The sequence below is a fragment of the Papilio xuthus genome, unplaced genomic scaffold, assembly GCF_000836235.2.
Source record: "Papilio xuthus unplaced genomic scaffold, Pxut_1.1 DF827680.1, whole genome shotgun sequence".
Taxonomy (NCBI): Eukaryota; Metazoa; Arthropoda; class Insecta; order Lepidoptera; family Papilionidae; genus Papilio; species Papilio xuthus.
Genome location: NW_013530969.1, coordinates 4,606,534 through 4,714,429, shown reverse-complemented (window position 1 = coordinate 4,714,429; position 107,896 = coordinate 4,606,534). Strand labels below are relative to the sequence as shown.

At 34.7% G+C, this 107,896-nt stretch overlaps 7 protein-coding genes across 11 annotated transcripts; 3 read left to right on the top strand and 4 right to left on the bottom strand.

Moving 5' to 3' along the window:
* The first annotated feature begins 10,971 nt into the window (after positions 1 to 10,971).
* Positions 10,972 to 12,591, top strand: LOC106117501 (uncharacterized). The gene is made up of 4 exons (XM_013311849.1): positions 10,972 to 11,060; positions 11,166 to 11,241; positions 11,515 to 11,633; positions 12,401 to 12,591. Exons 1-4 carry the CDS (start codon positions 11,027 to 11,029, stop codon positions 12,541 to 12,543), a joined length of 372 nt encoding a protein of 123 aa, XP_013167303.1. The 5' UTR covers positions 10,972 to 11,026; the 3' UTR covers positions 12,544 to 12,591.
* A 55-nt stretch (positions 12,592 to 12,646) lies between these two features.
* Positions 12,647 to 14,390, bottom strand: MED18 (mediator complex subunit 18). The gene is made up of 5 exons (XM_013311112.1): positions 14,119 to 14,390; positions 13,911 to 14,042; positions 13,627 to 13,831; positions 13,414 to 13,526; positions 12,647 to 12,993 (listed from the first exon to the last, which is right to left on the bottom strand). The coding sequence occupies exons 1-5, from the start codon at positions 14,212 to 14,214 to the stop codon at positions 12,874 to 12,876; spliced, it is 666 nt and encodes a 221-aa protein (XP_013166566.1). The 5' UTR covers positions 14,215 to 14,390; the 3' UTR covers positions 12,647 to 12,873.
* Positions 14,391 to 14,545: 155 nt separating this feature from the next.
* On the top strand, positions 14,546 to 16,422 carry Rrp4 (exosome complex component Rrp4). Its single transcript, XM_013311102.1, has 5 exons — positions 14,546 to 14,788; positions 14,878 to 15,115; positions 15,245 to 15,379; positions 15,564 to 15,746; positions 16,190 to 16,422. Exons 1-5 carry the CDS (start codon positions 14,664 to 14,666, stop codon positions 16,403 to 16,405), a joined length of 897 nt encoding a protein of 298 aa, XP_013166556.1. The 5' UTR covers positions 14,546 to 14,663; the 3' UTR covers positions 16,406 to 16,422.
* A 272-nt stretch (positions 16,423 to 16,694) lies between these two features.
* Ctl2 (Choline transporter-like 2) lies at positions 16,695 to 34,782 on the bottom strand. Of its 4 annotated transcripts, none has more exons than XM_013311613.1 (13): positions 34,510 to 34,782; positions 23,818 to 23,940; positions 23,377 to 23,540; positions 23,106 to 23,298; positions 22,594 to 22,814; positions 20,638 to 20,803; positions 20,231 to 20,456; positions 19,809 to 19,989; positions 19,306 to 19,447; positions 19,045 to 19,198; positions 18,372 to 18,663; positions 17,657 to 17,882; positions 16,695 to 17,278 (listed from the first exon to the last, which is right to left on the bottom strand). In XM_013311613.1, exons 1-13 carry the CDS (start codon positions 34,568 to 34,570, stop codon positions 17,181 to 17,183), a joined length of 2,247 nt encoding a protein of 748 aa, XP_013167067.1. In that variant the 5' UTR covers positions 34,571 to 34,782; the 3' UTR covers positions 16,695 to 17,180. The 4 variants fall into 4 exon arrangements, with proteins under 4 accessions (XP_013167067.1, XP_013167070.1, XP_013167069.1 ...); XM_013311616.1 differs by lacking the exon at positions 22,594 to 22,814 and adding an exon at positions 22,094 to 22,221; XM_013311615.1 differs by lacking the exon at positions 34,510 to 34,782 and adding an exon at positions 31,004 to 31,332.
* A 1,485-nt stretch (positions 34,783 to 36,267) lies between these two features.
* nocte (no circadian temperature entrainment) lies at positions 36,268 to 46,742 on the bottom strand. Of its 2 annotated transcripts, none has more exons than XM_013311344.1 (14): positions 46,562 to 46,742; positions 45,927 to 46,088; positions 45,310 to 45,455; positions 44,995 to 45,055; positions 44,744 to 44,918; positions 43,439 to 43,569; positions 43,102 to 43,364; positions 42,003 to 43,019; positions 38,647 to 41,917; positions 38,426 to 38,567; positions 38,007 to 38,299; positions 37,536 to 37,922; positions 37,145 to 37,346; positions 36,268 to 36,987 (listed from the first exon to the last, which is right to left on the bottom strand). In XM_013311344.1, exons 2-14 carry the CDS (start codon positions 46,038 to 46,040, stop codon positions 36,848 to 36,850), a joined length of 6,342 nt encoding a protein of 2,113 aa, XP_013166798.1. In that variant the 5' UTR covers positions 46,041 to 46,088; positions 46,562 to 46,742; the 3' UTR covers positions 36,268 to 36,847. The 2 variants fall into 2 exon arrangements, with proteins under 2 accessions (XP_013166798.1, XP_013166799.1); XM_013311345.1 differs by lacking the exon at positions 46,562 to 46,742 and adding an exon at positions 46,269 to 46,384.
* Positions 46,743 to 48,223: 1,481 nt separating this feature from the next.
* shi (dynamin-1 shibire) lies at positions 48,224 to 68,751 on the top strand. The gene is made up of 18 exons (XM_013311430.1): positions 48,224 to 48,495; positions 50,347 to 50,420; positions 50,969 to 51,118; positions 55,704 to 55,907; positions 56,252 to 56,444; positions 56,758 to 56,967; positions 58,108 to 58,315; positions 58,467 to 58,604; positions 58,905 to 59,062; positions 59,331 to 59,437; positions 59,848 to 60,035; positions 60,268 to 60,387; positions 60,993 to 61,028; positions 62,081 to 62,290; positions 62,478 to 62,712; positions 62,978 to 63,131; positions 64,873 to 65,019; positions 68,287 to 68,751. The coding sequence occupies exons 1-18, from the start codon at positions 48,332 to 48,334 to the stop codon at positions 68,348 to 68,350; spliced, it is 2,760 nt and encodes a 919-aa protein (XP_013166884.1). The 5' UTR covers positions 48,224 to 48,331; the 3' UTR covers positions 68,351 to 68,751.
* Positions 68,752 to 74,821: 6,070 nt separating this feature from the next.
* LOC106117065 (uncharacterized) lies at positions 74,822 to 77,692 on the bottom strand. Its single transcript, XM_013311138.1, has 4 exons — positions 77,618 to 77,692; positions 77,279 to 77,469; positions 76,979 to 77,159; positions 74,822 to 75,055 (listed from the first exon to the last, which is right to left on the bottom strand). The coding sequence occupies exons 1-4, from the start codon at positions 77,646 to 77,648 to the stop codon at positions 74,871 to 74,873; spliced, it is 588 nt and encodes a 195-aa protein (XP_013166592.1). The 5' UTR covers positions 77,649 to 77,692; the 3' UTR covers positions 74,822 to 74,870.
* Positions 77,693 to 107,896: the final 30,204 nt, after the last annotated feature.

Here is a 107,896-nt window from a genome sequence, read left to right as displayed (position 1 = left end):
ATATATATATATATATATATATATATATATATTGAGCGCAATGTAACGTACTAACGTTAGATTTCGCTAACAGAAGGTAAAAATCTGTATCCATATATAATACAAAGTCGTCGTCAACAGAGAAGGCTCAGAGCCTATCTAATTTAGCTGAGCTTATTAGGCCATAGTCGAGATATAAAGAAAGAAAAGATGAACAAAGAATATACGAAAACAAACTGATCAACTCTTTATAACGTTGCTTAATAAAACATGATATATTTAAAAGGATACATTCGATTACCGACAAGATCTTGATACGACCAAAAGTGTTTTAAAAATGCAACTTGTAACATTTTGATATTTCTTTTAAAAAGGCAATCAACATCAGCTATTCTTAAAGATTATAGACATGAAGAATCGTTTAGTAAGTATAGTACTTATAACTTTTAGAAAGAGACTTCAAAAGAAGAAAATATGACTGGAACAGGGTCGAAGATATTATCTGTTATTGAATATTACATAGTCAAACTCATATTGGCGCGGCAAAGTTTAAAAATTGTTACATAAACTTTTTCGTTTAGCTAAAGGATGTTGGCACGACTGGTGTGACACAGTCAATAAATTTAAATGTTACTGGAATAACTGCAATGGGTAGCGCGCAACTTTATGTGTGGTTTGGGGCGTCGAGCAGTCTGGAAAGCAAAGTAATAGCCAACGACTGTGTATACACTACAGAGACACGTGTTGACTTATGTATTTTTTTATAGCAATCACCATCATGTTAATGTCGAATTCAATTTCAGTTATCTTTTGGGTTGATATTGTTTTTGTTTTATTCGTGAAGGTAATTCAGGTCACCTTTTGAGCATTTTTCGGTGTTTATCGACTCTTTTGATAAATAAATAATTCAGAAACCTCAGAAAATGACTATTATTTAACTCCAAATTTATGTGATCTCGAAAACTATTCTTTTCTTGTTGTCAGCATCTTCAAAAATACATGTTTGGTCAATACCTAAACATCAAACTTTTGTGGCTTTTGTCAAATTTATTTTAAGGTCAGACTTCTAAAAATCACAATAGAAAAGCGGTATTTTGTCTGAAAATAATAATATTGCAGCCCTGCGAGTGTTGCAATGCATGTGCCATGTGCAGTGCGTTTGTGGCTCTCTTTACGACGCTATACCGGACGACGCGATGCTCCATAAAGCAGAAGATGTTGCACCAGCCATGATGTCACGGACGTTTTTGGCACAAAAGGCATGGCAACTTTCGCCGCGGCCCATTAAATCTCTAGGTATCGTTCTATTTTTACTTTAACAGCGCGGGCAGTCTCTCTTATGTAGTGCATAAACATTATTCACAGATACTGTCAAGATGCCTCGATTGAAATTAAATGTTTTGTAAGCAAAAACAAAACACGCTATCGATTTTGGTTGACCCTTAACTACTATTCTACTGTTTCGATTCATATCAATCTTATAACCCGGACTAAAATCAATAATATTTCTTTTCTCTTTTTTTATTTACATAAAAGTAAATTGATAAAGATTTACATAGTTATATGTATATGTATACTGAACATATTTACAGAAACTATATTAGGTATCAGCACTTTTTCAAAATGCTTTGATCATCGTGAGATCATTAGAGTGAAACCGGGCGCGCTGATGATCATGATCTATTCTTTCTGCCTCGCCAACACCTTGTGACTCAAAGGCGTCAACACCTCACGTGCCTCGGCGACCGCTATTTTAGTAAAGTGACTCCAAGTGTTTAATATATCCTGTTTGTGAGTCGAAATACACTTATCTTAAAACCTATGCAACACAATTGGCAGGTCGACAATTTTCAAAGGCATAGAATCATCGTAGATGACATTCTTGACAGATCAAAGGAAATGTATCTGCATCTTTTTAGCAGAATCTAAAATAGCTCGACCCAAGACGATAATAAAATTTGCAATGACATACTCCTAATTCATATATCCATAGCAAACTACTCACTTCCAATGTGTTCACTCGATCAAAGACTATTGGAGTATCTTTTTATGCTTGATCCATTCATTCGCGCAGTGACCGCTTACGTTTTGCCAGACCGTATTGTTTGCACTATTGCTAAAGTAATGAATGGAACAAATACTTAAGTAAAATGCGTAAGCTATTGAACAAAAACCTCCACCAGGTTACTGCTTACTATAATTTTGGAACAGGTATGGTTTAAAATGAATGCATTATAAGTTTTGTTTGCAAGAAATTAAACCTCATTTTGATTTGCTTTTTAACACAATGATTATTTGTGAAACTAAATCGGAGATTTCACGCTTCAAATTAGTAGATATAACTGTGAGAACAAAAGGGTATTAAGTTAGATGGGCCCCTTCAAACAAGCGTGTTTTCTCAGCGCAAACAGATAATAATTAACCGCGGTGTCTTTGTTTGCCTCTTCCAGAAATTCTTTAAAGCAATTTTTGTATACACAACGGCCGGAAAGGACAGTCTTTTGATGTAGCTTATGGATAAACGTTGACATACCTTGTATAATCGTACATAAAAGAAACGTTCATGGCTTTATTTACTTAATAAAAACTCGGAATCAAGTGAACGAAACTGAAATTATTGTATTTTTGTTAAAATTTGAACTCTTCAATGCATTTCGATTTGACCGAATATTATTAAGATTTTATAGTTTTTTTTAAGCATTTAAGGTAGAAGAAATTGCGTGTTAATTTGTCTTTGCCTTAGCTTCAAAAGGGATACATCCAGAAGCCGTACATGTGTCTTAGTGAGCAACTAGCACATTTACAATGCAAAGTATAGCTAATGCGCAGTGAAACAATTGTGCATAGGGTTTCAACTGTTAGGTTGCTGTCTGATACCCGATATCTTAACATTCACCAATTTGATTTTGGACTTTTAGCGGTGTTACAATGTTAAGATATTTCACTTTAGGTGTGTGTTCTAAAATTAGTTCTTATTGTGTTCACTGCCTCTTTATTTCCTGTTTCTATAATAAGTTTCTAAAAATGTAAAACTACATTTAAAAGTATTCGGTCAAACAATCTTTAGAGCTGTTGCAGTAGGTATTGTATTTTTAATACGGCAGGTCGGTGTCATTTCAAAGGACATAAATAGCCAGATAGCCACACATGCTCAAAAGTCATAAGACAGACGCAGTGGCGCGGACGCGGCGTGCGGCGGGCGCGGCCGGGGCAAGGTGCGGGCGCGGGCGCAGCGGGAGTGCGCGCGCGATGCCGCAATGGCCGCTCCGCTTGGCGCCAACGCCGTCCGCATGTTATTTCCGACGCCATTACTCACGCTGGCTTCGACTAATTATAATATGCTGGGAGCTGCGGGCTAACATCGCTCACGTCACTGACCGCTTGCAGACCTAAATATGCTTTTATAAGCAAAATATTGGTCAATAACACTTAAAATATCTGTTTCTGACTCATTTTATATTGAGTGGTATATGCAGCGCATTAAACCAACGTAAGTACGTTAATGTATTGGCGCGTCTTTGGATACGTGTGCTCTTTTGGATATGGATATTATGTTATTTAAAATTCTGTCTTTAATGAATAAACCATTGCGATCATTAACGGTTCGCATGAAAACGGCATGGTAGAAAATTCCGATTAACATAAATATACGATAGTCGATTTCTCTTAATTGATACCGTTTGTCGTTCGGCAAGATCAGAGAGGCGTCGGCGCCGTTAAAACAGCTCTCTCTGTAAACACCGCGGGGTAACATAATCAGTTGCCCTCTGACATCGACCTCAATACTGATAGAAGACTGCTTTTTGCTGTACAATTATTTACTTGCCAATCTATAGGACTCAACAGATTCGTAAGAAATAAGATCTCGAAACAACATAACAACTTCACAAAGAAGATCCTACTACCAAATAATATATTAATCTATCAATTACGTCTCGTTTAACACCTTTTGATGACATTAAAACTAACAACTGAAGATGAGATCAAATATATTTACGACTCAAGGCATTTGTTACAACGAATAAAAATGGCCTCACTGCTAAAATAACTAAATTCGTAGATAAAAGATGTCATACCACTTTTTTAAATTAAGAATTAAATTTACATTTTAATGTAAATTGGTGACTCAGAACTGCGCGTGGGCATAATCTTTTCTAGTCGTTGAATATCTTATGTGTAAAATACTTAAATTCGCCGTCACGATAAGCAAGTATTTTTGTGGTTATATACGTTATTTTGTATTTTTTTAAACTGATGAGCAGACATGTCATGACGCAATCTATAATTATTAACGTGGCAGATGTCATTCCAACAAAAAGTCAAAATCTAATTTGTTTACAGTCGCTTGGTGGTGTGTGTACACCTACTGTTTCATCTGCTGTTGCCAAGACAATTATACAAGTACTGATGTAATAAGTGTAAAGGTTAAATTATTGTTGTTTTAAATAAATTTGTGTTTAATATATGAATATTTATTAATTAAAATAAAAAAAATCGAGTATCTGGCTCAAGGCTGACTTCGACTTCAATCTACAGGTCTTGCGTTCGATTCCCAATCTGTAAAGTGTTTTTCAATTTACGTATAGGTACATTTACGGCTTAGGAAAACGTCATGACGTTGCATCATGATGCAACCTGCAAGTGTAATGAAATTTAAAGATATGGGTAAGTCAATCAAGCAACTAGTCTATCGCGGTTGGCTATGGCCTAGTCGTCCCTAACTGGGATGATGACGAATATAAAAATAAAAAATTCCATACATTATGGAGAAATTCAAGTATCCATATTTTTTCTTTTGACAAAAAGGAATTCAATTCTATTATATTTAACATTTACTTACTTACTTTTTGACTATTATACACTTAATAATATTTGTACAAATAACATACTTATAAAGTTATTTATATGTAGAGTGGATTATCACACATCAAATTACATTTGCATTGTGCAATGCTGAGTTCTTAATAATTTGGTTTATTGATAATTCGACGACTGGCCACCCCAGAATCAGACCACCCGAGAGTCGAGAGCACCGAATGTCGTAAATAATGACGGCGTAACACAGATCATCCTCAGCGCTTCACTAAGCCATGATAAGCCCCAAATACCTTTATTATCTGATAGCTTTGAACAATGACAATATGCTGCAACTCACAAAGTACCTCTAATCCTTCTTTTAAGGTATGCGTTTAGAAATTCAAACAATTTAAAAGAGGTCGTATTAAGCAATAAAAAAATAATGAAAGAAATCATATTTAGTTGATAAACTACAACATTTTCCGCATCAATATGCTTTATCAATAGTTGCAACGTCAAGTAGATGACCCACTTTTGAACAAAGAGTGAGTCAAGATACATAGTCATATTGGAAATATGCAGGATTTATCCAATAATGGAATTATTGCTCATTATTGTATCATATAGATTCTTATATGTATATTATATATCAGTAAAAGTAGAATGACTAGACGCATTTGACATTGATACCGTAAAGAATTTAAAATGGTGAAATACTGAGAAAAAACACTATTATTGACTTGCTAGTTAACGCACTATTAGCGAGGTAGCAAACCTTTATGTATCGACGTAACAATTTTCTTAATGTTTAATGAGCTCATAGACGTGCTATCAAAATATTTTCGTTTTGTGATTATTGTAAACATTTCGTAGAATAGGAATCACTCGTGTATGCTCCTTATTTATACCTACTTCACATTTTTCTAATGGCATAATGCATTTTGTGCTAAACGACTTGCCCAAAACATTGTATCGCGTGCCATTGGTTCACCATCCCTGCTTTATAAGTAGTAGTTATAATGTACCTACGTATTAATTTAATATCGACGTAAAAACTTCCTCGATATTCGTGATTGATTGAGCTGATATTAATAGGAAAAAATGTTATAATATTGCTTGTTGGATATTCCTTGGGTATTGGTACATAAATATTCGTTTGTAAAATTACGCTTATTGTGAATTTGAACGTCAGTTTCTAATAGCGAGAGACCCGTAAAAAACCTATTTTCAGCTTACTAGCTAAAAACAAGGAAATCAGCTTTAAGTAGTGACGAAGAGCTTTTGTTTTTCGCATAATATTGTTAAGTGTAACTTGTGTAATAACGAAAAGGAAAAATATTAAAATATATAACAAGACGTTTTCTTGACTTATATAGGTATTTAGTTTGCTATATTGATGTTATTAGAAGTTTAATATAAAACAACGATGTAGCTAATGCAGCGACAAAATGTCTGGTCTGGCAAAGCCGGCGCCCGGGCCTCCCTGCCCGCCGCGCCCCGCCTCTTCCACCCGCCAGATTATATTACGGGCTTGACGCCGAGCCGCGCCCCTGCGCCCGCGCACCGATGCGTCCGCGCCGTTTCTCAGAAAATGAAACCACTGATATAGAGACGCACACATGAACATTTTGTGAGCATCGAGAGTAGATGCGCCGACCGCCGACAAAGTATCACTATTTCAAGAGTTTCATTATGTTCCCTTTGTTGAAAAAATATTTCATTGTACTTATTATGTAAAATATTTTCATAGCCTATTCTTTGCACCCAAGTTATTGTATAACATGGAGTTTATTAATTATATTAATTCTTTATAATCTAAGCGCCGTATATGTCTCAATTTGGCCGCAAAACAGAACATTTATCTGTTACAATTCTATTGTAATAGATAAATAAATATCTTTAGTAAATATGGAAGGAACCCACACTATAAATCTTTGGGGAAAAAAATTATGAATAGAATATCTAACCCAATCATGTGGTTTATGATTAATCAATGGAAACAAAGGAAATAAACAGTATTATCGTAGACTACATATGCGATGTACTTTATTACTTACCTACTCTGTATTTGTACTGCATTAGATCTGTTGAATGCATGTGTGTGTAGATAGATAGTTTATCGGTGAACGCGTTTTACGCCGTGGTGTGCAATGGCTAGCGAGGTAGGTCTTATTTATACGGACACGCGTTTAATTCACTGAATAAATTACCAACGAGCCTAGGTTTCTCCTGAATAACTAATAGATATTTAAAGAATCAACGCGCCAGCAACGACGCGCTTTCGAACGTCGACACAATTAGTTTTGCCATTTAGTAAATTACTTACGATATTATAGGTACCTACCGACAAAGTTTATAAATTGCCAGAGGTCACCTCTAAACATGATCATAACCACAAAAGGATATTGATATTCTGCCGCAACGTATTATTAATGAACAAATTCATACATTATATTTCAATAAATTAAAATATAATTATACCTTTTCCGCTACGTATAAAAAGCAATGAAAATATATAAATAGATGAAACAAAAAGGTCATAGTCATTTAGTATGTTGATGGTTAAATGCTACATTTTGACTTAGTGCTACAATATAAAGGTGATTTGTCATATTGTGCATTTGATTAACAAATCCTTGAACCTAATTTGCTTATTTTGCATAATCCGAAGTCACGATCAGAACAAATTACAATTTGAGTGACATTCACATGTTACCAACATATATATTATTTAATTTTCATAAAAATACAAAATAAGGTGTACATATTATGACGTATATTTTTTTTTTTATAACAGAAGGAGGCAAACGAGCAGCGGGAACACCGAGGTGTTCAACGACGCCCATGGACATCAGCAATACCAGAGTAACCGCAGATGCGTTGCCGGCCTTTGCGGTGGTGATAAGCTCGTTTCTTGAAGGACCCTAAGTCGTAGCGGATTGGAAATACCGCTGAGGCCAGACCACTCCACAACGCTGCTGTGCGAGGCAGGAAGTTTCGCGCAAACATTTCTTTGAGATATTCATTATTCTATTATATTTATGTAACTGTCTCTAGTACAAAGGAGTCGAAAAGTGTTATTAATGGAGCTTTTTTCAAGTCGTATTATAAATTGTAAATCTCAATTTCTATTTATTTATTTATTTATTTACATGGTAGACTTACAGTTAGAAAGTGACAATAATAGACACAAGATAATTAACATATAGTTATTTACAAGTGTACACTTATAGCAAATTTCTATTATATATTAACGATACTATAACTAAATCTACTTGAACTATAATGGACGATTGGTTACAAATGTCTATTGGATCTTATAGAAAAGAAGAATATGAAAGAGATGAGTTTTACAGAGAATAATGTAGAAAAGATGACTCTTGTGTCACTTTTTCTATACTACTATTATAAAGAGGAATAATTTGATAGTTCGTTTGCATTAAACAGGCTCCGAAATTACTGAACCGATTTGAAAACTTTTACTGTTAAGGAAACTACACTAAACCCGAGTGTTATAGTTTTTTTGATTGTATATGATATTTTAATACGGCGCGGACGAAGTCGTTGGCACGTGCTAGTGTCTAATAAAGTTAAGAAAAATAACTATTACCTTTTACACGTTACATGTAAAACTATTTAGTGATAACAACATACTTGCACCGATGTTTATTCATTCGAATGACAGTAGCTGGTCGTTTGACTGCGTTGCGGTGTGGCGGCCGAAGGGGCGACGTAATTTGAGCCACATAGCCTTCGACTCACTCGTTAATAATCTTTTTGTACACTGACAGACATTACATACATTATCTTAATCGCAAATATAAATCATAATCTTACCTCATACATAAGTGCAAACAACGGTTGAGAATATAGATTACTGACGAAAATAGTAATGGTGACACTATGACCGAGTAAGCATAGGTACCCTATTTTTTATTGATCAAACAGTCTTGAGATGTGAATAACTTGCTATGTTTTTGTTGGACGCCGAAGTGCATTGTTTAAGTTTCTTAGAAATACGAGGACATTTTTTATTCTAATGAAAGAATAATTAACAAAATCAGTTCAGTGTAATTTAATGGATAAATAAAACATTCAAGGAATGAATTCTTCGTAACTATATTATGTGGTTACATTTCAAACGGATTTTAAACAGAATTAGAGCGGATATCAGTTTAATCTCATTTACTTAGTTGTATCGAACTATGCGCGAACGAGTATTAAAATAAGTAAACGGATTGAGTTAGAAATAAGTCGGATAGTTAAAGGAAAAAAATGTTATAGATTGGGGAAAAAGAAATACTTTATTATAGGTATTCTGTATAATATAGTGATCGACATCTCGAATAGTAATGTTTATACAGTTTTACATGTATATACTCGTTATAAAGGTGACAGTTCACACTAAAAATACTCTTGTTGTTCTTTATTTGGTCCATTATGTTGTGTTACAGGGTTTGCGAAATGGTCTACATTGAAAAAATTTCGCTTAATTTTACGGTATTTTTTGGAAAGTCAATGCATTTATGGTTCCGATAATACTAATTCTGCAACTGCTGATGACTAGAAATCCTGTTTTTTTCTATTCTGTTCCGCCTATGAATCGACAGCACGGGAAAACATTTTAACATTTTTATCATTTTATTAACAAAATTATTGAAGTCCCTAAGAAATAGCCTAATACCAATCTGTACAGGTAGGAGGGGTTAAGATAGTTCATTAGGTATGATTTGAGGGTTTTGTTAGCTATGTGAGCGTCAAGGTGAGCGGGCGCGGCCACGCAGCGCCGCCGAGTCTGCCGCCGCCGGCCCGCCCCGCGCCCCGCACTCCGTACCATCACGGTCTTAAGTCAAATCCAGATGGGCGATACTTTAACCACATGGAAAGTTTTTATTATTGTGTGCGATATGACAAGAAAAGATTAAATTAAAATAGATAAAATATAAAGAATGCCGTTATAATTAGTTAGAGACCGATTGTTGTAAAGGTTGTTTTGAAATAAAGAAATTACTTTTACACTGGCGATAAACATTAATTAGCATTTTTAAATCATGTATTAATATAAAATGTGATTTCTTCTTATATATTGCGCAGATAATATAATTTATTAAAAGATACGCTCGTGTGGTAGAGGCTTTATTCAGCTATCGCAGCGCCGAGCCGACCCACGCCACTAGCGGCCTACGCGCCGCGGCCGCGCTCCATGTGTACGCACAGTGAATCATGATGCCTTACCACAATAAACAATGATATATTGCGCCCAATGCCTACGTTTACACTTAGCCGTAAGCCCCTAAGTATGTGTTAATTTATTATATTTGTCTCTTACTGAATGCTCGTGACGAACAGATTATTAGTAAATTAGATTTATCTACAATACCAAAACGAAAGGAGATTGCATTTTAATTTTAATTATGTTCGATCATTGTAAATTACTTTTATAGGTTTAAATGTGTCTATTTTCTTTTAGATTATAAGTTATAATATAATATAACTGCACTGAGCTCTTTATTTATAATAACGTACGTAACTAAATTCACGATAAAAGGACTTCGTATATAAGGTTATCAAGAGAGGGTCGCGGTTGCGGATTGTGTACTCATTAAAATAATTATCGCAAGTTATATATTACAAAACGAAAACAGAAGGAACTACGATGAGTCATCGCGATGCCTGATGCCTGTCACGTCGCCATTCTTTTCCTAAGCTGTCGCTTTTCCTTACGCATTACCGGAATTTTAGATTTCTTTGTTACTTCATTCGAAATTTATAACCAGGAACTGTTGTTAGATGTGCAATGTGTTTGATTTCTCCGTACTCTAGGTAAATCTTAGCGGACAATTTTAGTCGTAATCATTGCTTAGAAGCTGAGAAAATGTCGCTTTACTATGTTACTTTTAATATTTAGCTAAAAGTTTTAATTTTTGACTCGACCAACCAAAACAAAATTCCTGGTACAGAATTGTTCTTATTCCCTTGGCTCCATCGATCATCGCTTTTTGCGATCATTCTCCTGTTCTGTGCCACTTGTACAACGTTTAACGTTTTGAGGATATTGTCTGTTATTTAAAATTTTACACTTTTATAAAAGTTATAACCAATACGTCTTTAACATAAATTGTTTGAGTATTTTCATTTTCTATTAAATTTGAAATTATTATTATGCTGTAAATCAATTCAATTAAATGATAAGGAAAGTTATTAAAAATTATTATCGGATTATGCCTCAGCATATGACAAGCCTCGTGAAATGAAGGAGTCTATACTTATTTTAGTGAGTCTAGGTATGTAAATAAAACTATTCAAAGTTTACTTTCAGAAGAGAACTACTGATTATTTAGCCAAATAAAAACATGCCATATGTCACAAGAAGCATATTTTCTTTGCAGCGACCTGCGCCTTATGCAATTACGAATACGACAGGCCCCTCGTGTATAAGAAAAATCCCGCTCCCGATGGTCATAGGTAAACTTATAAATATTTGTATGTTGTGCTTAAAAATATATTTTCCCGACTAATAGGTGGGTCATACATAATCATATTACATTGAAATCCGAACTACAGTTTCGAACGTAAATTATCTTACTCTTATTAAAGTTAGATGTTTGTTAGCATTTTTCTCCAGAAAATTTCAACGGATCGTATCGTTCGACGGATGTAGCAAGAACAATAGGCTGCGCTGCGCTGACGGAGCTGCGGGCGACAGCTTGTATATACATATTATTTTGGTATTTTCAGATGCGGATTGTGCCCTACATATTACCAGAAGACTTGCGGATTTAATATGCAAGATAACTCTACATACATCTTCGACAACCACTGCATAATGGATCTCTATAATTGTTTCGAGGGCACAGGTTAATTATATACATTTGAACATAAAATAGATAAGTATACTAGCTCGTATGCGGACTTACATATATTATATTATAATTAACTAATTAAGTGATTGATTAAAGATGGAATGGCATTGTGTTATTAAAAATCCTCTTTTACGCGTTCGAAAGTCAACGGAAAATGTTGCATAAACAAAAATCATAGTAGTATTAGAAATGCGCATGTATAGATGAATGGATGCATGTATGTTTGAAGGTATCTCCAGACTGGTTGAATAGATCTTGCTGAAATTCCTCATAAATATAGAACACAGTCTGAAAGAGCACGTCGGCTACTGAATAGGTTTTTTTTTTAATTCTAGTCCTTTTTTAATAAATAAATAAAGATGACTTACCACCTCAATGTCTCGTTCACCACTTGTGGCACAGATTCCTGATCACACACAAGTTAAGGTCAATATGTGAACTAAGCCTTTTACCGTGCTAACCTTTACCTTTCTTACAACAAAACCGTAACATGAATAAATGAAAGGTACCTAGCGACCGCGACCGACTGCCCTTACCGTACAAATGCGTCGAACAAGCGAGGATTTTTAAACTACCCACTTGTACACCAAAATATTTTTGTACCCACCGTCACCGCGAATTATAAAACATATGTAATAGTATTATATATAATTAGGTTTGATTTGGAATGGTTGTGCGGGTTGAAGTAAAAATTAAACTTACCTAAACCAAAAGTTAATTTGGGGATATTAAAGTTTTAATCAAAATTAATTTATTGACAGAATTTATAACAATGAACTACAACAAATGCCTGTACTTTGGGAACTTCGCATACGTTCACGGTTTCAAGAACGAAGACAAGGATTATGGAGAGGATCACTTTATCATAAAAGGTTCAAAGAAGAATCCAGACTTTGTTGACTAATTTGACAGTTTTAGGTTAAGACAATGTCTCAAATTTATTTTCACTCATATAGTAATACATATCTATGCCTTTGCCAAATAATATAATAAAAATTGTATAAAAATGTTTGCTTTATTACATATAATATACAGGTTTTTCGAAGTGAAAGCTTTAATTAATTTAGAGTCAGTTTTTGAACACTATACTGCACTTTACTACACTTTAATTGCTGTAATGTTTGAAAAAAGGTTGTTATATTGAGTTTTTACTGTTATACATCACATAAGCATCACATTTGAAATTCACAGTTAATGTTTTAAGGTTATTAACAGCTTAAAGCAGGTACATCTGCTAGGACATATGGCCGAGACGTTTGTAGTCTATCTTGTCAAGTTGCACAAGTGGCCTTAACTGATCTGCGAACGCTCGCATATCCTCACCAATAGCATCTTGACCTTGTGGAGCCAATACCTGAAATACATTACAATTATCTTAGTAATATTATAAATGCGACAGTTTAGCGGATGGATTGATGTTTGTTTGAATGTATCTCCAGAGCGACTACTACTACTATCAATATAACAGTCTACAAGAAAGATTTTTTTATACACAGCTAATCTTTAATATTTTGAATAAACTTTATAAGGTTTGTTTCAGAATAAATTAACTTCTTGTCTGCACTAAGATTTTTTTACAGTTCTAATTTTATTTTGACTTTATTTATTTATTTATTAAGACAGGCCAACAGCATACTTATAAAATAGCAGAAAAACAAAAATCACACAAACATTTTACATATGTATGCCAATAACAAGCATGCACAAACTTCGTTAGACGCGCTTTGACCTTAAAACATACTAATTTAAATTAAAGTACATAAATTATACTTACTGATAATTCAACTAAGTAACTTTGTGAGATTGGCTCCGGAGACATTGAGCTTTGTGATATTTTGAACACCTTTGACACTGTAATCTTCATGCGACCTTTTCTAAACATATAACCTGAAATTTTTTAATATCACAATTTAATATTCCATCTGAGAAATTCATTATATTCTAGTCTTATTTTACATAATCAGAAAAGTTTTAATAAGGATCTTACCTTTAACACTATATTCAAATTCAATCCTACATCCAAGTTCATTGAGAAACTCAATTAGCATACCACTACAGGCAATGTCAAGACTTGAGCGGACAACAGTTGGTCTGCTCTTATCTCCTAGGTCTGGTTGACCAATGTACCTTAGTTGAAAAGGCATGTCTCGTGCATCAAGAGCTTTTCTTACGCGTAACATAAGGGGTGCCGCCTAAAAATAATGTTTCAAACATTACAAAAACAAGGGAAATTAAGTTTATATTTATATTGACATGTAAACCCTTTTTTACCTGTTGGTTTGGATCTCGTAAACTAAAGCAAACTTCCTGATCATCAAAAGTTTCAGTTCCAGCATCTACGTTGTCACAGAGCCCGCGAAGACGATGTAGCAGAACTTCTACTGCAGAATCTAATACAGAACCCTGTTGGATATACCATTTTTTAAATTTATGTAAAAGAAACTATCTAATCGCAATCTCATTAAAATTATACAATTACCTGTAACAGGTATTCCTGATTAGGTATAATATTAGCTTTAAGGGCCTGTGAAAGGCTGTCGGTTGCAGTTATGGGCGCTAAATTTGCAGCAGACATGTTTATTTAATTCCTTAAGCAATTGACATTTAAAAGAATCGGTTTGAATGTACTTCCATTCCACAGAAATAACGGTAAGATTTACATTAGTTTAAATTATTCTATTTATAACAAAAGTAGCAAAATGCAAAATCGCAACTCCGAAAATCCGTTTTATATTTGTCAACATTTGCCAAATTGACATTTGAGTTTTGACAACACAGAGTATGTGTCATTTTTCGTAGATAAAAAATCTCCTCAACGCACAGAGTATATTAAAACTGTACGTCAATTTTTTTTCTGACTGTTTTTCTCTGCTTGAAGCAAGACAGATGTCAAAAGCAAATGTCAATGTGTCAATGCTTTATTATTTAGTTTCAAAATAGTGCTTTTGTTACTTGCGAATAGAATATTTAATCCACAAAGATAGCAAAAGAGCGGTTGTAATTCCGATTATATTAAAAAACAATATGACTGGCCACGTTTCTATAAGATTAGCATCAGAACGAGTAAACCATAGCGTTGCTACTAGTAATGAATTGCCTCGCTTTTATACGCCGGGGGAAGTTATATCCGGTATGCAGGACTTTATGCGGTAAGAATCATTAACATTATAAAACTTCAAAATAAAAGGTTATAACTACTATATTGCATTATTGATGCAACTTATAATTCATTTTACAGGGGCCATGGGACTTATACAGAAGATGACAACCTAAAGTCGTCAGTGGCTGGTGTTATGCAAAAAGTTAACAAATTGATATGCATTAGGCCACTAAAAAGTCGATACGTGGGGGAAATTGGAGATGTTGTTGTTGGTCGTGTCTTGGAAGTGCAGCAGCGACGCTGGAAAGTGGATACTAATTCACGTTTAGACTCGATACTTCAGTTATCTTCGGTCAATCTTCCTGGAGGCGAATTGGTATGTTTCAATGTTTCATGTAATATATGTATTGCATTTACGATTGAAGTGTTCATAAGATCTTGGTAAGCTTATATGAATGGTTATTTAATGATTATTCTTATTCTATTTTATTTCTATTTTATATAGCGTCGCAGGTCTGTTGAAGATGAACAGTCCATGAGGAAGGTATTACAAGAAGGTGACCTGATTAGTGCTGAAGTACAGAGTGTGTTTTCCGATGGCTCACTCTCTCTGCATACAAGAAGTCTGAAGTATGGCAAGGTAAATAGGTAAATCATTACCAGCAAGTTAAATGAAATAAAACTTATAGAAATAAAACAATAAACATATGTTCTACATTAATACACGCATACTAACATGTGGTTGTTAAACTGTTCAATATGTTGAGTTAACTAAATCTCAATTTGTACACACTGTATCATACAAAGCATGATTTTCCTTCCAGCTAGTCCAAGGCACACTAGTGAAAGTATTTCCATCTTTGATTAAACGGAGGAAAAATCACTTTCACAATATTCTCGGAATTTCAATAATTATTGGTAATAACGGCTACATATGGATATCTCCACGTGAGAAAGAGTCTACAGAAAATGATGATCTTGAAAATATTGAGAAAGCTAAATTAGAGGTAACACTTTCCGAAATCTTTCAATAATGTTAAAAAAATGACAGATTTTATACAAATCATGAAGTTTATATAGAAACGGCTAAACAGTCACATATATTCTGTCGCGGCATCACCCCCGCGTTCGCGAAATAATCGAAACTAGTTGGTGCCGCCACCGGACATATATATAAGTGTTTAGCCGTTTTTATATCAGTTTATTAAAATGTCTTATGAAAGTTTAAATGATTTAAGTTATGAAGTATTTTGCATAAAAACTATATTACTATTATTAAATTCATAAACAATGCAGACAACATTTTTCGTTTAAATTTCGTATAATTTCATTTGGTTATGATTTCGTTTAATTTGAACAAATTACTTATTACAACTTCAATTGTCAACAAAATCAATCTTTCTGCTCTTACCAGAGAGAATATTTTCATAGTCTTTGTTTATTGTTTTAGCCTGTTAGCATCTCTATCAGAGAGATTATGGCAAGAGTGAAGAACTGTATTGCCGCTTTGGTTGCATCCAAGATGATGTTGGATGACACAAGTATACTGATGGCATATGAAGAGAGTCTCAAGTACGAGACTGCAAAGGAAATGTTAGATCCAGAGGCAATGCTGGATATCGCATTTTTAACACAGCACAGATTAAATTATGTAACGACTGAATAAACAAATTAACAAGGTTATTTCTTTTTTTTTCGGAATTTAATTTTTTTTTAAGGAAATTGCGCGATCAGAAAAAAGTAAATTTGTCGAAGTAAATGTATAAACCTAAAACAATTTTACTCATAAATAAAAACGACTATTAAGCGACCTCTAGTTTTGATAATACGAGAATACGCAATGTGACTCGTTGATAGTTTAAAAATCAAAGCATACCAAAAGAAGTGGTATGTTGAGTTGTTGCATATATAATTAAACAAATGTTTATTTTCATAAATGTCTTTATAAATGTAATAAATTGTAATTGTAGAATTTAAAAAGTAAAAATACAATAATTCAAAAATTTCAATCGAAAATTGCGAACATCACATTCATAATGTGTTATATAAAATATGAACAACTTATATTAATGATTCCATACAAAATAACTTATTTTAAACAGTGGAGAATTATCTGCCGTCTAGCGTTGCTATAGTTCTATAGATTATAAACATTCATTCATATGCTGTGATTCAAAAATTACATAGATTTATAACAAATTAAAATGCATCAAGGAACGGACAGAACTTATGTAACCATTTTAAAATTAACATAAAATAAAATATTACAATAGGAGTTTTAACTAGACTTAATAATACGAAGAATAGTAATACTTTAAATTTTACAATGAACACAGAGTATACCAAAAATTAAACAGGTTAAAAAGATAGCCAGCATGACAAGATCACAAGAAAGTCACAACACTTTTTTTTATATTTGGCACTTACTAGTATCTAAACTACTACTCAATCTTATTTCTCTTTCCAAGTATTTTCATAAGGTTTTTAGACATAGCGTAAGGTTTCTCAGCTGAGCCATCGTTTCTTTCGCAATCTTCCACTGAAAAAAAAAAAATTAAGAGCTTTGCAATTTGACAGTATGTGAAGGTAAGTATCCTCTTGTGTGTGAAGCGTCCCAAATTGGGACACCCTTCACATACACAGGAGGATTTTCTTGTCTGTGGGGCATCCTGTTTCGGGACGATGACACACTGTGTTGATAGTGTTTAGTTTTGCGCGTATTTTGCGGGGCATATAGTGTTTACTCTTTTGCACTTAGGAAAATCGGAACCGTAAGTAATATTTAATCGTCCTATTCTAGGACTCTCCACAGACAGGGAGACTCCTGTCTGTGAGAGCGTCCTGTATTTTGGGACTCACAGATGGGCTGATTTTGACATTTTGACAGTTAACATACGAAAGGGTATGGAGTACTTACAAAAGCAAAGGAACAATGTGTCCACAGCCATAGAGTAAACATTAAAGAATATGGTGCAGATGAGGTATGTGGCAACACTGAGTATGACAGCTGGGATGTAGTTGTGGTGCAGCCGCTCGCCGCGCGTCACCTCGTACAGGTAGTTCACCTGCAGCAAGTAGTACACCGCGAAACCCACGCCGATCGATATCAGTAGCTTTGATAGGAAGAATATAAAATCTGTCACCTGGAATACAAACATTTTTATACTATAATACAAAATCTTACTAATATTATAAATGCGAATGTATTGATGGATGGATGGATGTTTGTTTTAACGTATCTCCAGAACGACTACATGGATCTTGCTAAAATTTGGTATAGATGTAGAACTTAGTTTGGCAGAAGATATAGGCGACTAATTAAGATTTTTATTAATTACGCGCGGATGGAGTCGTGGGCGACAGTTAATTAACTATAAGACAACAATTCATATTTTTTTTATTTAAAAACACATATAAGCGTATACTTTAGAATTATATAAAAAGAATTGGTTGTACAATAATTTGCGTAATTGCTGTTAAAAATGTAGCATTCAATCTAATTCAAATGCTATCGTATAGTACCGAATTAAGAAAGACAAGGACAGACTATCGAATCTGCCATTCGACTTTAATTATTGACTAATATTTTGTTAAAGAATGAAATTAAAATGCTTATTGCTTGTTATATTTACCTTATCAAGTACGACAACTCTGACGATGTTCCTCATGAGCAAAGAGAAGGCATCTCTAGCGCTAGAGCAGAAGTTCTTGCCGTGCACCGCGCACATTATGTACGCGTTCTTGTTAATGAACTTGAGGAAGTTCTCCAAGCACCAGAAGAAACATTTACAGAAACACAAAATGCAGCGAGTGAACGCGTTGTCGAACTTTTTTATTTTATGATCTATGTACTCCAGAATAACTCGTATTACTCTGACTATAGCTATGATGAGTGAACCAAGAGCTACAGTGCCCAGGTGATATCTGGAAATAAAAGAAGAATATTATATACTTCTTATTAAATCTTACTAATATTATAAATGCGAATGTTTAGATGGATGGATGTTTGAAGGTATCTCCAGAATGGCTGAACGGATCTCAACGAAACTTGGCATACATATAGAACATAGCCTGGAACAACACATAGGCTACTTGTTTTTGTTTAATTCCGCGCGGACGAAGTCGCAGGAGACAGCTAGTAATATTATAAAGGCGAATGGATGTTTGTTAGAAGTTATTAAGTTTTAGAAGCCAGGTTATCAAATTGAGGTACATATAAGGTCCGAACTTTATTCAGACGCTTCAAAAGAAATGGTAAAAGATGTGAATATAATTTTAGACAGTATGGTTTAAGCATAAATGTACCGCAACGTCCGATACACGCCAGCAGTGAGCGTGAAGAAGGGCAGATTCTTCTTATGCATGGTCCAGTACCAGGTGGAGAAGGTGCTCGCAAGCATCATATCCGCTACGCCGCTGATGAAGAACATCGTCCAGAAGAAACCCAGCAGATTCACCACTAAAGAAAGCAATAAAAATAATTTAAGTCTTAATTTGTCCAAAATATTTGGCAAAATAGATTTTTTAAGTTTTATTATTGTTTTCATTGGTATTGGAATAACTTACAATGTAAATATAGGATGCTATGTGGACTATCCAGGCCGGTGAAGTGACAGGAGGCGAGGCGGCAGGTGGCCAGCACGCCCGCGCTGGCGCTGGTGTCGCGGCACTTAGATGTAAACGTTATTGGATCGCAACTTACGTAATCCTGGAAAAAATTAAAAAAAAACATAATTTTTCGTAACTAACTCAAAAGTACAGTCAGGTGCATGTGTACAAGTATTTACAGTATGTGTACATTTATAAACCTTTAGTAACTTGTTGCCTTCGGTGTCAAAAATACGTATATACGTATTCGTCATCAGTATGGATGCATCATCGAAAGCATACGGATGAATAAAAGCATACAAATTCCAAAAAAATAAGACTTATATAAGTTTTTGAGGTAGGTAAATTGAAATGAAGTTCCTAAATGTATGCATATTATGCAGCTGACTGTACTGAAACTATTAAATATTTTTTTCAACATGTAAATATCAGTTTTATTTATTTTACTAGGAATTACATACCTCAGTGTAGGCGCCGCTGCAGTCACAATTTGTGTCATTCTTCAAATTGACGACGCGGAATGCTGGGTCACCAATGGACAATAGATACATGAGGACGAGCACGCCGTACGCGATCGCCGCGCACTGAACTAACCACGGAAATATAGGGAACAACACCGTCGACTTTATAGCTGTCACTGCCCTGGAAACAAACGGAGACTTTGTTCTATACACTGATGACAAATCCTAAATAATAAAATTGGAATGTCTGTATGTAATAAAAAAACACATCGTGTATTTGCGTAGCTCATAACGAATAATCAATTTTTTAAGCGTTTGCCTGTCTGTATGTGTGTGCGCAAAATTGTGTGTTACTTTATTTTTTTAATCCGCGCTGACAAAGTCGTGGGTGATAACTAGTTTCAAAAAAGAGTTAAACTCACTTGCTCCCTTCTCTTATTAGTGCAATGGCGATAACAATTCGACTTCTCAGGAATATGATAATAAATAGCAGTATAGTTAGCACGATGGCCAGCACCACAAGGAGCGTCATCCAAGTCTCTTGCTTCGTGAAGATACTCTGCGCGTATCCCTTCAGGTTAGTCGTTTGAATAAGACTGACTGGATTGTCGCGGTAGTATACATAATTTTTGTAGCACAGGTATATTGCTGGAAATAATACAAAGAATTCTAAAGATCTAAATTCATACGACATTTTTATATTCTATCCAAAACTCTTTCTATTGGAAATAAGGCTCAATTCCTTCACATTTAGGACTGTTACTACTATACTTTTAAACAGTTTACTGCAATATTTATATTATAAATTACATTATATTTATTAACATACAGAAGCCGAAAAGTACGTGTAGGCCGGCAATGGAGAGCCATACAACAGGAGCGACCAGCCAGCGCAGCAGCAAGATGTAGACAAAGCAGAGCACCACCACGCCCAGCATCGCGCCCGCCATATACCACCGTGACTGCACCAGGTCTTGAACTATTTGTGATGATAGCTAGTCATAGACACAAAATAAGGTATAGTTATTATCTCTGTTTACATGCACTGGGCCAGCGTAGTTTACTAAATCCTAGTCCCCCTTGATGTAGGGTAGACTGTGTTTTTTGTACATACTTGTATAATGGTCAAAGACTACTGTACCGATTTCTATAGATTCACCATTAGAATATCGCATTATCTCTAAGTAACATAGTATATATTTTATATTATTATTAAATGTTTAAAAATACATTTTATGCGAAACCGGAACTGACTATTTGCCTAATTTACGAAGCCGTATAAATTCCGGCTGTTTTGAAAACTGAAAACTCCTCAAAGATTACTTAATATTAATATAGATGTATTCGAAATAATATCAAATTATTATAATTATTTTGTCTACTTATATTTAGTTAATTAGAGAAACTGTATTACGATTGAAATGACTCATTACAAAATTAATCATGCTTGGGGTTATTAAGGTAACCTTATTTACTCTATATAATTAATACAACATGCAAATATGTAAATACGTTACTTAATAACATTTTTATTACATCTCTATAGGCTATTCAGGAGGGACTACGTTAATTTGCTAATAGATTACGTCACTTGCACAAACATGATGATTGCATGCTAAAAAAAGTTCTACGTAGTTAATTCATAATGAATGAATCTATTTGAATGCTTTCTTACTAATTAATTGAAAATAACTCTGTTAAAAATATTTACCCAAATATAGAACGACAAGTGTTAAGAAAATCCAACACTGTGCCGGTTCGGCGCAACACTAGCATTATTAAAATATCAACGTTTATGTCCCCTCACTAATCAATCTGACACTTGGTAACAAAAACGCGCCATTTGCTACCAAATGATTCTAATAATGTCTAAAACAAGAAAGAACTTATACATGTCAGTGAGGAATGATTTATCTTCAAGTAACTACGTATTTCTTTTGTTATTAATAGTTTGAATAAAAAGGAAGCAATTAATCTGAATGTTCCGCTTAAGTAAATGCTTTAATCGGAATTGGTACATCAATAATTATACGTATACTAAACATAACCTTGAAACAGACAATTGCATTGAGAATATGAAATCTTAAAATAATAATATAATTATTGTTTTCTAAGTTTTAGTAATTTTATGCGTATTTGCTTGCGATATTATTCTTATTGTTTTAGATACAAGCGTTATTAGGATAGAAATGATGAAATTACGAAGACAGATTATATTTATGATTTGTTTTCGTTAAAACCAAAAACAATAAGATAGATATACATACAAACATCATATACTCTACCTGATCGAATTGTATCAATTTGCTGAGTTGTTCGAGCACCTGATTCTCGTCCAGATTCACCAAGTTATCGTTGATCTCATGGATAACGGACATCGCCTCAGAGATGAAAGGGAAGCACCGCCCCACCACTGCACCAGCACCGACCAAACCCCGTGTTAATATTAAATGTTATGTCTACTTTTATAATAAATAATCCATAGGTTTATTCCATACCTCTAGATACTATTTTTCGTAAAAATTCGTCGTTCAAATATCAACAATTTTTAAACTATAAAAATTTTCAAGGCGCGCATTATCAAAGGATTATGTAGGATTTAAGCGACTACTTTTTTGTGCTTCATGATTTAGGTATCTGGAGATATGTAATAGCTTTAGAATATTCTATTTTACTATCTAGAAGTGCCATACATTTAAAATATTAAAAGCGATGCTCATGCTGAACGGTTATTCGAGTTAGTCTAATCGTGCGGTATGCGGTATACGGCCACATGTCTACATACGACGTGTGTCTCTCGCTCGTTGTTGGTGAAGTAGGTGACCCAACTAGCAGCGATCCAGCCCACATAGGAGTCTAGTGCTGTTGCACTATTCAGTAGCGACCTCTGCGCTGCCTGCGGGTCACGCACGCAAGTCTCTCCCCCGCTGACCTCTGTCCACTTGGACCCCGGCTTGGTGTCCCTGCATTGGATCGTCGAGAGGTCGCCGATGCAGCGGAACAACACTAAAGCGTATATTTTATGTCTAATCGGACTCGGTTAGCGTTACCATTTAAATCATGCCACACACTCAATAGGCACACAATGTTACAATTCAATTATCAAATTCCATTTTTTTTCAACGTAATACGCAAACTTAATGGTAACTCGGTAAAAAAGAAACACGGGGTCAAATCATTTTGAAGATAATTGAAATATGGTTACTGCCCGTAGGACTGTTTGAATTTTTAGCATTGAGCAAACATTAAGTTTGAATCGTATAATACCACCAATACAGTACATTGACTAATAATTACCTGGTTGACTTCTCAGTACAAAGGTAGCGCATTTGCCGGCTCTGATGTTTTCAAGCGCCTGAGTATACGTCAATGTGGGCACACTGACGTCATCGGTGCACACCATCTTGTTACGTACTTGCTCGAAAGACGCCGCGTTTGTGATTCTGGTTGGAAACACTATCGTTTCATCTGGACACTTGTTCACGCATATCTGTAATTTATGAATAAAAAATGCTAGTATCTTACAACTATGCTATTTGTCATTTGTGCAATTTCTTTTGTGGCTTACTTGCTGTGTGGGGCAGCCGGTGATCGGCGTCCCCGGCGACAAACAACGCGTGAGGTCGAAAAACATGAGGTACTTTTTATCCTCAAGACCGGAGTCCATACCGCACCGGTGACCACGGGAGTCTATGGGCGCCAATAGTTTCTCCACATTCCCGTGCGTCATACCTGGACACATACACAAGTTTTAAATTTCAAATTGCACTTTTAGTGAAACTCAATTACGTCATGTTTTATTTATTTTCATTGACCATGTTTCCGAGTTATGAATTTACAGTTTAATTGGACTAGTCTTATTGTGGACTGTTGCAAAATAATAAGTGTTTTTTCATTAAATTCACATTACATTTATGATTATTATTATTGATGCCGTTTCACAGCACAGCCTTATGCGATCTTGCATTTTAATGCTAATAGATGGCGATAGTGTGTTGATTTTGCTTACCATAATATCCGACGTATCCCCAGGCGCAGAGGAACAGGATGAATAGAATTAGCCACAAGACGTCAGTGCACGATCGGTTGTGGATGGGCCCCTTAAAATCCGGCTCATACCGTATGGGTTCTCCTGCAACAAAATATATTTTAAATTTCTATAATTGTTAGCTTCTTTTGTTTACTGCTACAATGGCTAAGAGTTTGATTAACATCAAAATTTCTGGATTTTTTAAAAACGTAAAAAAATGTGGATGTAAGGTAAGGAGATCTCGTATCTATGCAAACTAATGCAGAAATTATCCTACGTACTTGACTCCTTTGGTGAGACACAGCAATCCCCACAACATCCCATTGCTGCACTTTTATATTCACATTCAAATAAATATTTACAACACGGTCATTGTACAAAATTTGCTTTAAATTACTGGTTTAATCGTCTATAACCAAAACTAAAGTGTTTTGACGTAACCTAGTTCTTATCAAACTGATTATTGAAAGTAGATAACGTTTGGCATCAGAATTTATATTTTTTTATACTTTGTGTCAATTTTGCCTATTATAGCCAACGAGATATAAAATTATGTATATGATTTTTTTTTCCTACAGAATACACAACTCGATCAATTTCAAATAAAAAGTTTTGCCGGTTCCAGCGTTATTTAAATTGTTACTTTTTTGTTTAATATTTAATTTCCTTTCTTAATATATTGAAACTTATATTAGACATCGTACGCTATCTGGAAATACTCTGACATTTTATAGAAATAATAATAAAAAGTTCAAGTTCATAGAACAAATAAAATTAAATTTCCAAATTGAAACGATGATCGAATCGACAATTTCGGACTTTTTATATTTTTATACGATACTTGTAACTAACATGTGAAATAGCACCATTTGTACACAGTTACACTATATTTGTTAAATAATGTATTCACAGATTACACTCGTTGTGGGTAAATTTGTTTTTGCATTATATTTAAGCACTTTCAAACGTTGCTTGTGTAAAAATGTTGGAACGACCTCGTTTGTATGTGAATACGATAACGTCAGATACAATACTGACTTTACATTGCGCTTACGACGATTTACTAAAGCCACAAACACACGACACACCACGACAAAAATATATTTTTTCTTTTTTTTTTCTTTTCACATTCGTAATTACCTATGGTGATTATTGGTGATTAGTGATGAGGTAATTACGTATTGGTGATACCCGTAATTATGTCATATATAGAAAAAGTAATTCAATGCTTAGAGTTTTCGTTTTGTCTTTTATATCGTCTTTTTTCCTTAACCAATAATCTGCATAGTTCTATTTTATTTTATGCTTTTTTGTATCAAAATTAATCATTATCGTACACTATATGAGTTAATGCAATCATCATTCAAAAACTCTTCATAAACTAATTATAATTAAAAACATTTAAACCAAGTATTTGCTGAACATAACCGTAGTTAGCTAATGTGTTCTAGGCCTTATAATATATGTGTGAATGGGCTGACAGTGGAAGCGGCCGCGGTGACGGTGACTACAGACTACGGGCTATATTTATGTCGGTGTGCATTGCGAGATGCTAGTGATGTCCGCGAACATTACTTGTAAACAAAATGAAACAATGAAAAATTACTTCTTATAAGACGATGTATACATTTTTATCTCTTTGTTGCGCCATGCTGGAGCATTAGTCATGCGCAAATTGTGCGTAAATGTTGGAACAATGATATACCAGAAGCTTAGTTGCAGTTTGTTTTAATTTTAAAACAATGAAGTGATGTGCCGTTCGTAATAATATTTAAATGTGTGTGTAAGATTTATCTTAACAAGTTTATTTTCCTTCCGAAACCAGTCTCTATTGCGTTTTTGACATAATATATAGTTATAAATGTTACATCACTAACAGGCCAGTGGCAGTAAATACGTACTGCCTACGTTACAAAGATCGTACACATAAAGATCTACGTATTTAGGACAAGTTTCTTAAATTAAATTTGAGTTTTTATTGACTCAAGAAGTTTGAATATTTGTTTATTCTAATAATTCATAGATATTCAATTTATCGTTTGAGATGCTTTGTTGAATTAGGTATGTACAATATAATATGTTCTTTATTTCGTTGAAATAAAGATTATTTTGTTTTATACACTTTTCTATGAATCAACGTGAGTGGAAGTGGTGAGAGCATTATTATTGGTATCTGAAGTATGAAGAGAAAGATATTTTTATTCTATGATATTTTAGTAAAAAGGTTTTAATATCTATAAATAAGTAAAAAGGTTCACTACCATCTAGTTTTAATAAAAAAAATATAGGTCCTAAATAATTGATTCCTTCAATATTTAAACAGCAGAAAAATTGCAAAAAAATCCTATATGTTATAGGGTGTTCAATGTAAATATCTCTCAACATTTTCTATCATACTATCGTAAAGCAAAACGATAGAACGCCGCTGTGGTCGTGTAAAAATAAGTCAGATATTTTTATCTACAAAAAAGTTGACAATCTGAAAAAATTAAAAACAAATATCTCTTCGCTGTTTATCAAGGATAGATCACACAAGTTCACTAACCAAGTTCCTTTCAAGCAATTTTTTTTAACAAAGTTTCAACTTTAGGTATAGACCACTTTGATATTTCTGTATTTAGTAACTTTGGCAATGAACACTAAACAAAAACGATACGGATATATTAAATAATTCATCTTGTTGCCGTTTAAATTGCTAAACCAATTGGTATAGTGGTATGAAGACCGTCACATAAAGAAACCTTGAAACAAATATAAATTTAGATATTATCCATGATGGCATTATATGTAATAATCTCTTTGCTTTTTAAATCTGCATCTTAGTAATTCTTATATTATCAAAACTAAACAAATTAGACGTCATCTGTAATTTTTTCTGTGGTTATTTCGGAAAACATAATTAAAATGTTTTATATAACAACCTCGTTAAGAAAGACAATGGACACTAGATGTGGTCCGCTTTGGAAAGTTTGGCGCACTTCCAGCAGATGTTCACAGAAGGTCGCAATAGAATCAGTTCGGCCCAGTAACTCAGTTATGTTTTCCTCGTATGTAGAAATGCATTTAAAACGCCTACTCTATTTATTGTTAGGTTAAGAAATGAATCATATAATATACAATTTTACTAGCTGTCGGCGGCGAATCCGTCCGCATGGAACTAAAAAAAACATTAGGAGTATTTGTGTTTTTCCACACTATGTTCTACATCTATGCCAAATTTTATCGAGATCCGTTGAGCCTTTCTGGAGATACCTTCCAACAAACATCCTTATATCCATCTAAACATTCGCATTTATAATATTAGTAATATAATTCGATGGAATATTCTTTTCGAGTGATGCATATATTACTGTAAAGCTGTAAAACTGTAAAGTACAGCAAGTTTCTTGCAGCAGATGTTAATGTCAAAGTTAAGATTATATTATGACTAACAACACTATTTCACTAATTATGTTCAACATTATATATTAATATGGATAGATTGTGTGAAAGAGTATATGCGTAAGAAGGGGGTGTATTCAGATATGACGGCTGATAGAGATGTATGGAGTAGTACATCTAATGCCGACCCTCCGTATGGATGTTCATCATGTAATAATTTTTTAACATAATTTAAAAATTGTTAATTCTGATATTGACAGAAATGCTAACTAATCACGTTGCATATGAACTAATTTGATTTGTACTGAGATAATAGCCAGCTTATCGTTGTGTACGGACTATATCATGAAGGTTCTGATTATTTTCTACGTACTACAGATAATAGGAACTCATTTGTGCAAATGCAATCGTACGCGTAGATAAAGTTCACTTGAATGTCATCCTGTTAACCACCTCCCGACAAATGTAGTAATAACGAATAATGAAGTTGTTTTTTTTTGTGTTGATAAGATTATTATTATTCCATTTTAACAGTAGGTTTGAGTGTTGGATTTTTTGTGTACACTTTATTGTTCCAAGATATCTTTTAAAAAAATTAGTCATAACAAAGTGTAACAGGAAAATACCATTTCTTTTTCCAGAGAGGAATGCTTTATGCATACTCCGCGCCCCGGGGGGGAGGACGCGGTAGTTATGTGGGATTCTCCTCCATAGCGGAGGCATACCCACTAAACCCCTCTGTTCCTCCAACGCATCGGGACGGGGCCACGGGCACGCTTTCGCTCTCGTCCGCGACCCCGTAACAGGAAAATACCATGACTAATAAAACAATTATACGATTTTTACCAAAAATCAAATGATTGCAAAATTAAACAGTCAAAGATATAGTAGAATTGTTGTGGATATTGTTGCTTTCTCAAAGTTTAACTTGTCTGGTAATGATTTTGGTATTTAGGTTAAATATAACCGACACATGAGGTTTCCTTGTTATTGCTAACAATTGCAATGAATCTGGGAATCCAACGCCATTGCTTGTTTGATGAGCTGTTATTCATAACAGTGTGATAAGATTAAAACAAAAATATTTAAAAATTTTAAACATTTGTTTCAAAATTTTACAGTAATTTGAAACTGTGTATTAAAATAGTGTATTACATTGAATTTATTTTACTTCTTACTAATACTATAAATGCGAAAGTTTATATGGATGGATGGATGTTTGAAAGTATATCTGAAACGGCTACGAAACGGATCTTGATGATATTTAGCACAGATATAGAACATCAGCTGGATTAAATAAGTAGCCTGTGTGGAATTGTTCACTTAGCAGTCTATGACACAAAACTCAGATAATTTGCTCATATTTGAGGCCATTTCCCAGAGAAGAATGAATAGTATAATGTGTCCGTGGCCTTACAACAAATTTTGTAACTTCTTACATTATCACTTTAAAAACAAATAATTAGTTCAAAAATTTATTATGTTATATGTACATTTTTCTACTCAGAATATTACTGTATATATTGCGTGCTTAATTACATATACATATTTCATAATACGTACATGTAATTTGCAATATAATTCTGCGTTCAACAGATCGTATTTCTAAATATAATAAATTTCTAAATTAGTAGGCCGTTATCAAGTGTAATGTAACTCCGTGTAAGCCTGGCGTAGGCTAAATTAAGCGTACAAAAATAAAGTTGACGATGTCTTTATAAACAGACGGTTTAAATTGTTGTGTAGTAAAAACAATATTTAAAAAAAAAATTACACGAACCTCGTGCATTAGTGGCCAGAACTATCCCGTCTGTTTCAAAGTTCATTCACCCTAATCAACTCGATAGAAAGACATGCACATATATTATACATATTCCCTTTTCCTATATATGCATGAAAATGGGCAATGAACTTATGAATACTATTTTTAATTTATTTTAACAAAAAAAACTCTTCCTTTATTAAATATTTAATAACGTTTCTGCCACAACGTTTAATAAATGACAAGTTTATTGAAACGTAAAAGTGATTTAAATATATTTTAATTTCTATTTATAAAGGGACGAGACGGACAGGACATTAACCTGTCTGCTTACCTACAGCAAGGTAGGTCAAACGGGTTTATTTATAAGTACAAAAATTAGTACAAACCAGGATTTTTTTTTAAATATTCCACAAGATAACAGCGCTGGGGACAATAATAGGTGTAATGTCCCAATAATTAACCGCTTCATTTATTCATGTAGTTATTTTAATCACGAACTGAACGCAATGCAGGTTTTTCCGCTCTCATGGTTGAGTCATTTAAACCTTCAGTGGTACTCTCTAATAGGTAGGTTAACTGATGATAAATTTTCTCCTTGAAAAGTTACATTACCAAGTCGAAAAATTATTCTGGCACAGCGCACTCAAGGTTCCTCGGCCCTTAGTCCCTTCATAACATTCTGTTCTTTGTTTGCGTAAAACAGTACCGAGTAAGGACCATAAGAATGGGACTTAGCCTATTTTGTTTTAAGTGTAAATCCGTTGAAGTAATAACATAAGTAAATTAATTCAACCTTTGCCAGTCGTCTCGTTATTACAAAATTACGTAAACTAAGATCGCGGCTCGGTGAAGGTCATTTTCGTTTAACGCAAGTAAAGCAAAACATTAGCTTTATCGCTTAGGCATAGAACTCGCAATGCATTTGTTATACAATTGTACACTGCGTCCATTGATGCATAATCAATATGCGATACTTTGTCACGTTCAATTAATTTGTGAATAAAAATTATTTCTTTCTAATATGTTTATCTTAAACATTAGAAGAGCTTCTTAAAAGCGTTGGAAATGTTTATAACTTTTCTTTTGGACAAGGCTTTTATGAAGTCGGTTTCATTAATTTATTTTTTAACTCTTGAGAGTTCATGCGCTTATTTACTAGGAAGTTAGTGAACTCTGTCTACCCCTCTGGTTTATGAGCGTGAGTAATAACGATTTTTTATTCTTGTGTATCTTATCAAATTATAACTTCCTGTACGTATCCTTGCTTATTTAAATGTACCTACATTAAAAAATAAAAACTGACCACTAACAAGATAACAACAAGGTCACGGCCAAATTGAAGCTATAATTATTTCACAAAAATCCAAATACGGCACCACTGGTTACATATTAATACATTTATTTATATTACCACAATTCGTTAGTCAGTACATATATAATTACTTATTACGTTTACGCAAATAGTTCAGCATTGTAAATTATATTAGGCAAAATGGTCGAATACAAATCGAATCCAGAACTAGCGTCCGATCATTTAAATTAGTTCGACATTTTAATAAACTACACATCGCAAATATGAAAATAAAATTTGACGTTTCATAATATAAAATAATTATCAATATAATCATACTATCATTTTTGATATCTTTAAAGGTACAAAAAATCTCGATGAGGGCAAATTTCAGAGCGAAATTAAAGACAAAAAATAAAGTGTATATTTTCGAAACGAGCTAGTTACGTAGGTATAACATGGAGCTTCTGTTATTAATGCCACTTAAACCAATTGACCAATTAATCCTCTTCGCCTTAACAATCCCGGAAACGAAAGGAAATACCTACATTTTGTGATGCCCACATTATTTGCGTCAGTAATAATTAATTGATTCTTGTAGAAAAAATAATATTTTGTTACACTTTTTTGTTTACTAGCATTTAATGTGTGTATGCGAAAGCCTCATGCATTATAAACACAATATACATGGCTAATTTTAATCTATTTTTTTTCATGTGTAAACTCACCATAATCTTTACCCATGATGTTGATTTATGAGCATTTAAAATAAAAGATGCCGGGGTCGATCCTTTGTTGTCAAAACAGATAAATCACCGCTAAATATTTTTGTACTACTATCACTTTCACGACAACACACAGTTGTTGTTTAACTTAAACAATCGAAAGTATTATTTAAGTGATAAAGGCGAAACGTATCCATATTTTAGATTCACTAAAACTTTGAAAGTGCCTTTTATTTACAAACACACTCGTAAGCGAAAGTTTTGTAGATACGCTAGCAATGAATTTAACGATACGTCCGTACAACGGAGCGTCGGAACAGCGACTGCTGAATGCTGATTGGTTGGATTGGATGACTACAACACGACTGAATCACTTCACTCTCACAATAGTGCAAGAGGAGCGTAGCTGAATGTTGTCGTCGCAACTCGTTCTGTTGTTCTCCACAGGACAACACGATAAGTGCAAGGAAAAAGGAAATGAGACTATGCATAAAGGAAATAAAGTTAATAATTTGTTTAAAAATATGAAAAAAACTAATTTTTCATTGTAATTATAACTTGGTCTACTACCAAGACTATTCTTAACATTAGTTAGCATTAATTAAACTTATCCTGCTAACAAGGCAGATGATGCACACAGGGGGATAAAACAATGCAACAAAACCGTTATTTTTATCTTTTTTTTCATACGCTACATCATAATCATGACGTTCACGTGTCGTCAGCTAGCAATGTAAACAGTGCCAGTTCGTCATACGTACAGCGGCTGCACCTTATTTAGAGCAACAATAAGTTCAATTAAGTTTGTTACTCTAGTGCGGTTAGCAGCTACCAGCTAAAACTGTGAATTATTGTTACTCATATTTGTATTTGCTCTCTTACAAGTATCATCAATATCATTAAAGATTACATTATTTATTAAGAAAATTGTCACGGCAATCGAAACCCATTGTTAGATTTTTTTAACTATCACCACGCTGGGACTGTAACAAGAATTTTTGCTAAAGTAAGTAATAGTAGAATCTCACAGTCGAATTTTAAAAGATGCTGTTAACAAAAAAATTTTGCGTTCTCTTGAAAATTTAATTCGATAGCATTTCTTTTTAATCGCAATGACTGTTGAAAAGAATTCAAATGATATTTTCGTCATTACTCTGTATTTTTAATGTTCTTTCTTATCTTTTTAATATCTATAATATAATAATATTCATAAACAATCTTAGATAACCGCTAGAATTCAAGAATAATTATTGTTTTCTTTGTGATTACACGCTATCAATAATTATGACTACATTTATTTGCCTGCTTATTTCACGAGAAATGATTACGGGCTTTCCCTATTATTTATTGCTCAACATTATAAACATAATTGTATGAAATGTCACCATAAACCTTATCAGTAAAGAATAACTCACTTGTTTATTAAAATAAAGTTCGTCAAATATAAAATGCGTTAATTTCTATTAATAATAATAAATTAATTAGAGTCGAACCGGGTTTTTGGGACTTACGCATAGCATAATGGAGATATTCCATTTTAAGCAGAAATTTCCATAACAGAAAAACATTAAAAAATAAAAGGATGCGAGCCATCACAATTCGATGATTATGTATGAGGAAAAAAATAATTGGATTTGTTCAACTGATTATGTAATCTTATCAATTAATATGCTTTTTATAAAATCATATGAGATTTTATCAATGTTTACTATAAGACTTAGTTATTTGATCTTCCACCGCGATGTATTTCCTAACGTGCCTAATATTCCTTTATTAAAATCAAGTACCAAAATATACGTTTTCATAGGATACGATTTCAATCAATAAATTGTAAAGAGCAAAGATTTTTGCCAGTATTGTAATTGCTTGATTACACGGAGTTACCAATACCTAACATATTTAATCTTTTATGATATCGCGTGTCTTCTATCTTGAGTATTATAATTAAAGTGCACTTAACTTAAATCGTTTATTTTGCCACCCCTTTATCACGGATGTAGAATGCAATTAGTGTACAGAACGTAAAGGCGACGCAACAAAAACATGCAAGCAAGTTAGAACTAATTACTTTCAAAGAGCCACTCTATTCTGCAAAATATTTTTCTGGTTATGTACCTACCGTGGGTTTCTGATACCACAATCTCTGTTTAAAACATATCGTCATTCCTGTCGCTATCTTTGACAAAACAGAGATAGCAATATATTTTCAACGGGAATTTTGGTCTGATGAATCCACGGTAAATCATTGTTTCATAAGTAAGTATTCCATAAATCTGTATTCATGGCATTTATTATATTCGTAGTAGACTTATCGGAAAAATTAAGATTGGAAAACAAAAAAACATTATTTTGTTTAAATTATACACGTACACCATTATACCACAAATAATCGATTGCCAGCGTGCACAGTTTTAATTTAACCATGATTAAAAACAGTTATCGAATGTACATACTACTCGAGATATTATCACGAGTTTTCTATATACAGATAGATAGGCAAGCATTGATTACGGATCGATGGCGCTAATTAGTTTCACAATGGATTTAGTACTTCTTGGAACACACAAGTATTTGCTTTGGCATAATTACTTAGAACGCGTAGTAAATGATGACTTATAACTCGTAAGAATCCGTACTAAGTTCTGCTAAAGCGTAGAAACGCGGTACGTTGTCTTGCTAACCTTATTTGCATTAAATCTATGTGGTAACTAAAGCAAGACTTTCTCCAGAACATTTTAGATATCAGAGTTGGCAGCATTAGTTTGTCTCATAGAATATTCTCAGACAATTAGTAAGCACTGAATTGTCTTTTGTAACCTGCTTATTGGGTATTTGTGCAATGAGAATAATTTAAAGTAATTAGATTGACATTTTCTTGTCTTTACCTAAATTCCAAAAGATCAAATAATACCTTAAAACATATTAGATACAGGTAGTGTATAAAGTATAAGTACCAGCGACCAATGAGCGAGGTCACTCGCAATATGATCAGGTATGCAACTGCGCTAGGATTTTCGGCTTTGGAAATCTATATTGCGTCAAGGACAAGTCTCACGGTTTTTAATTATGTATATCTAATTTTCATTAAAGAAAAAAGTTTTTATTAATAAAAAGGTCGTTAATTTATTATACAAAATACTATAAAATATACTCAAGTTTAAGATTTTATGTCAATACATAAAATATGTAAGTAGTTAGTACGATCACGTTTGGTTCTAAGTTAGAAGATTAGGAAATATTCTGAAGAAGTCCATTAAGCGTTAGATTAGTATTTCTTAACTTATTGTAAGCAGATTGTCTGCCGTCTGATCTGAGCTCTTAGTACGTAAGTATGCGCTATGAATGCAGCTGTCTAAGTGAACAACGGTCAAAGACCTCTCTCAAGTTTCATTAATGCGCTCTATATAATCAAATCAACGTTGTTTTTATTTTACGAGCTGATTATATTTACGTATTCCTTTATTGACAAGTGTTAATATAGAAGTCATTTATTTCTTCGAATAGCTTACCTTTAGTTTTAACGGGTAAAGGATATAATGCCTGCAACGTCTTCAAGAATTCATTATCCATTTCGTAGTAACGATCAAGTCTTCGAGACCACACGGGTGCTTCTTAAAATGTTTAACATTTGAATATCTCAATAACTTATACAAATCCGGTGACGGTTAAGAGGAGTTTTACGTTGTTTAAAGCGGGGTAAACGTCCCAAAAGGAGCAGGATGCGAACAAAGGAACCGCCACCGTCTGGTTGTTGACCCACGACTAGCTCCCAACTACAGTTTCACGTTGCAAATATATTTTAATCTACCCTCCAGTAAATACGATTCAGACAACTTTATGTAACGTCTTTGTCCTATCGTCTGCTTATAAGACGTTGAATTGTTAAAAATCCTATTTTTGCAAATATTGCCCATGTACATATTTGTTTTTTACAAAAAAAAATTGTAAACAATTTTGATAACTACGACAGCGGCGCCATGGTTTACTTGGTCGAAACGCTTGTCTGGTAAACAGGAGATCGTGAGTTCGAATCTTGGTGAGGGTTTGATAAAAGTAATTAATCATAGGTCATTATCTTACATAAAACAGAGATAACTTTTAAACGCAATTTTGGTCTCAGAAACCCATTGTAAATAACTAATTTTTGACAGAATGTAAGTTACTATGGTTTTCCACTGAAGTGACACTTATGCTGGCATCAAATTTCGTCGTCACTGTTTGAACAAAGAGAATGTGAAGATGGACAATATGTCAATACAAGAGTCGCTGCTGTAGAAGCCCACAGTATTAGTAAGTCACTGTTCTACTGGTCTAAAAGTTGTTTTGTTTCCGAGTCGCACTTTATGCCTGTAGGCAAATTCATAATATCTACCCCAAAGGTATTACATATATATACTATGTGTTATTGTGACATTTTATGTTATTGGCGCCGGCTAGTCGTCCCTACTTGGCTGCTAGCCAACAGGGATGCTTTAGTTAACATTCTACAAATTTCTTCCTTGAACACTTATTTTTCTCAACTGTTTAGTTTTATGGTGCTCAAATATGACTTTCGATATAAAGATTGTTTATTATACGCATAGCTATAATTTAAACTTGTTTATTAGTAATATTTACGGCTAAACCTGAGACAAATTGCTCTAATCTAGATATGATGTATCTTCTACTCGTTGATACTATTTACAATTAGAGATTATGTTAACACAGATGTTCATCATCGAAAATAGTGATGTTGCCTTCATCATTAGGAGTAATTGCTACCCAGTGTATAGCCAATATATGGATTGCTTTCGCAAACATGAGTACTATAGACTGCAAGTTCCACCAAGAGTTGGTTTTGTTGTGTAGTGATTGATGCTAAGTATAATTTGACCCTGGAGTACACCTCCATGAGAGGTATCTCCGCAAATAGATTATTCCCTCAGGTCCGCTCTCTCTATGCTACTAATTTAGATTTTTTAGCAGGCAGGTATTAAGAAAAATAAAACCATACCACAATAATACCGTGTTTTAATACAATAATCACTCATGCTATATACTTTCGACCGCTACTCAATTCATAGAAGATTCAACTGGTCAACACAATAACATTTAAACAGATTATTCACCTATATCTTTACATAAAAATCAGTTAATATATCGACTTACAAACTTTGTTCACAAAAATTTCACTAAGTTCCGAAGAACCAAACTGCGCAATAGTTACAGTTATTACACTACAGATTTACATGTATGAACACTCAAAGGTTAACAAATAAAAAACTTAATGGGTCATTATAATTTTATTCGCATATAATAATTGATTATGATACATGGAGCGCAAGCGCGCACCGGTCAGGGGACGCCGCAAGGCGCCGCGCGGCCATCTCGCTCCAACTTGCATTTATTATTTATTCGTATTGCATCGACGAGTCGTTATGCAAACCGCGGCTACATATTCACTAATGAGAGGTCTCGAGGCAGCATCGGTCAGTACGCCGGTCGGAGGCAGAGTCCTCGCGATACCGGCCCACCGCGACGCGGTCGACCGTTCGCGTTTATACATACATATCCTTAAATTATAACAGTCAATTAGACAGCCGGATGTCCGTCCGATCTATATATTTACATACAAACAAACGGAGCATCTCTCGCACGGCGCGGGGGCGATGCCGAGAGGCCGAGTCGCCGGGCCGCCGCCGCCGTCGCCGCTCGGAGTCGACGTCGCGGATGTGAAACGAGTGCTTCGATCCGCACGATTCTTAAATATTATTAAAATCACTTCATAATTTACGACTTAATTAAATATAGCGAGAAAGTAAATTGTGAGAGGTGGCAGTAGATGTGCAGGTGCAGGGCCGCGGCGTATCAGTCAGCCTTGATATCCGCGGCGGGCGGGCACTCGGGCGGGCCCGCTTCCGCCTGCTCGTCTGCGCCCGGCGTCACCTCGCCGGCCTCAGGCGCGCGTTCGGCGCCGCCGCCAGCCCCGCCACCGCCTCCAGCGCCGTCTGTGCATACATCATACATATTACAGCATAAAATCTATAAAAATAAGGGTGTAATATTTTTCTCATTTGTAAGGAGTATTATATTTTCTAGCAAGCTTTCGGTCACGTACTGTCTATTGACAGCCGGGAGAGAGGAGGGTGGAAGGTGTATACTGACTGCGCTGCTGATGCTGGTAGTAGAGGTTGTTGCGCTGCGGTGCATGATGCTGTCGCCCGGGCGAGGGCGCGGGCGGCGCGCGGTACTGTGGCGGCACGGGCGCATGTGGCCGCTGTATGGGCGCAGGGTAGCGCGGCGCTGCGGGCCCACCGCGCGACATTGGCCCTCCGCTCACTCGACCGTTGTTGCCGCCAACCATTTGCTATATACGAAAAAAAAAACATGCATACAGATCAATTTTTTAATAAATATCAAAATAAAGGTTTCATTATTTGTTATATTATTATTATTTGTCTATAAATGACAGGTATTTTTTTAAATGTTATTAATTTGAGATACATATTAAAAAAATACTGTTAGATTTGTAACATAGATGTGATTCATAGCTTACAGAGTAGCACACCTGCTGATGCTGATGTTGTTGGTGCTGGTGCTGCTGGTGCTGTTGGTGCTGCTGATGCTGCTGGTGTTGTTGGTGTTGTTGGTGTTGTTGGTGCTGTTGGTGTTGTTGGTGTTGTTGATGTTGTTGGTGCTGCTGATGCTGCTGATGGTGCTGGTGCGGCGTGTGCGAGGGTGGCGGCGCGTGGTACTTGTGTTGGGGCGGCGAGTGCGGCGGCTTCTGAGGCTTCGCCGCGCCCTTGGGCGTGGGGGAGGCCGACTCGCATAGCGGCGCGAAGCCGTTGGCGTGCTCGTGCAGCGGGCTCTTAAGCTGCGGCTGGGGCGGGGGGCGCGGTTGCGGCGGCGCATACTGCTGCTGCAACGGTGCCCTGTACTGTTGCTAAAATAATACCATGCCACATGTAACTTTGTTGTTTATAAATTGTTTTATACAATACAATGTAAAATAAACAAGGAATAATACCTGCATTTGCTGCACGGCAGCTGCTACTTGTAGCTGCGAAGTGAGGAACTGGGATCCAAACGCGTTGCCAGACTGCGCAGGCTGCGTGAATTGCAGGGGGTAGGTGGGTGCGGGCGCGGCCGGCGGCTGGTAGGGCGAATAGTAGGAGCTGGCGGGTGGTGCGGGGCGCGGCAGCAGGCCCGGCAGCGAGTACGGCGCCTCGCCCACCGGCCCCGAGTAACCGAGGAACTGCTGCTGGTAAGTGTTTACGCCTCCCACGCCTCCTACGCCGCCGACGCCGCCGCCTTTGCTGCCTATACATGACAAAACACGAAGTTAAACATGTAGTTTATCACGGGTATGGATTTAATGATATTTATTTTTATATTTAATTTAGTTTTTAGTTACGACAAAATTATTTGGTTAGATTATATCTATACCTATAGCTCCTATTTGTTGTGAAGAAGGTTTAACAGTGGCAGACATCAAAGAATTTGATGTGCTTGAAATGAGGACAGTGTTAGGGCTATTGCCCAACTGCCCTGATTGTCCAAACGCGGCTCCACCACCGGCAGCAGCCGCCTGTCGTCATAGAAATAAAAACATTAAAATGAAAAGTATGACATAAAAAATAAGATTAAGTGACTGAAAAGTTTCTTACCATGCGATATTGACTTGGAAGACTTTGGAACATGTCTGGAGGAGGCTGGTAATTGTAGGGAGCGGCTGAACCTGCACCATACGGTGTCCCCGGGAATCCTCCGAACTGACCACGACTTTGATCCAAAAATGCTCCATATAGCCCTCCCTGTTGTGGCAACTGTTGTGACGAGCCTAACAGTTGTTGCGATGAATTAAAAAGAACTGCAGGAGGTGAAGATACTGACAAACCACCATATCCACCTTGGTATCCCATGTGATTGTAATGCTGAGGAGGTGGAGATTGCAGTTGCTGGGTTGGCTTTACTTTGCATACGTTAGGAGGAGCACCAGTGTCGGTGTTGTTTTCTTCAAATCCGGCAAACTGCAATTCCTCGCTACCTTCCGCCACAGCAGGCATCTCCCAAACTTTTTTAACACTAGCGATTTTTAAATTGAGATCAGCTGCCAGAGGAGAAATAGTATTGGAAGAGCTCATGTGCGTACTTCGAGGCAGTCCAAGTGACTTAGCAGCTTTATCTTCAGTTAGTTGACCTAAATCTGAGTCAAAGGCAAAATCAAGCTTCATGTCAGAAGAGTCTTCAGTCTTTTGTGATGTGTCAAAAGACATTGGAAGACTTAAAGATCCTTCAGGATCCGGTACCGGCCTACTGTTCTCTGCCATTATTTCCTGAATAGACCTTGGCCGTGGTCTTACATCACCATTAAAAGTAATGGTCCGTGCGTCAATTTCCGTGGGAACATCTTCATTTTGCGTTTTCACGTTAGGTGCACTCGGTTGGTATTTTTGTTTTAAAGCTTCAGCTGGAGGAACTGTCTTATAATTTGTGTTTTCAAAGATAATGGTCTCCACAGGAGGAGTGGTACCATCTAAGACACCAGTTTTTTCGGCTATGATTGTGCATGGGCTTGAAGCTGTCTTTGTCTCAGCGGGTGCATCACCTGGTGTACTCCGTTGGCTAGATTGACTCGATTTGTTGTCAATTACCTCCAACGGCTCGTCAATATTACCGCGCAGCGTTTGTGAAATCGGTTTGTCCCAGGCATTGACCGATGGCGGCGGTGGCGCAGCTCCAGTATCTGGACTGAAGCTGGACATCATACCCATTTGTTGTTTTTGCCTCTGTTTCACAAAACGGGGTGCTAAATTGGCTTGTCGCGGTCTTTCGTATTGCGCATTGGGTTTACCAGAAACTGGTGTTGGTCCCCGAGCATTTCCCTTGTCGTTAGAGTTTCTTGACGATGAACCATTTCTACCTCCTCCATGATTGGAATGAGATCTAGGTTGTTTAGAAAGTTGCTGGTTATCGTCTTTTGCTATTGGTCCTCTGGCATCTTTAGAGTTTTTCTTATTTCTCACTTCTTGGAATCCATCATCAACAATTTCATCGTCTTTCTTTATAGTAGATATTTTAAGACTTATAGCATCGGTTATATCAGTATTTTTCACATCTAAATTGTCTTTCTTGTTACCTTGACCATTACGACCGGTATTTTGTCGATTATTTTGATTACGTCCACCAGGTCCTTTTTGAGACTGACCAGATTGTCTACCGCCTATAGAACGGCGACGAGCGCCGCCGCTCTCGGAATGTTCGGATGTTGTTTCCCAATTCTCATCTTCACCACTCAGTTGACCAGCTCCTTTAGGACGACGATCGCGACCCCTACCAGTCGATGAACCAGTTCTCGGCTTATTATTCGTTTTCATCCGGTCATCTTGCATAGGATCTTTTCCATCCTCAGTATCTTTAACCGCTCTATTTGCCTGACTGAAAGGACTCTTAGTATTGGGCGGCCCGTAACCGGTAACTCGCTTTGCGGGGGCTGGGGGTCGAGTTGTCCCTTGAAAACCTCCTCGTCCCCGTCTAGATGGTTGTCCTCGAGGAGCAAATGGTATTTCCCTAATGTCTATACCGTCACTTACTGGCTGGCCCGGATCTGCTAAATGATTCACATCTTCCGACCTTTCTGGTTTCTTTGGACCTCGGGGGCTGCGAGGAGCCCTACGGCGTTCTTTACGATCAACATTAGGAGCTCCATCCGTCGATGCATCAGATTCACTGGCTCTATTTTTAGAACGAGAGTTTCGATGTGAACGTCTTCCACGAGATTCTCTTGGTCCCCAACCTCTATTATACACATAACCGCTATTGTTTCCATATCCTCTGCTTTTCTTTTCAGATCCCGAACCACTCGATTTTCTTTCAATAGGCTCCTTCAAAGGTATTTTATGCAATAGTTCAGCAGTGAAAGAATCACTTTTCTTTTCTTCACTACCATGTGTTTGTGAATCTGTAACACCTTGAATGGGTTCAGCAGGTCGCACGTCACTGTTTTTCGCTAACAAGTTTGTTGGATCATTACTTGACTTGGATGCTATGGACTCGGATTCTGAGAAATCTTTATCAGACTTTTGAGAAGTGAATGCTGGCTTACTTGAAATATGTTGTGAAACTATGTCAACAGGTTTTTGAATTTGTGGTGAAATCGTAGGAATATCATTTTGAGGTCCAGGCTTGGAAATGGGTTGATTGTCAAGTCTAGAAAGTGATTGGCTATCATTAAATGGAAGTTGAGATTGATTAGAAGAAAGAGGTACAGATTGTGCTGTGTTGTGTGCCACTTGGGTTATTTGCTGATTTGCTGTGAAATCTTGCACATTAGACCCTTGGTTAGTATTAAACTTGTTAGTAAGACTTTGTGATACAGGAGGATTGTTTACTGGAGTAGCGTTTTGATGTTTAGGTTGACCAGGAAAGGTTTGTTGGATTAAGGAAATATTGATATCTGCTTTTTCAGAAATTGAAGTGATGTCTTTAGGCACTCGCTCCTTCTCTTTCGATGATACTTGAACATTTTCTGATGACGTTTTTAAAGGTTGATCTTCTTGTGATGCTTCAGCCCATGAAGTTTTGCTATAGTCTTTTTCAGTAGATTCTTGTTGAGCTACTGGTGGAGTAGGGTTTCGTTCTGGAGGCTGTATTGGTACGGGAGGATCTGTGGGAGGAGCAAATGGCTCAGTAAGGCCAATACTTTTCCTTTCAAAGACTTCAGTTAATTTGTCTGCAGCAGTTCTACTTCTTTGCTCAATGTGGCCTTCTATTATTTTTCTTTCAGACTCGTTTCTTCTATCTCTGAAGTCATTACCATAATCTTTACTTTTTTCTACTTCTCTAGCAGATTTGTCATAATCTTGCATTTCTGAGCGCCATTGAGGACCAGTAGCTTCTTTGTCCCTTCTCACTTCGTCCTCACGATCAGAATAGTCCCTGAAAACAAAACAAATAAAATTTGAATATCCATTTAAAAGCAGATCAACTTATTCTGTTTTCACTTTCAAAATTAAAAATATACCTTGAATATGAGCGACGGCCATTATGTGGAGCATGTCGCGGAGCGTTATACGCAGGTGGGTCTTGACGCCTTGGCGCCGCTTTTCCTGAAAATGCCCACCCTTTATGCTGTTCATCTTGTTGTCGGTTTTGTTGTTGTTTCAAGAACCTTGGTGGTATATTAGCTTGGAAGGTTTTAGAGAATGCATTAGTCTGGTCACGATCGCGACCATAATCTCTTTCCCTGAAGTCACGATCGCGATCAGCTCTTTCTCTATCACCTCGATCTCGGTCGCGATCACCACGATCACGATCCCGGTCGCGATCACGATCTCTTTCACGTTCTCTATCACCACGCTCTCTGTCTCTATCAAACCTGTCACGATCTGGGCGATCCCTGTTGTCATTACGATCCCTATCCCTTGCGTCTAATCTTTCTTTTTCATTCTCCATGACGTTTCTATTGTCATTTCTATTTCGATCTCTGTTCTCATGTCTTTCCCTATCAGAATCCCGCTCCCTGTCTCTATTGTCGAACCTATCTCTGTTATCATTACGATCGCGGTCCCTGTTATCCATACGTTCACGATCTCTTGGTTCACCTCTATCTTTTTCTCTTGTGTCTCTGTCGCGATGATCCATTCTATCCTTTTCCCTATTATCCAATCTATCACGGTCTCTATTTTCCAATCTCTCTTTTTCCCTAGAATTTGAATCTCTTTCTCTTTTATCATTGCGATCTTTGTCAATACGATCTAATTTCTCTCGGTTATCTTTAGTCTGCTGATTCGTCGCGGGTGTGTCACGCATCTGCCGCCGTTGCTCTTCTTCTTTACGCTGCCGTGCTCGTGCGACAGCTTGAGCCACTTCATTGTTTTGCTTTTGTCGCCTTTCGGCCCACAATTGGTCTTCATCGCCAGGTTCCTGGAGCTTAGAATCTAAACGCTCGTTATCTGCACTTGATCGGTTGATGTTAATTTTATTACTAGACTTTGTAGTGGGTGCCGACGATTCACCATCGGAGAAGTCCAATTTTTGACTGAAAAATTATATAGGTTATTACATTATATAGTAAACATAAAAATTATTTATATAACTTTTAATTCCAACAAAGTACTCACTCATAATCAATATCGTCATGTTGAGCCCATCCCGCATCACGAGAAATATCATCGAGTGAGGAAATTTGTTCCTCCCTTAGAATAGGGCGTGCAGTTAAAACCTCCACGGCTCGGGGCGTGGCGGGCGGTCGAGACATAGACCGTGAGCTCGATTGGTTGCCGCTGTTCGCGGCGCCACCGGCGGCGCCGCCGCCGCTTCGATTGTCACGAAGTGTGCTCAATGTGCCCAGCCCGAGCCCACTGCCACTGCTACCTTTCATCAGCTACAAAATATACACATAATACAATTAATAACCATTTGTGTTCAAACATACAAAAGTTCTGAAGATGTACTCACGAAGGACGGTAGTATAGCACGGAAAGCGGGTGTTTGCTGTGCGGCGGGCGTCGAGGCGGGAGCGGCGGCGGGAGAGGATGTAGTTTCTTGACGAACGCCTGCCGTCCCACCGCACGTCCAACTGCCTTCCGCTATAAAAGATGTTTTATTCAATGTTAACTATGATATGACTATGGAATCAAACTATATTATGTGGAAGTATAATAAATTGTATGATAACAAAAAACATATAAATAATGACTGGAAAAATGTTTTTCGTTAAAGCAATTACATTTGACATTAAAACCTGTTACATCTCTGCTAAAATAAAAATCAGTGTAAAAAGCATTCAGGTCTTTTGTATTCAAGTTAAATTATTCTTGTACTGTAGATGACCTTTATTTATGGAATATCACAAGGATAGTTTATTTTAAATTACAATAACAAACTTAATGAATAGTACTAATCTATTGTATAAGTATAATAACATAAGACAATTATAATTAATTCTAGTATAAGAACAGTGCTAGAAATTATTATATTCTCCAAAATTGCATGTGGTACACAAGTTTAGATTTTCATATTATCCATGGCTAGGACTTTATCAGACACAAATAATTACTTATTTAGTAGTTTGTAAATGTTTATTCCAGTATCATAAATCAAAGCTTGTAATGAAGGTTGTGAATGCAGGAAATGCATTGACCTCTATAATGTGATAATGAATATTGCTTGCATTAAAAAATAACACACTCCTGCATACACACATATAGTAGCTGTTAAATGTACTTAATATACAAATTTTGATTACATAACAAGTTATAAAATTATGCAACCTTGCATCAAATGGTTAACTTATAAATACATATATGCTGTTCTTAGTAAACAAACTAGCTGGTGAAAACACCTATGTTAATTATGTATTTTAGTATGCTTAAATATTATTATTAAAAAAATATACCAAACACCCAAAGCCCCCTTAAATACTACCTGTGTTTAACTAAACTTTGTTTTATTTTTTTTCACGAGAAGTGGGCGGCGCAAACACCTAGGTGATCATAGATGCCCATGGACATCTGCAACACCAAAGGTTTTGCAAGACCCAAGCTGTACTGATTTGGAAAAACTGCAGAGATCAGACCATTCCAGAGTTTAATAAATTGTTCCCTATATTATTTGAAACTAAAGATATATTTGAATAAGTTGAACATGTACTCACTGTGAATCACCTGGCAAGTTTACTTTTATAAAAAAAAACTAGTAGTGGCATGGAACATATAACTTGTTCTGATTCACATTTAATCAGAAATAAAAATGTATAATTACTTTGTGGTCTTAATAGTGGTTGTGAGACTGGAACATCTGTAGTTCGGTGTGAGGGTTGAGCGGCAGCCTCTAAGGAGGGGAACTCTGTGCGAAAGTGGGGTGACGAAGGTGGTGGCAGAGACACCCATCCTCCCTGTGCTGTGCCCGCAACAACACCACTGTTCGTTGTTGTAGACTGTAATTATATTAAAAAAATTACTAAAGTTCAATTAAACTGTAATAATATGGAAGTTTTGTTGTAAAATGCTTACTGTAGTTTGGGATGTGCATGTTGCCGGAGTTGATACTGTTGTGGTGGTTGTAGAATTGGAACTGAAATAGTACAAAATATTTAACTAAATTTCATTGAAATAATTCTATGACTTATTATATGTTTGAATATACCACAACATAACATTTAAACCATAACTTCAGTTAATACCTTTGCCATCATGAAACTGAAAACTACACACCAAAATTTTAAAATGCAACCTGTATCCTTTACAATGCTAACAATACAATGAAGTTTTGAAGTAAGCTGCAGAGCATATGTTTTATAAATATATAAGTATATGAAAATGACTCACTTGATGTTTGAGTCTTGTCCAGTTTCAGTTTTCAAAGACGGCAAGTTAGCTGGTGGACGCCGAGCAGAGGGAACTTTTCCAAGAATTTGCATTCCATGTTTGCGGCTTAGTTGAGATTTAACTGAGGACGGTTCTGAGCTTTCGTTCTGAAATTAGTTATGACCTTAGTGACAAATTACATTATTTACTATTTTTACTTTAATAATTTATGTTGTCTGTATTTCAGAATAATATCCTACAGATTTTTTTTTAAAATTACATAACATTTTGATTTTATTCAAACAATGATTCCAAGTTTAATTTCACATTTTAAATTATAATAAAGAAAGACTAACAATTATGTACATCATATATTTAGAAAATAACAAATAACTTTTACTTATTCAGTTCATAATGTTCAAACTATATTTGTCTGCAAGGAATAAAATAATTTTTTTCTAATAATGCTTATTTTTGAACCAATCTTTTTCTGTAGTCATTTATGTAAATATATATTTTTATTACATATCCAATTACTGTTAAGGTAGAAATTGTTTACGCTCTCTTTTATGTTAAGAAAATAAATAAACTGGGTTACAATGGCGGAAATAAGAAAATGAAGGTCGAAAAAAACTTACTCTATTGGCGCAGTACAAACTATTGATGTCCAACTTTTGATATTTTTGCTTGCCGGACGTCGGCTTGCTCTGCGCCGTAGTTCCTCCGCCGCCCGGCGTCGAGAGTGCAGACATGCTGCGATGTACACACCATCAGGAGATCACCCTCTCACCGACCACCAACTGCAACCAATGCAATCGGTACTAAACACTAAACTATGCACTCGACGTTGCATCAACTAAAACAGTCACCACAGTTCTTTGTCCTTCGTAATTTTCAACGATATAAAAACAATTTTTACACTGCACTGTTAAACTAAAAACATACTTTGATACATTATTAGTTATAGTGTTAATATTTACCACGTATTCACTGTCTAAATATATAGTCAAAATACTTTCACAATTCAAATGAAGGGAGAATTTAAGCCCTGCCCTCCGAAGTATATTGACGTGTTACATCCGTAGGCTGAACAGACGCTGGATCGATGACAAGAGATTTTGGAATTTAAAAATTAACTTTCACACCCGTTACATCCGCACTTCAAAGTATAATTTAAACCATAATAACGGTACAAACTCTATACTAGTAGAAAACGGTAAATAAACTAATTTTTATTAGTAATTGAAACAACAAAAGCAAAATAAATATATACCTTGGTCCGTTATATCGAATAATACGAAATAAAAAAATTCTTAGACAAATGCAAGTTTATTTAATGGAGATTACTTTAGATTTTTTCTATATCCTACGCTACCAAAACTTATATCACTTTATTTTAAGATGGCGTCTCCAAAAGACGATCTCCTTCCTTCACAATCAATAGAGTGACGTCACAAAGACGCAACAAAGCGCACCCTGTCGGACGAGTTTTAAAATATACAAAATGCATTCAAAATAAAAAACATAGTAGAGAAATAAAAAGATGAAATTGCCACATCTCAATTAATTTTTAAACTTAGTTTGTTAGTTTTAGATTTAATAATAACGAGGGGTAAGTACAATAAAAAATACTATACTATACTGTTTTGGGAATAAAATATATCACACTGTAACGTTTGTAATGTTTTGCTTGAAGCTTTGTTAAAGCTTATACCTTTTTGGCTTTTATGCAGCATACAAAAACAGCTTAAATATATTTTTTTCATTTCTATTAATAAAATAATGATTAAATTATTTGGGTATATACCCAAATATGCATAGAATAAGGAAGCTATATAAAACATGACCCAATGCTCGTTTACGCTTGCGCAAAACGAGCCTTGCATCGTATTGATGAACTAAAAATCAGTAGTCTGATATCTGCGGAGAACCTCACAAAACCAGAAGTATTCCAGGATACCGGCAGCCATGTCCGGTAACATAGGAATGGAGCAATTGATTCCTATTGTTAATAAATTGCAAGATGCCTTCACACAACTCGGTGTGCATATGCAATTAGACCTACCACAAATTGCTGTGGTGGGTGGACAATCTGCTGGCAAAAGTTCTGTCTTAGAAAATTTCGTTGGCAAGTAAGTAGTAGTAACCCAAATTAAAGGGCTTATATTACTTTATACATATTTCAAACCATTTCATTTCATTCTTACAAAAATATTTATTTTTAGTTGTATAATGTAATTTTGCTCTTTTATTATAAAATGCATAATTTGTATTTTATATATATTTTTATATAAATCAAGTAAAATTAAAAATATATATATTTTAGATGTGCTGACGTAACAGCTTACAAAGAATACGAGTAACATAAAATCACATCTGCAAATATTTTGCAAATTGATTACTAGCGATCTTAAAATGTGATAAATTATCATCACCGTCATCAGCTCAAGTTTTTTTTTACAGTTAAAAATATATCCCCTGAAGATTATCTCTAAAAATGTATCCCATCTCGTCCATGCATAGAGTACTCTCGCAACCTTGACTTGATCACAGTCCATCTCGTAGAAGGCCTATTTTCGCTTCTATTAGTTACCATTGATGGGCAATGTAATTAGAATCGAACATTTTAAAACGGTACTCAAGAAGTAGATATTGCACATCGTGGCCTAAATAATGTGCGCATGTCGAATAGTATTGATCTATTATATCTTGAAGTGGGAAAGCTTCCTTATTATTGTTTGAGTGACTCAAAAGTCATTGCATTTGAAAATGAGTTTTTTTTATTTCTAGAAATAAATTTTGTTTAACAAATATTTTTATTACTAAAACAGAAACGATTATTATAGACTTAATTTAAAACTACCATTTCCCCAAATAAAATCAATTCTACAAAAAATGCGTAAAACGGAATGCCAAAACCATAACCACCACCCACCTACCACCATATTGAAAAATAAATTAGTTTATCGATGATGTGATGTATAGAGGATGAATAAGTTTTAGTGATTTCGAAGTGGTAAAACATTAATGTATATTAGTGAAAATGTCGGGGAATTATGGAATGCAGCAATTAATCCCTGTAGTAAACAAATTACAAGATGCATTCGTGCAAATGGGAGTGCACATGTCTTTGGATCTTCCACAAATTGCAGTTGTGGGTGGTCAATCTGCAGGAAAAAGTTCGGTACTAGAAAATTTTGTCGGCAGGTGAGCTTATAAATTATAAACATCAGTGAGTCCCTAGTTTTTAAAGTTAGGTTGATATAAATCTTTTAAATAATCATGTGGTTCAAACTTTTATTGTCTTCTGTTATTAAACGACTATTTGATAACTATTGGAATAGTTTACATGATTTGGCTAGTTAAATTGTTTATTTTGAATTAAATCGATTCAGTTAGCGCTTAAAAAAATTTCATGTATTAAAAAAATATCCCTAAAGATATGACATGTCTTGTGAGCAAAGTATTGTCATTGTTTTGATACAGATAACAAAACCAGAAAAACTTTTTACTTAACAAAATATAAACTTTAGAGTTAAAAATAGGTAGGTACTTTGAATAATTAAGGTCTAGTACTAATAAATTTATTGATTACTATGATTAAATCAATGAAGGATTATAAACTAAAATTATTTAGTTTTAGTGCATAGCATCAAAATACCAAAGTTCTCTTTCAGTCAATAATTTTATTGTTAATTTTTTATATAACTTAACCTTACCTTGCGTATATGTTTTACAAAAATTTATATGCAAGTTATTATTATGTTGATACTGTTAATGTTAGAAAAGAACATCAAAATTTTGACTAAGGTGAAATCATGAATGAAGAAGAAAGAAAACAAAAGTGTGAATAATATGTACTGGCAATGCAACTCTAAAAACCAATAAGATTATATACAGTTAGGATTATAAGAAATCGTGTAGAGGTTGTAAATTAACTGTCAGAATTAATATTGAAAGGCGATGTTTATATGTATAAAACATAAATTTGTGTTGAAATAGAATGAAAGAGAGAAATACATCATTATCATCTCCCTGACTTTGTCCCACTTACCAGATTTCCATCCTCAAAATTGGTTTATCTGCTGTCATCGCCATTGTCACCCCCCTTCATAAACACATCGCCAGAAAAAAATACATTAGATATGAAAAATCAATATTATGTATATACTCTTATCCATATTTTAATATGTTAATGATTTTAAATCTTTATTATTATATTTTGAACTCATGTTTCTATCTTAGGCTATAGACCATAGTACATATTTAAATTTAAAATTTTATGGTTGTGTAATTATGTTTAAATCCTATTAAGCAGCAACTTAGTTTCCAAGTCTAAAAGAAAAATATATGAGAAATTGTATTAACGTAAATGAGCCCACATTCAGTTCAATGTTATGTAATATTAGGTTGGGGAAAAGTAATCCGTTATTTTAGGTAGGTGGCTGTAGTGATAGATATTGTATTAAATTAAAGTATTGGTCACATGATTGTATATTTATCCTCCTCATAAATTTGACCAGTTCACACTAGAAAAACCTTTAACTGTTCTTTATGTGGTTCTTTCTGTTGTGGCTTACAAGGTGTAAAAAATGGGTGTAATCAAAGAAATTTCACTTCATTTTATAATTTTGTTTGAAGTTCAAGTCAAGCCGCTGACATTATGGATTGTGTTTAGGATCCCAATACGGCAACTGCTAAATACAAGAAATTTTGGTTTTGTCTATTCCATTCTCGATGCAAAACTCAGTTTGCACATTCTAGATCTTCGTCAAAATGACCTATGTAAATTTTAGTGTGTTATTTTCCAATGAGCTCATATGGAATCATGAATCATATAATTATGATTGTGGTATAACAAGATTTTGTTGTCCAAAATTGGTATAAAATATGTTAATGTCATAATTTGTAGGGCATAAAGAGATTTATTATTTATTAAAATAAAAATGAAAACTATTTACCAATACAAAATTTTTATAGAAATGATTATTGCTGCCAGTTGCTAGATATCAGTCATATTGTAAGTTAGTGTTATATTTAGATTTAATTTTTCTCCAGGGATTTCTTGCCTCGAGGTTCGGGAATAGTAACTCGGCGGCCCCTAATTCTTCAGCTCATACATGGAAATGCAGGTATATTTGTAATATTTCAACATCATTAGCTAAGGAAACATTTAAATTCATAAACAAGTACTGTAGAAAGAATTTATAATAAAGTAATGAGTTATTGAAAAGGATATAATAATATAAAGTTATCATTTAGTTCACATGTGTTTATTATCAGGATATAGGCAGGAGCCGTGGGTGTCAACCACCCAATGTCTGACCAGATCACTGGTGTGTCATCAGGGCTGGACATATAAGCTTTACATATTTAGTTGTCACTTTGAACATCAGATGATAGTATATTGCTTAGAAAATACATTTTGTGGACTTGTGCTGTGAAGGCCAGTTAGAATTTTATTTCTGCGTGATTGTTGTTCTTTTTGGTGTAGTTGCTTATATAATTAAAATAAATTTATAATATTAAAGCAAAGATTTTATCGACAGTGAAACTTTCTTGTTTTTATTGACAACCCTAACAGTAATCAACAATTCCTGGTCCCCTTGTTTCCCATCGTGATTTGCTCAATTAATCAATGTGCATTGGATATTTTATATATGTGTTTCATGTTTGTTAGAATATGCCGAGTTCCTGCATTGCAAGGGCAAGAAGTTCACGGACTTCAACGAGGTGCGTGGCGAAATCGAGGCTGAAACGGATCGTGTGACCGGCAACAACAAGGGCATTTCTCCCGTGCCTATCAACTTACGAGTTTATTCTCCCAATGGTATGTCCCAATGACGTTTTTGACCGCAAGTTCAAGTTCTATACAAGTATGTCTTAGATAAGAAGCAACGTTTCCGAATAGCATAGATACGTTGATGTTTGCATGAAGAGGCGAGAGGTGTGTCAGAACTTGACCTAATTATATTACTTTTTAGTATTGCAATAAAAAAGAAAAACAAAAGGCCAATTATGTTTGTTTAATATATCGTACATTCCCAGTTAAGTTATATTTATAAATTAAAAAGTTCCTGATATCGCAAGAGGTCATTGGTTCCATTCGTTATCGTTTCGACTATCCGCACGAATATCTTAGGCGCAAAGTATATATAAACACAACATTTTAAAGATGAAAAAAACAACGTATTGTTTACATATTTATACACATACAACTGTTTTTTAAATATGGATTCTAAGAAAAAAAGTGGGAAAAGGTTAAAAATTTTCTTTCTATTGTTACTTTCTGTTACAATTCCTGTATTGATTATTATAACCACATTATATATAAACTGTTGAATTGATTTATATCTTTTGAAATAAATTACATCGATAAAAACGTAGGTAGTGCTTATTACGACCGCATTCTGTGGCTCTCAGCTTCGCACTCGAGGAAAGGTCAAAAGGCAAAAGTTCAGACTGCAGTCACTTCTTAATGAGCTTAGCGTCTGGATGTTCCACTTCTACTTTATTACTATTGAACAAGTTGCAACTTCATGTGTCATTCATTAAAATTTAATAAATATTTAATGCATTTTTCGTATTGGATATTAAAAAAAAAATCAATCATTTTAGAATTAATGAATGACTTGGCATCCAGGTGGCAGTTTTCGATCGGTCTCTTTTGTTTAAAAGAAAGGAAAAAAGCTATCTTGTCCCTATTTTAGGGTAGATTTTGCAGTCTGTACCTTTTCCAATCACTGGTGAATCTTTTAGGCGACAAGAGTAATCTTATCATCGTCAATCACGTTGTAAATTTTTAACGAATTACTACAAACTGTAGTTCTGTAGATAAAGCGTCCGTTTGACCGAAATACGCTTCCGTTTTTATTACAAATCTTTGTTAGTACGTTGTTTTTAAATGTTTCAATATTAACCATTATATATGCATCTTGTCTTAGTTTTATTGTTGTATTAAATTAAACTGAAATATCTTAAATATGGGTACACACATTTTTTTGAATTACTTTATTGATTTTTGTTAGTTAAAAATTTCCACTAATGATATCATTCATGAAGGACTTTTAATCGTCTCGGCATACTATGAATCAGTCTCGATTAAGTGCCTTAGATAAAATTACCGTAAGTATAAAATTGAAAACTATTCACCTACTGAATGTTAGAGTCATTAGTCATTATAGTAATTATACGTTATAATGATATAGGTACGTTTCCTGTATACATCTTAAATGTCTTATTAGTTTGAGAAAACCTAGCGACCTTTATTTATTATTTATTGATATAGAACGTCTAAGAATTTCTAGTCATAAAATAAAAGGAACAAAAATGGTGTGAAGACATAAGTGTGCGGTTGTTGCGTCGAATAATCTTACTTCTTATTGATATTATAAATGCGAATGTTTCGATGGATGGATGGATGTTTGTTTGAAGGTATCTCCAGAACGGCTGAACGGATTCCGCAGAAATTTGGCATAGATGTAAAGCATGGTCTGAAAGAACACACAGGCTACTTATTTAGTTTGTTTTTGTTTCCGCGCTTACGGAGTCGCAGGCGAGCTAGTCCTTAAAAAAACTTGTATTCCTGAGGTAACAAACAAGGTTACGAAGCAGTTGGTTTGCTTTCATTGAATATTCGGCGCAGGAGAATCTAATAACGTTGTGCGGATTGTCGGTTCGTAATGAGATTGCAAAAGATTACGATAATTGTTATGCGATACGCGGCCGATTGTCAGTGACCTACATGCTCGCGCAACAACGCTCCTCCTCGCTACCTTTGTTTATGATTTTTCATACGTAAAACATATATGTACACTCAGTTTGTAATTAGAAAAGACTACAGGGTATCCGAATACCGTTAATCCTAGATCTACAAGCTGAACAGTATAACTGTAGCATTCGTTGTGCTATATTTGGCTCGTTCACGTACCGACACGTGTTGCCGGCTCAAAGGTCTGACATCGACTGACGTCCCCTCTCTCCGGCATATACTTATGGCGTGTACGCTCGAGACAAACAACACTACGTTTACGCATACACTACAATAACAAACAGCATTTTTACCAGTGTATATCTTGTCATATCAGTCACTTCTTAAATATATTACTTATCTTCTCTCAATGACATTTGTCATTGAGAGAAGATAAGTAAGACCAGGAAGATCGGTTTGATTTAATTATATGAAACTATATCAATATATGTTTAAAAGTTTTTCCATGTAACAAAATTCTGGATGGATTCTTAAAACCTTTACCTTCTATAATATTTGCATGTTGTGATATATATTTGTTGTTGGATGTTTTTTTTAAATCTTTAGAATAATACAGTAAAATATTGTGTTATCGGAACGACAGGTCCCCATTCACGAATATAATATTGATAAATTGTATTGACACTCGCTGACCGATATAATTCCTATTAACGTACTAGTTATTCGAATTGATAACGTTATCTGGTATGTTAATTAAAATAATATCTCGAGAATAATATAATTCTCAGTATTAGTCATATGTGCCTAAACATCCCAGTCCTGCAGCAGGCCTTGTATTGACCAAGTACATCAGAGTTATGTGATGATTAACTTCTAAGACTAAGATTCGTGGCCCATCATTCTATAAAACTAAAACCGACAAAGATTTCTATACAAAGCAATTTTATCGAATTGTCTTAGTACTAATCCATTTGTGTTTTTAACTCTTAACACAAAATTATTAAGACGTGACTTCGACTGTTTAGAGTAGTCTTTCCCAAAGTGGGCGATAACGCCCCCTTGTGGGCGCTGCAGGTCTCAAGGGGGGCGGTAAGAGACCCAGAAAGAAAATGGGGGCGTTGTGTAGAGGCTTCGGGGGTGATTTGTAATTTTATTTAGCTAGGAGGCTTCTTAGACAACGACTACATGAGCTCTCGACTCTCAACGACTTGTGAACATCAAGTAATATGAATTAAAAGATTGCTTAAACTCTAATATGGGGACGCTAAAAACTGGGAACCACTGGTTTAAAGGATGGTCAGGGACTACATTTTATGCAATATCGTGTCTATAATAGTTATCTAGATGCATAATACGGACGTACTTAGATATAGGAATATATGTATAACTATAGAAAATTCCTCAGGTCACTTCGACATAAGAATTTTTATATTACCTACATCATACATTCTTGCAAGTAAATAATAGATTAATTGTACCATCTGGATTGTTTTGTATTTGACATCGCATATTTGTATGAGACAATACCTCATGTTGGTCTAGCCATGGCATTAAATGTTTTATCTTATCACTGATATCATCTATTTTGATTCGCATGTAAGATGGAATGTGCTTCTTGATCGAAACAACCTCGATTTTGTTCTAAATTATTGTTTTATTACATGTATCTGTCAATTGTTTTGTAATGATGATTAACTTACCTTCTCACATATTCAATTCGAATCCTATTTCAACTATATTTCTTCTTCTTCTTCTTTTAGTTACTAATGGACCCGCATCGTTTAATTTCGACGATTTCGCCAACGTCAACGTCACGTAATTGAAGACTAAAAAAGTTTCGGGCAATTGAAAAATATGTGTTCTAAAGAGCCTCTTCCAAGCCGCTATATTTAACATATAGGATGATATTATGCAAATTACACATCGATATAAAAATAGCAAAGTGTTTATCGTAACGTGCTGGCGTGAAATAAGTACTGTTTGTATACGCTAGCAACAGTTTTCATTTTTATTCTACTTGTGCTTTGACTCATACAGAAAGATACTCAATATATTTCGTAGAATTAACAAAAATTGTCTGTGATAGCAGAACATATGTACTAATGCAGAATATATAAAATTTTTACAAGTGACGGATTTTTGTCGCTTCTCAAAACAGATGGGTACAGCTTATGGTCAGATTTGTTGTCACGACGCTTTCCATATGGTGTCTGTGAATTGGCGTTTTTGTAGTCAATACATCGTACAAAAACATATGTTTTTGTATAGGTATAACACCAGTGGGAATACGGTGAGTTTACGAGGTCTTTTCAAGAAGACACTTTTTTTTCTTTTTTTATAACTGTAATGTGCAGACTAAATTGCCAGACATATGTAAATTAATTCAATTACTTCCACTTGCGTGGCATTTCATTCGTTGGAAGCCCTTGAAATTATTCGGCGAATCGTGTAAGCCTCATCATTTCGGCGCAGCCGGTCATGATGCTAAACATGCATTGAATGATTAGTTCAACTGCAATAAGGCTATGCTAGGTCAAGATGATATCACTTGATAAAGACAGTTTGACTTCTTTCATATAAAATTTTAAACTTGAAGTTGGTTAATAGGTTCTACCTATTGAAATTGAGAAGTCATTAACTGCTGTTGTATACAATTGTACTATGTTAATTTTGACAAAGCTGAACAGTATTTGTTGTTGTCCAGTGCTGAACCTGACGTTGATCGACTTGCCCGGGCTGACGAAGGTCCCCATCGGTGACCAGCCGGTCGACATCGAACAGCAGATCAAGGCGATGATCTTCCAGTTCATCCGGCGCGAGTCCTGCCTCATCCTCGCTGTCACACCCGCTAACACTGATTTAGCTAATAGCGATGCCCTCAAGCTTGCCAAAGAAGTTGATCCCCAAGGTAAGAAGACCAAATGTCCTCTTATTTCTACCTTTCTAGACCTATTTCGAGGAGTTGGTATCTTTCATATGCTATCTGGTGTATGAACAATAATACTAAATAAAGGAAATTATCGATCACTTTAAAAAAAGGTTGTGTTTTGAACGACAATTATTTATAAATGTATAAGGAATAATTTAGTAGTATACCAAAAAAAGTCTCAACAAATTTCATTATGGAGGTGTTCAAATCAATAGTTTTATTTATAGGCGTTCGATTAATTGCTATTTACGACTTTGTAGTTTCTTATTGAATTAAAGGTTAAATTGGAGATGTATACAGGTAAAGTATTTTCCTGTACTCAGGTCTGCGGACGATCGGCGTGATCACGAAGTTGGATCTCATGGACGAGGGTACGGACGCGCGCGATGTGCTGGAGAACAAGCTGCTGCCGCTGCGGCGCGGGTACATCGGCGTCGTCAACCGCTCGCAGAAGGACATCGACGGCCGCAAGGACATCTCCGCCGCCCTCAACGCGGAGAGGAAGTTCTTCCTAAGGTAACCGCACAACATCTACAAATAGGAAAACATTCACACCGTTGCAAGCCTAACTGTGGGTTTCTAAGACCAAAATCTCAATTTAAAACATATTGTTATCTCTGTTTTGTTGCTGATGAAACACAGGCATGATGATAAGTTTTATACAGATAATTTGGTCTAAGAATCCTATGGTGAAAGTGTATTGACAACTTCTGTTTCTATAAATTCAACTTTTTTACAAATTGTATTTGTCATTTTACCCTATTATGAGTGAAAAATAAACCAACTGAAGATAGGTAAGGCTAATTTAAGTAAAATGATCTCTCACCAGTCACCCATCGTACCGTCACCTCGCGGACCGACTGGGCACCCCGTACCTGCAGCGCGTGCTGAACCAGCAGCTGACCAACCACATCCGCGACACGCTGCCCGGTCTACGTGACAAGCTGCAGAAGCAGCTCCTCGCTCTGGAGAAGGATGTCGAGCAGTACAAGCACTTCAGACCTGATGACCCCTCCATCAAGACCAAGGCTATGCTGCAGTGAGTAACAGAGACGTTATATCTATGTAACCATTACCTTTTTCCTTTTATTTTCACGTAGTCTTATGCGATAAAGCAGTTTTCGCGAATTGATTATGGTTATGTATTATTGTTTCCTTACATGCCCTTGGTATGTAATCATTTTGCCCTTATTTACCCCTAGCTGTCACCGGCGACTCCGTACGCGCGGAATTCTTCCAGACTATGTTCTACATACACATGTAGAACGTAGTCTGGAAGTATTCCGTCAATATCCGCCAAATTTCATCAATATCCGTACTGCCATTCTGGAAATACCTTCAAGAAAACATCCATCCATCCATCTAAACCTTCGCATTTATAATATTAGTAAGATCGCTTCTCTTAAGAGTACATTACATAATTCGTATTTTAAAGTCTTCACTGTTCATAATGGAAGCTTTGATAATTCAAATTTTATTTATTTTGTTTTACTAAAATATAGTACATTGATGTATGAGGATGTTGATATGGAATGTGTGGGTGAAATCAATGACTAAACATTTCAAAACAATAGATTAATTCCTGTACCATGATGTTATTTTACCATTGTCAACATTCCTAAGGTATAGGTAAAGTCAAATTCTTTGTTCATTTAAATACATATATTATCAATCAATACATAATACAAACTTATAAATATATTTTGTTACATCATTTGTTTTTGTGAGTGTATGTTTCATATTTAATTTTCTTTTCTAATTCTCTGGTTAAATACATCTTTATCTTGATAAAATATAAAATCATGTTACTTCAGGTCTATATTATTTTATCGATTCATCATCATCATCATCAGCTCGCTATACGTCCCCATCGAGGGGCTCGGAGTCTACCCTAAGTTAAAGGTGATTAGGTCAACCACGCTGGCCAAGTGCGGGTTGGTTGACTTCACACATATCTTTGAATTACTTCTCAGATATGTGCAGGTTGCATCACGATATTTTCCTTCACCGTAAGAACGTCGGATAAATGTACATATGTAAATCGGAAATCGAAAAACACATTGGTACATGGCGGGATTCGAACCCAGGACCTGCAGATTGCAAGTCAAGTGCTTAACCCCTGAGCCGATTAGTACTATACAATTATTAAGAGAATTTAAAAATACTCGTATGCTTGCAGAATGATCCAGCAGCTTCAGACGGAGTTCGAAAAGACTATCGAAGGTTCGGGATCGGCTCAGATCAATACTAACGAGTTGTCCGGAGGAGCTAAGATCAATCGGCTCTTCCACGAGCGTTTCCCATTCGAGATCGTCAAGATGGAGATAGACGAGAAAGAACTGCGGCGAGAGATCGCATTCGCCATCCGAAATATACATGGTATCAGGGTATGTCCTTAGTATTCATATTTGAGAAGTAATCTAGAGTTAAATATAGCTAACCTTGTGTCCATACGTAAAATACACACCAAGTATTGGCTAAGGAAATACATGTAAATAATTAAATTATATTTATATTGATGAATGTTTTTTGTTGTAGGTGGGTCTGTTCACGCCAGATATGGCGTTCGAAGCCATCGTTAAGAAGCAGATCTCCCGGCTAAAGGAGCCTTGTCTCAAGTGCGTCGATCTGGTAGTCCAGGAACTGTCCAATGTTGTTCGTGTTTGCACTGAAAGGGTGAGTTGAAACAACTATGTTGAACTAAAACGTTTAATTACACCGAGACTAAAATATTTTCCCATAAGGGTCTTATGCCATTTTTGACGTCGACAGAAGAACCTACAAATTGCAGTTGCAAGTGAAAGTGCAACACTAAGTAATTGATTAAGCCTACCTCATTGGTCAAATTACATTGTTAATTTAAATTCTGACTGCCATATGATCCTCGTAGACTATAATTTTCAAATCTAGCGAAGAAATATTTATTCGGTGGTAAATCATAGATTGATTTTATAAGTAGGATTATACATATTCTAGATGTCCCGGTACCCGCGTCTGCGCGAGGAGACGGAGCGCATCATAATGTCGCACGTGCGGTCGCGCGAGCAGCAGTGCAAGGATCAGCTCGTGCTGCTCGTTGACTGCGAGCTGGCCTACATGAACACCAACCATGAGGACTTTATAGGATTCGCCAAGTAATTACACCAATAGCTCAATGATTAGGAGTACGAATTACTGATGTAGTGGTCGAGGGTTCGAATCCTGCCATTTGACTACTTTTTGTTAACCAAAACACAAGATTATAGCTCACCTAGGTTAAATTAAATAATAGTAAATTAACAAAAAACTGTTAGTTTTGATAAAAAAAAAAACAAAAAAAAAGCCTCGATACGACCAAAAATATTTAAATTAAACAGTTATAGTTGGACATTAGAAAAATTGTTTACAAAAAAAATCTTACAGTGCTCAGAATCAGTCGGAGAATGCAGCGAAATCTGGTCACCGCACACTCGGCAACCAGGTGATAAGGAAGGGCTACATGTGCATTCATAACCTCGGCATTATGAAAGGTATATCATTTTTGTTACCTTAATACATTGTTTTTGTTGTCAATGTTTGGCATGCAATCTCAGGTCAACCACTGATAACGGCATATATGATAAGAAAATCTGATTATCAATTTTTTAATCTGATACAAATGTAAATATTTTTAATGTCAGTTTATAACATAAACGTTTGTTATTTTTGTATAATTTAACATTTGAATTGCCCTAAACATTGATTAATGATCACAGGGAGAAGGGAATTACTATGTAATAAGTATATTTGATATGTATCTAATTCTCTAATTTTATTTTATTCTTCTGCTTTTCTATAATAATTTATCTTTTAATCAAGAGTTTAAATAAAAAAAATTATATAATGCTAGAGAATCCCTTTAGTTATCAGGCAGTCATGTCGTATAATGTGTGATGTGCAGGCGGCTCCCGTGACTACTGGTTCGTGCTGACGTCTGAGAGCATCTCGTGGTACAAGGATGAGGAGGAGCGCGAGAAGAAGTACATGCTGCCGCTGGACGGGCTCAAGCTGCGAGACCTCGAGCAGGGCTTCATGTCGCGCCGGCACATGTTCGCACTCTTCAATCCTGAGGGCAGGAATGTTTACAAGGTATAACTCTTTTCAAATATCCGCTACAACCCAACACAACTAAAATTGTCTTCTGCGCAGCGGAACATCTGAAAACAGTAGAAATACAAGGCTTATTTTACACAAATATTAAAACTAAGCTTTTTCATCATTTTTGATAACAACTTTCGAGCCTTAGGTGGTAAATGGACGTTCCCTAAGTGACGATTGTAAGTTAATATAATAGTTAACATTAATTACGGTGTGATAACAGGATTACAAGCAACTGGAGTTGTCGTGCGAGACACAAGACGACGTTGACTCGTGGAAGGCGTCGTTCCTCCGCGCCGGAGTCTACCCCGAGAAGACCTCCGAAGCCGCCAACGGAGATGAGGTGAGATTTTGTATAAGCACTGTTGGGCTATTTCAGCTTCCTTTTTTTCATATTTCTCTTTATTTAATTCTCTTCTAAAAACGCCTCTATCAACTATCTATGTCTATATCTTATCTTATTAGCATTTATATTATTATAAGTATATAACATATGTATGACATGTATATAATGTGTGAATGCCTCCGTTATGTTTTACATTAATGTGTTGTTCTGTTATGCTAAACAGGGCGAAGGAAATGAGGTTTGTCATCGTAGCATTTTTAAATCAATATTCGGAGTCATTTAGTTATATTGTTAATGTTGATTTTTGCTTATTATGATGAATTTCAAGAGTTATATGATAGAACTGTTGAAAGAAGCGTTTGGGGTCTCTTGAAATACATGTTTATTGTCGCTTGTCGGCCTGCAGGTGCTAACTAAACTAGCGAATCATTAATGTGGCACTTTCGCACTCACAATGCACGCTAACTTAGATATAAGGTCATTCAAATTTTGTATGAGCGGGAATTTAAGAAATTTGTAAATTTATAATTTTGATATTCACGTTTTTTTTTTCAAATTTTCTTTGAACTTTTATGTTTTTACTTTGTTATTATTTTTTTTAGTTATTTCTACCTCTTGGGTCGGCTGACAATAAGAAAGTAAGTGATTAGTATATCAGAGCTTGTTTGCCGGATTTGAGAAATGCCTAGGGGGTGATTTTTTTTTCTTTGAGTAAGTCTAAGCTAATCGATACATTAAATTGCATGAGCAATTTATTTAATTGGCTAAATCTCTTACTGTATATATTGTAGAAAGAGAATTGTAAAAAAAAGCTTTATAGAGCTTTATTAATTAATTCCGGCTCATATAACATTTTGGTTGTGGTGAGAGTCTTTCTAGTAATGAGAGTTGTTGCATTTCTGGATTGCGGTGAGTAAAATAACACAACAAAAAATAACACATTAACAATGTAATTTGTTATTTTTACTGCTCAAGTCTACTATTTTAACATGTTTTAAACGATATATAAATTGATTTGGGCAATATTAAAAAAAAAAAACTAATTTTCTAAGATTTAAAAGTAGAGTACTTAATACTAGTATATTTGAGCATGGCAACATCGTGTTAGGGATTAGGTTATTAATAAAATAGTTTTTTTTTAATTTTTTTTATAATTGTGTTTCATAATGCTTTAACATTTTGTGTAATTTTAATAAACGCCGTAAACAACTAGACATCGACGAGTTTTTTTGGTGAAGGATTTATTTATTGTTTATGGTAACATTTAGTAAAACTCTATGGTCGGAATCTAGTTGTAAACGAAATGTCGTAGAAATGTGTTGTATATAGATGCTGCTATGATTCTCTACATATATCAACACAATGACATTAACACATTGTATGGATACCTTTACATTTTCAGTACATATTCTTTTTGTTCAGGACGGAACTACTTCCAAGGATTTTAAAAATAAAAGTAATAAGAATCGAGTTGATTGAAATAAAAAAAAATAGGGCGAATAATTGCACAGAAAATTATAAACAAAGTTATACAGCGAATATTACAAAAAACAACAGTATTTTTGTAATCTTAGCAATTCTAAGAAATAGTACCAATATAAACTTTACGTATTAAAACTATACATAATGAAAACTGTACTTCAGTTTGTTTCCTCGTAATATTAATGTAGTGTATGGTGATTGTTTACAGAACTCCGACAGCGCGGGCTCCAGCAGCATGGACCCTCAGCTGGAGCGGCAGGTGGAGACTATCCGCAACTTGGTGGACTCGTACATGCGCATCGTCACCAAGACCACGCGCGACCTCGTGCCCAAGACCATCATGATGATGATCATAAACAACGCTAAGGACTTCATCAACGGAGAACTCCTCGCTCATCTCTACGCCTCCGGTGATCAGGTACAGATGTCACATTTGTTTCTTATCTTACTAATACTATAAATGGGAACGTTTGGATGTATGTATGGATGGATTAATGTTTTTAGAAGGTATTTGCAGAATGGCTCAACGGATCTCTCTGTTATATGGCATAGATGTAGAACATAGTGTAGAAGAAGACATTAATGTAATTTGTAAATATGTGCAGTCTCAAATGATGGAAGAGTCCCCGGAGGAGGCGCAGAAGCGCGAGGAGATGCTGCGCATGTACCACGCGTGCAAGGAGGCGCTGCGCATCATCGGGGACGTGTCGATGGCGACAGTGAGCACGCCCGTGCCGCCGCCCGTCAAGAACGACTGGCTCGAGAGCCGCCTCGACTCCAACCCGCGTCTCTCCCCGCCCTCGCCCGGCGGACCGCGCCGCGCCACCCCAGTACAGCAAGGTATAATCAACAAACTTATTATGTGATTAGAGCGTTCTTGCCTTCAGGGATCCAGTCCTGGGTACAAAACCTGCCATTTAACAATTTTTTTTGATTTTCGATTTCCATATGTACATTTTCGACGTTGCAACTCAGAGTAAGGTCCAATACTGACAACTGACGATGATGAATTAATAATAATACTTTACATACACCTTCATGAAACAAATGCAAAGAATAAGATTAAAAGTACAATAGTAAATTTGATAAATGTACATATATTTAGGTTCGCTGGGACAACGCGGTGCTCCGCCGCCGCCCGGCGCGGGTACAGGTCGGCCCGCGCCTCCGCTGCCGTCACGACCTGGTGGTGCTGCGCCCCCGCCGCCCGCCGGACGCCCGCTGCCCTCGCAGGGCCTGCCCGCGCCCCTCATACCCACGTGAGTACACCACACTACACACCTAGTGCCACACTCACGAATCCTTTTTTTTATATTAAACGTCTAACAATAAGTTAGTTTAATAGAAGAATGCTAGACATGTCCCTTCTATCCGGAGAAATTCTCTTATCAACTTAATGGGTAATTTTGACTGATATAAAGTCTTCACGAGTCCATTGGGTCAAGTTGATGAAAGTTTTAAAAACTTTTGTATCATTTGAAGACCCAAATTTTTTGGATAGCGTTAGGCCTTAATTGACTTTATAAAATGAATTGTCAAGTCTAATATAAATATGTTTTTGTGTATGTATTTATGATATTATAGATATTGACTTCTAAAAATTGATGAAAGAAATGAAAAGTAAGTCTGTCATGAATTACTTTTGTTTTGTATGTTTTCCTCCATTGATATGTCCAAATCTTTATGTATAATACATGTGAAATTAACTTAATTTTCTTAAAAAATTAGAAAGAATTCTTTTTATTAAACGCATTTTTTCTAAGTCAGGTAAACATCGTGTAAGCTTTTTCGCTTTTAAATTATTTACCTTGGGTGATGTAACAGCCATAATATGTAGTTATTTGGGTTTTATATGTTTAATATATAACTAACATAGATCATATATAGGTGATTAGTAAATTGTATAATAAAAAATCTTATTTTGTGTTTTCCAAATTAACATTTTAGGATGTAAATTAAAATATAGCAAAAGTTTCTGGTTATTTTCGCAGACGGCGCTAAGTGGCGGCCCCGGCGCATCCCTAACTAATATAAGTTACATATTTGCCTAAGGTACTAACTCTTGCCCACGTTAACTTAGTACAGTTGAACATAGTTCTAGTGTGACCGCTTACACCATACACGATGCCCTTGTATTGTCCATTAATTAACCTATCCAAACATTTTAACATACTAAAATAACATAGCCAATTAATAAATCTTCATGTTAATATTTTCAGCAACCGTTTGACTCAGAACTTTGACTGTATTAAGTTAATAAAGAGTCAGAAATTTAATGTTTATAAATATTATGTCCTTTAGTAATATTTAAATCACGAATACTTATGATACGTCAGAGAACGTTGCTTCCAATATATATTTAAAAATTATAAATGTATGTAGGTATAAAATATTAAAAATAATGGTGTTGCTGTACTAGTTGTAGTCGTGTTTCTGAATTAACTTTTATCTCTGCTGTGTTAAAATTATTTTGCGAGAGAATGTACCGGCAAAACTTGTGATGATATAATTATTTCTGTGAGGTTGTGGCTCCATACAAAACTATATTTTGTTATTGAACATTTCAGTGATATACATTGTTTAGTACATTTTCTTACAAATTATGTTGAGGGTTTCACTATGTAATGTACAGTCAAGTGTAAATTTGCAAGAAAGCACTGCATGATTTGATATTTGTGTGTGTGATCTTCTATATTTGACTATCTTTATGGACACTATTATCTTCCTTTTCGAAAATTATCTTATTTATTGTGTGATGTAGATAAATTAGAATCTAAGCTGTGTAAGTTGTAATATAATCACAGTTGCCCTGTAAGTGCTTACACTATCTTTATATTATGGCAGTTACATTACTCGATAGTCTTACAGAGAAGCTGTGAGAGATTTAAATCGGTATCGTTTCATTTAGGTGAAAAAGTTTACATGTTGCAATGGTGGGCAATGGTGGACGATAGTGGGCGACAGTGGGCGATATTTAATTAAAATGAGAACAATGACTAGGCGGCCGGGCAGTGGCGGTGCCGGCGCTGTGGCGGCGGGCATGGGCCAGCTGCCGCCGCACATGCGTCAGCAGATCAACCAGGCGGTGGGCCAGGCCGTCACCAACGCCGCCATCTCCGAGCTCAGCTCCGCCTTCGCCAGATTCAAGTAAACATCGCTCTCCGCTCTCCGCGATACTCCGCACGCAAAACGAGCCATTAACAACTAATTGTGTATAGAACGAGCGAGTGTGTTGGCTAATCTTGCCTTCATATGAAATGACATTCATTATTATTGTACGCACGAGTACGTATAATAAGCGTATTCTTGCAAAAATACGTACGCATGTCAAAAAATTATGCAAAACTGTATAAAAAAGTTTGCGTATAAATGCCAGCGTACGCGTTCGTACTCGCGACGCACACGCACGCACATATAACGCGTACGTATTTCAGAGACGCTTTGTCTCACAACTTTGTCAATTTTAATACCATTTCTCGATGCTGAGCCTTATTGTACAAACTTAACCTGTTTGTGTACGTACAATTTGTATGCCACTTGTGTCGTGGTGTGATATCAGCTTTCTGTTTGTGTTCCTAACCTACAACGACGATGCTTCTGTTTTAAATAATTCAATGTTGACCAGTGAAAATAACGTGTTACTGATTCAATGTCAAATGAGTTTAATTGTCCAAAAATAAATATTTATAAAATCATATTAGTTTTTGGGCAATTCGACTCATAGTCTTGCTTTTGTGCTTTTAACTATATGTTCCAAAAATAATACTTTTTCTTTTAATTAACGATTATATCTTGTGATAGTGTACCGATGTTACCATAGTGTAATTAAATTTATGATACATACCTTCTATATTATGTAAAATGTTTATTTGCTCAGATTATAGTAATATTTTTTAAATCAAATAACTAATTGAAGATCACACACATCTTGTGAGTAACAGTGCTTTGTATTGAAGATATGCTTTACGCTTACGGCGGCTAAATGTTATAAAAATAAATATTTTTTTAGCAACGATTATATTTTCAGTATAATGTATTTATTAACTAATTAGCATATGGTCTTAGTTTTATTTAACATTCCATAATATGAGGTATAAAAGAAATTAAATGTTATATGGTAGAAATTAGTAATCGACTTATGAATTCAGTATTAACTGCGCGTTTGTTATATGCAGTGCTGTAATATATATAAAGGATACATATAAGACGAAATATTATCGTTCTACTGCTATGTTTTATTGACTAAAATTAATACGTAAATTTTATTAATGGTGTCGTATTTTCCGTTTTCGGTGATGATATTTTCAATGTTATAAACACGGATCATATACAGAGAGTAAATACACTGTCCTTCTATTATTAGAGACAGTTTAAAGAGTATTACTACTCAAATGTTGTCTTTGGAGAAAAAAAACCCTTTTTCAATGAAGTGGGTGGAGTCAAAGCCCCGCCCCTTTACGTACGTGCGTGCGTGCCGTCGTGTATGTAGATACGACGCATTGATACTACTTTGTATACGTTCCGTGTGATTGTGACCTTGAGTGTTCACTATCGTAATGAAAAACATATTGCTATCTCTTTTATTTAAAAGGAATGAGAGGGATAGCATATTGTATATGTGTTTTCGGTAGTGGAATCTCAAGGTCAGATTGGTTTGTATATCTTGCATATCAGCATACGGTTCTGTAGCAGCTAGACGCTTAGACGTACACGCTACGTAATCGGAACATGGTTATTGTTGATGTTTATGCACATTGCCGTAGTTATAGATCGCGTCGCGACTTTCTCACTTTGATGTCTAGGTGTTCCGATAGCTTAGACTTGTTAAATTAGGACGCATACAATATGCGAATTCTCTAATCTAAATTATTTACTCTTCAAATGTTGTAACTTTTATGATATTAATCAATTTAATGTAAAACCAAATGTAACGCTGCATGAATTTATCCAAAGTTGTTTGAAAATTTTTATGTAAAATTATATTGTACTTATAATGTGTAAGACCAAAGCCGTTTGTCCCATATATTGTTGCTGTTAGCAATATCTTTGGTCAATTATTAGTATTCTTTCATTGTGGAAACATTATTGAAGTTCGTTATTAAATAATATATTTAACAATGGAATTTTAATCTTAACTATCGCCTAAAATTGTAGATAACATTTAATCTATCTAACAGTTCCCTTTACGTCTATATTAGTAACAATACAGAGACACTTTTACTTTACTCGTGGATTTTTTTTTAACCAGATATTGTATTTTTAAACGATTTTAATTTTAAATTTGTTGATAAATCGAGTTCCTAATATAAGACGATATTTCAATGCATTTCTCGCATATATTAGAAAGGAAAGACAATCTAGCGTTTTGATCTCTATCTCTTTCTCTCTTGTTAATAAATAGCATTAGTGAAGAAAAAAAAACGTATAGACAGAAATTGTTGGATTTGATATAGTTTATGAATATTGTTAATCAAATGCTGTGTATATAGAGTGATTAAACGCTATATGTGTATCGAAATGTTTGATTTATTCCAGTAGGCTAACGATATTTGCTACGATTTGCTTGAATTCTCTCTAGCAGTTTGTTTTTTTTTGTGAGATTTATATACGGATATAATTAGGTAAGCGAAACCTGGATAATGTATACGATATGTTCCAATAAGATTTAAAGCATGAAATATAATAAATTCTGGTCCTAGCAATAACACTAATCTCACCCATCTCTATTTTGATGGATTAACCGTGGGTTTTTGAGTCCATAATCTTCGTTAAACATATTGTTATCTCTGTTTTGTCAAAGATAATGACAGGGATGAAATTTTAGGTTAGAGATTTAGGTGTCAGAAACCCACGGTGAGAAGGAATGAAAGTAATTTATAGCTAGCCTAATATAGTATTTTTATTCATTATTAATATAAGAAATGTATATTTCTTTAAATGTTATTGGAACACTTGTAGGTGTAATACGCATGGATTACGATGTACATAGTTGATTTGTTCTTTTTCCTTTCCTTTTTATGTTTAAGCATGCATATGTAGGTTTTAATTTTTAAGAGTTAATTGATGTTTTATATATATGAGAGATTTTGAATTTTTTGTTTAATATTTTTTATTTATCTACATATAGTTATTTGTTTTATTTTATATAAGATTTGCTTATATGTTCTTTCAACATTTTACCACGCTTTAAGTGTATCACAATGCCTTGCTTTCAACTCATACTGTTCACGATTTGCTATTTTTCACTGCATTTCACATTTTGCTTAAAACGTAAAGATTATGTGACAGCCATTTTGATTACAATTAATTTTGATTTAGAGTTACCAAAAATTGTCATTTAATCTAAGCGTAAAATTATCATAAATATATAAATGTTTAATTGGTACTAATTTTTATTTTCTCTCTCTCATATAGCCGACCAGTCCCGAACGCCCCACCGAAGCTGCCCGAGCGGCCGCAGAACGGGCGGCCATTTTGAACGCGCCTAAACTTCGCCGCCATTTTGTGATAGCACACTGTAAATATGTCATCTATGTTATTATTATATTTAATAGCAAAATATTATTAACAGAAACGGTTAGGAAATTTATATAAGAACAGAAATAGTCAATAGTGTTGGCTTAGGTTATATTTTGTACCTTTTGTTATGAAGCATTTCTTCTTACTGGTATTAAAAAAAAAATGAAAACGGTAAAATTAGATATATGAGGCTTTAAAACACATATCGGTGTTTATGTATTTCAGTACAAGAAATACATATATTTACGACTTGAATGAAATTAGATTTTTTTTAATCTTTGACTATTTTCCTATGATTATCGTTGAGTGTTTAATCATTGTGTATAAATAATTATTTAAGATTTTAATATTTAGTTTAATTTAAATGAAATAAATTATGTAGCTACTTAAAGTCCAAGTGATAAATAATTATAAATACATTGTATAATTAATAAAAAGCTATCCCCAATTTATATCTTTATCTTATTATAATATTTTTAGTAATGTTCAAAATAATTTTTAAAACGACTAAAATATAATTTATAACAATTTATCTTTGTCGCCGATTGTTGGAAAAGTCACCTATTTCGTATACGTACGGCAACGTATAATTACGTATTCGTTTCGTAGTATTTTGTTGTCTCAACAATTGATGTGAAATTATTAACTATCAAAAGATAGTCCGATCAAGTTTATAAATTTTCAAACTGAAGAATAAAGTAAGCTAATATAATAGAGACAGCTAACTAAATATCCATCAAATCAGATTATATAAAAGTTAAATGAATTTTAGTTGCATTAGTTAATCTAATTAAATTTTATAGTTCCCGAAATCTTACTCTACAGATGTTAACGTCGCTAAAAGTTGAGGTACAGTTGCCAAAAAAAATGATTAAAAAATTTAAAACAGTACCGTTTGTGTTAGATATTGGGAGTAATGATACGACCGCTAGCTTAGTGCAGACTGGTTTATTGGCGTCATTGTCAAATTGTGACGGCAGATACAGCAGCTGTTAGTTAACGTGCACAGATTATGCACTTACATGTACAACAGTTAGAAAAAAAATTTGTTATTACATTGGCTACAACAAAAAAAAAATCAAAAGCGGACGTATACTGAAATAATTTATCTAAATTGAATAATATTGTTAGGGGACTTAGTTGGTAATGAATGTTGGCTTTCTTATTGCTATGTGTCTTTAAAAAATGTTGTAATGTATTTACCGATATTGTTTTGGTTTGGCGCGTGAATATTGAATCAATTTCTTTTTATAATTTAACAAATGAGATTGTTTTTTAATAACTATGACGTCACTAATCTATTTTTTATTAACGCTTTTATGCTTTATTTGTTATATTAACAACCTTTCAAAATGATTACAATTAAAAGGGTATTTAATTTTGTATAGAAAATCTGAAAAGTGAAAAAAAAAATCGTTTATTTGAAAAATAATTAAGCTCTGTATATTTTTCTATTATTTCAAAAATGTTGATATTTTTTGCGGTGTTATTGTTTTTTAATATCCTGTTTTGTTTCTACTTCAATTGTTTTATGAAAAATAAGAGATAGGTAGAAGAAAGGTAGAACGTAGGCATCTAACGAGTCGCTAGTCATAATTAAGTTTCTTATGATTTTTAACTAACTACTACAAAAGTGTAACTGATTCTACATACATTCCCTTTGATTCAATATTTACGCGTTAAACTAAATCTCGTGTGTATATACATGTAAAAATGTACTGTAAACATATGTTTAATTTATGTACTGATGTAAAAAAATGTTATAAATGTGTATATAATATGCAAGTTGTTTTTATGTTAATACCTTTACCAACATACCTAGAGGACAGACAATGCTTTTATTTTCACATACTAAATAAATCTCTAGAGAAACCAGTGATTGAACTTCTGTACTGTAAAAACATTTTACAGAATATTAAAAAGTATGAATATAAAACACAAATTTAGTATTGTAATCCTATATAATAATGGTATATATTAAGCAGCAATGTGTTACGGGCACACCCAATGCGCATCGAAGACAAAAACATCGGCCATTATTACAATTTAATGAAGAGAAAGCCATTAGGAGCTGGGACTTGATTAAATCGTCGGCGAGCAATTGTCGGCTCGCGGCGCCCTCTGCCGGCACGGGGGCTAATCGCACCGCCACGTTTCTTATTACGCGTGATTCTTGTATCAATCATTTCCCCTATCAAATTATTCAGTGGCCGGTAATTCTATCGCCGTAGTATCGTATCTAAGCCTTAATGGTAGTAATGGCAGTTGAGATGCGACGGTAATATTCGGCTGCACTTAGTCTCGGTTTGTTACTCCACTGATTGTTTGATTCGTAATACTGAAACAAAATTGGGGACAAATTTATACTATTGTGCTTTGTTGATCTCTCAGAGATCGTTTTCCCTATTGTATGTTGAAAGCTTATTTTTGATTCGCTTCGTTAACGTGCCAAATTCTATAGTATCAAAGAAATTTCTTTATTTTTTTACATTTAATACTTATGTAACAATTTGGAATGAAAGAGACGGAACTATGTAGAGTAGTGCGCGCGTTTGCCGTAGTAGCATATGAAAATGAAAATATAATGAGGTTATCCCAAAAATAAAATCAGAACATATATTTCTATTTTATTATTATAATTATTGATTTTCGTTTTGAATGCTTTAATTAACTAATTATGAAACTTATAAAGCTTACTGTAATAACGACAGTCACGAAGGTAAACTGCGAGGCATAGTTCTTATCGCGATGTACATTTATACGTACCGATTAGCTATGCAAATGCCTTGATTGTGTATTGTGGTGCGCTAAACAGTACGCCGCACTGGACGCGGTGTGTACGTAAGTGGAGTAATTGTACAAAATAGCCCTGGAAGCGATCGCTATTAGTCATTTAACGTAAAACAAAACGTGTAGGGTTAAGAAGTTAATTTAAAATAAAATCCGTGATTTTTTCTAAACTTTGATGTAAAATTAATCTAATATACTTGCAATTCAAGGTGTGATTTTACATTCCTGAACAATAACACAGTAAATTATTTTAATTATAATGTAATAGTGTAACGAAATATTGAACGTACAAAAATATGAAAGTCCCAAATGAAGTTGTTATTAAAGCTCCAAAATTAACAACGTAAAGAAAATCGACTTTGCCACATGTAACGTATTATTAAAGAAAATTAGCTTAAAAAAAATGTGTTTTTTGTACGTAATTAAATATCATACGTGTTCTACACGTGGCCAAAGTCAATAAGTAGATATTAGTGGCATTTGCCTAATTCAATTGGCAATAGGCGAGTTCCCACACGCCGAATGCCACCCCAGCTCATTACGCGCCCTGAATTTTCCCAGCGATTAACATGGCGGCCTCCTGTCGTAATAATTACAGGTGTGACTACGGCACGCACCACTTCAATCACGTCACATATGGCACGTTTGCTCTAACACACTATTCACACTACTATTTAAGTAAGAAAGCTCTATGGAATCATAGTCTTATACATATCTTACTAATATTATAAATGCGAAAGTTTGGATGTATGGATGGATGTTTGTACGAAGGTATCTCTAGAACAACTGCATGGATCTCGCTGATGCAGAACGTAGCTTGGAAGACCACATAGGCTGCTAATAAAGTTTTTTTTTCAGCGCAGACTTTCTCGCGGGCGAAAGCTAGTACAGGTATTATCGTAACTTCTATTAATATCCTGCCAGATCAGAAATCTTTATTTTATTAACTGGAGTCTTGTCTGCTATAGCTAGTTGAAATTCAGCCTCATATTGATGTCCACACTCAAAATCAATAGATAGTAGTTATGAAATAAAGTGTTAGAAATGTTTTAATTAAATGAAATAAAAAAATATATGTCTGCTTTAAGGTGCAAATTAATTGTCTACAAAGAGCAACTAATGTCTTGATGTTTTTAACGCTTACGTGATTAAAAAAAACTGCAAGCTACATTAGTTGAAAGCCTATGCATAACAGTTGTAAATACGAAACTATGCTAGAAAATAGCATCGTTTCATAATTATAGTTATTACTGAAAGTCGCGTTCATTATTTCGATTCAAGTGAGGTTAATTGAAAAACTTTTCCATCGATATCGTCAACCAACAGCCGAAAATTACGCTCTTACTCACATTACGACCGCTCACAGATTCCTATCGACTTTAATCCATAGGTTATTACTGTTTGAACTTTTAATAATGATTCCGACGTGACTTTGGTGTAATTGCGTCCAGTTCATGCCGTAATTACACCGAAGTGTAATTTTAAAACTTACAAAGTGATTACATTGTAGGAACGAAAATGTTTTACGTTTATATTTATTCGACCGACATAAAAGTATATAAGGCGATCGAATGATTATTATTGTAGTCGATAATAACGGTAAGTGAAGTATTATGTGCTTGTGAATGGTGAAATCAACAATTATACGAATTAAAAAGCGCGTCGGTTAGCGAAACAGTCAGAAGGGGTGTACTTGAACTCGAATACTGTAAGAGTGTTTTAACTTTGGCTAAAGAGCAACACTTTCCCAGCGCGAGTGTCCTTCAAAACGCTACTTTATGCATTTAGACAAATGAACAGCGTTGCACCCTCGCCGCCCCCTCGCCTCACCCTCCGTCTAGCACTTACAACGATGTACAAACTTACTAAAAATGACAGCGTACACAAACATGTACCATTACCGTAAATTATTATGAATCTAAAAGATATTATAGCGGTTTCTAGTGCATTATTCTTTTTTGTAATTTTGATTATTATTTTAAGAAAATAAAATAATGACGGCGCAACACACGCGGCTTTAGCGGAGGCCTAGCCCACTTTGGGTCACTGCGCCAGCGGAGTAAAATAAAGTTCGTATGAAAAGTTTTTAGGTTTACCTAAAGAAAGAATTGTGAGCTTTTCGATTTACTTATTAGAATAAAGTTATTCTTCAAAACCAGTATTAAATTCTAAATATACCAAATTATCACAAAATTATTTAACATTTGAACAAAGAAGACCTATAAATGTCATTTCAATAAACAAATGCATGAATTATGAAATGAACAAATCGCATCTAGATATTAGTAGATCTATGTAAAGGACAATAAAAGTTCCGCAGTACAATAGCGGAACTCGTAGGACACAATAAATCAATTGGAGTGGGTGGTTGACTTTTCACTCAAATGTGTGGTTAATTGTAACCGAAAATGACTGTTGATCGCGCCGCACTTAATTTGAGTGGTGCTTTGGTGTATTTGTAGGGGTTACATTTTGTGTAGCGCGGCAACAGCGGGGTGGAAAGTAAGTAATGGTGCAGTTAGCTTTATCATTATTTTGTATTTATTTTTACTTTGTAAGTATGACGGTAATGTACTTTAATCGTTTTAATGTTTGTTATTATATCAAAGAAAGAGGTTACATTTTATGATTAGAATTTTTATTTGAGTTTACGTGAATGTTTTAACTTAAACTTGATTTGATAGAAATATAACATGTTTTACTAATTAAAAAATAATTAAATTAACTAATGTATTTAAAGATGGACTGAGTTAACGTTGACGACCACCTGTTATGTAGTAATTTTGGTTGACTTCACATATATCTTTGAATTTCTTCTCAGATATTGTCTGGTTGCATCACGATGTTTTCCTTCACCGTAATATACGCTAAATATATATAAAAGCTCAATAACTTGTAAGTAATCAAATTTACGAAAGGCCTATGCCCAGCAGTGGGCAAAAAACGCTGATAATAATGATGGATAAAATTTAAATAGATCTTTAGACTCTAAAAAGTTTCATATCTGGCCTAGGGCGGAAAAAAGAATTCGCTTGTATTTATTTTGCAGTATTTTTCTGAAGTTCGTTAATGGCGATATCACCGGTCGCAGAATGGCATCGCACACTCGCTTCGGACCCCTTTCTGCACCCTCGCGTCGCTTAGCCAGCGCGCGGTAGACCACTAAAAACATAATTACACTATAATTGACCATTTACGTCATTTGACTTTGTAGACTATAATTGCGTTAATAAATTTGGATATTTTATGGCTAGATTAATTAAGAAGCGGAAGTTATATTGAAATTCTTGAGGAAAATCCTATTAATTTTAAATATTATAAGTATTTGAGGCGACCAAAAATAATTTGCGAACAATTAACAGTAGAGTGAATAGGCACTTACAAAGCTAGCGCGTAGCATCTTTCGACCAAATCTCCACTCACACCAGGTGGGATCGTGGTCAAGCGCTGGCTTATCAAACATAAAAAAATAATTGTGTTATATGATCGTGTATTCGAATCCTTCTTTGACTTCTGTCTTGAACCATATCTTAATTGCCAGCTTTAAATCGAACATTTGAAGTCAAGAATTTACAGATAACATTATTATATAATACAAGATTATAGTTTTTTTTTTCAATACAAATAACACGAACAATTAAGCTGATACAAATATTTGTAATATTATATATTTTAACAAAATTCTTAGTTTATAGTTCGTCAGGCCAATAGGCGTCGATCATTTTCTTGATGCGGTCATCCAGGTCAGCTGTGGGCGGTTGCTTGCCCAGCAGAAACACGAACTTCTCGTGGCAGTCCATCATAGCCAAGTACTGACCCTCCACTAGCTTTAGACGCATTGGGTAGCGGTGGAACTGTGCTAGGTCTAGTTTTGCTGGAAATATATTTGTGAATAAAATATTAATATTACTATTGATTTTTTTAATAAATAAAAAAAATGACTATAAACTACATATAAAAGTGTACTGCTCTACTAATAAACCTTATTTTCCTTTTATAAGACCAATTAAGATTTGACAAAGTTAAGGAATAGTATTTTCTATCATCATCATCATAATCAGTCTAAATTTGTCCACTGCTGGACGTAGGCCTCCCCCATCGATTGCCACAATGCCCGGTCCTGTGCCGGTGCCTATTATCATTATTTTAGTACTTTATTATAATGATAACAGGTTACTCCAAAACGACTAAACGTATCTAGATGATATTTGGCAAGGAGACTACTTTCTGATATTTAATTAACGCGGACGAAGTCGTGGGTGACGGCCAATATTTAGTTAAGTTTCTTTGTTTGCTTCCAGATAGAATGAATTTTTGATAAGTTAGGCATGAGATAAAATAAATTTAAAACATGTATACGTTAAGAAAAGGACTTTTAATTAAGAGAAATCATGTTAACTTTACAGGCAATTTTGATAATGGATCAAACTCAGTTTTTTGACAATACAACGTGGAAACAAATGAAAAGTTTGAGATTTCCAAATAACCGTTTCACAATATAATGGACCGATATCAGCGTGAGTTCGTTGTGAAACCAGGGCGCTGTATCTATTTGATTTATTAGGTGAATAATTTTTATGTACATAATGTGGGTAAAGCAGTATCGGACTAAGTGCCGTCGTCTATCTCTAGAAGTAACGTTATATGTTAGAGATTAATCAATGAACACCGTTTTTGTAATAACCTCACAATGATAGCTCCATTGAGTTTATATAATGCATTCGATTTATCTAATTTGCTGAAAAATAGAAAATTCAACCGTTGCCAAGTCGATTATGAACGTTGTTATTGCGTCTGCTATTTTTATGAATTACTAGCTGTCGCCCGCGACTCCGTCCGCGTGGATATATAAAAAACTTAATTAGTGTAGCCCACACATCCATCTATCCACATCAGATCCATTTAAACATTCGCATTTATAATATCAGTAAGTTAAATAAAAAGCAGCTCTTCAAGGCATACATTCGAAAAAAATAAAATAAAATTAGATGAATATATATGTCCGTCTCCTGGCTCTAAGCTACCTCCTCACCAATTTTCAGTCATATCGGTAAAGCCGTTGTTGTCTTATAAATAGTGTAACTAACACGACTTACTTCTATATAAAATATATAGATTTGTTAAATGCATTTTAGAAATCTGCAATGCATACGATATTTTTATATAACCGTCATTTATTTAATAAATTTTTATTGATTAGTTTGCTTTTTTTGCTTTTAATTTTTATGTATTATTTGAATAATGTTTTTGATGAAACTAATACGAGTCGTGTAGTAGAAAAATGTTTTTTACAAAAGTATGTTAATTGATCCACAAAATGTTGAAAAAGCGATCGTGATCAGTAATATCTGTATTGTATATATTATAAAATTCTTTTTTATTTAAGAAAGTAAAACTAACAAAGACTACTACTACTGTCAGATACACTTATTTAAAAACAAAAAAAAATTACGCGTCTTTTTAATGTTTTTAAAATCCAGGATAAGTACGTCGCCAGATAGGATCCGCACTAATGAACGCAACCAGTACCGCCAGCCAGATAGCCTAGACTCTATCCGAAAGAGCAAGAAGGTCGACATATCACAAAATCAGATACCCTGAAATTCTTACTTTTAAAACGTGGCTAGCTCCCGTAAAATACCATAAATTTACATTAAGCTATTTACAGACCTTTAGTTAAAACTGTGCAGTTACAACTGAATATTAGGGGCTTTATACACATTTAATAAACTTGGAACTCTACATATTAAAGTGTAAAGATTTTATTTTTAAAATCAAAAGTATTAACTATACGAACCTGTGGGGGAAGGCATTTGCAATGTTCTATACGAGCCATCACCTTCGAGTTTCTCCAAATAATAATCTCTGGTCTTGTTAGATTTTACGCTGGAGCAAGGAATCTGCATCTTTATTAGCAATCTATCCCAATTCATGTTTTCTACATACTGGCCAATTCGTTCTTGGAGATCTTTTTTTTCCTTTAAAAAAGTTGTTAATGGTTTAAAGCATAAAAAAATGAATAATCTTGTGCATATTATTTAAATTACGATGAAATGTACATATTTTAGACATGAATAAAGATAATAAAGAAAATTACCTGTTCACCGAAGTTTGTAAATTCAACGCAATGTGATTCGCCAGAACCTTTGGTTTTCTCAGTTTTAAAATGCAACAAGTGCCAAATACCGATCGCCTCAGAATCTTTGAACGTAACATTTTTAGAGAACTCTTGACAATTTGGCAGCTTGTCGTAGGATTTGGCTTCGACTATGTATAGATATACGATCGCTGAAAAATATCACGTTAAAATACTATTTTTTTAATATGACAGCTAAAGGAGGCAATCATTAAGTCTATGGAAATAAATTCTTAAATTTAGTGTAGTTTATTTAATGTAAACGATGAATAGCGTTATTGTATATTAGAATTATTTTACCTAAAATTGATAGCCGTAGAATATAAGCCATTTTGAGATATCCAGTGGCCGAGTCACGCAACACGAACCGCGGTAATGAACTGAATGACTTGATTAGGTGTATCAAAAGGATAACAGCATTAACAACTCAAATTGTGAGCACTTAACCCTTAGACACGGCAATTTTATTTAGAGGAACGTTTTTTTTTATAAGAATTCTCATCGTTTTGTTGAAAACAAAATGTTTGACGTAAGATGAAAAAGTTTCTTTAACGTTAACTCTTTTAAAAAGGAATGGAATATAAAATTGTGAAACAGCTTATTTGATGATTGCTGTGCTACTTAAATAGCGTATGTTCAAATCATCTCATTTGAATATTAAGGGCATGGCTTGGATGGATCATGCAATCTGATGCTAAAAAGGGAGGGAGACGAGGTAGGTAAAGATGAAATTGATGGTGGGAGAAGTTATGAGAAGTAGGTTCATTGTCCTGAATCGTTTCCTAATAAAGGTAATTAAATCCTTCTGGCTAAATCGATATAAAGACATCATCTTAAATACTAGTTGTATAAAACTACTCGACTGCTTCAGCCGACGGAAACTAAAACATTTTTGAGACATGTCAAGTCATTTGTTGGTATTTGCTGTACTTGGAGTTTCTATCAAACGGGTAAATGAGATTGTATAATATAATAGTAATTAATTTGATGAGCAATAAAATCACCAATGGGACAAGTTTCAAAAATTCCTATAGCATTTCAAAGATACGTAGAAATCTGTATGCGTTTAAAATTACAAAAAAAGTGCTAAATAAATCTAAAACCACAAATTTTTAAAATATGGTCTACGCTTTTTTTCTTTTATTTATCTAACAATATTGTATTTTAAGTCGAGTATCTCACAGTTTATTTTTCAATAAAAATATCTCATCCATAAAATTTATTTTAATACTCTTTGATGCGTAGGAGTTGGCGAGGATAGTCCAGTCGTAAACAGAATAAACTGTCGCATCCTGTCCCCTTGTCCTTAATGATTTGCCGGTTAGTCTTCTAATGGCTAGTCAATCCACGTTAATTGAATTATTAGCAGATTTGTACTACGATTGTCTAAAGCAGTGGTATTCAACCTTTAGATCAAACCTGCAGTCTTTTTAGAGACGTGCGAGTCGCGAGTCCTTGAATGAGTTCGGCGTCTTGTTTATTTACTTTTTCTTTAATAGTTTCATTACAAAGTTTGTTAATAAAACTACACTGAAATTTGGTAATTAATCTAAGAAACAGTAATAAAGAAACAGAGTTCGCTCTGCTTTTTACTCCAATTGATTAAGGGGGTATTTTTTTATTTGAAGGCACTGATACATTTTCTTTGTCTTTTAAATGTGTATGTCAAACAAAACGCTTGCATTTAGATCTCAAGACGCTTCATGTTTCGTGTTGCAGTTCGACCGCATATGTTTTTAGAGACGTCCTGTGTGGTTACCGAGGACTGGGCGCGTGGCTTTTGTTCTTACTTGAGTTCGCAAAATGTTTTTACTTTTACATAACACTATAATGGTAAATTATACTTTGTGTGATCTTAATAAAGAGCAAATTTAATTGTATGTTCGTTGTAACGTGTGGGGTTGCGGTTGCGGCTGCGCACGCGCTTCTTGTATTAACAGTCCGTAATGCCAATCCTTTGTTGTTGGTTACGACGTGGCGACATCTGTCGTTTGTTTGACTTAATTGTTTTATTTGTACTTCTATTCTATGGTGATTATATCAAATTACGTCTTTAGACAGTACTATAATATTCTCTGGTGTTTAAAAAACTATCATTAAATTTTGATGGGTTAGGTTAAAAAAAGAAGAGTTACTCGGTAAGAATATAGTACTACAATATTGGCAGAACTGCAACTTTGTATCAAGTTAACCAGAAGTTGCATTTTACCTCGAAATTGATAAGGAGAATAGCTTAGGGGCTTACACTTATAGCATAACGGCAAGGTTTAGATATCTGGCCGTACATAATCGTGAAGAATATAAATTAACGTACGGGATCTTTTCCAAACAGACCAAAGAGAATACTTATTTTTTCTTCTGTTTTATAAATTGTTTTCGGTTGTTATATATTACGATTGCCAGAATAGTTGTTATCATCATTGACAGTCGCCTTTATATAACAGCTTATTAATTAAACTGTGTAAATAAGCTGTAATCTAAAGTTGACTGTTCAAATGATGGAAACTATGAGACCGTTGTTGCTTACATAGTGAAGTTTATACTTTAAGCGTCGAATTACCTAAATGTCATACAGAGTGAATCATAGCGATTCGTCTGGAAGTAAATTCCAATGCATTAGTGTCACCTCGAAGGTGAATTTATAAGGCGGGTAAAAGACATTGATCAGGCATTACGTAGGTACTGTGTATTTTATGCGGTGCGGTATCGGGGGAGATTAGAGCGGGCCGTATCTCAGCACGCCCACCGCCGGTGGCCTTACATGGCCTGCTCCGAGCAGTGTTGCCATTATATGAACGGAATCGCAACCCGCGTGTATCTTGTATCGCCTTGATCATTTTATCATGTGCCCGTTTTCATGATAACGATTGTAAAAATTGGTAGAAAAGCTGCACTTATTGTTTATGGCTTAAAAATATGGTCTTAAATATCACAGTGAATGCATCATTTCCTTCGTTCCTTTTATAATAACAGTTGTAAAGTTCAAATAGTACCTTAATGTCTTAATACAACTAATATTTAAAATAAAATTACGTACAGAAAAGTCGGTAAATAAAATTCAAAGAGGAAATTAATTGTTAAAGTGTTCCTTTGACTATTCATTTGCACAAATCATGCGTTTTAAAAATGAGTACGCATTACGCAGGTGTATTAAGCTCTTTGTTTGCGCGCGAGCATAACAAAAAAAGCAACAGACGAACGATTCCATTTTAATTTCCTCAATTGTCTATCGGCACCTGCTGGATTAGCGAAACCATATTTTATAGAGTATCATTAGCGAGGTGCTCGGCTTTGGTTCTGAACTTAATCGCCTTTTGTTCCTGAGTAGCTGAACTGATATCGGACGTCCCGGCGCGGTTTTAATTACCGCTGGAATACATTAATGTAATCAAAGTTCGATACATCATACTCGCGCTATCGCCCCGCCTCGCTTTGATTAATAATTGTAATGAGCGGTCGGTGCCAAACGAGTTAATTAGGCGTTCGTTTTTTACCAGCGCCGTGCCACTGGGACCCGTAAACGGACGCATCAATCACCGCTTTGTGTGCGCCGCCGGATTTCTTAATGATTGAAATGATGCGCCCTCCTCCGCCACACGATCCACGTCGAAATGTCCGATTGTATTGCGTTTTGTCTGTTTATTAAATTTCACTAGTTTAGTCGCGCTCAGCGGGTGTGTGGTGCGCCTAAACTGGAATAGCACGTAGATCTAAGATTTCAACATCAATGCCAAAATTAATAACGTTAGAAATCGATTTCTATTAATATAAATTTATCAAATACTTAAATAGCTAAGTTTTTGGTTTAATACATCCTAAAGCTAAGAGACTAGCATTAGTACTTTGTAGTTTCTAAACATGTTCCACGAATATTATGTTCATGATAAAACATGTTTCTTTTAAATGCAGCATAAAGTAACACTTCACATCTCTACTTCACTGTACATAGACAAGTGAAAGCCTAATCTGCTTTAAAAACTTTGTCTACGCATCTACGTTAATGCGTAGCAATCGGCAACTTTACATAAAATGTGTCTTTGCTACGAACTTCTAAAGACAGGTAGTTAAAATCTATTCTATTAAAAGTCCAACTAATAATATTTTATAGGTATAAATCATTGATAATGTATAATTTTAAAATAAACCAGTAGCTGTAACTTGTCGAAAAGCCCGCGGCTACGTAGCGCTACTGGCCAGACGAAACTTAATATTTTGAACGCATTTATTTGGATGTATATGTGCTTTGATTTATTTAACTTAAGTAGTTTGCATAAGGACATGGTAACTTGTACATTCAGGAATTTTAAGATAATCTATCAAATAAAATCTGACTAACTGATTATGCTGGGGACTTAGAAATTGATATTTTCACTGATTGGAGAGTCTACAGTATAAAAATTAAAAATGTTTTTAAGCGTATGCAACACTCGTTATGTTACACTGATATTTTAATAGATTACTTAAATAGTCAAGTTAATGTAAAAGTATGTAATCTATATATAATCTATATATCTAAGTAAGGTTATCATAGTTTTTATCAGGTCTAAAGCGCGGGAATATTCTTGAGACAAATGGCCAAATATTAGTGTGAATCAAAACAGTTTATTTTGTAAAACTAGTGGGAACGGTTCCTTGTCAAACATTATCAATCACTCCGGTCGCTCGCCGCCGGCGGAATTGCTTTAATTTGATAAAACGCAATTAGCTACCAAAAAGAAATCTAATATGTTGAGGCGGCTCCAGTTTTTTAGCAGCTCTTTTTTGGGATACGTTCCAGTTTGACGGTTCGAAAATGATGGAGCTTTTGTTGGGACAGACACAAATGCAACTTGATTCTGAAATAATAAATGAAACAAAAGAATCATTGCCAAATGGAGATCGAATTCGTCGAACGACGATCTTTTGTTTCAAATAAATTAAATCGAATCGAGTCTTTTTTTCTAAAACAATAGTGACGCTAATTAAAGGTTCATATTACGAGTATTTATTAATAGAGATTTAAATATCAAACGTCAATGATATTGTCGTAGCATTGTTGTGGCAATGCATCGAAGTGATTGTAGATAAAGTCTTAGTAAAGAATGACTTGACGTCCTATACCACTTTACAATCACATTAATAAAATGTACATGTAGATACATAAATCGATTCCGCCGGAAATGGTGTTACTATTAACTTATGTTAGCTAAGTACACAATTCTATTAACAAGATTTCTTATTTTTTTGTTTACTAGTTAGCTAGAAAGTGTCCATATTTTGTTTTATTTTATATATAATAGGGTTTCATTAGGCAGCTTGTCGCTTTCATTTTTCTAGTTAGCCTAAAATGTCAGCTTACGTTTTGATAGGAAAAATGTTAGTAAACCGGTTAATTAATTAGATATGCTTATAATTGTAAAAGTTTATAAAGGGACGTGTATACAATAACATTTTGATGCATTTTGCAAGGTACGAGTGCGAAGTGCGAGTCATTCCAGTGGCAGTATCAAGTGACTCGCCGCGGGGTTCGCATCTAATTCCCCGCGCTACCAACAGGTGGCGGCAGCGCGCCTTTTTAAATCTGACAGACGCCATTGCCTTGACGTCGGAAAGCCGCGAATAAAATTAATGATGTTCGCGCGTTAATGACGTCTCACGCCGCCGCTCCATTGTGCTCGTAATACAACAATTATTAAGATCATTTATTAAGTTTATTGATCTTTTAAGTTAATCTTTTATTTCGTAATTTAGCTCCATGCGAGCGCGCGAACTCGACGGAAAAAAATATCTCATATGCGGAGGCGTTTTTTGGACTATTTTTGTCATTATACGCCGTGATGCGAGCGGGGCTCTGAATGTGGAGGCAATTACTGCCCCGCATGTGGTTTGATTATGTACGACGGTTCCATTTCATCTAGCGAGGCAACAAAACGCCGCGCTGGTAAAAACATTACTAAAACTTTTGAAGATAGCAGTTTTTGGGCTTCCGTTGCTAAATTGACGTCGATATTAAGAGCCATTGTTACACTTTAGGTAGACTCGTCAGTTTTTTGGAAGCCATAAGCAGATTAAGAAAACGGAGAGGCCGCTTCGCTTCGCTTTGAGTTTCAACCTAATTTTATGGAAGTTGGAGATTTTGCGGTTTGTCGTTAAATATGAAGCCGTCGAAGTGTCGGGCATGGATTGTAGTTAAGTAACAGTGTAACTCAAGTACTTAAATATGTAAAGAAGCTCTTACTACAGTTAGAAAGTTAGAGAGTTATAAGTTCCCGTAGTTATAACTTAGCTCAAACCACCCTCATACATAATGAGAAGATTGACACTTGGCTCCTTTGGCGCGGTGCAATCTCAAAGCTTCCCGCGCAGTTACAGACTCATTTGTATTCTATAGAGTATCTATCGTGTAAGTAAAATCTATGCATTATAATAAAACGACAAAGATCCCACAAACACGTCCAACAAAATCACGTATAACAATTTTGTATTAGAATTATTGGCACGATTATAATTCCTTCAACGAGGAGTTATTTCTCAATAACGTTAAAGTATCATAATTTAATTCGCAGCTTCGTGCACTTAGATATATCGGCGTTGGCTCGTATCCACGATCGTCGGAAACCAGCGCAATTAGGCGCAATCGTGTCGGAATTATTGTAATAACCAAAAAGAATCGATGCTATAACGTCGTTTGGTCGGTGCGCGGCGGCGGCGGCGGCGCGCGGCTATTGGTGCGCGGGAAGCCAATGCGCGCGCGCACGACGCTGCCCGTTAGCCGATCTACAGACGATAAGCTAATTATACAACATCGGCTCCACTCGATCGCTCTTCTACTCTCCTCTATTTTTCAGATGTTAAGCTTTTGAAAGACGCTTAAGTCGTTTCGAGCTGGAAAACATCGATGTTGTTATTAAACATCGATTCGAAACCGGAACGTTTGGTTATTCGCCGATCGAATGCTTTAAAATTAATAACGCTCTGTAATTGCAGGTCGGACCACCGACAAAATGTAGTTATAATCGATGTTATCGTCAAACAATGCGGGATAATTGTCGATAGATTTTCTAGAATCGATTTTCTACTTTTGCCAACTGTTTCACGTAAACATAAAGCTTTAACCAAATACCTATATTTCATGTTACTGTTTCTAGTAAAGCATTGTTTAGCATATGATTACCTCAATAGATTAGACTTTTATATAGGTATTTTTTATAACTTGTATTGATATGTATATGTAGTATGAAGGGTACATAACATATGTATATTAAGCAACGTGTTGGGTGATCGATACCTGGCTTGTACATAATGGCTATGTAAATTGTTATTTAAGGTCGAGCGAGGAGGTCGCAATTTGTATCGATATCAATTTAACTTGAGCCATCCTCGATCACTCGGACTGATTACCTATGGCTATCATTATTTAAAGTCGCCACAGATAAAGCAAATGGACTATTTTCTCATGTAATGTAACGATACAGTATTATTGAGTATTGCAATCCATTCTTTTCTATTTGCGTAACTTAATTTACATTAAATGTGCGTTCGTTGATGTGTATTTTATTTAACTTTTATGCCTTATTTACGCCGATAGTATAGAAAAAAAGAAATGGAATCACCTTTATCTAGTTACTTTTTTCATTATTGAATTAAAAGCTGTATACTGTTATATCGATGGCCAAACAATCTATTTTAAAGGACTTTAAGGTTACGTAATAGTTCCACGATGAGTAAAGAAGTTTAGTAAATAGCCTAATTAGTCTAAGGTTCAAGTCTTTCTGTACAAAAAGTAGCCAAACAAAATTCTAGATCTACTATGAGTGTTAATTTACCTATTAATATATCGTGTTGTATAAATTCACACCAAATGTTGCGAGTGTTTGCGTTGTATAAGACCAGTTCAATTTCCTGCGGCTCATTGTAACGTAGTTTCCCTGTAATTTCATATAATTGTTTGCGGTTTAACCTACCTTTAAATGGTTAAGCAAAACGAGCACGACCACTTTGTCACAACGGATTGTAAATAATTCCACAAAGGACCGGTAATGAGACGGCTGTAATATGTATTATTAAATGTGTCCTTTCATAACTTTAATTTTTCCTCGAGTATTTTTTGCACGGGAGGTTTTTGCGGCCTCGGGGACTTGCGATCTGTTTTAAACCGTTTAAATATTGAACACATGTTATGATACAAATGAGAAGCTTTTTGTGTTCTCAAAATACACTTATAAGAGTTTGATGTGACATTATTATACTTTATTGTTTTATTGTAGTATATCGGTGCTAAAAATGTCGCACACTTAGCACGGGGATATTTGAAATTCATAACAATTTTTATGTTCAAAGTTTGTACAAAGTGAGATGTTAACTTTGGGACAATGAAGTTTCAGTCTTTTAGTCGTTTCAATCGCATGTAATCATGGTAGCTGCATATTGATTAGTAACGCCATCTACATTTTTAACATTTCACTATAAGGATTTAAATAAGTTAAATGTAAAGAATGTAAGCAAAAAGGCTTATAAATAATTCCTGTATTTTCTTATTTTGAAACATTTTAGCTTTGTTGTGTGTTCCAGAAATCAATTTTGTATGAGCAAATCAAAAGTGTTAGTTAATATTTAAGATGTAGTTTAGAGCGCCGGCGGCGGCAGCTGCGACGGCGGGCTCCGAGCGTAGGCGTCAACACGTTCCTACCATTTGTTCGTGTGATGGCAATCGATTATACTATAATTTATTCAATGAACTTGAAATAAATAATGCACCTCATTTAAGTACTAGGCTGCTACATGATGTATCACTTTATATCTTCATAACGGCTTTACAATGACCCTGAATTTACTTTATGTTTTTCTTCGTTGCTTTTTAAATTTAAAAAAGAAAATTTTGAAAGTAATTGAATGTTCAAAAATATAATGTAAAACAAGCAAAAAAAATTGCACACCATCTCGATGGCTGGCAATCCACAACCATGCGGTTTGCCTGTTCCTGCCTCGCACAGCAGCGTTGTGGAATGGTCTGTCCTCGGCGGTATTTCCAAACCGCTACGACTTAGGGTCCTTCAAGAAGCGAGCTTATCACCACCTAAAAGGCCGGCAACGCATCTGCGGTTCCTCAGGTATTGCTGATGTCCATGGGCGTCGTTGAACACCTCGGTGTTCCCGCTGCTCGTTTGCCCCCTTCTGTTATAAAAAAAATAGATTAAAAAAAGCTCAAGGTGCTTTAGATAAAAAAAACGGATTTACTTATATTAATTAAAACATGCTTATAGTGCATATTTTTTTGCATTAAGCATTAACCGTCGAGTTTCAAGAAACTTATCGGCCACATCCGTTCTACCATTACAAGCTTCCGGTTATACTAAGAATTTTGAATTAATGTAATAACTTAAATCTAACGTTTGTTCTACGAAGAAACCTAATAAGGAGTTCCCAATCTTTGCATTTGATATTGAATTTAAAAAAAGTCTTTGACCAACTGTCGTATGGTAAATTATTAAGTCGGTATTTTGTCACATGAATGTAATTAAATTATGTTAATTAATGCCCTTGAATTGTAAGTGACATTTGTTTCATTCATTATATTAACTAACCTTTTTTTTGGTATCGGAGAGGGAGGGGGAGAGTCTACGTAAGATACCATGCCTTTTGAGGGAAAGACAGTGGGTTATGTGAGATTCTTACTCACTAAAACCCCACTCGGTGGCCAACCTCAAGTGCGACTGCGAGGGTCCCGGGTTCTCTAAAGGAACGCACCGGAGATAATATTTATTAACCTAGTACTAGTTTATTTTACGTATAAGGTTACTTACACTCAAGATTTGATATTGATTCGATCGTACACAAATTTGTTATTAAGTCTTTTAAAAAGATCCATATATGTTGCTCATTAAAAAAAATCTATGAGCAGTTTTGATTGAATTGAACCTTGATTTTTCGGATCACATAATTTTTCAATTACGTCACTTCATCGATACGAATATTTATTCAAAAGTTTCATAACATAAATACTATGAATTAAACATATTGAACATCTAATTATGTATTATTTAAATAATCTTCAATAGTACCCGTAAGGCATTCTAATAGTATTCAATTAGTATTTTGAAAACGAAACGATTATTGCACGATTTGTACTTAACAATTTAATTTAGCTGGAGGCGGCACAAAGGTGCGCGTTGTCTTTGCCCTGCTCACCCATGGGAAATAATTGGCGTATAGAAAAAAAACACAGGAAGTCATTAGTGGCAAAACGAGCGGCATCTATTTCACAACAGTGGGATGTTACACCACTGGCTACATGTTACACCGTTGTGTAACACAATTTTTTTTATTTTACGTAGGTAATTTTTTATATTCTTTGATTCGTGTAAACAAGTCTATTGTTATCTAATGTGATAAAACGTAAGCTCAGTCATCATCACATCTTAGTAATCTTTTTTAAAACCTGATTAAAGTAAGTTAACGGTAAGTGACGAATGTATGTGTGTTAAGTTTTCTTAGTCGTAAAAACAATGCACGCTTTCAGTATTACCTTTCATTTTTAACTTTTGTACCAGACAGCTTGTAAAAATTTACTCAAAGCTTTCTTTTATTTGGAGATGGTTCACAGTACATTTCTTTCATGGAGTAAGCAGCTACTTTAGAAAATTTTGTTTTTGGTGTTTATGAGTTAAAAAATTAGTCGATCTCGTTGACAAATATAATACGAGCAGAAATAAGTGAAAAAACATTACCCCCATTCAAATTTAATTTAAAGTAAACAACCAAATAAATATAAAAAAGCAAAATACGGTGTAATAGAGGATTATAACAGTACCGCTAATAATGGGCCGTGTGTCCTCGCAATTTGACATTTCAGACATTTTAATTCACTTTTAATTCGCTTTATGAATGGCGCTTTTACGCGGTTTGTAAAATTTGTTCATTAATATAATATTAATACGGCTCGTTATAGCGGGGCAGTGACTGGGAAGGCCGTTAGCGATCTCTGTCGTCCATTGTTGACGAACGCTTAAGCAATTTGAGTTCTTTTGTTTGAGATTTTACAGATATGTGCTAAATAGAAAGACTCTTGCACTCTCGTGTGCCTAATTACTTCAATATTTCCTTAGTATATGTTTCTAACATAAAATTACATTTAGGATCTGCCTTATTGACCAATTATTTAAGTTGAGTAGGAGTTATTTGGCATGATAAATTGACAAAGGTATACGGAGCGTCGGTGGCTCAGGGGTCAAGCACTTGACTTGCAATCTGCAGGTCCTGGGTTCGAATCCCGCCACGTACCAATATGTTTTTCGATTTCCAATTTACATATATACATTTATCCGACATTCTTACGGTGAAGGTAAACATCGTGTTACAACCCGCACACATCTGAGAAGAGATTCAAAGTTACGTGTGAAGTCAACCAATCCGCACTGTAAGAGCGTGGTATGACTATGGCCTAGTCACCCCCAGCATAGGGTAGGCTCAGAGACCCTCGGTGGGGATGTATAAAATAAGCTGATGATGAATATGTTATTTTCTTTTCAAGAATATACCATTTCCTTAAAGGCTGGCAACGCATCTGCAGTTCCTCTGGTGTTGCAGATGTCCATGGGTGTTGTTGATGACCTCGGTGTTCACGCCGCTCGTTTGCCCCCTTCTTTTATAAAAAAAAAGAATAATCGTCTTGAAAGTTGAAATAATTTTTATATACAAAGAAGTTATTTAAATAATATTTATGCTAACTCTAGTACAAAGTCAATATGATATTTAACACTCAATGTTCGAGATGGTTAAATTTCATCTTAACGGTTGCCAGTTACTTTGAAGTAATTTGTTATAATAAAAAATTTTCTAGAGCGTGTCTGTATACGTTTTCGAGAAATCAGATTTTTTATCGTTTACATAATCTTTTATATGTAATCATAATTACTTGCAGTGGATCCGTTAACATAACATATAACCGATTGCGTAATTTATAGATAGTTAGACTTAGAGAAACTAGCGTTAGACCATTAGATGGTAATTAGCGATGTAGTTAAAAGCACTAGTCTATAAAATTTAAGAATGTAGATTATGGATATCTTGATCAGCTCACTATACGTCGTCCCCACTGAGGGGTTCGGCTCCTACCCTATATTAGGGGTCACTAGGCCATAGTCAATCACCCTGGCCAAGTGCGGGTTATTTGACTTCACACTTTGAATCTTTACTCAGATATGTGCAGTATCACGATGTTTTTCTGCTCCGTAAGAACGTCGGATTAATGTACATATGTAAATAGAAAAACACATTGGTACATGGCGGGATTCGAACCCAGGACCTGCAGATTACAAGTCACGTGCTTAACCCCTGAGCCACTGATGCCCGCGATGACGGGTATAAACTTATGTATTTGTTATTTCTGCATGAATATAATTCATATAAGAGTATTCATTTATGTCCAGAGTATATTATGTAAAACATTGATTATTTTAATTATTACATGAAATAAAAATAGACACATCGGACTAGAAACATTGCAATTTAATATATAAACACTACCACTGTAATTGTTATGCATTTGCCCATATCGGCTTCGAATGCAAACAAATGTATGAAATGCGTGACAAATTGAATTCAGACGTAAACCTACTATTATAATGGATAAACATTGATAAAATCAATGTAACAAAGCTTACTAGGAATATTTTTATAATTATTACGCAGTGACGAAACCATAACAACCATAAAAACCATAAAATCATGTAAATAAAAATAAAATTTAAATACATGATACATAAAGATTACAATAGGGTAACGACACACTAGGTCATAGTTAAATATTGATTAATTTCTTGCCAAAATTCACGCATATACGTGTATAAGATAGAAAAACAATAGAGAATTATAATACTTTGAGAAAAGACAGACATAAAACCTTTATGATTAGTCAAACCGCTAGAGAGGACGATTCATTATGGGCCATTATGCGTCGTGTTTATCGACTTACTCTCTACAAGCCAATAAAATAACGAACGACCGAGATAAGAGCCGGACAGTCCTGTAATCTCTGGAACAAGGGACACTAATTCGATTGTGGTTTCGGTCCAAACTTTTTTTTGGGTTTACGGCACAAATTGAAGTGTTGAAAAAAAACGACAAATTGACTTTTTCGAGGCCCATTCATTAGTTCGACGCTCAATGGTGTTGTGTCGTTTTCGCTCAATTAGTTAAACGGAAATTCGAGCCTCGCTGCTCTCACGAGCCGATTACGTCTCTGTGTGTGTCTGCCACATTGTACCTTTTTGTTTTGAGTCCAATATTCCGATGTTGAAGGGTTTCATAAAAATTAAATCGACCAAGCGAACAAGCACTTAACAGGAAAAATTGAAAGGAATTTTATTTAAGATATAATAACAAAATAATATAATAATATTTGTAAAATAATTTGCTTAATAATTTATCATTTGGACTTAGTACATTGAGGTTTAGGTTAGATTTTTGAATGACTTGATACTTACGGTAATAAAAATTAGCATTTTGTACTACACATATCCTCCATTTCGGTGTATGGTCCTTTTATATCTGTCGCTTAATAAATTGAGAAACATGTATGAATACATAGAATTGCGTTAAACAAAGATTATTTAATTATAACTTTTATAATGATCTTAATTCTTCATATAAATACAATGTAAAGATTTGCATTATGTAATAGTAATAGAAACTGTAATCGATTTGTCTCTGCAGTAAAATTCTAACGGTACTAATATGCATAAGTTGTATCTTCATATATGTATTGTATAAAATTATAGATGTAGTGCGCGTGGTCAGGGCAGGGCATTATGTCCGCATGAATGGTTGTAAGTGAAGGCAGCTTTCACACTCCTCAATGAATCGCCATTCCAATAAAATTCCGAGATAAATGGAAGCGTGTTAAGTGTTAACGTCGAGAAGTGTTAATAATTGACGAGTTCCGTCGATCATAATGTTTATTGTAACCATAAATTACGACGAAAGAACTTGTGCGTGTGTAAGAGACATAACATTTTATTCGGCTTTAATAGAGAAGATAAGCCGATATTTACCTTGATTGGTACACGCGTAAGTCAATCGCACGGGGTCACTCGCCGCACCTGTGTCGCGATTTCTTTTGCCATATTGACAATCCGCAATCGGACGTAAAACGTTTTGATGCTATCACAAGGGAAAAACAAAGCTTTTAAAGGAGACAGAAGAAAAATGATTTCGTAATTTAATCATTTGGAAACATCCTTGTAATATTTTTTCGAAAAAATTGGACTACATTTTAAGCGCACTACTTAATTTTTCAATAGTAGAGAAGAGTAACTTAAAGGCAATAGTGGAAATAAAGATGCCGTATTTTCCGACTCCCCCTTTCATAACATTATTCGATGAAGTAATAATAGTTATAGACCTAACTTGATATTGTATTAATTGAACAAAAAATACATGAAACCCCAAAAAATGGGGTTATAAAAGTAAGTATTGATTTTATAGTATTATGTAATATTTTAATGCAAAATTCAGTTTGCCAAAAAACCACTAAGTACGATAAAAAAAAAGTTTAGTGTATAAAATTGCGTCAATGGCCTTCTCAAAGTATCTTTGTCCAATTTGTAAAACGAGTGTTGCAATAAAATGATTATTCCGCACTTTAAACACTACATGCATGATTGACTTTTATCTAGTAATTCATTAGCCGCCCACGCATCGTTCGCGCAAGCCGATCGAAGCCTGTTTCAAAATTTTCAATTAAAAAAATAATCGAGCGAAGGTTAATCCCGCCGAGGCGTTCGTTTTATCGTAACAACGCCACAATAAGGTGATTTTAAACACATTTAGCGTATCGCCAGTATAGTTAAAAGCTGTATAATAGCGTTATCTGCGGCCCGGCACTAAATTGGGATGTCTCGGGCGAGGCGCGGCGGCCTTATCAGTTTTGTCGTGTTCATCTTGAGTTGTGTTGGGCTTTACTTGGGATATTTACGTCGCTCGACGCCGGGGTGGCAAGCCTACACGTGACAATGTCGGAAACTTATTGCCTTTACCCTACCATACAGCCTGCAGCCTGCACGAATACATCGATTTTATATTGAAACAGAAATACGAAATATGTGAATATTATTATTAAATATGATTTGTTAAAAACTTTTTACAAAGTGACATATTCATTTTAGACATTCGGAGACATTTTTAATAAACTGGGTATAAAATAAATAGTGACATATTAATTTAATTATCGCAATTGTATTTAGGTAATTTAGGTGTGATAAGAGATAATGGTGTCTAGGCGACAACCCTTGCCTGAACCGTTGGTTTGATGAAGCACTTTTTTGATATTTTTTCTCGTTATTTTTTTCCCACCTTATTGTCCACGGTCCATTGATAAAGGGACAGGTATAGGTACTCAGACAGGCGCCAACATTCCTCGCTCCGACCTCACACTTACTCGTGGCGTTATAAAAACGGGCACACTTTTTTATATTAGCACTTTTTGGACTTATTTGCCTCTCCTTTGTGCTCGTCGTAGTTGTTTGTTTTGGTTATTGACGCGACTGTAGGAAGTGGTCGAGATAATACGATCGAACCTAAGCGTTTTATTGTACCAATTTCGAATATCCGTTTTAGTGAAATGCGCATATCATATCACTTCGAAGTCTCGATGATAAGTTCTAAAAGATAGCGATGTGACGTCCATTAGCATGTTAGAGACTGACTGTTGAGGCGTGAGGCGAGGTATGTTTCTAACTGCGACTTGTCATCTCGCTGTCACGTTAGATATTAAATGATTTTTGTCATGTGCTAATTAATGATAATATATTAAGACGATGTCGATGTTACAGAACGGACCGGCTTGAGGCTATAAATTTAGCAAAAACAAACCGGAACAAATAACATTAGCATTTTACGAACAGACTATACGAATCAATGATTTGAAAGTTCTTATATCGTTAGAACATAGTTCGAGATGAATTTATTGAGAACGTATTTTATAACATTGATTTGAAAATTCAAATCGTTCGTAAAGTAATAAAAGTGTCAACATCGTTTAGAGAGGCAATAATCGGTTATTGTTTCGAATTTATGTTCTAGTGGTCAAAGGATTGAATTCCATTTGCCATATTGATAGTAACTATGGTAATTTTGCACCGTTCTCGTTAGAAAAGAAATGATGATGTCCATAATAAACAACAATAACAATTTAACATTAGCTTCAAAAGTTGTCACAAAGGGAAAGTGCGGAATATACTGAGGAGTTTTTTCAAAGTGTGACAATGTGGGAGAATCACAGTTCTAAAAGTGTTTTAAGTGGAGTATTAAGTTGCTTATTTAATAAGTTTAAGTATATTACTTAAATTATAATATCAATACTGCGTCAAACGTGAATTAAAATAATATTAGTCTTCCTACACACTAGTGTAATTGACATTAGTTCAAAAACGGTTCCGCCTCGTCATCTCTCTCGTGTATAATGAATAGCAGAATATTTGTCGGTCCTTTTGCGACGTCCTCAATCGACCGGCTATTAAGTCTAATTTTGATTTATTTAGGAGAGGTTTCGTTTCCGGTTTAAAAAAATAATTGGTCAATATCATTTCTCGTATTTTTGGCCATGTCATTATTGAGGTTTCTAATGTTTGTGAAATACGTAATGAGTTCAAATAAAATGGATTTTTGTTTTGAATTAAATAACTTAAGAGTCATTTTTTGCAGCCATCAAGTTGTAAAATGCTCCGGATGTGGCTGTTTGTCTTCTTTTGATTTGATATACTTAAAACTGTTTTGAAAGATGTTACATCGTCATCAGTTAAAATCATTAAAATTGCTTGATATATACAAACAGGACTAAAAATAGTGTACGTTTTAACATGAATTTAAACCCATAAAATTTTTAGGCAAAAAATGAAATGCCGTATTTTGACAGATAAGTATGGAATGTAATTTAAAATATTATAAACATTATAATATTATCTTAACCTCAAACCAAGATTGATTCTAGGCTATAAAAAGTTTTTTTTATAATCATATAAAACATGCCCATATAATATGCTTTATATTTCGGTGTCAAACACCTTTTACATTGTGATTTTTGATATCTACAACAATATATTTATTTGCAATATTCTGAGACTGAATATTGTTAAATTAAGACTATAGTTATCATAAGATTATTGTTAACTCTATATATATAAAAGAATGTCGTGTTAGTTACACTATTTATAACTCAAGAACGGCTTTACCGACATGGCTAAAAATTGGTGAGGAGGTAGCTTTGAGCCAGGAGACGGATATAGGATACTATTTTTATATATTTTGTTTCAAATTTATGCCTTGAAGCTGCTTTTTATTTAACTTACTAATATTATAAATGCGAATGTTTAGATGGATATGATGTGGATGGATGGATGGGTGGGTTACACTAATTAAGTTTTTTTATATTATATATCCACGCGGACGGAGTCGCGGGCGACAGCTAGTATTAGAATAACTTCGATTACGACCTAAAGTACGACACATTAGATTTGTAATTATATTTTAATAGATTCAATATTAGTTTCACTAATGTTCATAATAACGGACACTATTTATCATAATTTTTTCGTCATTCCAAGTTATCACATAACGTAAAGTTAGTTAAAATATTTGCTTTGTGATGGATGCAAGACGTCACGATTTCTAGATACAAAACATCTAAACCTATGTCTGCGTGCTCAATTAACCATCCTTTTAACGTTCATTGTATCTTTAAGACTTAAGTTTTGTTTCTATTATACTTGTTACTTATTATACTTTATCTTTAACAATCTATGCGTGTGTGATTACATGAATTGCATATTGATATTATAAAACGATTTCTGTATTTATCATTGTAAAATTATGCTAACTATCTTGTTATCGTGATATTAGATGAATCAGTTATTGCTGTGACCTTCCAGCGACTACGGTTTAGCCAATAATGTGCTGTGACCGCAATCGAATACAGGTATCCGATTAGTTTGTCCAAAGTAACATATATGTTGACATAGGATCGATTTAAAACCCCTCGTTTCTGATTAGTACGAAAATAAATATTGACTCACAATTTTTTCGTATAAGGCTGACGTTAAATCGGCAGGAGTTGGCTTATTTGCACGGTTACAAGCCTTCTCTTTACCTTTGACACCGGCCCGCAGTATTTCGAAGCAAACTGAACATTTCGATACGTTTAATGGAATGACAAATAACAAAAAGATAAACAATCCTGTGACTCTCTATTTATTTCTATTATCTCGAGCCTTTCAATTTGTTTGTGCTTTAAAGATTTCCATAAGCATCTTAGACACTCTTTCTTGAAACAAAAATTTTAACAATGAGCATGTCGTATGTCTTTTTGTGTTTAGATATGGTCGTTGTAAATTCACGTATTGCTTTAATGGGTGATTGCGTTTAATATGTCTAACAAAGCACCTTATCAAATAAGTAGATACCAATAATTCAAAATTTTCGTATAGCTAATTGAACGGTCTCTCTATCTAGACTTTCATTTTTTCGTCGTCACACGAATAGATTTCTTGGACGCCTCAATGAATTTATACAGATGAGTTGAATGGATTTAACTTTTGTTTATCCGAAACTTAAAGCGACATGCGCACGGTCGAAAATCAAGCGATAAATAAATCATTGGACCGTATACTTCTTATCTGTTTCCTGTTTCTCCTCGTGTTGGCCGGCCCGCCGGCGTCTGGGACTGCGGCCGAGCAGCAAGCGAGCCGGGGCTTGACTGGATATCAACTTTATGAACACTTGTATTGTTTAATATTGAACGTTTGAGTGGCCTCTAATTTTTAGTAATTATGAAAGTAACCAACTTTTACTCAGCAGTAATTATGCAGTGACTACCTTGTCTTTAGAATTCCCTCATAACGCCTTTGATAACATTTAATAATCAAATAAAATAAATGATTTACGGGAAAGCAGAGTTTCCACTTCAAACCGGTGCTTTGACATGGCTCTTATCAATTGTTTCGTGATGAGTTTTTGAGTATCTTTAAATAATTTGGCATTTTTTAGCTGACACCCAAAATCATTTGTGCATTTTGTTCATAAAATAGCGAATACATTATTACTAAACAAATTCTATATAACCTCATGGAACATGTTCCAATATATTTTTATAATAATCCTGAATAAATAAATCGTTACTCTAACACCTTTGAATATTAATTAATGGACAAGCAATTAAATATACAATTCAAATTCAACAAATTTGTATATTCAATAGAAATCAAATAATTTAAAAAGATAAAAACATTGTCGTCCATACAAAGTTGAACAACTAAAATCTTTAAACGCTCGTTTTGATTCCGTTACTGGCTAATTAAGATGCTAATGTCCATTCAAATTATCGTAACTAATACAAATTCAAAGATAAATGTTAGTTTTGTTAAATGTTAAACGCACAAATAAAATTAACTAATGAACATAAAAATCGAGATAAAATAAAATTTAACATTCCTTAACGTACGATCGCAACGGATTTCTCACAGATACGATCATTTAATAAATACGAATGGTAATAATGAGTTTGGAGCGATTTATAGTCGATTTAACCACGTCACGTACGAACGAAATGATCGGGCAGGAACTTGAAAATATATCGGGATAGCTCCTATTAGAGCTGCGATTGGACCGCTCGATACGAAATCGTATGAAATCGATTCGTATCGAGGATAAAGACTAGCATCAGGCTGTGCGCCGGCGCAGCTGTTAGCTACGCGATCGCCGTCATCCACTAAAATAATATGACACAGCCATTTCGGCATCTTCTTCGTGCACCCTGGATACTATTCGTATATCTCTATATAATTAGAAACAGGTAATGGTCGCAAAAAAGATTAAAGTGGAAAAATGTTTGTCAATTTTTAGAGTGCAACAAAATATTTAAATTTGTTTTGTTTTAGTAGCAAAATTATTGGTATTTAAAATGAAAAATTAAAACAAATTTCTCATAGTATATTGACAACATTTAGATGTCTGTTTTCGCGCAGCTAAACTATATTTTTATGAAGTGTCAGAGACTGGGGAAAGATATTGTTAAAAATTGTGAATATTTATAAAAGCAACTATTCAACATTTAAAATACATTATTTTTGATCTACTCGCTATGTCGGTGTTGTATGCGACGCACTGATTGTGCTGACTGTACCCGAGAGATCAGTGATGAACATAGTAAGTGGTCGCTCATGCTTTCAGAGCCTATAATTTGACAATATTTTGTGTCATTTGGACTTTATTATTACTTATGCCATTACATGTCTGTGGATATAACTTTAATACACGAACCTCGCAGCCGCGGGGGCGATTAAGGGCGAAATAACCACAGGTTCCCCTAATTCAATATTAAAAGCATCCTACGACGTGATCGGCAACTAATAATAGCCTAATTTGGAAGAAATGTCCCTGAGAAAATGTCGGTATGTCATCCTATTTCTTAGAGACTTTTTTTTTATAATGATTTGAGTCAAAACGGCCAATTTTGTCATTTTTAGTCTTCATTACATTCGTTTTAATCTGATAGATGGTATAAGTTGAACCTTTTTAAGTCGTATAAAATGTGTTTTCGTGTCTATATTATTATTCGAATGCGGTTGATACTTTATACCGGGCTATGATCGAATTGTAATTACGAATGTAATTTTATAATGAGTCATGGCTTAACATAGTGTTTGGTACTGGTATACATATACGAGTATAGTTCCTATATTCATGATGCTTAACTTATATAAAAAACCTATATAAATATCCTACTGTATATACACATATTCGTTTATAACTATTAAAATGTAAATGTTATATACTTTAATTTACAATTCACATAACAAGTATGTGAAAATGAATGGAAATAAAAACAAATCAAGCTAAAGCAAATCTAAATCCGTCCCCGACGTTCATATAACGACGTGTAAATTGAACCGTTCGCTTATATAGGGAGCGGTCGGTGGCGGCGCAGCGCTAGGGCTCCGCAGGGCTCCCGGTCCCAGCCCATGCATACTAACGCGTCTCGTAATAAGTACTCTCATTTCACGTCCGCCCGCGCTTCCTCGCTTCTTCGCTCATTCGATTCCCCGCTTCTTCGCTTTCTCACTTCGTGTCCGATGACAGCGGCGAATGGATACCTAATCTAATTTTACATCGATGAACAAAAAGGGGACATTAACACTTATACTCTTTGCTCAACGACCTAACTAATTTTTTTAATATTTTTTTTGTGAAATGTACAAATTTTCGTTGCTGTTTAAATTAATATAATAATATAGAAAGTTTCAGTGCAAGTAAAAAAGCATTTAATGTCTATTTAATGCGAAATTATGTATCTATTGTTGTTGCTGACTATAATATTATTAATAGCATTATAAATGGAGGTGGAATGGCATAGGAGTGGATAATGAGGTGGTTTTTGTCATCCGCTTGTGCCATGAGCGGCCATTACATGCTTCCCCGCACCGGCTGCGCACTACTCCATACAATGTCCAATTTTTTAATATTTTTTAATAATAAATTAAATCTTTTTTTCTTAAGTTCTATATATGTTTGTTACAGGTTTTTATATTTACGATATAGGTGGGATAGTTACACGTAATACAGAATGTATTTCGGTCTTAATCTAGATGACATCTAGATGTTTAACTAATGAAGACGTCTTCCTAATTGTTAATTGTACTGATGTACATTGATTTTAATGTCCAGAGTTAATTTTGCATTGCATATAAATACGATTGTGTTTCTAATTATGCTAACAAGTTTAAGTTAGAATGATTTCGCAAAACTGTCTTAACATAACCGCTCGCCATCAAAACTAAAATGATTACAATGTTAAATTGGCGCGATTCTGTAACGTACAAGTATGATTCATTTGTAAGTATTTGTAGATACGTAACATCCAAGGCAAGGAGGCGAGGAGGCGAGGAGGCGAGGAGCGCAGCGTTGCGTAAAGAGCATGAAGCGCTGCTACTAAAACATAATGGGAGCCTCATCGTTTACAGAACTAAGTTTAATTAACGTAAAAAAGTGCGTTTACGTTAACCGTCGCTTTATCGTCGCCATCTCGCGACTTATAATGACTTTTGTTCATTATTTAACCGCGCGGCGTCCGTCGGCACTGTTTCCGGTGCCCGGCGACGCTAAACATCAATTTTATGGTTATGTGACTATTCGGCTTTTATGTGGAATACATTTAAAGAAAAAATTCAAGCTCTGTCCTAATTAATTTCGACGTCGGAGAGGCTGTCGTGTTTTATTATAGATGGAATCTAAAAACACAAATTAGTATTGCCTTAATTGCTAGGTTTTAGAATTAATTATTTTAATTCGTAATAAACTCGATCGTAAAACGGAACACATAGGTGCTGTGTAAAAATTAGAGTGTACATTTGTTATGTAACCAATACCGTTATCTTAAGAAAGTGAATGAAATACTCATTCGGTTGTTGAATAATTCTGCTCTTTTAACCGCCCTTCTTTATTAGCGAATTAAGTTAAATAAAAATTATATTTTATAAGGTACTAACTTAAAAGCAAGAAGTGTTAGTGTAGTTAAATTAGTAATTAAAAATTTCTAAGTTAAAACAATGAACACATGTGTGGTCTTACTTAAAGGTGGTCGTTGCGGTGTGATTTGTGTTCGACGTTCGACTAAACGAAATGTAACGTACTATTATGATTACTTTCATTATAAGTGTAAGGTTCAACTCCTCTTCCACTCGTGGAAAATTGACAAACAATTATGTTTTGTTTCAGCAGTGATAATCCACGCTTAGAATGTCACTATACTCTGTGTCGTTCTAAGTTAAGACCTACATACATGCATCACAGTTAAACCACTAACCGTGGGTTTCTGAGATCAAAAATCCCCGTTTAAAACATATTGTTATCGCTATTTTGTCAAAAATGATAGGGATGGTGATACGTTTTATACACAGATTTTGGTCTCGAAAACCAACTATAAGTTGCAGAACGCTTTTTGTAAATGTCAACCTCATACCCGCTTTATAATGTTTAAAATGTTTGCATATTGCCAAACTAAGATGCATTTTAAACATTACTAATAAATTATAGATTAGAATAAGCTCAAGGAGTAAGATATATTCAAATTGGTGCATAAATATGCGATGTTCCCAATCCAATAGAGTTTGGCCAACACGCCCCACTCCCTGCCAATGTTTGACGAGATAGTGTCGCATGGCCTACATTATGCAACAGTTACAAATTGCATTCGTGCCATAGATAAGTGCAATCATTGAAAATTGCCCTCCGTGATATGCCAGTACACTAACTCCGAGTTTAATATGAAATAAGTTTATGTCCTCTAGGTTTTGACTGTCGATGTACTTGTAAAAAATAATATAATCTTATCTTACATTTTCTTTAAGAAAACAGAGACGAATATCTATTATATTTCTACTACTTGACCATTTGTATAGTCAAATTACAAAATGAATATGAGTAATTAAAAAAACCCATCTTACTGGCTGACAATGTCATTTATTTTCTATTTATTTTGAAAAGTTTCTATGTTATAATTGATGATATAAACATGTCTGTTTTTAATAAGTCTGTGATTGTAGCGTTTTTAAATTTTAATTGTATAAAAGGTTTGTTATAATTTCTCATTTCTATTGAATTCGGCAACTATATTTTACTGAAGTAGAGTACTATAGTAGTTCGTTATTATTTATTTCAAATTATAAAACCATTTAAAAATCTGTTTTACATATTCTTTCGTTTTACAAACCTCAATAATGAATACATTTTAAGCAATAAATTAGGCAATTTTAATTACACTAGTAACTTCTCTACGCTTCTCAAATTAATAGATAAAAATGCATTAACAAGTAGATAGTAAATTAAAATCACTTTTAGCATCGCTTTAAAAAGATAATAAGTGTAATTATGAAATAGTAACAATAGTACGATAAATAACGCATCAGTTAAACAGTTGTATAGAGTTAGAAATATTTTAAAGTCTATAACAGTGTATCATCATCATCATCTCGTTATTCGCCCCCCACTGAGGGGCTCGGAGCCTACTCCAAGTTTGGGGTGGCTAGGTCAACCACGCTGGGCAAATACGGGTTTGTTAACCTCAGACATATCTTTGAATTTCTTCACAAATATGTACAGGATGCGCTATGTTTTCCTTCACCGTATGAACGTCAGATAAATGTAAATGGATGTCGAAAACACATTTGAACTCAGGGCCTGCAGATTATAAATCAAGTGTTTAACCCGTGAGCCACCGGATATATATAAAATTAAATTAAAGCAAGTTATTATCTGTTAAACACAGAAATGATCTTCTTCAACCTATGTCTCTGTTAGCAATCTATCTGAAGGTAGAAATGAACGATCATTAAGTTTTTATCACGTGGATTAGAAATGCGAACATCTTCACCGACTTTATCAGACTCATTTCCTATAAACTGGAATTATTGAGCTGTAATGAATCTAGTCCCTGTATTACTGCAAATACGTTTGTAAAATTACGTAAAAAGTCATGATATTACCTAAATGAGTTAGTATACAGCTTAATATATCTTTTTAGTATTTAGTGACAATTTCTTTATAAGCTTTAAAGTGAGTTGAGTACAATTTATACTGTTAGAAAGAAAACCCGACAGTTTGCCGGTGTATCGGCGCAACACTAGCCTTATTAAAATATCAACGCTTATGTCCCCTCACTAGTCGACCTGACACTTGACTTGGTAACCATACGTAATGTTGAGTTGCAGTTCGTCTTTTTTAGTGCTAGCCTTATAGCAGCGGTAGGTAGAGACGGAGCTGGATGTCCTTCAAGAGGTGACAAACTTAACACAAAGGAATTAAATTGATAAATAATTAACTGACGACAAGGTTGATGTTATTTCGTCGTCTATAGTAGAGTAAAAAGGATGTTACAAACATTGTGATTTACTTTGCATTGTTTAATAATAGCTTAAAGTAGACCATCAATGTTCTCAGCGTTAAGTGGAATAAAACGCGTTAGTACACCAAGTAATAACAACATCAGATTAAGACAATGTGCAGACGAACTCTCACTACGTAATAAAGAATTAACTTTTTCCTCGTGTGGGATGCGCGGCTTGCACAACGATCAAAACTGTTTGATCTATACTCACGGTTGCATCACCTAATAACCTACGTGGAACAAAGAGACGAGCAATTAACTAAGTATTTGTTAAGTTTACTGTGAGTAAAAACGTTCGCTAAATTAGTGTGCATAGCTGCTTCCTCGTAATGAGTAATTTTTGCAATTACGGTACCGTCGGAACGTGAATAGTGGGAATTAAATTACATTTGAACGAATCTAAATTTAATTATTATAATTAATTTTAATTTGAGTGCTTTATAATGATCAATTTAAGAGGATATGTTCACCTTCAGTTTCCACATCTGAAAAACCTGTATAAAAACATACGTATTATCTACGTTTTCCAAGAGAATAGGATATAAATATGTTTTTCAGTCTTACAGAAATGCAACCAAATGATTAAAGAGCAGGTATTACCATTTTTAATGGAATTTAAAACGATTCTTATTATTTACTAGCTGTCGCCCGCGATTAAAATTTAAAAAAAATCTTAATAAGCAGTAAGCCAATGTGTTCGCTCAGACTATGTTCTATACGAGTGTCAAATTTCATCAAAATCCGTTGAGCCGTTCCGGAGATACCTTCAAACAAACATTCATCTATCCATCCATCCATCTAAACATTCGTATTTATCTAATTAAGTAGTACAGTACAGTTTTTATAAGAGAATGAAAGGGATATCAATATATTTTTATACATTCTTCAAGCAATGTTAACAGCAAATAGTTAAAAAGCAGGTATTAGGTCTTCTGTAAGTGCAACGTAAAAACACAAACCTCACCATTTTTAATTGAAACTACAATGATTCTTATTACTCATTTATTCTATTTGGTTTTACAAACGCGCAGTAAACATTATTGTCAATTCACGTGGCTTTTATCTAATAAGATAAGCATCATCTTTATATTATCTTTATATTAATGAAGTACATATTTGTGTTGCTGTCGCTACTAGCTACCACATCTCGTGGTTGAGGGGGAGATAGGAGATGAGAGGGGGAGGAGGTGATGCAGTACGACACGATTATGTCATCGAAGCACATCGATTACCCGCGTGGGAATGTGTCTGAGAGGTTCGTTTGTCAATCCCGTTAATACAGCAGTGTTTGTGACGTCACCATCACACGGAAATCTTCAATCCCTTATCCAATCGACGATAAACTCTATGAGAAAGTTCGTTTTTACACTTATATAAATGGTTTGGTAGTCAGTATGAGCATAATTAAGTTATTGCCTTTTTAGAGTAAAGAAATTTGTTGAAGTTTTGATTTTGTGTATGATAAATAAGATTATGCATGACCCCGTCATGTGTAGTCATATATCCCAAAATAAAAGAGAAGTGAGTATCAGAATATATATTTAAGGATAATATTTAACAAGTGAATCGCTAAGTTAAAAAAAAACACTTTCATAAAATTCTGTCTAAATACATATTCTTTCGAGCGATTTTTGACCCGCACATTTTAACATACGCATAGTATTTCTGTGCCTACTAGAACTAAATATGCTACTATGTTGTCAGTGACTTAAGCCAGAAGGTAGTCTTCCACGGACTTTTGTTTAGCGATGCACTTTGGTTTCGGGTGTTCTTAACGCCTTTCTTGAGTATTTTATATATCTGGATGGTATAAGTCCATTTGTCGTCGTGGTCAACAACTGTCACTTGTTTTGGCATCATAAATTTCCTTTTTAAACTCCTTTAATTAATCTTTAGATGTTTTAAATTGTAATTAAAGTACATATTTAATATATTGTTAATTATCCGCATCTAACTGTTGGTTAAGAAGGAAAATGTTTGCGAAAACTGAGTTACGAGACGCTCGGAAATAATTTAAAACAAGCTTAAAAATAAAAATAGGTTAAAAAAATAAACCTACGTTGGAATTACCATCGTTTCCTTTGATTCAAACATTACGTTTGTGTGTAAAATGTCTCTATATGTGTTTATTATATTAATATAAGTATCAACTTTTTAATCATATAATTCGCCGAAATTTAGGGTGTAATTAATACAGCTAATGAACTTTGATAAATTCCGCACCAATGTTGACATGGATTGTTGTTAAATTATATTTATAAAGTAGGACCGCACCGGAAGGCCTGTTTGTTATTTAATTCTAACGATATCCTCATTACTAGGAAAAGCGAGGTGATTAGTAGATTTCGTCCATTTTAGGTATTTTCGAAATAAATTCAGTTAGATCATGTTTATTTATGTTATATAAAAAGTCTTCTAATAATAGCCAAATGTAGATCGAAGCCGCGTAAGTATGTTTTCCCGAAGACGGACTGCTGATATGGTCAAAGTTAGGCTACTGAAAAAGCAGCAGACAACCGATCATTGTGGCGAACAACAGGAGACACCTATCATGAGAAATGAACAATCTCAAGTTGGTTACTAGTAGTAATATTCCATGCTTAGTTCTTTATGTCAAAAGAGTTAGTGTTTTGTATATTTCCATTGTTTTTATACTCGTCTTTTGTATTTTTTCTATAAGTGTTCTGATGTCAAACTTTTGTGTTATGTTCATGATTGTCAATACATTACTCTTCTTAAAAAACAATTGAAAAGTCAATATATTTGTAGATTTTTTTAACATATATTATATAAGAATTCAAAATAATTTGTATAATTGCTTCCTCGTATGAGGCATAATTAAAAATGTCTGATTGGATTGTTTGAGAGGATAGCGCGATTGCGAATGCAACCAGCGTATAACGACCGGCGATGCAACAGTAAATTTTGCCGTTTTTACTTTGCGATGTATTTATTCGACTTTGTATCAGGTGTGGTCGATTAAGTTTGATACAGACATGCGACAATTTAAATTTTATTTGACTATTGACCACAGAGACAATATACTATGACGATAGTAGAAAATGCTATGTTTAAATTAACTTTATGTTACCGACAAGAATGTATGGTCAAATGTTCAAAAAATCAAAACTTAAGTAATAAAAAAATATGGAAGAGCCTGGGACAAGCATCTGGCCGTATTTCAAGACCGCAAATTTTTACGATAAAAAACAATATTGCTGAACCGCCGTTATTCATAAATAACTTATAGTTTAGTAATTTTACTAATATTATAAATTCGAATCTCTAATTGGATGGATGGATGGTTGTTTGAAGGTATCTCCAGAACAATTGAACGGATCTCGATGAAATTTGGTATACATATATAACATAGCCTGGAATAACACATAGGCTACTTATTATGTTTTTTTTTGTTCCGGACAGAAGCGCGACCGACAATTAGTATAGGTATAATTGCTAGTTTGTAGGAAACCTTACCGGCATATTCATTGTACTTTCAATGGTCGCTAAAGTCTTGTACTCGCAAGTAATTAAATAGCATGCGATTAAAGATCCAGGCGAGCGTGAAATGAAATCTAAAGGCCCAGTGTATCGCGTTTGTTTTTACAATTCTTTTGTACCATTTACATATTTTATGTTTATAATTTAAGACGCTATTATTAGCATGTATTCTTTATTTTAGTTCTTACCGCATGGATGTATCAAGTTAACATTTGAAATTGCTGATTTTGTTTTAGGTCTTCACAACATTTGGAGAATTTTTTTTATATGCTATGCTTTAATACTCCTATTGAAATAAGCTGATTAAAAAAAATGACAATTATATAAACACGAAGTTATAGATAACACTAGTTATCATTCACGACTTACTGAATAAGCATTCATGAAAATCGTCAAGCCGTTTTGGATGTATGGTAAGTAACATTGTGAAACGACCATTTTATATATACGATACTCTACAGATAATGTGTTATTGTTGTTCACTTTCACTAATACCTTACTTAGGAATCGCCTTAAAAATCACGTCTTAGTCATCTTATTTAGTGCATTTGCTTACACATGACAATTTCATAAAATTGCGTCATATTATAAGGTAGATATGCGCGTACAAGGTATTATATGCGCTTGATCTTATGAAGAGCAATCAATAATACAAACTATATGATAGCAATTATAAGGAAATTATAGATGACCAAAGTTATAAGTAACTAGCTGTCGCCCGCGACTCTGTCCGTGCGCGATAAAAAAAAGCGATAGTAGCCGATTCTCAGACCTACTCAATATGCTCACAAAATTTCGTGAGAATCGGTCAAGCCGTTTCGGAGGAGTATGGGAACGAAAATTGTGACACGAGAATTTTATGTATAAGATGTAGAAACTTGTATGAAGTTGCATGTTCCGTTTGAGGGCATTTTCGTGGAACAAAATGGTACTGTTTAATTGTATCGTAGTCGGTGTACTGTGACCCGGTGCTTCGGTGCAATGGCACTTAATGCAATGTTTTTGCGATCACCCATTAGTATACTGTTTACGAGGCGCTCTGCACATTGCCGTCGCACGATATTAACAGCTTTAATGACGACTTTAATTGTTTTTTTTCCGTTTACTGGTATATTTTGCAAAAATAAAAAATATATTATAGTTTCATAAATGATTTTTGAATAAACTTATAGGTTTTTTTTACAAAAATTATTACGGACAATAAAATTTGAAAAAATTATTTTTAAATCAACGTTTGCATTAAATTTTTAAGCACTTTTTTTACCAAGTTTAGTGATAGATTAGATCAAAATAATCAATGCATATTTTATTCCTAGGAATTAAATATATGACATGTAGAAAAATATTTAGTTACTATTATGTATCACTATCAGATCTTTTTAACCAGTAGACCAATTAAGTAAATGTCATAATTAGTGCCCACAGATGTCAAATGTTTCCTGTTCCATAATATATCACGCGAAAGAAAATCATGGTTAGCAACTGAAAATGTCAAGGATTGGTGTATCATTAGAATTTCTCTAAAGTTCTGCACATCTTGCTCTTTTAGACATATAAATATACATGTATAGTAAATAGTTTCGTTTCAAAAATGAATTATAAAGCAATATAGCTTATATTGCTTTATAATTCATTTTTGTGCTTTGCGCCAGATCTCAGGAATATATCTGCGTTATGTCAAGATATATTTGTTTTTCGGGCCGCTTTGATAAAATTAGTTAAATAACTACATAGTCTAATCGATTTTAGTGCTTTACTCTACTTCCTCTATCAATAATTCTAATTTAAGTAAATAGTATCATAACCGAAGCCCTAAAGCAATTAAAAAAATGTGTTTTCACCTAAATGTTTAACGGGAACGTACATTTTAAATAATATGCTGTATTAATAAAATGATGAAACAAATGGAAGAGAGCCACGACGACACGCTAGCCTCGATTTGGTCGAATCGAAACTATAACGAGTGTATAGTCGCCAACTTTCAGCGAAACGCCGTCGTAAAGCGCGATATCCCGCTGCGAGAACACTTTATTTTCCTATAAAAGCGTTTTATCCACGTATAAAAGCTTAAATCCGCGCGGAGCTTTCTCCCGGCGGCGAGTCGGCAAAAAGAGCATTAGCGCGTCCCTCGGCAACATGGCAGCGGCACGCCCCGAGCGGGCCCGCCC

Bases quoted from the DNA above. Each gene is read 5' to 3' on its own strand.
- LOC106117501 (XM_013311849.1), top strand. From the start codon at position 11,027: ATGAAGGAGTCTATACTTATTTTAGTGAGTCTAG. The intron at 11,061-11,165 runs GTATGTAAATAA...TTTTCTTTGCAG, and splicing joins ACTTATTTTAGTGAGTCTAG to CGACCTGCGCCTTATGCAAT. The intron at 11,634-12,400 runs GTTAATTATATA...ATTTATTGACAG, and splicing joins TAATTGTTTCGAGGGCACAG to AATTTATAACAATGAACTAC.
- MED18 (XM_013311112.1), bottom strand. From the start codon at position 14,214: ATGTCTGCTGCAAATTTAGCGCCCATAACTGCAACCGACAGCCTTTCA. The intron at 13,832-13,910 runs GTAAAAAAGGGT...CATTATTTTTAG, and splicing joins TACGAGATCCAAACCAACAG to GCGGCACCCCTTATGTTACG. The intron at 12,994-13,413 runs GTAAGTATAATT...AATGTATTTCAG, and splicing joins GTTACTTAGTTGAATTATCA to GTATTGGCTCCACAAGGTCA.
- Rrp4 (XM_013311102.1), top strand. From the start codon at position 14,664: ATGACTGGCCACGTTTCTATAAGATTAGCATCAGAACGAGTAAACCAT. The intron at 14,789-14,877 runs GTAAGAATCATT...TTCATTTTACAG, and splicing joins GGTATGCAGGACTTTATGCG to GGGCCATGGGACTTATACAG. The intron at 15,116-15,244 runs GTATGTTTCAAT...TATTTTATATAG, and splicing joins ATCTTCCTGGAGGCGAATTG to CGTCGCAGGTCTGTTGAAGA.
- Ctl2 (XM_013311613.1), bottom strand. From the start codon at position 34,570: ATGGATAATGAATTCTTGAAGACGTTGCAGGCATTATATCCTTTACCC. The intron at 19,448-19,808 runs GTATGTAATTCC...AATTTTTTCCAG, and splicing joins GCAGCGGCGCCTACACTGAG to GATTACGTAAGTTGCGATCC. The intron at 19,199-19,305 runs GTAAGTTATTCC...TGCTTTCTTTAG, and splicing joins TAGCATCCTATATTTACATT to TGGTGAATCTGCTGGGTTTC.
- nocte (XM_013311344.1), bottom strand. From the start codon at position 46,040: ATGTCTGCACTCTCGACGCCGGGCGGCGGAGGAACTACGGCGCAGAGC. The intron at 41,918-42,002 runs GTATATTTTTAA...TTTTGTTTTCAG, and splicing joins GGCCGTCGCTCATATTCAAG to GGACTATTCTGATCGTGAGG. The intron at 36,988-37,144 runs GTCAGTATACAC...ATGTATGCACAG, and splicing joins CTACCAGCATCAGCAGCGCA to ACGGCGCTGGAGGCGGTGGC.
- shi (XM_013311430.1), top strand. From the start codon at position 48,332: ATGTCGGGGAATTATGGAATGCAGCAATTAATCCCTGTAGTAAACAAA. The intron at 48,496-50,346 runs GTGAGCTTATAA...ATTTTTCTCCAG, and splicing joins CTAGAAAATTTTGTCGGCAG to GGATTTCTTGCCTCGAGGTT. The intron at 59,438-59,847 runs GTATATCATTTT...TGTGATGTGCAG, and splicing joins TAACCTCGGCATTATGAAAG to GCGGCTCCCGTGACTACTGG.
- LOC106117065 (XM_013311138.1), bottom strand. From the start codon at position 77,648: ATGGCTTATATTCTACGGCTATCAATTTTAG. The intron at 77,470-77,617 runs GTAAAATAATTC...GATATTTTTCAG, and splicing joins TCTACGGCTATCAATTTTAG to CGATCGTATATCTATACATA. The intron at 77,160-77,278 runs GTAATTTTCTTT...ACTTTTTTAAAG, and splicing joins TTACAAACTTCGGTGAACAG to GAAAAAAAAGATCTCCAAGA.